Here is a 144,179-nt window from a genome sequence, read left to right as displayed (position 1 = left end):
AGATAAGTGTTAGAAAAGTAAACTGAACGTCTCTACACGTTTTTGTTATATTTACATGGTGTCAACTCCACTGAACTCAAACAAAAATAAGGATTTTTCCAAACTTTGATGCTGTGCTATCAGACATAATGTCTGTGTTTGTTCTAAATGAACCACTTGCACCTAAAGAAATAATTGTATGAATATAATTTACATGTAAATGTAGTTTCTTATGAAGCATCAGAATGGCAAATTAGGCCCTGCAGACCACTATTTGCAATTAAATTATTAATGCTTCTGATAAAACTTCAGATCAATTTTTGTTGACCTTTCCACATTGTAACATTACAAATTAAGTCTTCCTGAACAAAATCTATTTAGTTTGAGTCAGATTTTTATTTTCATTACCTTGGCTAATAAGATCAGCATAAAACTGTGTTAACTTAGAATACACAAAGTTTTAAATTAGTTAGAAAATAGATTAATACAACATTATTTCTGTGGATGTGTTTGTTACAAAGAAAGAAGTAGTGGATTAATTTAAGAAAATACCAAACACTTTAACACTTTTATTTTACCTACAAATTAGTGAATACATTATTTACTAATTTGGCTTCCCAAAAAGATGTATTTTTTCATGCTCTTTTTACTCAGCCTGTTTATTTTGTAATGAAATTAATTGCTTTATCATTCTAGAGATATTTACAAAGAAAAAATATTTCTTGTTAGGTGAAAACTGGAGGTCATCAGTGTTTGCCAAGTGCTGACATCTCTGTAATGCAGAAAGATTTTAGGGACAAGTGCAACCCCTGGTTCCTAGCAGTTGGCAGAATTTTTTTGCATATTTCACAGCTGGGCCTCTCTGGAACAATAGTCATGTAAATTAAAAATAGTAATAATAAAATAGCCTATAGTGTAGTTATTTTAAACTGTACCATCCCGTGAGCATTGTTCTGTGACTCTTGAGCTCTGTCTACTTATCCAAACTGAATGAACTACTGATATGAGCATTTTGCATTATTTTAAGAATATGTTTTATTGGTTTAAAAAGTCTTTTTTGTTGTTGTTGTTCTGACTTGGGAACTGTTTGTTTGGTTTAACCAAGATGGAAAGACTCAGGTCAACTTGAAATTAAAGTATTTTAATTGTACTGATATTTTAAACCTGATCTACTTCTGCGAGGAGCTGACTACACACATTTTCCTAGTTTGTGGATTACATGTTTGTTCCATAAGGATTAGAAATTTGCACACACACAAGTACTGCATTAGGACAAAACATTTGTTGAAAACCAAAGCATTTTAGGTATGGCTTCTTAACACTTGATTTGTTTAGGGAGATGTGTTGAGGGAGGAGATTGTTGTTTAGATTTTGTTTGCTCTTAAAAAAAAATCTTTTGAGTAAGTGATTTTTATTAAAGGTTACTACTCGAGGAGAGGCTCACTTAGAACTAAATGCCTTTAGGAGGAAGCATGACTGTGCCTTGGTGATATCTGGGGACTCACTTGAGGTAAGAGTTTGGTTTCTATTAAATCATTTATACTTCACAAACATAAAATTAAGGTGTTTGTGAAGTATATTGGTGGCTTCATGCTCTTAAACTTTTTCCATATTTGACCGTGTTGTAAGAGTCACTACCATTTTTCAGTGAGTAGTGATAGAGTGATATACATTCACATTTTGTTGTTTCTCTGGTCTCCTGTACAGTAACAGAATGAGATTTGTATACAGCATGCCATGGTACTGTTTATTTGTTTAAATCTAAAGCAGGTTATCTGTCTCAATGAAGTGAATGTCAGTTAAAGTAATAGGTCGCATTTGGAAGAAAGTGGCTCTCTCAGGTATCTCTTCCTGAAAGATACCACACAAGCAAAACCTCATAGAAGAGATGTTTACATTGTGTGTTTGTGTTAGAGCATGTGTTGTATTACTTCATCTTTAAAATAAATGTCAGTATATTTTTCCCTTAGGTTTGTCTGAAATATTATGAGCATGAATTTGTGGAGTTAGCTTGCCAGTGTCCTGCCGTAGTATGCTGCCGATGTTCACCCACCCAAAAAGCCCATATTGTGAAACTCTTACAGCATCACACTGGAAAACGCACATGTGCAATAGGTAACTGTTGATATTATCTTCCTTTGCTGTAGTTAAGTCTGTAATAAATTTACACAATAGATGGCACCTTTGCGAAAGAATTCAAACAAAACAGAAAAGATGTCTTTGTCAACCACGAGGTATTTACCCTGTAGAAGAAAATACCATGTGAAAGGTTTGTTTTTCTTTGTTCCTCCTCAGGGAACAATCTTGATTGCTGAAGCCATTAGTCATAATCTATAGGTAAACTGTGATAATATAAAGCTATAGCGGGAAGTTTCTAAAATATTGTTAAGGTGAGAAGAATAAAACCTCTGAAGAGCTGAATATTGCAGTGACATTTTTCAGGTGATGGAGGAAATGATGTCAGCATGATCCAAGCAGCTGACTGTGGAATTGGAATTGAAGGCAAGGTAATGTTACTAGTTTCATTGTCAAGTATAACATGATTCTTAGATGAACATTTTGAATTCAAGTATGCTGTGAGGCAATAGAATATGCTTACTCTTTGAATCAATAATATCTCTGCTTCTACGTTCTCTGTTTTTTCTTTTAAAATACATAAAGCAGGAAAAGCAGAGAACACTACAGTTATCTCTGTGAATCTATTAATTTACCTGAAAGATGCAAGTTAGGTCATTAAACACACTTGTTATAGCAATTGTGTTGGTTTTGAGACGCACACCAAAAATATGTCTTTTGTGTCATGTGGCAGAATCGATTTCTGAAACAATCATAGCAAAGTTTGCAATTAGTAAAATGAATTATGATTTAGAATCTTGAATTTTGAAGCACATGTTCTACACAGGGTTTTGTACTTTGAATATTTTCATTTTGTTCTAGGAGGGAAAACAAGCCTCTCTAGCAGCTGACTTCTCTATCACACAGTTTAAACACATGGGTAGGCTGCTGATGGTACATGGTCGAAACAGTTACAAAAGATCGGCAGCTCTTGGTCAGTTTGTCATGCACCGAGGCCTTATTATTTCAACTATGCAGGTATTTAAAACTTTGTTTTCAAAATAGTTAAAATCACTGCGTCTCTTTGAAATGTCAATATATCTCATGTAGTATTCTTTTTTCCTTATTGTAATGTTTCGTAAATAGAATTTCATTAAATATGTAATTATTTTCATTTTTTGTAGGCTGTATTTTCATCAGTCTTCTATTTTGCATCTGTTCCCTTGTACCAAGGTTTCCTGATGGTAGGGTAAGTTCATACCAACAGTTACGATATCTATTAATAATTTCATCCAACCAACTTGCTAAATAGAATGCTGTAGTTGGTGTCTGCCCCATTTTTTAGACATTTATCGTAGGTATGCTAACAAGACCTGGAATGAGCCTATAAAAGAAAATTCAAGCTAGTTTGGACATGCAATTATATCCACTATATGAGGTAGGAAAGTTCTCTGAAGACAGAGAAATCTGCATAGCTTTGGAAGAAGATAATATATAGGATTTTTGACGTTCAGAACAAAAAGAATAGAGAAAATCTGACAAACCAGTTTCAGCTGTTATACAAATTGCTGGACAAGCCTCAGTGACTGCTACAGATTCATTTGTTAAAAAATGGAGCTGAAGTTATGATGAAATTTCTTGTGAAAGTTCACTAAGTAAGTCTGGTACATTGGTTTTCTTTTTGAAACATGTATATAGAATTAGGAGCACACTGATCCTTTTGCAAAAGCTGCTTTAGAGATATACATCCCAGAATCATTCAGCTGAGATACATTTATATAATCCTGTTTGTCCTTCTTCACTTCTTATGACCTAAGAGCTTCTTTTTATAATTCCTGTTTTACTTAAATGGTAAAAATAAATGGTAAATAAAATTAAATGGTAAATTTAAATGGTAATAACTCAAATCATAGCCAATTCAAGGTCTGTTTTCACCAAACGCTGCAGAGGCAAACTGTAAACTTCTCCAAAATGCTTATAAATACTTACACAAAATCCTTCTGAAAGTACACAACTAATGTGTGCATAAAATTCAAAGTCACTTTCTTAGCTGTTAAGACTTTGGTTCATCCTCTGAATTTACTGTGATGTCAGAAACACAGTGCTTGTTTTTTCTTTAGTTTTCATGCCATCTTCTGTTGATGAATTCAAATGCAGGGTCTTTGAACTTGTTACCAAAATGCAGAGGTAACAGACAATAAATTTGGGGAAAAAAGACTTTTTTTATCATATGAAGTCTCTTATCACAAATGACAGCTCTCAGAACCCAAGACCAGGTTACATTTGTGAAAGCTGTGTAAGCTGTCTCGGTGATAACCAGTTTAACTTCACTCACTTTAAAAGAGTAGTTGAACGCAATAGATTAGTTTAAAATGATATGATGGAATGTTAGTTTGTGCTTTCCTTTCCATAGGTATGCAACCATATATACTATGTTTCCAGTCTTCTCTCTAGTGTTGGATCAGGATGTGAAGCCAGAAATGGCACTGCTATATCCAGAACTTTATAAGGATCTCACAAAGGTATGAATGTTCTCAGTACTGAAATATGAAGAACTGTTGAAATAATTGATGGGAAAAACTGAATTCTTACAATCATTTTTGTAAGGTATTCCATGTGGGATAAATGTGTGACTAATATAACGCAGACTTCTGTGCTACAAAAGTAATCAATGGTCGGAGATGTTCTGCTGGGTTTTGTTAATAAGTTTCCAAGTCACCAGACTTTTGACTGAAATAATTCGGTCATAAAGGTATATTGATATAAAACTTACTTTTAGTCTGAACCTGGGAGCTCTGATAGGAAGCTTTTCATGGTTATTTTTTCACAGCACCTTCTTCCTTTTTAACTAGGAGATTTAATTTATGTATTAATTTTTCCCATCTTCTGAAAATTATTACTGATCTCTCCTCAAGCTGACTTTCTTTAAATAATGGATATCAATGACTGAAATGCCTTTGTTGAATCATCAGTAGTTACTACAAGAAAGACATTGAGGCCTTGGAGTGTGTTCAGAGAAGGGCAATGAAGCTGTTGAGGGAACTGGTGCATAAGTCTTCTACGGAGTGGCTGAGGGAACTGAGATTGTTTAGTCCTGAAAGGTGATTGTGACGAGATGGGGGTCAGCCTCTTCTCTCAGATAACTAGCAATGTGACAAGAGAGAATGGCCAGAAGTTGCACCAGGGGAGATTCAGATTGGATATTAGGAAGAACTGATCCTCTGAAAGAGTGGTCAGGCAATGGAATGGACTGCTGGGGGGGTGGTTGAGTCACCATCCCTGAAGCTATTCAGGAAATGTGTAGATGTGATACTAAGGAGCACAGTTCAGTGGGCAACATTGGTGGTAAGTGGATAGTTGGGTTAGATCATCTTAGAGATCATTTACAAGCATAATGATTCTGTGATGCTGTACTTTTTGTTTTTTTACATACATCTGCAAATAATAGAAGGGTATTGTTTCTTTACCCACAAATGTGAATTAAATCACAACTGTTTTCTTAAGCTTTTTTTCTGAAAAGTACTCCAGCTCCATCTTAAACTATTTGCCAGCAGTGTTACGATGCAAGGCAGAAGCAAGAAGAAAAATGTTCTAAGGACAGTGTATTCTTCAAAGACATGTCTAAGATTTCAACAGTAGACTGTTGAACACAGGGTAGTCACTTTGTAGATCATTTGTCATTTGAATTATATTAAATTAGCAATTTGCTATTTTAGTCTATGGCAATTTTTTCTCTTCTGTTTGGAGATACTGATTATGTCTTCTTCAGTATCTTTTAAATTTCTTTGAGATTGCAGATTTTATCTCCAGAAGGTATAGTTCCAATGGGTAGTTGTAAGCTAGTTTGTAGAAACCTGCTGATGGAATTTTTCTGTTTCAAAAGATAGAAAGAAGTTAACCTGTAGTCTGAATCTGTTCCATACAACATCCTTGTCTCCAGGTTGGAGAGATGGAATTGAGGGATCACTCAGTAAATAAGAAATTGGCTGGGTGGCTGCTCTCAAAAAGTTGCAGCCAACTGCCTGAAGCTGAAATGAAGACTAATGATGAGTGGTTTCCCTTGGGGTCTGTATTAGGACCAGTATTTAACATATTTGTTGGCAACATGGGCAGCGAGATTGAGTGCACACTCATTAAATTCATGGATGACACCAAGCTGAGTGGTGTGCTGAGCAAGCTGAAGGGAAGAGATATGAGCCAGATGGACCTGGACAGGGTTGAAAGGTTGGCATGTACAAACTTCATACAGTTCAGCAAGGCCAAATACAAAGTCTTGCACCCATGTTGGAGCAAATTCAAACATGAATACAGGCTTGGTGATGGGTGGATTGAGAGCAGCAGATTGAGGATGGTGGATTAAAAACTAAATATGAATCAGCGATGTGTGCTTGCAGTCCAGAAAGCCAACCATATTGAGGGCTGCATAAATGGAGTGTAACTAGCAGGTTGAAGGAGGTGATTGTCCCCATCTTTATTGCTCTAATGACCCCCACTTGAAGACCTGCTGGAGCCTCCAGCATAAGATGGACACGGACCTGTTGGAATGGATCCTGAGAAGGCCATGGGGGATGATCAGAGGGCTGAAGCACCTCTCCTACAACAGAAGGCTGAGGGAATTGGGGTTGTTCAGTCCAAAGAAGTGAAGCACTTGGGGAGGATTTATAGAAACCTCTCAGTGCTTAAAGAGGACCTAACAGAAAGACAAGGAGAGAGTCCTTGTCACAGATTGTAATGATAGGACAACAGGTAATGTCTTTGAACTAAAAGAAGGTGGGATTAAATTAATTGTTAGGAAGAAATTCTTCATTACAGTGGTGATGAGGCACAGGAACAAGTTACCCAGAGCTGTAGTGGATGCCTCATCCCTGGAGATGTTCAAGGCCAGGGTGGTTGGGTCTTTGGGCAACCTGACATAATGGGAGCTGTACCTGCCCAAGGCATGGGGATTGGAATCCTCTTCCAACTCAAACCATTCTATGATTCTGTGAGGGCTGACTACTTTCATCTGAAAATTATCTGTTGCCTGTTGAGTAGCATTTGCTAGAGTCTCAGAAATGACATATTCCTAGTTTCATAAAGTTGAATCAAAACTCAAGTTTATTCTTACTTTACAAATCTCAGTAATTGGGAGCTGTGGACTATGGTGGAAATAGTGCCCGGTACTGATGGGCAAATGAGTAGACACTCAAAGGAAAAAAAACAAAACAAAAAGAGTATTTTTGCTTGAATTTTTTCTGTGTTTATAACCAGTAGACTGTGTACAAAGGTCTGAAAATGCCTTCAGCAGCTTCCTATGAGCTTTGTGTATCTAAGAAAATATTTTAGCCCATACTGAAACCATCTCGAATTAATTAATCAGTTTCTACAGCAGAGAAGCACTTAAATTTCTCTGTAAAGTGCTGATTCCTGTGTGTCCTAGAATGATCAGTTCTTCTGAGGCTAACTGCTTATCTTTCCTAACTCCGCAGTCTTAACATTTTCATAAATACTCTTAGAATGCAAGAGTCCTGAACTTTTATTGTTTGATTTATGCATATGATTCAACTAACTTTTACTATCACAAAGTGATTAAAAATACATTTGGTCATTGGTGCTTGCGTAAAACTTATAGTAGCGGTCATGTTTATGGTGTGACTGAAAATCACAGAATCACAGAATTGTAGGGGTTGGAAGGGACCTCTAGAGATCATTGAGTCCAACCCCCCTGCCAAAGCAGGCTCCCTACACCATGTCACACAGGTAGGCAACCAGGCGGGTCTTAAATATCTCCAGAGAAGGAGACTCCACCACCTCCCTGGGCAGCCTGTTCCAGTGCTCCGTCACCCTCACCATAAAGAAGTTCTTCCGCACATTCGTGCGGAACTTCCTATGCTGTAGTTTCATCCCATTACCCCTAGTCCTATCCCCACGCACTACTGAAAAGAGACCAGCCTCACCACTATGGCTCCCACACCTCAGGTATTTATAAACCTGGATCAAATCCCCTCTCAGCCTTCTTTTCTCAAGGCTAAACACACTCAGTTCCCTAAGTCTCTCCTCATAGGGGAGATGCTCCAGGCCCTTCACCATCTTAGTGGCCCTCCGCTGGACTCTTTCCAAGAGATCCCTGTCTTTTTTGTACTGGGGAGCCCAGAACTGGACACAATATTCCAGATGAGGCCTCACCAGGGCAGAGTAGAGGGGGAGGATCACATCCTTCGACCTGCTGGACACGCTCTTTTTAATACACCCCAGTATGCCATTGGCTTTTTTGGCTACAAGGGCACACTGCTGGCTCATGGTCAATCTGTTGTCCACCAGGACTCCCGGGTCCCTCTCAGCAGAGCTCCTCTCCAGCAGGTCATCCCCCAGCCTGTACTGGTGCATGCAATTATTTCTACCCAGGTGCAAGACTCTACACTTGCTTTTGTTAAACCTCATCCGGTTTCTTACTGCCCAGCTCTCCAGCCTGTCCAGGTCTCACTGAATGGCAGCACAGCCTTCAGTCATGTCAGCCAATCCTCCCAACTTCGTGTCATCAGCAAACTTGCTGAGGGTGGCCACTGTCCCCTCATCGAGGTCGTTGATGAAGGTGTTGAACAAGACCAGACCCAGTACAGACCCCTGGGGGACGCCGCTAGTTACAGGCCTCCAGCCAGTTCATCCAACATGGAGAAATGACTTGTAACTATGGGGTTTTTTTAGGTTTAGGTCAGTAGGTGCAGAATGATATTTTTCTTGAAGAATAATTTTGTGATAAGACATAAAACCATTAAAAAGTGTATCATATGACTGACCATTATTGTTCTGAAAACTAACTGTAGCACTGCTAGCCAAAGTGTGTGTTTGCCACTTAAGACCTTAACTGTCCTGCCCCCAGATTTTAACTGCATGCAATTTCTATGCACATTTGCAATGAATGATCGGAAAAAACAGAAGCTTTCAAAGACTGCTTATTATACTTGTAAAATGTCTCTGGAGTGCTTAACTATTAAAATATATGAATTTAATAGATTTTCTTTTTAAGTAGTGTTTAACTGTCCTCTCACTTCTTTCCCTTAGGGAAGATCTTTGTCATTTAAGACCTTCCTCATCTGGGTTTTAATCAGTATTTACCAAGGTAGGAGAGAGTCATGAATTTATTGAACTGAGAATTTTTTATCTGCTATTAACAGTATAGCTTTTCAGGAGCAGGTTAAATTCCCAAAGCTTAACATTTCATCAGCAGTTATATATATTGCTTTCTTTTTATCTTGTAAATCGAGATTCCTGCAGTGTGCCAGGCCTATGGATTGGCATGGATTGTTATTTTTATTGATGCGTGTCGTCTAAAGAAGGACATGATTTTAATTAAGTTCTAATCCAGAAAAATTTCAGTGAGTGCTTATCACATTGCGTATACTTACACAGTAGTTTTCTTTCATGGAATGACAGAAGTACTGTTGAAGAAATCTGAATTATGTAATCAGTTAAAAGTAATTACACTTTCAACAATCTCTCACTTATTATTTTGTCATTTAGACAAAATCAAGTTAATTGAGAGTTCAACAGGTATATTGCTTGCAAAAGGTATTTAATTTTCCTAACAGTTTTGTATCTTCATTGCTTTGTTTTGATTGCTTTATTTCACATGCAAAAAGTATGGTAAATAACACACCTGTTTTTTACAAAGATCAATTTTAACTTATATTTGAATAATAATAATAAAAAATACAGAGTAAACTTTCCTAATAAGCAATAAAATGTTCAGAGTGCACTTGAACGAAAATGTCATTGTAGAGTGTTTTATTAAATTTGTTTGTTTTTCGTAGGTGGTATTCTGATGTATGGAGCCCTGCTGCTTTTTGAATCTGAATTTGTACATGTTGTTGCCATTTCCTTCACTGCCCTTATCTTGACTGAGCTCTTGATGGTTGCACTGACCATACGAACATGGCACTGGTTAATGGTGGTGGCTGAATTTCTCAGTCTTGGCTGCTATGTGGCCTCTCTTGCATTTCTAAATGAATACTTTGGTAAGTAATAGTGTTTTAGCAAGGAAAGTTTTATATCAAAATTTTTAAAGTGTTTTTTTGTTTTGTTTTTTTTTTCTCATTTTGGTTAGGAATTATGTTATGCTTTATGAAATAGAGCTTTCTCTGTAAGAAACTGGATTTGATTCATGTTGTTTTAAAATATTATTCTGCCTTTTTGTCCTGGGTTTCAATTGTCATTTTTCCTGTTAATATGATTTATCCGGGTGATAAACCTTTTAATCAAACCTCGTATGCTCTTCCCCTCCTTAATCTCATCTTCCAGTAACAATCCAAGCTGCTCATCTTAAATTGCCTTTGAAATTTGTACTTCTGAAATGGATATGTTTTGATAAAATGAGAATCCTTCACCAGCCTGAATGTAGGCTAAAATAGAGGCAGAAAGTTATTGATATTTTATATAATCAAATTATTTCATAACTACAATAAGACTCTATTTAACTTGCTTTGTTCTAAAGTAGTGTGCCATACTTTCTCTTATAGTTCTCATTATTCATAATTCACAAGATAAAAGTAGAGAACTGTAAATCTTAACTGTCCAAGGATCTGAGTGTCAGAATAATACATACTTCTTTTTATATCACATTGTTTTTCAGTAAATTATCTTGGTCTTAGTGTGATTTTATAGATGTAATTTACAGAAATAAATAAAATAACTGTGATTATATCCCAGTATAGGAGTAGCATCAAGCTCCTCCTTCCTCTGTTTTACAGGAGATGATGAGTAAGATCTTTCTTGTTACTTCTTATAGCAAAATTAAATGTGCTATATGTTAGTTTCTAGTAATTGCAGAGTTCTGCTTTCACTCTGTGATGTCCCAGGTGTTCAGCACAAGGGTGGTGTAATTGCATTATATTTTTTGATCACTAAATGCTCTGCCACCTGTCTCAAGTGATCTCTTAACTTCCAGATTTACAAAGAGTTGGATTTTAATTTTACACACTATTTCAGGTTTTCCAAAGAACCTTTTTCATTTCTCTGACTCTTTAATAGTGATTATTGGGTTGATTCCAGAGTCTCCCCAGCCAGATGGCAAGAACATGTACAAGTACTGGCTCTTTGGTCCAATCTTCTAGGAACTTCATAAAACAAAATTTGCTGCTTTGCCTTTTTAAATCATCCATGGTGATAGCAGCAAGTTTTTCTGTCCTTTCTAGTTATTTCTTAGTGAGAAACACCTCCAGGTGGTGTTTATAAATGTGCTTTAAAAATAAATAAATAAATAACAGGGACTTTGTTTATTATAAACCCTTCTGTAAAGGGGAGTACTTTGCTATCCCTGTGTTTGCTGGCCAAGCGTAACCAACTAAGTAAATGTTAGAATAGCTTCTTGTAGCCTGAGGTCTTAGCTTTTCTATTTTTCTTCTCCGCTGAAGAACATTTAAAAGATACTGAAAAAATACTACCATTTCATGAGCTCTCATAGGGTTGTATTTTACTGTGTAATCATTTTACTGTGACAAGGTGACAAGTATGACAACGTACTCAAAATCTGGAAAACTAAAAAGACTTGATACTGCTCTACAGCTGCATGTCCTGGAAGTAACTCAGTTTTTAGGTTTCTGAATTAATTGCATTCAGTGACTTCATTAGGCATGTAGCAATTATATGATATACGTGGGCTCTTAGTATGTCTAAGCAGGCCTAGGCTAAAGCAACGTATCAAAATTATATATTGAAATTTAATATAGAAATTGTGCTTAAATGAGCAAAGTTGGAGCACTAAAGCATTTATTTCGCTGCATCATTTTGAAGTAAACTTTCATCCACATTTAAAACAGTTCTAAACAGGTTGCTTATGCATTTAATTATACTTCAAAGATGACAGGTGAAGTGTAAGAAAACTGCTTAATTAAATTACTTGCAGCCTCAAAACATAACCAAATGAACCTATTTTCAATTTTTTTTTTTGTTGAATTGCCTGTTTGAAACCTTCTGATTGTCATGTGAAAAGCAGTAATATTCCAGTCAATGCTACTAACATCTTTTTCCTTTTTTGTTGTTTTTTTTTTTTCTTTTGTAGCTAGTCTTCTTGTCTAATATTTTTTTCACATAACTTCTGTATTTTCTGTAAAACTATCCTTTCATTTTCGTTCTCACCCTTGTGTGACAGGTATAGGCAGAGTGTCTTTTGGAGCTTTCTTAGGTAGGTGAAGTTTAATTTTTCTGGAAGATAAATTGTGGGGTGGGAGGTGTGGAGGGAGGTGGGGGGGGTGGTTCAGCAATTCTTAAGTATAACATGACCACTGCAAAATATAGACCAGAATTTCAGTAGCAAGTATAGAATGTCACTGTTCTTTTCTCATTCGTCACAGAAAGTAAGTAGCTCTTGACTGTGGCTTGTGCCAGTATAATTAATTACCTTGCTTTCTCCTTACATTTTTGGGCTTTGAATTAATTTCTCAAGTTTCATTTGGTCTAGTTGTTGTGTCTATTTCAGAGAAAAATGATCTGAATATAGAATACAGCATTCAAGAAAATTAGCAGAATTTCCGGTTGGGAAATTAGATTATAGTAGGTATGAATAGTTCAGAGAAGTAGAAAAATAATGATAAACTGCTTTAACGTTGAGCATGCATAACTCTTGGTACTAAACTGAGATCCCAGTTCCCCTGAAATCACCTTGTGCTGCAAAACTGCGTAAGGAGCATAAGGGGACTCTGAAGCTTTCATTTAAAGAAAATAGTTGGCAAAATGAAATGTTAACTTTCTCTCTGCATTGCTTTCTTTTCTTGATTTGTCTGTTCTTATTTGTTGTAATTTGCATAAGCAGACCCTTAAGAGAGTTTGAATGACGTTGCTCTACAAAAGTTCCAGCTTCCATGTTATCAGCTCCCGTTATTAGTTTTTCCTCTTTATTTCTGCAGATGTTGCCTTTATCACAACTGTGACCTTCCTGTGGAAAGTGTCAGCAATCACTGTTGTAAGCTGTCTTCCACTTTACATTCTCAAGTACTTGAAGCGCAAGTTTTCTCCTCCAAGTTACTCAAAGCTTACCTCGTAAGAGTAAATATATTCCTACGGTTTATTTTGCTCACACCAGTCTTCAGAACATACATTCACCGTGCTTTAGTGTCTATGGATTTACACTGGACTAAAGAAACTAAGAAATAAAACTCAAAAGCGATCAAGTGAATAGAGCACAAACAGAGGAGGAAACATCTGACAGGTACATAACACAGAAGTACACTACCAAGACTATCTGAAATAACCTTTGTGGGTTTTTTTTTCTTTTTTAACTCGCTGATTATAAAATAAAGCTGAATTACTTTTGTTTTGACAATGCTTCTGAATTATTTCATTGCTACTGTAAAGGATTTTTTCCTACTATAATAATCTTCCGCAAGTTGAAATGAAAGATTCAGTGATTACAGAATTTCCCCATTTTCCTTTAATGTTTATATGTGGACAAACTCATTTGTCCATACTTACTATACCAAACGTAATACCTGTAAATGCCATTGTCTGTATTAGCAGCTAAATATTATTCCTCATCAAACATTGATAAATATGCACTATTTAAATTATGTACAGATGTCTGCATAGCACAGTATTATTTTAGGAGCCGTTGTCCTCTTCTGTACTCTTTATTTCTGGCACCAGTAAATATTACAGGTCTGTGATGTTGACAGCAGTTCTTTAAATGCACATTAAAACCAGATTGCACAAAAGCTGTTGTGTAGGAAACTAAATGATATATTCTGTACATCATTCCACTGTACCTGTTGGTCTATACAGATAACAAAAACATTGCTGCTCAGTAAATATGTTTTAAAATTTTTATTCATTTTGTATTTGTAAAACTGCAAAGTGTCTGAGTACATTTCTATATATGAAAAGTCCAGTAAACCTTGTATTAGCTAATATATTTTAATTGCCTTGTAATCTGTTTACTTGGGTTACTCAGGTAAAAATGAAATAAGATGAACACACGAGCATTGTGGTAGGAAAATGTCATCTTCCGAGTTGTAAACGTCATGTTTTTATAACTCAGTTTGAGTGCAATCTTGTTTAAAAATCAACTTTTCTTTTTGCATGTTATCAACTGTCAATCATTTATCCTCGCTGAGTCAAGGCATTTTACAGCAGCTGAAGATTTGTTAAAGAAACTTACTCTGCTAAAATCTGAAGGATCCAAATGTTACGTGCTGTGCTGGAAAGTAGGATGTATTATTTTAGTTTCCTATTGTGATATAATTTCTCATTCTCAAGAAGTACATATAACAAATTTGGCTTAGTCTCACGCTGAGTGGAGAGGATTAGTATAATTACCCGTGCTTTATTTATTAAACATTGGTGTTGGTTTTTTTTTAAACACTTAATATTTATGTCATTTTCATGTCTGACTCTATGCCTTCACAGCACTCCTTGCTTGATACCTTATAATTTCTCCCTTGTGCGATCATAATATTGGATAAGTAATATCTAAGTAATAAATCTACTCCTGGGAGAGCAAAAGGGATTGCTGCAGAGATATTTGGACTACACTCTATTAATTCTGTTTCAAAAGTTTTTCCTAGTAGTTCTTTACCTGCTTTTTTAAAATTTATTTTCATTCCTCATTAAAAAAAAAAAAAAAAAAAAAAGCAATAAAACCTAATTTTTGCTAAATAGTATTTATAGTATATGTATTAAATATTAACTATTGAGGTAGTGTTTCTTTTAAATGCACAACACTACAGAGTGGTTTGCTCTGTCCCTCTATAAACTCACTTCCATAAAAGCTCCACGAGATGTCACTGTTCTCACATCCTAGCAGAAGCTGTTCTTCATTGTATGTGCTTTTGGAAAGATACTCTTGGTTAATAGCTTCAGTTTAGTCCCATGGTCTTCTTTGTTGCTGATCTGCTTTAATTTTCTTGTTTGTTTCCCAATTAATGGTAATTTCTTTGACACGGTAAGAAAAGTCAATGTGTGCAGATCTGTGGTATTGATGATGTTTTCTTCAGATTATCTTACAATTATGAGCTCCCAGCCATGAGACTAAAATTAAGTAGGTAAGCAAATGCTTTGAGTGTTGGTCATCCTGCATCTGTACATCACACATTTGATATTAGTCAGAAAATGAGAAAAAAGAGAAATCAGACTAAGACTGTAGAAATTATATTACCTAAACACCACTGTCTGAGATACCATTGTATCCACATGTACAGAATTTAGCGTACATGCATTAAGCATGAGGCTGATGTGTCAGCAGATGGATAGATTCCACACACACACACCTTTTAGAAGTTGAGACAGTTTTCCAGAGCATCTGCTTTTTGAGAATATTTTCAGTTCACAGCAAAGGTTTAGTTTCAGTGAGCCCTTTGTTTTGAAGGCTGCAGAAGTCTGCTTCAGGTGACTCACTTTGCTTTTGAGGGTCAATCTGTTCCTACGTATACCAGAGAAGTTTGCATTCATTCATGTCACTCAGCCACAGCCCTGCAAAGGGAGTAGTGCTACCATATCCTAACAGTATGGAATTAACAACATGAACATAACATTTAAGAATTATAATAGGATACCTTTCAGTAGAAGGCTTTAACATACAATGGATTTTTGAAACAAAGTAAGTATAATCACAATTTCTGGCTCTTAGAATGATAGCGTGCCTGGTGTGCAGGTGAATAAATTATTTCCAAAGACTCTCATTCTGTTATTCACATCAAAATTTTTGGGAGTACGTTTACCTTACATAAACAGATTTAGGCTGCCAGTTCTGCAGGAATTTAAGCAAGATCTTCAATATTCACTTCTGTAGTTCGCTGTCATGGGCGTACCTTTAGGAGACATGGGATATGATTTCACTGCAGATTGCTCTGACTTACACATTTGTACGTTAGCAGCATTGCCTCTGTATTCCTTTTCAAGTGTATTGCTGTCTCAAAGCATTTGGGTTGCTTTTAGATGGAACCTGCATCAGATGTTTTGCCGCTGGGAAAGATGGTCTGTTCTGGGGATCATCTTCCATCCCAAGGTGGATGTGCACCTCTGCTCATGTAAGGTACACTGGTGGCGTCCTTGCAAACACTGCTGGAGTTTGATACTCTTTGTACCTGCTCACCTTTGTGAGCATGTTCATTAAAAGTATGGACCTTCTTTGGAGACTCCAGAGCCATGTTGTTGACAGAGATACTCAGATGTAATCTCCTTCCCCGCTTGCAGAGCTCTGTATCTGGGTTTTATATATTGGCAAGATAACTTCAAGGAGGCTTGCATGTGTCTCACACTTGCATCCTTTCACATGTCCAGAGCTATTACTGTGGCTCCAACAGCACCTGGATGACAAAGGATTTAGCACAGACCGTGTACAAAGTGCTAGGAGTCTGGATATCACTTACAAAGCAATGGTTGCGGTGGCCATTCTGCTCGCAGTGCTGACAGAGAAGCTATTGTAGGTCCTGCTTTCCTTCACGCCCATTTGAATTATAGTTTCCACAGTATTAGTCCTTATTTTTGCTGGTCAGAAAGGATGGAATTGGGCCAACAGTCTCTTATTACACTTCATTAATAACCAGTCTGTATCCAGACTGCTATTATAATTCATTTGAAACTTAAAGGCAATCAAAAAAGTCCTTCAACATCTCAGCCCCTGTAGGGAAGAAAATCAGTACAAGTGAAGAGTCAACACAGATTAAATGTTACATGTAAACCAACAAGATGTACAATGTCCTTAACACCATGTTAAATAGCACAAGAATTTCTTTTGTAAACAAAACACACTTAAAGTGAGATAATTCCCAACAAGCATTAACTGCCCAACAGATGCCCTCAGCAGGGTTCACAGCTGTTACTGTAAGTGAGAATTCACACAGCCAATTGCTAATAAAATAATTTTCTAATAGGGAATAGCACTTGAAGGCCTATTTGCTACTTCAGTGACCAAAAAACATGATTTTGACCCAAACATTCTACAGTGGAAGTTATACAGACTGCATACCTTGAACAGAATGAGAGGGTGCTCCATATTTAAGTTCTTAAATTCTGCTTTGTTCTCCCATTCCTGATGAGGCTGTAGCAAAACTACTGCTAAGATTTCTACTTAGGTCATAATCAGCAAAGCTAAGCATATAAATAGCCCAGGCTTAGTGAATACTCATCCTTTCTGCCTTATGAGCTCTAAGAAAGATCATCTGCTTTAAGAGGAGAGGTTATTTTACATAATTAAACGTGATGGTATTTATGAGATAAGCTTTATTCTTCTAGTAGTAATCTATGTCTATTTCCTCTCCTCTTGACAAAACTAATAATAAAAAGGCATTCAATAGTAATGTTTCATGGCTTTAACCAAGCTGTATGCAGAATAGTCCTCTGTAATTCTAACTGGGAGCACTGCTTTCCATTGTTTCACTGTAATGTACACATCCAACTTGTCTGTGGTTCTCTCTGTTTTGCTGTATTTTGCTCCAGGTTCTAAGCATGAATTTGATTTTGCAAAGTAAACACACTGTGGGGGAAGAGAATTACACATCACTGGTTCAAAAAGTCTGTTGAAAACTGGCCATTTTGGCTGGGCAGTTGGGAGATATTAATGGATTCTTTCTAAGGATGTCTTTAAGGAGTAAGTGCGTGTACATGTGTTATGCATTTATTACAATCATCTATTGCCTTTTTGAAGAGATCTGGAAATTCCATGGTAAAATGCTCCCTTGGGGAAATCCTCTGTGCCACGTGGGCTCATCAGAGGAAGACGAGCTTTTATCTCCCTCTGCGTAGCAGTTGCTGGCAGCTTCCTCCTCTTGCCATTGAATTCTGAATTCATCTGCTGGGACACTGTTATGTATATGCTCCCACTTCTGCCCACAGCTTCTGGTTCCTAAAGTGCCTCCTCCTTTGTCAGGATAGTGACCTCTGCACAGCCGTTCTTTGAATAAAAGCTTGTGGCTCAACTCAATCACTGCTGACCAGAACTTATTCTGGCTAGAGGAGGGAGGTTTTCCAACTGGACATGGTGAAGAAGGAAGGTGAGGCAAACCTGGCCTAGCATGTATTTATCCCAATCCAAGTGTAACTAAAGCAATTGTAGGCACTGTTGTTTAAAAGTAAATTAATCATATAATTTTACCACATTCTGGGAAGGAGCTGAAGGGAAACAGCACTGAGCAATACTGAGACTTCTATCTTGCGGCTGTGATATCATTTTGAAGTTAATTGGCTTTACCTTTCGACTTTTGACATAAAGTTACTTTTGAGATAATAAAACATATTATAAATTGCTCAAATATTGCTTTAAGATTACCCACAGTTGAATGTCTAGAACCTGTGAAGGAGAGCATTTCAGGAACACAAGCCTGACAACAATAATCAGAATCCCATGCACTTCTACCTGGTGCTACTGAGTCTGCCCTACTTGCATCATAAGATGATTGGACAAAGATTTTTCCTGCCCAGAATTGGCCAGGATGGACTAAGCCAGCAGAGTCAAGCAGGATTCCAGAACATCTCTTCACCTGCTGTCACATTGCATGCTCATCACTGCATTAACATGAAGAATGGTACCAGCATAAATGCAGCTGGTGCTTTGTTCTTCCCTCACATCAAGAGGCACAGGTGGAAGCAGTGCCAAGACAGAGACACCTCCAGTTGTTGAAGCAGTTGGCTTCTGTGTGAATGGGTTTGCAGTGCAGGAAGGGAAGCAGAGCAAAAGAAATAAGCTATCTCTACGTAGCCTGAAGCAGATCTCTTTTGTCAGGGAGTGGGAAGAAAGCCAAGCCACTAGTCACACTAGTGCACACCAGTAGTGCACTACTAGCTTGCCATCTGTCCAAAAACAATTACTTGGAAATGGCAGGTGAGGTGGGAGAAGGAGGTTATTCCTCAGCTGTAAAGTGGAGTTGGTGGGAGGCACTGATCTAGTACTCTCAGACACAGCGTCTCTCTTCTTGACAGGCGGGTAACTCGCTGCTGACCTGGCCATCAGAGCACAGTGAGTGATGGGACTTGCTGCTGGAGACCAGGGAGCTCCCTCCAGCACCGCTGCCCTCAGGCTGCTACCCAGGGCCCAGAGACTGCTGTCACACTGCAAGCTGGGACCTGCAGGAAAATGTGAGCCAGCCACAGGAAATACCTTTTGAAGGCTGGGGAACAATGGGAAGCATGCAGGTAAACTCAATGATGCTTGAGGCCCTACAGAAATATCCCCATTGTCCCCAGTATTGCATTGCTCACTGTGGTGCAGAACTCAGGCAGTGCTGTGCTGTGCCACCTGAGTCACCTGAGTCAGCACGAGGTCTCCCTTGAAAGCTGTCTTTCCTACGAGCTACCCTGCAGGTCACAGCACTGCCTGACTGCCCCTCAGCACCTCGCCTCTATTCCTGCTTGTCCATTCCCCTCTGAGCAATCTGGGCATGAAAGGCCCCTTTCAAACTGCAGCCTGCTGTCGTAGCTATTGACTCAAACAGTCACATCTACATGTGGCTCAGTGTTAGTGACTGACAGTCACTAACTGACTGTCAAGATTTCATTTTTGTAGCATTTATTTTTAAGGACAGGACTCAAAAGTTCCATGGGAGAGACTCATCAAGTGATCACATGAAGAGGGTGACTGAGCAGCTGCTTGGAGCTGATCTTTGGGCAAGCTGAATGCAGTATGCACACTTACAGTGCAACTGAAGACTAAATTTAGTGGGAAGGCACCAGGTAAAGAGACCTCCAGCAACACAAGAGAAAACATGAAAACAAAGGTAGTCAGCTCTTAAATGGGATCTAGGAGAGGTAGAGCTGGGCTGCATGCCTTATGGTAGCATAGGAGAATTGCCTTCACCTGTGCTCCCAGGGCTGACTTATTGCTCACCTCAAGTGATTAATCAGAGGTTCAGGCAGTTGCCATACACTTGAAAAATCTCAAGCTGATCAAAGTGGTTGATGTAAGGAGAAGACTATAGGAGCAGAAAAGTATAGAAGCAGTAAATAGGTGATTGCTATTGTTACCACATTAAGTACGGACCCTGAGCAGAATTCTTGCAGCAATAATGCAGTTTATTCAGAGAGGTAAAGAGACACTTCACCTAATAGTCAAGAGATTTATATGTAGGAGAAGGTTTTGCCATTGCTGAGAATGAATGGAAGTGAGGGAAAAATGACAATAGTGAAGATAGGGACTTGGAGAGTACTTTGATGATGAAGTAATGTCGCTAGAAGGTTGCAGTGAAACAGGGTCCAGTGAGTTAGGAGGGTCCTAAGAGCTTCTCTGTGTGACTCTGGAGGAAAGAAGCAGTGTCCTTTTTATTACAAGGAGACAGGGCTTTCAGGAAAGTGGTAGACCTGCTTACTTAAAATCTTAAGAACATGGGAGTTTAGTGGTCTCATTTAAGTTATGCACAAAGGAAGGACATGGCTTTTAGCTGGACACTTGAGCATCCTACTTCATCTTAGGGATTGCTTCACTTGTGATTTTTTTTTTTTTTTTTTTTTTTATGAACATAAATGTGCAGTATGATTTTTGGTGATGCTCAAGATCATGCTAGAAGCCAGCTGGTTAGCCTCCCTGTAATCCCGTACCTCCCGCTGAATTTTCTTCCCATCATCCTGGTGACTGCCATCAGTGTTCTCCTGAGCACGCAAAGCACTAAAAGCCCTGATCTGACACTGACCTGGTTAATCCCATCAACTCTGTCCAGAGGCAGGCAATGAAGCTGGTGAGGGGTCTGAAGCAGAAGTGTTGTGAGGAGCAGCTGAGGGAAGTGGAATGATTTAGTCTGGAGAAGAGGAAGCCTAGGGGAGATCTTATCACCCTCTCTTGCTACCTGAAGGGAGGTTGTGGGACTAGAAGGAGTGACCTCAAGTTGCGCCAGGGGAGATTCAGGTTGGATGTTAGGAAATACTTGAGAGTGTGGTCAGGCAGTGGAATGGGCTGCTCTGGGCGGTGGTGGAGTTCAAGAAACATTTAGGTGTTGTACTTAGGATGTGATTTAATGGGAAAAATTGGTGATAGGTGGATGATTGGACTGAATGATCTTGGGAGTCTTTTCCTATCTCGGTGATGCTATGACTTTATGATTCTATGATAAGGTCAGATTAAACAATAGTAAATAGGTTTTTGGTTTGGTGTGGATTGTTTTGGTGGGGCTTTTTCTTTCGTTGATTATGTATTTCTATAAGGCAATTGGAAGTTTCGTGTGAAACATGCTATTTTTACATCGACCAGAAGGGGGCAATAGGAGCTTGCAAATAACCAGCATCACTCAGCTATAATAACCACTAAACTCTTTCAAGATACACGGTACCTATTTTCAAAAACTATGTTTCAGTAGTATAAGAAACAACCTATATTTCATTTAATGGATTATTCTTAAATCTTTTAGCCAAAGCAGAAATCACTGGCATGAAAAGAATATTTTTTCATTCCAAGCAGTCACTGTCAAACAAGAGCATCTCCACGCCTACATCTGGGGCTGCAATGCACAGGACAGGCTGTTTTTAATCAGAGCTGGTGTTGAAACACAGAGGGGGTTTCTGACAGCAGTCCACCTACACTGGACTCAAGCCAATCTTGGCCACCTGGGACCTTCACCTTCTGAGATGAGTTTGTGGCTTCCCGCAAACTTTTAATTGGATTGAAGGGAGGAAAAGAACCCTTCATGGAAGGCCACCACAAGAAGCATTTACTGTGACAACCCACGGCCAATGCTTCAGCAGCTGTGGGGTCAGCCAGACTGTGGGTCTGGCTTTCTGCCAGACTGGCCAGGCGGTATCAGCCTCCATGAAAAAGAAATGAGCTCCTGTGCTCCTGCAGGGCTCCGTGTTCCACTTCAACATGTCCAGATGTTCTCCTCCTAGGCACTCCTGAATCAGCAGTTCCACACAGCCACTGTGACAGGCATCAGAGCAGGCCTAAAGCAGCATCCTGGCAGCCCATCCCAGCCTGACCCTGCCTGCTTCAGATTGCTGCACTGCAGCTGCTGGGAGACTGAACTTGGGTATGCAGACCTTTGCCCCCATGCTCATCCCAAACTGCTCTTTTACTGCCTTTACCCCTTTGCCACTTGCGTAAAACCACTATGTGTCCACTTACTGGAGTGCAACCAGCAGAACCTGGAGCCAAATCCCAGATAACCAGGCTTGGCAGTTTTGACTTGTGGAACCTGAGTAAAGCATTTTGTTGTGGCACAGCTTTTATAGCTGCACCAGTACTGGGCAGCAGGCAGCCCTCTAGCACTGAGTGTTAATAGCTTTGATTTCAAAGACACACCTCCAGCAATGGGCTTCCTAGACCTCAGAATAAGTCCTGAAGTATCTTGAGAAAATTTTCAGCCCTGCCCTTATGTCTGACTTTTCATAGCTGCCTTCTTCTAAAAGAATAAGCTCTTGGACTCTCATTTTCTGTCTTGTGATATTAAAGACCAGGTTTTTCCTCTCTGGTTTTCTCCCATATTACAGTTTGGTGGGTATGTCCAACCTTCACCAGCAGGTCTGGGAGGTTATTCTGTCTTTACCTCTCAGCCTGACAAAGGCACTACTGTTTGCGTGTGCCTGTCTATGCAAATCGATTTCTCCTACAACACTCACACATCCGTGGGGAGCCTCCTTGTCATGCAGCACAGTTGAGAGGCTTCTTTAATTCTGTAATTTACTTAATGTGCTTAAAAAGCAACCCAAGAATAAAAGTAATCAGACTCCTGGGAGGAAGGGAGTAGAGAGAGGGAAGCCCTGAGAGCAAAGAGAAAGGGATCCATTTGTAACACCTACACAGCACATGTATGTTCTGTGCCTGCACTGCCCTGAGGTGGGGTGGCTGCTGCTGATATCCCACCCCAGAGCAGATGCCAGCTTGTTGCCCAGAGGTTGTTCTGTTTCATAGCACTTGTCATCTATCTCACTGCTGCTGGAATCTGCATCAGACTGTGCTCTAAACCAGAACACAATTTAGAATAGAGTAATGCTGGGGATCTTTCTGGTATTATTTCTTAACAATGAAGAGAACGGTTCCCTGGATTTGGAGAGCTGAGTGTGATGATATGTAAGTTGCTGGAGCTGAGGAGTTCCTACTGAACAACATCTGCATGGCCTTTGAGAAGCCCTGCTTCAGTACATGCCAAGCAGTTTCAGAGTCAGTCCTTTTGGTATCAGAGACTTGACTAGACAGAAGTTTGACCCTACAAATGTGCTTTATTTTAGTTGCTGGTGAATTCTTCCTCTCACATACAGAAACAGATGCAAGAGAAGCGATGAGGTTCTTCCTGAGACTTTCTGATTCTGCATTCTCATTTGGAAATCAATTTAATGCATTTTAATTGCCTATTTTCTCCTAGGTTTTCTCTTTACAGCTATGCACCAGCTAAAAAATAACAAGCTAGAGTCTAGCCAGGCAGGCTGCTAATGAGGAAGCTTGACTTGAGATTTTAATTTTCAGCATTTATTCTTCAAGATAGGTATTTCAGAATATAAGGGTGCGACAAAACAGGAACGTTGCCACCAACTAGTGGAGGAAAAGCACCAGGCTTGTGCCTCATTTTGCTGCACTAAGGGTTAGACACTTACATGCTTGACCAACCTATAAGAGTCTGGCAATGTACTTCAGGATTCTGGACCCTTCAGTCAAACCATCCCTGTAATAAAAAATAAAAATAATAATAATAATTTTTTAAAAAAAGAACACCCTTAGTGCCTGAAATGTGGTGTGAAAAGAATGAGGGAGATACAATTTAAGGTGTGAAGAAGGAAAGGAGCATGCTAAGAGCTCAGTCTCATGTCATCCTTTCAGGATCACCATAGTAAAAGGAACTGCTGGCTGTGCCAAGCTGATCCAAAGGCTTCTCAGAAATCCACCATCCATGGGGCATTCAGCATCTCCATCACAGCCCTTCATTTTCAGTAGCAGGCACTGTACTGTAAGTTTATCTTTTAGTAGCTGAAAAACACCAATACCATCCCTGTCCCAGGCTGCTTAAAGACAGAGACCTCTTGGAAAGAGTCCAGCGGAGGGCCAAAAAGATGGTGAAGGGCCTGGAGCATCTCCCCTGTGAGGAGAGACTAAGCGAACTGGGTCTGTTTAGCCTTGAGAAAAGAAGTCTGAGAGGGGACTTGATCCAGGTTTATAAATACCTGAGGTGTGGGAGCCATAGTGGCGAGGCTGGTCTCTTTTCAGTAGTGCGTGGGGACAGGACTAGGGGTAATGGGATGAAAGTACAGCATAGGAAGTTACGCACGAATGTGCGGAAGAACTTCTTTATGGTGAGGGTGACGGAGCACTGGAACAGGCTGCCCAGGGAGGTGGTGGAGTCTCCTTCTCTGGAGATGTTCAAGACCCACCTGGATGCCTACCTGTGCAACATGGTGTAGGGAGCCTGCTTTGGCAGGGGGGTTGGACTCGATGATCTCTAGAGGTCCCTTCCAACCCCTACAATTCTGTGATTCTGTGCTGTCTTTGGAGATAATGAGCAGCACCTGAAGGCAGGAGGGCAAGAGCTTCCCACTGTGCTCCCCACCACTGGGCTGCAGTTCATCATTACCCACTGTACTTGGAACGTGAAGGATGCTCCTCAGCAGTGTGTAGTCCCAGGTGAGTGAATAAAACTTTGGTCTCTCCTTTCCTCACCTGGAAAATACTTTCTCCTTCCATATCCTTCACCTGCTGAAAACAATGGGGGAAGAGGGAGTGGGAACTGGTGTTTGGAAGTGTCTGCAATAAGGAGCCATAGTCAAAATTGCTGCCAGAGTGGTCCAAATCCTATTCATCTGTGAAGCTGAACCCAGAAAAGTTTCAAGTAATAACTTTGAGTTTGTTGGAGTTTAACGAGGCTGACAGCACGTCAGGAAACAAGGTCAGTAAAAAGTATGCAGCTGTTGGACGTGGAATATTGATATTAAAAGGATAAAACTCGGGTTGGAGAAGAGAGAAGTGCAATAAGCAGGAGTCTGTGCATGAGGAGAGCTAACAGGCAGGATCTCCTGGAGCTCAGCTCTGGGACTTGCTGTGTTTGAGAGTCTATACAAATGAGGCTGGGGCCGGCGCAAGCTGCTGGGTGTCCAGACACAGATGATGTCATGATAGAAGGGGAGGCTGCTGATAAACTTCAGGAATGCACCAGCTACAGGAGGATTTGGAGTTGCTGGGGGAATGGGCTAATGCAAAGAAATTCAATATCACAGAATGGAAGGCTATTTGTTTGGAGTGAACCACTGGCACACTCAAATGCAACTTTAATGAAACAGAGCAGGAAGAAACTAATGAAGAAAAGGCCCCAGGCTGGTGGTGAGGAGCGGCAGGGGTAGCAGCAGCCAAACAAATAACAAGGCAGCTGAGGTTTTGGAGGAGAGGGATCCTGCTGCAGCAAGAGAGCTCAGGGCTCCACATCGAATCGCTCTGCTCATGTGGTGAATTGGATGCTGTCAGCATGGTGCTCAGAGCCTGCAACCTGATTACAGGGATAGGGATTACTGAGGGCACCAAGCACCACTGGAGCAGCCCTTTGTGCCAGTCAGCTCCCGGGGCCTCGGCACTGAGCCTTTACTTTTTAGCCACCTGCTGCATTTTGGTGTCCCTAGCAGTGCCCAGAAGATACTTGCCTTTCCACGTCCAACAGCTGCACAAAGCGGACCTCAAGTGGGGCACCATTGGGGCGAGAATCACCCCCTCCCACCTGCCCAGGATTCAGGATTTGGGGAGGAGTGACAGAGCTGCTGCTCTGAGCTCACATCTGTTTAATTCATCCTTCTGCACATGGGTCTGGTGTGGCTGTCTGAAGTCTGTCCTTACTTTAGAATGGTGGTGTCTGAATGGGTGGCTGTAGCTCCAGAGAGGTGTAAGGCTGTTTTCCTGCAGTCCCTGGCTGTGTGCCTCCACAGTCACTTACTGAGAGCCCACTAAATCAAAAGCCAGGTAAACCAACAGGGCCCTCGGTGCCATAATGAGACTGGCCACAGGGTAAATTGCAACATTATTCAAGCACACAAAATTCCTCTGCTGGCATTTGTCCTGCTAAGCGCAATGCACTTTCAACATGGTGAAGTGATTTCTAGCAGCCTCTGCAGGAGTCTGAGCCTGGGGGATCTCAAGCTGACCTGAATTCCTGCCTCTCCACCTAATGTGTCCTTCTGGGGATGTGGGGCAACAACTGGCCATCACTGGGCCATATTCAATGGGTTTTGTGAGAGCATCATGGTTGCCTTTTCAGAATGGTGTGGTATTGGCCAAAACCACCAGCCATGTGCTCACTTATTAGCCATCAAACTTCGCCACGATTTTCAAAGCAGGGGATTAGAAATGCTTCAGCCATGGATGTGCTTAGGGAGACTTGGGACTTGTACACCTCTGGTTACAACAAATGAAATCTTGAACAGACACTGAAGATTTGAAGCTGCCAGGATCCAAAAGATGAATGCATGGACAGAGATGGACATTAGCATATGCATCATGAGGGCTGCTCCAAAAGCCTATTGATTTATTATGTTGGCCTACTATGTCAGAGGCAGCAGAGGTTGAGCCTTCCACCAATATTGCATTCCATCTTGTTGCTGTATGACAGGTGGCAGCAGAGGGGCAGTCTGATAAAAGGGTATCTGACATGGAAGCACATGAAACAAAGATGTGGCACTAAATTCCTCCACATAGAGAAAATGTCATTGATTGATGCTGCCTGGATATTAATGGAGACCAAACAGAGGATGTGAGCACACTGAGGTGGTGGGTGCTGCATTTCAGCAGTGGCAATGATGACAGTGGGTCACCTCCACTGGTGCAGGTAAAACAAGCATGGCACACAGGCTTTTTAATGCGCAGCTAACAGAGGGATCTGTGTTGAAATATATATAGATATGGTGATTTGGAGGTGAGAATTTGCACTATCAACTATTGTTATTGTGTTCTGGTTTCTGTTGTAATGTCCATGGAAATAAATAGGAGGCATTACTTTCGGAGGGACCTACGTATGTAGTTACGGATGGGAAGGCACCCAGGACAAACTGACTTTGTCCCAGATGGTTAGCTTTGTTGATCCACACGTTGGATTCTCAAATGCTGTGAGTATAACTGTAAGAAAATATTCCGTATCGGCAAACTCTGGATGCAGAAGGAACCCCCTCCTTGATCTCAGAACACTTCTGCGCAGACGAAGTTGAGAGCTCCCCAATTGAGGAGCCACTGCGCAGTGAACAGCTCAACCCGAGCCCTGCAGCAGGTTGGGGCGCTTCAGGAACAGCAGCCTCGCCGTGAGGCGGCCACCAAGACGAGCTGGCTGGGGAGGCGGCGAGTGCACGGCCGAGCCCTGGCTCACGTTCCCGAGGGGCAGAGCCTTCACAGCCCCATAACCCCGCGGCAAGAGGCGGGGGCAGCGCTGCAGGAACGATGCTGCAGGTTCTCCCCGGTTGCCTTCGACCAATGCTTTATTAATATATTTTTTTCTTTTTTTGTCTTGTGCGTGTAGAAAGAGGTGTAGGTTTGTGTATTGGAAGGTCCAAATTAAAACCAGCAGTAGCCGTAGCAATGACAGGTGAGGTTTAGCCACTCGATTTGGGAACACGAAGACCACGATGTCCCCCCGCAGGGCTCGGCTGAGCGTGTGCGCCCCGCGGCCGCTCGGCGGAGAGGACCCGGCACCGGGGAAGCGGCTTTAAAAATGGCCAGGGCGCGTTTGCTACAATAACTCAATGAAACAACAGCCGTCTAAAAATAGGGTTGTTTTCTGTACTAAGCTCCTTTTAACTCCGTTAGTCATCACCAGCTCCTAAAATAAGACCCGTGTAGCAGTCTCTCTCCTAGTAGCGGCTGTAAACAAACCCCGGGAGGCGGCGGAGCGGGGGACGGGCAGAGGAGCAGCGCGGAGGCGGGCCGGCAGCGGGCGGCCCCAGGGCCGCAGCGTGGGGAGCGCCGGGCCGGGCCGGGGGCGGCAGCGAAGCGTCGGGGCCGGGGGCGGCCGGGGAGACCCGCGCTGCGCCGCCGCCGCCGACCGCCCGTGACAGCTCCGAGGCCTTGGAGCGGAGCCACGGTGGTCCGGGCAACGGCATTAAACAGGAGGAAACAGACGGGGGATTCCGTCATTTCAGCGGCGAGGGGGGAGGGGGGAGGCGCGGCCAGGAAAGGAGAGTCCCGAGGAAGAAAGCGCGGCTCGCACCCGCCCGCGCTCCGAGCCGAACCGCGGAGCTCGCCTCGACCGCCGGGCGCTGCGCCGGGATACCCGCCACCGTCGGGGCCGCGGTGACGGGCGGTGACGGGCGGACGGAGGAAGGGGGCGCTGCCGAACGGCCCCCCACGCCCCCTGGCGGCACCCCGGACGGGCCCTCCCAGCGGCGAGCCGAGGTGCCGCCGACTGGCAGCGGGCAGGTGGGAAGGGGCCGATGGCCGCGGAACGGCGGCGGCCTCTCCGCGTTTTTCTCGAGTGGAGCCCGTCCTCCTTTCTACTTCGGTTTTGCCTTTCCTGACGTGAGCGGGTCGCTCCGTCTGGGGGAGGGAAGTTCCTCGTAGGGCCCGCCCGTCGGTGGGGAGTATTGTTGCTTGCAGATTTAATGGAGGAGTTCTCCCCAACGATCCGCCGTGGCCTCCCGTTCCCCGGGAGCGGGCAGGGTTTCGTTTATATTGGGTTTATTTTCAACCACATATGGGTGTCACGCACGAGATTTACGATGATTTTTTTTTCATGTGCCAGATACGCTCCAAACCAACCCAACTCCCCGCTATCCGCCGTTTAATCCCAACAGGAAAGTCTGGCCCGGCCCTGCCAGCTGTGGGGCAGAGGGAGGACGGAGCGGGAGCGGCGCGCCCGTCGGGGCAGCCGGGGCATCCCGGAGGCGGGAGGAGGAGCCGCCGCGGGCTGGAAGCCTCTCCTTCCCCCGCTACGGAGTGATGAGATGCAACTGCGTTGCTGAGATATTTACAGAATAATAATAAATAAAATAATCAGAATAAATCTGAAGCGACTGAAACCGAGTCCACGGGGTCTGTTAGTAATTTAGCAGAATGGGATTTTCCTCTCTCTTGCCTGCCAGTTGATGCTCTTTTCCAAATTTCCACAGCGGGGGAAGCCTGCGATTTTTTACATAATGATTTCAGCATGCAGGGCCGCCTCTCCCCCCTAGCCCCCCCCCCTCCCCCCCGTCTCCCTCTCTTCCCGGCTCCTTCTCCCTTCTCCCGCGACCCCGACTCGCCCGCTCTCCCAGGAGCGCCCCGGGGACCCGCGAGCGGTGGCACCGGGCGGGGGACGGGGGGCCGTCGGTGCCCGCCGGTGCCCGCCTCCCGCTGGCCGAGGCCCGGCTGACATCACGATCCCGGGGCGGGGAGAGGGGCCGGGAGGGGAAGGGAGGTGGGGGGTGTTTTCCAGCTTTAAAAAGGCGGCGCCGGGCGCGCAGCCCTGCGTCAGAGCGAGACTTCCCTGCTCCGCTCGCCCGCTCGCCCCGTCACCTCCTGCGGCACCCGGCAGCCGAGCGGCGCCCGCCGGCCCCGCCGCCCCGTCCCGCCGCCGCGGCGCGGGCAGTGCCTCAAGTCCCCTCGCACACCGCCCTCCCCTCCATGCCCCGGCCCCGGGGGGGCGGTGGCGGTGAGCTCCCGTGCCTTCGCGGCTGCGGCTCCCGCGTCGGGGGCGGCGCGGCCCCTGCCCCCGGGGCGTGAAGGCGGGCGGGGGGCGCGGGCGCGGGCGGGCGCCGAGGGGCCGGGGGCGGCCCGGACGCGGCGCCGGGGCTCCGCCGTCCCGCCGGGTGGATGCCAAGCGCTGCCCCGCCGGCCGCCGCCGCGCCGCCGTCGCGGGATCCAGCAACCAGCGGGAGAGAGAAGCCGCCGGCGGCCCCGCAGCACGGAGCCCGCCTGCTCGGCAGCACCATGAAGGCGGCGGAGGAAGGTAACGTGCGACGGGCGGCGGGCGGGAGGGCGGGCGGCGGTGTCCCCCGGTGTTTCCCCGCGGCGGGCCGGAGGTTCGCCGGCGGCCGCTTGCCAATAGGTGTCTCCTTCGCCTCTCGCACGGCGCCGGCTCGGCCGCGCCACCGCTCCTGGGAGCCTCCCGCGGGACCCGGCTGCGGTCCCGGTCCCGGCTCGGGGGACGGCGCGGGGAGCGCTGGGTCCGGTCGGGGGGAAACGACCGGGGAACACCCCGCAGTTTCGGATCTCATCGGTTTGGTGGAGGGCAGAACGTACTCCGTAACCGCAGCTCCCTTGCAGAGGGTCGGTAGGAAGCCGCCCACGAGAGGGGCCCGAGGCAGCGCCGCACTAGCGCCGAGCCCTCCCCATCGCACCGCGGCAGACCCCCGCCCCGCCGACACGGACGTCCCGGCCCCGAGGGGGGCCGCTCACTCTGCCCTGGCTCCGAGCTGCCGCTCGCGGTGCCCCGCGGTAACCCCGCTGCAAAGAGAGCGCTGCAAACACGCCGGCAAAGTTTCTAGAGAGAAAGGACGCGGGCGTTGGGGCTCGGGAAAGGTTTTGTCGGTCGTTGCTCGTTCGGACTGGACGTCTCGGTGCCAGGAGCAGCGTTCCGCTGGAGAGGGGACCGGCTGCGACCTCCTGTGCCAGTCGGAACATTTTTCTCTCCCCGGAACATCGTTACCCAGCACCGCACTGGCGACGCTTTCGCACGTCGCCTTTTCGAGCCAGAGCGGGAGGCCGCTGGGGACCCTGCGAATGCTCCCTGCGCATCGCTTCGAGCCCGGAGGGTTCGGGCCGCGCCCCGGGCTGCCGGGCTCTCGGGTCCGCCTCCGACTCGACCCGGTGCCTCCTCCGCTCCGCTGGGACCAAAAGCTGGGAAGAAGTTGGGGCTGGGTCGCGTCCAAGTGCGAGGGGTTTATCCCGCAGCTCGGCTCGGATCTGACCCAGGAAGCTGCAGAGACACGCAGGACCCCTCTTCTTATTTGTTTCTTTCTTTATTTTCACTTTTTTCTTCCTTTCTTTCTTCTTATGTCTTTTTTAACATGGAAGTTTTCACCGTAGGGGTTTATTTCGGTTGATGGGACCCTGCCTATGCCCAAGCTATGAGCGGCAGCCCCGCTTTTGAAGCAGGCGAGCACATTTTCAGAAGACAGCTAATGAGTGCTGTAACTCAACGGTGTTGGCTTTTGCCCCCTTCGACCCCTCGGATCCTTTAGGGCTGCACTCGAGATTTCAGGCAGCGAATGTCCCCCGCGTGGGAAGTACGTGAGGAACCAGCTCACGACACGCGAGGAGCTCAGTCTCCTGTCAAAGAGGTTCCCCCTCTTTAGTCCTCTGGCATTTCTGATGCCCGTGTTAAAATGTCAGCAGCCCTCCTCGGTAGCTGTGCCACGTGGATGTATTTTTAAGAGACTAAGAGAACAAGGCCAAAAGCTGTGTCCCCATGCAGGAAACACGTCAGGGAACCCCACAGGTCAAGATCGCTGCCTGCAAAATGAGGTGCCTCCTGATAGCCAAGTGATGACAACCAAAGAAAATGGGCAATTTTACAACTGTTTGGGAAGGAACTCAAACAAAGGGTCCCAGCAGAAGGAGCGGGCACAGCCCCACAGACCCCGCTCTTCTCCTAGGACCCTGCGGGGTGCGGAGCCCAGCGTATAACCGGGGCTTAACGCTGTGTGCCATTTCAAGTCTCCCTCGGGCTGCGTGCTGCGGCCTGCGGGGTGGGGCTGCTCTGTGCCCGGAGGCGTTGAGGATGCCCAGGTTTACCACAGGGACGCCTGGGGCTGAGTTTCAGGCTCACTCCTTTTGCTCTGCCCACTTTAACGGCATTAAGGTTTTTAAGTGGCCCGTTAACCTTTACTTCTGTTCCTACACACGACATCACTTTAATTTTACCCCTCTGTGCACCTTTCCTCTTCCCCCAGGGGAAAAGTGCCAATGAAAACGTTTTACTGACGGCAGTGATATTCTGGGAGCCGTCAGACGCTCCGTACACAGTCTGGGACAAATCACCGACATGCAGGTACCACATGCGGGCAGGGCGGCACACGCGGTCCGTGCTGTCGGACCGAGGCTGTGCGTGGTGACACATAACATCCAGCTCGTCTCCAGCCTGTTCTGCATCCGGAAGAATTGCGGCCCCGCCGAGACGGCAGTTCCACGCGGAGCGGCTCCGCTGCTGCCGAGGCTTTTGCGCACTCGGGTGATTCACCCCGAGCACGTGTGGAAGTGGGGACCGGTGGCAGCCCAGTGGCTCTTGACGCCTGGGTCCGGCCCGCCCAATGACCTCCCGCTTCTGTCCCAGCGTAGACACCTTCCCCTGGGGTCCCGGTGAGCTCCGGCTGCCGTCGAGCCGCCTGAAGCACGTCTGGGCTTCAGCGCGGCCCGGCCCAGTGGGGAGGGGAAAAAGCACGAGAAGCTCAGATGGAAAAAAAGTGTGTTTTCCTGGCACTTTGTAGTGGAGATTTCAGCCATGAGCCTGGAAAATGGTATTCCCTCGGTTTATTAAGGGAATACCGTTTCCATAACTGCTTTAAAAACTATTCCTTTTGAAATCTGGCCTTCAATCCTGCGAGCTCCACAGCAGCAGCGAGCCCCAATTGCTGGGTCGGGGAAGTCGTTTGTACATCGGAGCCTTCAGAACGGGCTCTAAATGGCACGAGTTTCTGAACACAGGTGGACACTACGTCCTCCTGCCCGCTTGACCTCAGCCGCCTCGAGCAGCAGAGTTCTGCGGGACAGGGCAGCTCCGCATCGCCGCGGAGGACATTTGTGAGGTCGCCGGGGGGGGCATTGGTGAAGTCCCCGCAAGTCCCCTTCGACCCGGAGACGCGTCCTTCCAGCACGAGGAACTGCTACTCGCGAGCCCCGCTTCAACACGCTTTTTATAGCAGCTGGCACTAGTGGGTGCTGCAACGAAGTAAGATTCGAAATAATAATAATAATAAGCCCAGCCTGGAGCCTCCCGGTTCACAGACGAGGAGCGGAGGAACCCTCGGAGGAAGGACCCGGGCGGCACTAAGCGCAGCGTACCCCGCCGCTCCTCTGGGGCAAATGCTCCCCGGCTCCCCGAGGCTGCCCGGCACCTGCGGCAATGGCCATTTCTTCGGGTGACCACAGGTGAAAGCCGCCTGCCTCCCCGCTGCCCTCGATGCCCACGCGGGCGGGCTCGCGGGGGGGGGGTGTCCCACGGCGTGCGGCCCGCGCCAGGAGCGCACGACGCCGGAGAGGTGGGGGGAGTAGAAGGGGAGGTGGTTTGCATCGACCCGGAAACATCAACAAAGCGAGGGAGGCGGATCAGAGGCGGCGGCGGCGATAGCGAGATCGGAGGCCGCCCGTCGGGCAGGGCTCACATTACTTCTGCCGCAGTCCGGGCCGCCGTGCCGGCCGCGCAGCCCAGCGCCGCGGAGCGAGAGCCCAGCCACGGCAGCAGGTGTCCCCGCGCGACGGGGCGGGCCCGACGGGGGCGAGCAGGGGGCCGAGCCGCCGCCAGCCGGGTGCCGGAACGGGGCGGGTGTCACCGCGGGCGGCGGAAGGCATGACCGGCGTGGAGGCCGAGCAGGAGTTTGATTTTGATTTTCTCTTCGAGTTCAAGCACAGCGATGAGGGAGGAGGCGGAGGTGGGTCACGGCGAGAGGCGGCGGGGGCAGCGTCGCCGAGTAGGAGGGATGCTGCGGCCGGCCGGCCCCGGCGGAGACGTGCCGGGACGGGGCGGTGCGGCTCTTCCGAGGGGGTCCTTCCCGAGCGGAGTCGGCGTGCGGCGGCCGGGGGCGGCGGGCTGGAGTGGGGGAGCGGCGGGACCGATGCTCGTGCTCCGCGCAGCCGGGAAGAAAGCGAACCGAACTGAACGGTGCCCGCGGCCGCCCGACGCTTTCTCTTTCGGTGCCCTTGTGACTCGGAGGGGAGCCGCGCTGGAGGCGGCTGCGAGGAATGTTTTAAACTTCGCGATTGTTCGGAGTTGTTCAAACAGCGGGAGCTTTTCTGAGGTTCCGACCGAGCTGTCCTCGCTGGCTGCCAGGGGAGGGGGTCTGCGGATGCGGGGCGGCAGTGGGAGAGCGGGGCCCGCTCAGAGCCCTCCTGCCGTGATCTGGAGCGGGTTGGGCTCGGGGTTGCCTGAAGGTCATTTGTAAACCAAAATAACGGTCCTGGATTTGTCGCGGGTCGCTGCTGCCAACCCTCTGCGCGGCTGCTGCTCTGCGACTTTCTTGCAATACTTGAAGTAGAAACGGGGTGAGTGAGCCCAGAACGGACACGCGCAGAAAGCTGTCGTCGTTTCCCGGTCCGAGGCCGGCTGTTATAATTTCAGTGTTAGCAGGTCACCCTAAAAAGTTCGTGTGTAAGCGAACGATTTGATGCTGTCTCAGTTTCTCAGCCAGAACTTTTGTCTTTAAATCGAGGCATGTTCCCACATCCTTGCCCGTGTATTGCAGCGCGCTGGGACGCAGCTGCGCACAGTGCTCCCCTGTCACTCTGCACTCCAGCAAGCCTTCAGATTCCAAACGGTTGCAAGGAGCTTCTCGGTTTTAGAAAATGAGGTTTGAAGAGTGTCACACCAGGCATTACAGATGTAATTAGGCATCTAGAAAGAGGAGGAGTCCGAACAAATGAAGTGTCAAAGTCCTGGTGAGAAGAGGCAGTGCTGAAAGCATGAACTTCAGCACCCAGCTAGATGGGACTCAATGTTTTGCAGTGTAACACAGTTACAGTTACTGCCTCTCTGAAGCCCCTTTGAGCTGAGGGTGTTAAGCGTTCCTATTTAAAGAGTATAAATAAAGACTGTGATAGTGCCCAATGATTTGTAGGATCAGCCTGTTAATTATAGAAAGGAATAAAGTCTGTGATCTGTGGAATTAACTAGAGAGAGAAAAAAAAAAGATTTTTTTTAATGTTGCCACAAAGTGAAACGTAATACATGAAGATGTGCTTACAAATGGAGGAGGAATCCAGTTTCTTGTCCTAGTTAAACCTAATGCAAGCATGGGCACAGTGGTAACAAAATTACTGCAGACGTATAGAAGCTGGCCTGATGGCTGGGGTTTAGCTCAGGATGTTGGGGTAAACTAAAATGAAAATGTCTTTGTAGTGAATAGCATAAGTTAATGCCTGTGAGCAGCATTCCCTAGGCCTGTGGGTACCCTGAGCAGGGGGTGACCCAATGGGTCAGGGTCATGGTAATAGCAGAGACCATCCATGCTAAAACTTTACCTTCTTTTCAACCCTATTGGTGCTGTCAAAATACCCCACTGCTCATGGGCTGCTGTTTTATGTGCCACGGCTTTGCGCCTGTGTAGCCACTTACCCCTTGAGAGACAGGCATTTTATTTCCGTGTCCTATTCACTTTTGTGAGAAGGTTTTTCTTTGTGAGGAAAACATCAGTGTGTTATGAGTGCTGACTGTGTGTGCTCGATGTATTGTGTACAAACATTAACTGAGGATGGGAACATAACTTCTTTAGAAATTGTAGCTGGTGGCTTTTAGCTAACAAGCCAAGAACTTGGTCTTGTTCCTAGTTCTTGCATTCGGGCTTTTGCATTTGTTGGGTGTATTTTCTACACACTGCCTGCTTGGCCTGGGCTGCACATCTCTGGAAGATTTTGGTGTCTGATTTTTATCCTAGTTGTGCATGAGATATTCTAGGATGCCGTACTTTTCATTCAGGTAATAGTGATCACTGTTGATTTATTTATTAATTATAATAACTAAGACACTGATGCTGCAGGCAGCCTGTGTATGAAGCCCACCTGGTGGGCACAGAGCATCTGCTTGCTGTGTCTGACTGCATGCTAGGGACCAAGTTGTGCAATAGGGCGATGTAGGGATGTTTTCAGGAGGAGTCAGGCAGCATCCCAGTAGCTGGAGGTGTGCCGTCCTCTGGAGCCAGGGAAAGCAGAAAGAGGCTGAAGCTGCCTCGGAGGCACTGCTTAGATCCCTTCTCTGAGCTCCTTTCTGAAACAGCAAGGGTCTGACTGCTTCAGTGTTTTTCCCCATGAAGAACAACAAGGAGGTGGGTAGTGTTTGTGGTGGCTGTGAGCAGTGCTGCCGTGTGGTAGGTCATCAAGAAAAGGTGACTCATTTTGGAAGGAGAGGTCTCCCATCCCCTTGGTAGACTTCTGTCTCACCAGGCCACTGCAGTCAGAGGAATCTTGTCAGAGGAGCACCTCTTATTCCATAGTTCCATAGTTTAAATAATGTGTGAAGCTGTATCGTGTTTTGAACATTCCAGTTTTATATGTAGCATGTTCTGGAGCAATTTGGTGACCCTTCCTCACTGAGTGACTGGTTGCTGATGGCAGAATAGAAAGTGAGTTGAAAATACGTAGTTTCTCATTGTTTGTAAATATTACCTGACGTGGTGTAAATCAGCTGGAACATCACAGAGCAGCTGTGAAACTGCTAAGGCACATTAATTTTTTGTAAGTGCTGTTTGTCTTGGATTCGTTGCCAGTGAGAAATGTGATCACAGGATGGCTGGAGGATGATACCAGAGAGGGCTGAGCTGATAAACAAAGAAAGAGAATAGCTGACTGCGCTGGCTGGCATAACCATCTTGGAGGCTCGTTTGCATCCACAGTGCTCCTGGGAGCAGTTCGTGTTGGGAATAACAGCTGTGGTAAATAGCAGAGCTTTGCCCTCCACACAGGGAAGGTGGGCAGTGGCCTCCATCAGGAGCTTGCCTCCCAGAGGGGACAGAAATTAGTTCCTCATGGAGGCCAGCTCTGGCTGGGGGACAGAGTTTCCCTCTGTCATGTGGGGAAGTGCTGCTGCCAGGACTGACCTCTGAGAAGGCTGCTTGGAGCTGCAGCTGGGATTATTTCCAACCTGCTACCTACAAACCTACAGAGCAGCATTACCTATTCTCCAGATTCAGCAGCTGTCATCCTTGACAGAAGGGGTTTGCCATCTTTTTCTGGCATGGCAAGAGATACCAGCCTGTGCGGCTCTGGCTCAAGTGTAGAGGTGACTGAGCCTCCCTGAGCCAGAAAGACAGCGCGGGGTCTGAGTCCTGGTCATGCAGGAATACTGATCAGTCGGAGTACTGAGAGCTGCCCAACTGCCCAGGCACAGCCCACCGGTGTCTCTGGGAGACTGAGAGTGACCTGTATGAGGCCTCAGAGCAGGGCAGAGGAGCTGGCATCATGCTGATGGTGGGCCTGCCAGCATGTTAGTGGGGGGCTGAAGTGAGGATGATCCCTAAGGACTGACTGTGAGGGGCCGGTTCTGCATAGCACAACAGATATGGAGGCATGCAGAGATCTGGCTGGTCCCCTGTGCAAGATCGGCACAGGTCTGTGATGTGATCTCACTTTTCAGGTTTTCCACAACAATCATGCTATCGCCTTAATGCACTCAGAGCTGTTACACAGTTAGACAGTTGGCCAAGAGTGTGTTCCTGGCAGCGTTTAAGTGTGGCATGTGCAAGAACCAGCAATTTTAGTGGAATTTTATCAGTCGCAGAGTAGCAAGACATCCGTGTTTATCTTTCACCTGGTCTCTGTCAGTTGGGCGGGAGAATAAGTGGTCCCAGAAACCAGAGCAGGTCAATAGATCCATCTTGTTCCAAAAACCTAGTTAACTGGAACCGGTTGGAAACTCACTGTAATGGAAATTTTAGTTGTGTACAATTTTTTTTTTTTTTTTAGTAGAATACGTTTCATCATGCATCATTGCGGCCCGCCTCTACTTTTTTTTTTTTTTTTCCTTTTTTTTTCTGTGTTGTGTGTGTGTTCCATCTTTTTAGGGAGGGAATAAAGCTTGTTTAGGTAAGAGCACGTGCTCGTGCAGCACTGCAGTCTCTGAATGCTGACGCACCCCTGTTAATTTTTTGCTCTGAAGGTTTACGTGTCTTTGGGCCAACCTCAGTCCACAAAAATTCTCCTCCCAAGATGGCTTCTCTTTTGCTGCTCGATTAGTAGGACATTCAAAGATGCAGTTATCAGTTTCTCCCTTAACTCTGCTGGGTTGTCAAGGAGTGCTGTGCTCTTGTGTGTTTTGTCATGTTCCTCCATTCCAGCTTGGTATGTTATTAAGTGAGTGTTTATGTACAGCACTTCATATCATTCTTTTTTGTTTGTTTGTTTGTTTTCCAGAACACTATAATTATACATCTTCAAACGTAAATGCTGGCTTGCCTCTAAATGTGGCGCATTCCTCATTGTCAACTCCATGTCATGGCCTTCAGACATCAAATCCCATAATTTCAGTTGTCCCATCAACAAATCATCCTTCTGGATATGGAGGACACATTGACAGCGGGGCTTCCGAGTATTACCTGCCTCCAAACATCAGACCCAATGGAGCTCCAGCTCTGGAGAGCCCTAGAATTGAGATCACTTCTTACATGGGACTGCATCATAACAACAACCAGTTTTTCCATGATGAGGTTGAGGAGGCCATCCCAAATGCCAAGAGATCACCTTCCACTGCCACTTTGAACTTACCAAACCTTGAGGCATACAGAGACCCATCCTGCCTGAGTCCAGCTAGTAGCTTGTCTTCCAGAAGCTGCAACTCTGAAGCGTCTTCCTATGAGTCCAACTACTCATATCCATACACTTCACCCCAGACCTCTCCATGGCAGTCCCCATGCGTCTCTCCAAAGACCACCGACACAGAGGAAGGGTACCAACGTGGCATGGTGGCCTGCACTTTGCTCAATTCTCCAAGGCACTCACCATCGACATCTCCCAGGACAAGCATCACGGAGGAGAACTGGCTGGGGGCTCGCAACTCCAGGCCTCCATCTCCCTGCAACAAGAGAAAGTACAGCCTCAATGGCCGGCAGACCTCCTACTCACCACATCACTCCCCCACGCCTTCACCACAAAACTCACCGCGTGTGAGTGTTACAGATGAGACATGGCTGGGAAACACCAACCAGTATACCAGCTCTGCAATTGTGGCTGCCATAAATGCTCTCACCACCGACAGCACAATAGATATGAATGATGGGATTCCCATCAAGTCAAGGAAGACTGCCATTGACCACACCCCATCCATGACTCTCAAAACTGAACCGGCTGGCGAGGATCATGGGACCATATCGCCAACTGCCGATTTGTCACCAGAAGACTTCTCTAGCTTTCAGCATATCAGGAAAGGAAACTTCTGCGAGCAGTACTTGTCTGTGCCACAGCATCCCTACCAGTGGGCCAAACCAAAGTCTCTGTCTCCTACATCCTACATGAGGTAAGCAACCCCAGCTTAGAGGACGATCCTGCTAATACCTTTATTGTATTCTTTTCTTTCCTCCTTCCCCTTCCTGTATCTGCTTCCTGCCAAATCTTCCCACTGACTCATTCCATTTAGATGTTTATCGTGATGCTGCCTCTGTTGTTGGTGTGGCACAATCATGAGTAAATCCTTGAAAGGTTAAAAGGCTTTTCCAGGAGTTGATTATATGTTGGTTGTGAATGGGAACAGGCCCCAGTCTGGCCAGTGTGGAAATAGGATATTCAGGGGTATTCAGAATTTTGTCTGGCAGTGGGTCTATTTGGTACCATCAAACTGAGGTTTTACTTCAGTGGTTCATTGTATCCAAATACATTTTTGTTGCAGGAATAAGAGGTGTTCCCATTATTTTGTTTGTTATAGACTGTGAATACAAACAGAATGTGGTTCTTCTACATGTTTCAGCATTTACTTCATCTGAACCTTTATCTGGAAGCTTCTTGCCAATCTTTGTTGGACGCTGGTTTTCTTTTTTCATCCCTTCCCCTCTATTTTTTGTTTAAGGAAGAAACTTTATCTGTAAGCTAGTAATTCTTGTCACATTTGTTCATCATAGGAAGACTCTGCTCTAAGAAACTGGACACACAGCTGCAGTGTCCTTGGCTCTTAGCATTGCCAGACTCATTTTTCTCCATCTAGCAGCTCTCTGACGTGTTCTGTGTCCAAAAACTTAAGCTTAGCAGTCTGTGGCACTTAATGTTACACCACACTGCAGCCTGGAAGGCCAGTTGTATCCTGGTCTGAATTCTGAATAAGTGGGGTGGCCCTTGTGAGGCCAAACCTGGAGTACTGTGCCCTAATCTGGGGCTGTCAATGCAGGAAAGATGTGGAGCCTTTTTTTTCCCCCCCCCCTTTTTTTTTTTTTTTGGAAAGTGTCCAGAGGAGAGCCATGAGGATGATCATACGGCTCGAACACCTTTCCTATGAAGACAGGCTGCAGGAGCTCAGCTTGTTCAGCCTGGAGAGCAGAAGGCTACAGGGAAACCTCATTGCAGCCTTCCAGTATTGAAAGGAAGATTACGAACAGGAGAGAAATGAACTTTTTACATGGGCAGATGATAGTAATAGGATGAGGAGGAATGGCTTTAAACTAAAGGAGGGGAGATTTGTATTAGATGGCAGGGGGGAATTTTTCACAAAGAGGATAGTGAGGTGCTGGAACAGGCTGCCAGGAGGGGTTGTGGATGTCCTGTCCCTCAAGGTGCTCAAGGATAGGTTGGATGGGACCCTGGGCAACCTGGTCTAGTACTTGATCTAATAGCTGGCAAGCCTATTGGCAACAGGGGAGTTGGGACTCAGTGATCTTTGAGACCTTTCCAATGCAAACCATTACAAGATATTCATTCTATGATTCTGTGTAATGCTGTCCTTTGCCTTCTTTATCACTCCCTATCTTTTCTTCTCGGCACTGTCTAAGCTCCTTGCAGGGCCTTGGCCCATCTCAGAACTGGGAAATGTGGCCATACTATTGGGTTTGCTGGAGCCAGCCAGAGGTGAGCACTCAGTGCTGGGGGTGGATACTTTTCAGTCCCAGCAAATCTATCAAAGCCTTCCTACGTATTTAAAAAGAGCCATTTGTGTTCTCGTACCAAAGGTGTAAAGGAATTTGAGTTCATCATAATGACAGGACATTTGCTGATTTTCCAAAGACTTCAAGGGCAACAATGCGAGAGTTTGACCAAACACGCTTTTATCTTTCTGTTGCAGAGAGCCGCCCTTATGTGCTTTGTTGTAGTCAGTCAGAAGGCACCCAGCATTCCTGTGTGCTAACACAAACAAGAAAGGTGAAGCGTACAAAACGGAGCCCCACTACGTTGTGTATTTAACATTTTTTTCCACTGTTTTGGTCTCGTATAAAATATGTTTCCTGGTTCGCAATATGTTTCCATGTGATCTCATTAACTCGTGCTCTAGGGCAGTTGGAAGTTAACGCTGAAATGTGATTTTAAGTAATTTTACCAATCAGATACACTGACCATGCTTCCTCCCACCGAAAATACCTCTAATTTTATGTATATGAAAGTGCCGGGCAACTGAGCACGGACGTCAACAGGATCACAGCCTACGCAACAGAAACTGTGTTATTTTAAATCTTTCCAAAAAAATTGGTTAAGAATTTGTCACAACAGATCTGGATTTTTTTTTTTCCTGTTATTTTACACATCTGTTCTATTTCAACTGCTGGGACTTCAGGGGTAGGTTCCAACAAACAACTCAGGCTCCAAAATCTACCCGATTGTAATGATTTTGAGATAACCATATTTGATTACCTCCTCTGTCTCTTCCTGAATACACATTACATTTTCATCAAAAGCAAGCGTGCCTTGGAAAATCACTGATGCCTTTCCCTCCTTCTCTTCCTTCCTCCTGTATTTGAGAGCAGGGGGAAATAGGCTCCAGCAGCACCAGCCGAGCATGTAGATGTCTCTTTTTTCATGTTTTTATGGCAGGCGTTAATCTGAAAAAGAAACAGTTTTTTAAATATTACTTCTAAAACTGATGGATTTTTTATTTCTCACAATTAAAAATCAAATTTTGTATTTTCAAGCACTAGAAGAATAGGGAATAATAAGTGTAGAGAGTAATGCATGGCTCAGTGGAAATACAGATTTCTTCTGATTTCTGAAGAGGACTGTGCAATCGTTCAGTTTAGAAGCTCATCCCAGATTGCCAGCTGTGGGCTCTTCAGAGCAGGCTTTGGCTGACAGGCCTCCACCAAGGGCTACCAGCATGCAGCCAGATTGCTGCATGGCAGTTGGCATGCAGGTGCTGAGTCTGATGAGGGAGAATGGGAGGACAGAGCCCCGGGCTGGCATGGGTTTGGCACTGGGCTTTGTCTCCATTCTTGAGCTGCAACTTGTGGTCTTGAGTCCAAGGCTTTGGGTGTAGAAAATATTGACAGAACAAGCGGAGATTTACATGGGAAGCTTCAGAGCCAACCGTGAGGTGGCAAAGGCAATCATACCTCTTCCAGACCTCTGTGTACCAGGAGAAGCATTCTGTCATCTGTCATTTCTTGTACAGGCAGGTGATACTCTGTACTTTCCCAAACCATCTCTGAAACAATTGCTTTCTTTTCTCTAGTACTGTTATATCACTTATTCTTACACTGTGAATGAGAGCCTCTCACGGGCAAAAATGTCAAACGCAGCATGGAATTACAGAGCTTGAGTTCCCATTGGATATGAGGATATACCAACAACACAGTATCTGGGACTCTTTCCAAAATTAAGGGTCTGCTTTTTATTTCTTACCCACTCATTTGCATATCCCAAGTCACTATTTACTTTAGCAGAAAGGATTGGCAGTCATGAAAATGTCGGATTTTTGAGTATCTTACATCTTTTTACGTCTTCTTTAGCTACTCTCTTCAACTAACACAACTTCTTATTCATTGAAAAGTCACAGCTTCTTTATATGCTTTAATCAGTTTAATCCAGTAAATGTGTTGGCGTGTAACAATGTTCTTCAGATGTAGTGTATTTGGGGGAAGGGGAGAAGAGAAACGTTTGGGTTTGTTGGTCAGATGTATGGCATGTATGAGGTCTACCACCAAAAGGCACTTCCAGGAATAGACAGACAGTTCCAGGTGGCTTATAAAAGCTCCCTACTGTATGTTTTTGTACTTTTTTTTTTTTTTTTTTTAACAGCTGAAATCCACAACTTTTTTAGCTGCAGTCTTTTTTTTTCAGCTTGAAAAATAATGCATACAAGTTCTTGAACCCACAGAGAGAGACATGTAGCTTTACATATGGAGTCTGTAATTTGCATATAGAGAATGCTTGGCTGTCCTCCAGTTTCAAAAGCACACTTTGCTTTTGTCTGTGTCAGTGGACTGGTCTAGGACTAGTTGGTGTTAACTGGGGGCAGAAGGAGGGGGCGGGGGAGAACCTATCCAGCCTTTTCCCTGCTCTATTCATGCTCCATCTTCAAGCTCCAACAAGTTGAGTCTGCCACCATGTGGCACCAGCATTTAGTTGTGTAGGCCTGCTTGGAAACTTGTCTCAGCAAACCTTTTTGTTTGTCTGATTTAAATCCTCCCCACACTTTCTTATGACCGCTTCTCAGTTCATTTAGACACCCCTGTGAGCTCTTTATTAATCATCTGCCTTCACAAGCTCATTTCAGCACCATGTGATACTAAATTCGGAGTAAGCAGAGATGCGACATGAGCCACTTGCTGCTGCCATTCGTGTGGCAGTAGTGACTTGTTCTGTCTCTAAACCTAAGTCAACAAGTGAAGCATTTCCTATGCAAATCTGTCTCTGAATGTTATCTTTCAGGATGGTTGTGATGTGTATTATCTGTCCCTGAGCATGATGATGACTTGTGCTCTTGGATCTCAGTGTGAGGAATGCCAAAGCTCTGCATGGACTTCATGGAGGAGCAAATTGCTCTGCATGCCAGTAAAGCACAGCCAAGTCTGGGGTGGGATGCAGCATCTATTTTAACAGCTCGCAGCCAGGTTTCTCAATTGTCAGACAGGAAATTAAAGAAGAAAAAAAAGTCCACTCAGAAGTGAAATATAAAGCAAGTATATTTCTCAGACCACAAGTCAGTGGAACCCGCGCTGTTTTCTTACTCTTCTGAAAAGCATGCAAGGATTTTTAACAACCATTCATTTTAACACAAGATGTGTAATAAGTGATAAATCATATCCATATTTGCATTTGGTGTACAGTTGAAGCAGGGGCAAACTTAGCAGTGTGTTAGAAGGTTCAGCAGCCCTGTGGTTTCTCTAGTTTGTGCCTTTATTTCTAAAGTTCAGTGGAACTCAGCAAGTCTCAGCCACCCTCAGCTACGTCACTTGCTTTACTTCAAATGTTGAAAAACACTTTCCACTTTGCTCCTTGGGGCAGCAGCTCCTGCTGCTGTCATAACACTGTCTTCAGTAGATGACTTCATGCTGTGACACCTGGTGAAGGAGCAGGATTCCTCTATTTTCAAGACCAACTGAAGCCCTTTGAAGAACCGCATAGCCAAGAGCAAAAACGGTTGCAAGTGTTTTGCAAGTGACCTTGCACATCTAGTAGCTTATGCGGTGAAAGTGTAATGTCAGTTTAATTCCCAAATGCACAACCATCAAAATGGGGTTTAAACACCTTTGCAAAGTTTAATAGAAGTTTCTGGCTTTGTTTCCTCTGCCTATATTCCATTATGCTGCTTAATATCTTTTTCTTTTCCTACCCTGTAACTTGATAAATCTTTCTGCTAAAGGCAGAAGTCAGCCAGACTCGATAATCTGTTTATGATTTAATCATGTTGTGTATCTGGCGTATGCAAAATAAATCACAATTCATCTGTTTTGTAATCTGATTTATGTAGGACGTAGTTACATTGAGCAAGTTTTTTACAGTCTCCCATCAGATTTGGTGAACCTGCCTTGAAACAATAACGTCTCGTTACAACATTTTGAATGAATACTGTAAGATTTATTGTGATGTAGAATGGAATAGGACAGATTTTCAGTTGGTGGAAAATTCAGTCAGAGGGAAATACACCGATGCATATTTGATATGAAGACCGTGTGAAGATCTTTTCTTTCTCTCCCCTTGCTAGTGGAGCGGCTCAACTCCCTTCCACGTGATGCTCGCTAGTTGAAGTAGTTTTCAAATTGATAAAGTCTGCTTGCAGAAACTAGATTTCAGTTTACCACTACACAATTTGCTATGTGATTTTTTTTTTCTTTAACCACATTTAGCTGCAGGAAATTAAGTGCGTGGTGAAGATAACCTAACATAGGAAATAGCTCTTGCAACCCCAGCCAGTGACACTGTCAAATGCATCACTCTGCTTCCTTTATCAGGAAAACTGTCATTAATTGTCAATTTATAACTGGTCAGGTGGTAGTCTGGAATTCTGATGATAGATTGCAAACTAGCAGCAAACTGTATTTTTATTTTCGTGCTTTATTTGAAAACATGATATTTATAAATTAATTACACTGACATTTTTAGATGTTAATTTGAAAGTGTGTTGCTTTGGTTATTTTAAAAGATTTGTCATGGAACTACTCCATGATTCCCTGAATCCTAAAAAATACCTGTCTGCTCTTGTAAGCTACATGCTGCCAGTTACGGCGGGCCTTTTTAATGTGATGTTAATGTTTCTTTAATCAGATAGAAGTTGTGTTCTCAGGAAAAAAGAAAAAAAAAAAAAAGAAAAAGAAAGAAAAAGATCCATGAAGTGAGAATTTACTGAAAATCGGAAACATCTGTTTTAAAATGTATGGTGATCATCACCAGGAGAGATACAGCTGTTTTGCTCTGTGCCTTGTCACTCATCATTACTCAAATATGGATTGTCCAAATTTTTTTTAATGAGATTTTCAGACTAAAGAATGTGCACGTAGGGCACTAGACAAGGAAAAGTGGCTATAGGCAGTGGCCAATTACGTATAATTTTTAGGTGGTTCTTAGCTCTTTTGCTGTGTGTCTAGTAGCAGAAGAGCATGCAAGAGGTGCTAGTGCCACTCCGCGATACCATTTGTTGCCTACCTAAAAGCTTGCCTGGATGAATTGTTCGTTCTTAGTGCCTTGAGCAGTGCCTGGCTGTGCAGCAGCGTGGACTTGTGTCGAAACACCCATCTCCTTGTCCCCAGGGTGGGCCCTGTCTGTTCTGGGGCAAGGCTGGAGAGCAGAGCAGCAGGAAGTTTGGGATGTGTGTGGATCTGGGATGTAGTGTCTCCAGTGAGCCCTCAGAGGCTCCAGCTTTCTCTCGCCAACCAGAGCAGCACGACTGGCAGCAGTGGCACTGATGGAGTAGGTGAAAAGTGTTAGCTGTGAGATAATGAATGACGGAGTGTAAAGTACCCACCATTTACAGAGATACTGTTGCAGAGGTTGGTGGATTTCTGTAATGAATGTAGTGCCTGTCCATAGGCATTCAAGTTACTAAAACAGGCAAATTTATAGGCAATGAAGAAGATAATGTTGGAAATCTTGGCACCACCTTAAGTCCTGTAAGTGCACACGCACATGTACTGCAACAGATACAAGTGAAATATGCTGGTGATAAGTACTGGATAAACATTACAAAATGAACTGAAATGGATACGTGTCTGTAATAAATGTGCCCAGCACAGAAGCTCTGCTGCATCTTCTCCCTCCCTTCCTCCCTCCCTCCCTCCCTCCCTCCCAGCCAACTTCTTGTGGTCATCATCATGCTGCTCATACCACATTGGCACCAGGGCCTGAGGGCAGGGCAGGAAGCTGGTACCTCCCAGCCAGCCGGCCTCTGACTGGGCTCCAGATCATGAAGCTTATTGCTTTGATTTTAAGATCAATACATTTGTGTACTTTTTCAACAACATTTGTTCTTTTCTTTCTCATTTTCCCCAGAGCATCTGTGTGGCATTTCTTGCAGCTGAGCTCTCCTGCCAATGTTTTCAAGTGTGGTTTTACTCTGGATGTGGGTTTCTAAGAATGACGCTCCCTCACTATTGCATACTGTCAGTTCTGCTTGCTTTTGTGATAGTAATGAGTCCTTAATATTTTAGTAATTGCTGAGTCAATACAGAGCCGGAAGAGTGAGCTGGATTTTCTTCTGGCTTGTGCGTCATCACTGGTAGGATTTGTAACCACGTTTTGACTTTAGGTCTTGCTTCCTTGTGGTGTGTGAGAGACCGACTGTGCTTTGAGACCCTCTGACATGTTCTCTTGTTTGCAAGAAAGCTGGGAAATGGCCTTGTTATTGCTTGTAAACTATGCAGATTTGTTTTAATCCATTGGATTAGTTAAACATGTAACTTGTCCAGAGCTGGTTTGGCGTTGTCCTTCGCAGCTGAAATACTCTCACCTAAAATTCCTCTCCATCTTTCTGCCTGTCTTTGTCCTATTGATTCAAGAATCAATATATTAAGATCTTTGTAAGCTGCCTCCTAGTGTTTTTCCATTTTGTTTACAAACTAGATAGCGTCTGGACTATCAACTATGCTCAATCCATAAATCTTCATAGAATTACCATTATCTCTTAAATTACTTGTGTCGTGGCATTATCCATTCTGATGAAATTTTGAATGTAAGATGGTGAAGGATGAACTGTGAAACATGGTCTCTAAAGTAATAGTTCTGGATGCTTGTGGTTTGTCATACTGTACTTGATGTTAATTTTTAATACTTTTTCCTTTCCATTATAGCCCATCCCTGCCTGCCCTTGATTGGCAGCTGCCATCTCACTCAGGACCTTACGAACTGCGTATTGAAGTGCAGCCGAAATCCCACCACCGAGCTCATTATGAGACAGAAGGCAGTCGAGGGGCTGTGAAGGCATCTGCTGGGGGCCACCCTATTGTACAGGTACCAAAATGTGCACTGGAAGCACAGGTTGTTTGTCTTGGCACACTGTGATGAGCATGATGTATTCTTCAGACCTGAGAAGCGTGACAGGAGGTTTTTCATGTCTTCAGAGATGACTGGGTGTAAGCATACCTGAGGAGCATATTTTAAATATTTTAAACTTGGTGGACTAAGCCTTTATTACAGATAAGGCAATAGCATCCATTCGCTCTCTTTCTTTCCTTCTCACAATTATTTGCTTAGCAGTCCTAGCAATGTGAATATGGCACAAATGCATTCCCGCTTTTCTATGCATCAATACACAACTTGGAGATGCATAGCTGGAATGCTGCGACTGTGGACCTGTCTGTGCAGTCAGATTCCGGACATGCAGTTTATACTGGAATCAGCTGGGGATGTGTCTCAGTACATTTAGTCCTGAATTTGCGGTTGGATCTAATCAGAGCTGTGAGCACATGTTGGAGGCAAAGCCATAGCAGCAATGTGGAAGTATGCTGATGTTTTAGATGTTGCAGTGTGCAAAGCATGGCTTTATGAGTTTGTTCTGTTTAGATCCTTAAACCCTCCTAACCACTTTGGAAAATATCAAGGGAAGTCTGAATCCAGTTTCGTGAATCCTACCAAGCTCTTCAGTTACTGTATATAAAAGCATTTAATTTAATAACACTGTAAGCTGACCCTTAATTCAGTTACATGACTAGTCTCATTCATTTTTGAAGGAGTTTTCTCAGCAGCAGGAAGAACAAGATTTAGTTGTTTATGAAAAAAAGAAAGAAAGAAAGAAATGGGAGAGAGTTGGCTGTTCTTGTCCCTCCTCCGTGGCTGCGTTCTTACCCCAGAGTTAACTTGTGAGTGCTCTCTGCCTGGGCTGTGAGTCTCTGTGCAGGGGACCCCATGTATTTCTACTGTCCTGGCTCAGGAGGCCCCACAGATGTCATGGCACCATCTGTGGGAGTGAGGCACAAGCTGGCTCTGTGTTCAGCTTGGCTTTATGCCACAAAATCTTCCTGTCAGAGGAGCGGTGTTAGGAAAAGCCGGGTGGCACAGGGTGATCTGTGGGGCGCGTTTGTGTCTGTTTGTTTGCGTTAAAGCTCTCTCAGTAAGCACACAGCTCGGAGGAATGCTGCCAGTTTGAAATGACATTCAGCAGGGAGTGCCATTACAGATTTTGTGTACTGGTGCAGCAGCTAAAAACGGAAAGTGTGGCAGAGTTGTCAGCAGCAAACACAGTTTGCTCTTCGTCTCTGCCAAAACTCATCAGTGGCACGGGATTATGGAACTGATCTGCTGAAAGACTAAAGGTTTTAGCAGAACACTTGTGAATTATATTAAAGAGGGTTTTGTGACAGTGCACTTGATGACAATTAATACCTACTCTGTTTGTGACTTGATGCAAGGAAATGTAAATGGGGACACATCAATTCACAGTGGCCTGCCTTACATTTACAGTTTCCTACGTGCTCTTTGGAAAGACTGAATGTGATGCCAACACTTAATTGGACTAAGTGCATCCAGACGTTTCCCCTATCATCCTCTGTCCCAGCCTGTAGGGAGTGTGCGTGCAGCTTTCAAACACAGTGTCCAAAGAGAGGAGAGGGGAGGAAGCAGTGGATGGGCATTAAGGGAAAAGGGAGGAAGCAGCCAGTCCAAGCCATGTCAATTGGCTCTACCGGTTTAATAAAGATTAATGTATTTTTTTGTACTCTTACTACAACCTGAACATCTTTTCCTACAAAGAGAAAAATTACAAAGAGGGTCAGAGAAAACTCCTCTGTATTTACATTGTCATCTCAGCCACAGTTATCTGTGTGAGGAAAAACTTAACAGCTGCTGATTCAGACCAGAAATGGATGATGAATGTCAAAAAAAAAAGGAAAGAAAAAAAAAAAAAAGGAAAAAAAAGAAAATGGTTACAAATAAATAAAGGAAGAGGAAGTAACCTAGAGAGTAACTTCTGATAATTCTGCAACTGAACCAAGCTGTAAAATGCAGCTCTGAATCAAGATATTTCCAGGTGCTGCAAGTGTTCAGGTCAGGGGTTTTACTCTATTCACTTATACAGAAAGGTGCCTAAGCTTCCAAGCTCACCTTTGGGTGAGAACTGCTGATGACCCACTGTAGCAACAAGCCTGGCAGGCTCCGTGGGCTGCCCAAAGCAGCACAGTCCTGTCCCGACCTGCTGCTGAGAAGTGACACTTGCTTTTGCCACTTCTCCATCAGCTGCCTAGGGCTTGCTTACTGGGGACTCCTGCAGGCTGTCTCCCAATCTGTTTCATGCCAGCAGGATTTCCTTTGGATGTTTTTTGTGGGATGGCTGCACCCTCCTTTCTGCACTTAGGAGCGTGAAGTTGCCTATGAGTGCTTTTGCTGAGTCCTGTAGCATGATATTCCCCTCTCACACGTTTTCCCCATGCCTGTGCGGATGTTTGGCTGCTGCAGCAGCCCTGAGCCCTGTTCTTGATTGCTAAGCATTTTGAGAGTAAGGGGAGCTGGCTCACCTAGGAAGCTAAAAATGCTGCAGAGCACTGGCAAACGAGGGGTGCTGGGGAGCAATGCCGATGAGCTCAAGGCTGGCACTAGCTTTTATCTGCTGGCTTGTGGAAGTATTTCACTGCTTGTAATTTCCTCTGGTGATTTCAGATTGGGGTACTCTCCCCCTCTTAAGTCAGTGTCCATTCAGTGCCCCAGTAGGCTGCAAGCATCACACGGTGTCATGTGAGGCTAGTGCCTGGAGATGTGACCACTCTGGGAGTGAAATCAAACCTGCTAGTCTATCTTTAAAAAATTCTTAAAACATCTTAGATATTTCTTCCATTTGGAACATCTTCCATTCTTCATTTTAAAAGTGGCAATGAACAGTTGCACAAGTTGGGGGTTACATTCTAGCCAGGTATGATTCTGTTTCAGCCGCAGGTAAGTAATCTGCAGGTAAAAGTTTGGGATCGATGGAAAATGATGACACCAGATTATAAATACATGGTCTGTAGTTGCTCTAATTAAGAACTCCTCTTTGGCATAAGTGAAGTACTTTGGCTGCTTGAGATGGAATTTTTACAAGCCGGGTGCGGTATATCTGTGAGATAAAGTCCGAATACTCAAGAATGTTTAATTAAAGCATATGAATTACTCCCATAGGAAACTGGAGTAAAAGGTGAAAGAAAAGAATTCGCAGAATAGTTGAATAAGCACATTCAAAAGTTGTGATTATGATTTAGTTATTATTTTTTTAAACATAAACTATGCCAGGAATTCTCTCCTAGTTCAATCTCAATATGAGATAGAGAAATCAGTTAGGAAAGAGGGAGAAAATGATTTATAGGAGTGGGTTTTTGGTTTTGTTTTTTAATCTAGATACCGAGCGTTGGCCTGGATTTGTGTTCTTATTGGGAAAAAAATGTATTAATACTGAAGATACTGTGAATGCTGCTTTGCCTTTCGCTATATCATGTGCTCTGTAGTGGTATGCTACAGGCTGCCTGTGGTTTGTGTGCTCTGTACATGAAATCTCTTGCTGTGATCATCCAACCAATACTTATCCACCTTTCATATCATTATGTCTGCAATTTGGAGATACGAGTGTGATGCTGGACCTTATAAAAGGCCTTGCAGAAGTCCTGCCACTGGCTACCACAGATACCTATCTGAGTCCTTTCAGCGTAAGGACCCAAGAGCTATGAATATCTTGCATGAGCCCCTTAGAGATATCAAACCATTGTAACTTCAGGGGGTTGTAGTCAGTCCAGTGAGCTGCAAATGCATTCAGATTGGGGTATTATGTTTGAACCTCACAGCCTCATGTAGCGCTGCTTCACACATACTGCTTCACAAATAGTTGACAGCATGAGGTAATAGAGCTGTGCAGTTACACAAACAGTATGGGAGGAAGAGAAAAATTAACAGCTAAAGGAAAGGACTGAAAAGAGATGTTCACAGCTGATGACAGGAAGGAGATGAAAGGATAACAGCTTTTCCACACTGAACAGGGCAAGTCCTTCCCAGCAATGCAGTGATGCTGTGCAGCAAAGGTGAGTTTGTGCTGCATTTTTAAGCAAACAGTATGGGATGTCTCACATACCTGGAGTGTGTATTTAAGTGCTTTCTTGGTAGGGGACCCAAAACAGTGAGAGTTTTTAAGGGGCAGGGTCACCACCATTACTGGGTGAGTCAAGGGAGCTGGAGGAAGAACAGTCCATGATGGGTTCATCTCCTGGTAGCCTGATGCCTAACCGAGAGGAGTGGATGTGGAAAAAATTGTGTTAAATATTTTTCCTTTACCACTGTTCATTGGTCAGAGCAGAGAAAAGGCCATATTCTTGTTAGTAAAAGAAGATTTAGTTTGTGGTACCACAGTGGACTCTGTGCTGTTTTTAACTTCTTTATAGAAGACAGTGTCACCCTTTTATCCAGATAGAAATATAATCCCTTCTTATGTGAGAATATAAAGACACTAGCAAACACCTGTTAGCCAGGTTGCAATTAATAGCACAAAGCCATGTGACCATACAACAAATCAAACAAGGAGCCTATGTTTTATTGCCTTACTTTAGACAGCCTTATTCTTCATAGGAATAAATCTAAGCAGAACAGCTTTCTCACTTCTTGCATCTGTATAGTTAACACTAACCTCAAACTAGCAGACAGATAATCAAAACTGAAAAGTAGAATGATTTGGCAGATGTTTTAAGGCTGTTATTGCTTCTATAAATCCAACAAATGGAAGAATGCCCACTGAAAGTTTTTTTATTGCAGCTTTTCATCATTAGAAGATCATTTTTTGGGGAAGAAGGGAGTTTCTCTTTTTTTGGTATTTCATATACAGCTTGGTCCCACAGGGCACTTCCATATAGGTAGCTTATGGCCTGCCCAGGAAGGGCCAAGTCCAGAATGGAGCCACTCTGGGAAGAGTGTTACTGTCAGCCAGTGAGAATTTAATGACCCTGAAAGTGCAGCTTCAACTCTGATTTATGAGTGGTCTTGGGCACAGGCCTCTGCTGTTTAGAGCATCAGCCCTTTCCAAGTAAATAAACAAAATTTCCACCAGCCAGCATTCGGGTGATACCCTCCACTCTCCTTTTAAAATGGTGCCTCATCCATGCTCAGCCTAGCTGATGCTGTAGGACATATCCTGACTGTTAGGATGACGAGATATTTAATCTGGTTTTCCAGCCTGAAGCATTTAGAACAGTTTACTAGGTTTACTTTCAGTTCAGATTCACTGGCAACTCCAAAAGCACAGGTTAGTGGTGGTGTTCGAAGGTCAGCCGTGTGCTTGGAATGGCCTCTGCATCTTACTGTGGACAAAGAGGGTTTGCATCTAAGTGCCATTAAGTCATCTTTCATTGTCCAGGATCCTCTCCTCCATTTCTTGCTTTACATATGGATTGCTGTAGCCTGGGATACGCCGTCCCTGTTAGCACAGAGCTAAACACTGCTAGTATTCTGGCCCTGTGGTGACAGCAATAGGACCTGAAGGAATGGCATGGAGCTGTGACAGAGAAAGTTCAGGCTGGATATCCAGAATAAGTTGTGAACTGAGAGGCTTGGAACAGGATTCACAGGGCACTGGCCATGGCCCCAAGTTTATGGAGTTCAGGAAGTGTTTGGACAATGTTCTCAGAGTTAGGATTTGAATTTTGTGTGGTGCTGTGTGGAGCCAGGAGTTGGACTCAATTATCCGCGTGTGTCCCTTCCAATTCAGGATATTCTATGTTTCTGTCATTCTTCTCACTGTCCTCTGGCAGTTACTGATAAGATGCAAACTGTGTCGTTGCTGTTTCATGGCACCTCTTTTACATGGATGAATGAATATTTTCCATCCTGGTCAGACCTAGCAAAGAAGCAGAGGAGGCAACTTTATCTCATAGAACCATCTCTTCTGTTCCCCTCGTCTGATGGCTTTGGTGATGAACAACTCGCATACACTAAAAGTCTGGAAACAATATGATGTAAGTCTTCGTAAAGCCAAGAAAAATTGAGCATAAAAGTAGTAGTCTTCATTTTCTTTTTCTTCATTCATGTTGTCCTCATCTGTCACGCTACATCAGTGAACAAGACAACAAAAAACAAGAAATCTGTCCCCTTTCTGTTCTCTACACAACAAAATAAGTTGGGAGTGTTTTTGTGGGTGTAGGACTGTCCTCCAGTGGGTAGCAGTTAATGAAGACAGAAACAACAAAGAAAGTGGCTGATGTAGGCAGTTTCCTCACAGCAGTGCATTTGGAAAACACCTGCACAAACTGGGCATTTGTGTTACTGCTGCTGAGGGTGCTGCAAATGAACTTGCAGAACTGTGCTCCCAAATGCCTTTTTTTGTGCTCACTTTTGAGACGCCCAGGTAAAAACAAAATTAGTATTTGTTTAATTCATGCTCAGATTCATGGGTGTCTAACCTTTTGGCTTGCCTGGGCCACGCTGAAGTGAAGAGGAAACGTCTTAGTCCATATATGCATAAGTTGCTCTGAAAGTAATGCCTCCTAATTATTTCCATGGAAACTACAGCAGATACAAAGAGCACAATAACACTGTTTGACAGAGGAAATTCTCACCTACAGAACACTATTTTTTAATATATTCACTGCCATTAGCTATGGATTTTCACCAGCCATTAACAAGAGACTGCATGCCATGCTCATAAACATCTGCACCAGAGAAGGTGACCCACTGTTGCTGTCTCTACTGCTGAAATGCACCACTCACTGCCTGACTGTGCTCACAGTTTGGTCTCCATGAATGTTCAGCAGGTGTCAGTGAATGTCAGTCAGTGCCCTTTTTACCATGTGGAGGAATTCAGTGACATGTCTTTGCTCCATACACATATGCACATGAGACCCCATTTTTTCAGACTCTGCTGCCATCTGTCACACAGCAACAACACGTAACGGAGTGTCAGTGGGAAGGTTCAGCCTCTGTTGCCATACCACCACTATCTGACTGGTAGGCCAGCATAATAAAACAGGAGGCATTACTTTTAGAGCAGCCCTTGTAAGATAGGCACTATCATAAATATATAAGTAACAAAACATTTCATTTTTTTAATATTTTTCTTAAAAAGTTAAATAAAATAAAAAGGAGGAACAAAAGCATAGAACTAGTGGGATGTTTGATCCTGCTTTTGTGGAACCAGCACATCAGGGCGGTTGGATGGAAGGGGCTGCAGTTTGTAGTGAGGGCTCGAGGTGTTCATCGGAGATGTCTGATGAGGATTGACTCTTGTGTGCTGTGTTCAGAACATGCGTACTGCCCAAAAGAGATGAGATGAATGAGATGTGATTGTGAAGAGAGGAATATTCTTCTCTGGTGAGACGGAATTACCAGAACTCAAACTTCAAAACAAACAAAAAAGGCATTGTAAGCAGTATTGGGGCATTCCAGCAGGGTGCCCCGCACTCAGCATGGTGTTCATACATAAGACTATGTAAGTTTGTAGTTACGTTCTAGGAGTTGCTTACTGTAGTTAATTTAGCTCATCTTAAAAAAATAATTTGAATGGGTAAGAGATTGAGAACTGGGTTTAAAAAGAGTTGGTAGGGAGGTACAGCAGTGGTTACCCGGGCACTGTTCTGAGCTTGAGTCACAGTTACTAATTCATTTGGCTGCAGTTTTGATTACAGTGTAGAAGATCTACACCAATGTTATCAATCAGCAAACCTGCTCCAGACTTATCAGATTATTGCACGTTTATATGGGCCCAAAGACTGAAACAAAACACAGTTAAAATTAAAATGCAGCTCTACCAAAAGCCAGATGCTTCATTATGAGCTGTGCTAACCTACCTGCCAAATACTGCTAACCTGTATGAGGCAAGTGATTAATTTTTTACAAGTCTGCTTCAGCAACTAGACATCTGTCCTCTATTCCTAAAAGTAATATCTCAGGGCAAAGAATTTATTTTCCTTCTTGGTACTCCAAATTACATAGAACACCACAAAAATTATATTGAGTGCATTCTGCATGAAGGTATTGTGGGGCCAGCTCATATTTTAGACCACTTTCATGTCAATGTAACTCCATTGGAATAATTTCTGCTTTGTCCTCTCTAGTTTTTGTATGTAAGAAAAGTAAAATCACATCTGTACTATACCTTATAATCTGGAATGTTGGTATATGTGGTAATAGTGTAGATTTTCCATTTTAATCAGTCATTGTTCCAACTAACAGACTGAATCCGTGGAAAATACGGTGTCAGATTACTCAGTTGCTCTCTAGAAGTACGTTGCAGCTTTCATTATGAGCAGGGATTTATCTCCGCTTTCCCCATGAAGAATAGCTCAAGAGGTGTTCTTTGATACACGCCCTAAAAGAGATGATCCATTACAGCATCTGCTATATAAATATATATGAATGAAGTATGTTGTCTGCTGTCAGTGGAGCAAAATCAAATAAACTTTCTCTCTCTCCACATGTTTAAGAAATAATTTAGCAGTTGTATATTTTCACTAAAACAATTGAAATACACTAGTGATCAATTTACTTGCACGTAGTAATATACAGGTTGCAGACAGATTTGTAATACGGTTTTAAAACACCTGTTTTTAATGTTTCAATACCCAATAAAACAGAGAAACTCCTGCTTGTGGTTTGCATGCAGACGTAATGTACATTAAGGATTAAAAGTCTACTGCATGGGTTTCGATTGGAGCCACAATAAAAGTAAACAACACTTGCAGGCATGGCAATGCTACATTTTTGGGAGTTCCTCATCATTTCAGTTACCTACAGCCAAGTCCCCTTCAACAACTTTTGTTCTTTGTTACGTTGATAATACAGTGTCACCACCAAATGTGAATCTCACTAAGACACTTACACTGTCTTGCACCAGAACTACTAGAGGGTGGGTATCAGACACGAGCATAGGAGACTGCCAGCTGGCTGAAAACAGCATGAAAAAAGGGAGCAGGTTGTAGAATCTGTGCTCTGCCCTTGCAGACCTCTTGGATGGTTTTCAGGGTATTTAATAGCTTTTCTTTCTTAAAAATCTGTGGATATCATTTTCAGGGCTCTCCCCACATATGCCTGTTTCCTTCTAGTGGTTTTCAGGTGAAAGCTGTTACCTGGATCCTCCTTCTCCCCAGTCCTTTTGATTTTGAGGTTCTCTAGGATGATCTCATCTTTTCATTCTTTTGTCAATATGCTGACTTTCTCACCTGTCTGAAAAACATCTAATTTCTGCATGAAATCTATGTCTCTCTGCAGGTTTAAGTGGATGTCTTGGTAGCAATTCAGAAATAATGAAAAAGCAAAATCTTCCCTACTTTTCCTCTGTCTTTGGGAGAGATGCATCTTTTTTCATATTACTTAAGTCTGTAATTTATATCAGTCACCAAAGTCTGCTATATTTATCTGGTACTTGTTTCTCTGCCTGCATCAGAATAGCAGTATCAGCATATCATACATGTTCTGCACAGGTTGTCCATCTTTGCTGTGCATAACAAGCCATTCATTTGCACCCTGTTGGCTCTCTGCCCATTAAAGGCCAGTGGCTAGTGTCTAGGAAGCCCACAGTATATTGTGGCTCTGAAAATAGGTAAATAAATAGAAGGAAGTGGGTTGGAAAAGGGATTGCATTTCATTTCTGGAGAGCTGCTCAGAACTGAGCTGTACATGAAACCCTAACCCTGCTTAGAGGCAAAGAGTTAGCCTGGACTTTTCATTCCCATCTCAGCATGCTCATCTGAGGCTGTGGCTTGATTTAGCACTACCATGAGAGGGACCTGAGCCTGAGGTGATTGCAGCATGCAGGGATTAGGAGGCTCGAACAGAGCTGCGTGGAAGAGCTTGCGCAGCAGCTGCCCATGCTTGCCTCAGGCCAGGACTACCAGCTCTTCAACTCTCCTGTGTATGCATGTGGGTGCATTAGGCTTTGTTTACAAGCTGTGTTTTGGATGAGACTAACCATTGCCAAAGCAAGCACTGGTGTGTAGGGCTGCATACACTGGGAGGTTGCTGGCTATGGGGTGAGGGACAGGATGCTGCATGGGTGCTGCTAGCCCTGTGCCAAACACAGTGGGCAGCATCAGGGAGTGAACCCCTCCCTGAAGATCCTCGCCTAGCATGTTGTTGTTATGATTGCTCTGGAAATAGTTTCAATATGTTTTGTAGTTCCGAGATGCTGTGTCTTGCATTGTTTGGCTTGAAAGCTGCTTGACTGGTTTTAGAGTGTGGCTATACATGCACAAACACTAGCGTGATTTTTTTTTTCTTGGTGGAAAGTAGGAGATTCGCAGCATGTTTTTAATTAGAATGGCTCATTTAGTGTTTCACTGCAGTGTGTTCTTTAGTTGAAAGTTAATTTAATTTTCTTTGTTTTGGAAGATTTCGTGCTTGTCTGTGTGAAATGTCTTTATTTACTGTGCCTTGGTGTGCTTTGTGCATAGCTTTGATAGCGAGTCGAGTCAAAAACAAAAATTTCCCTGGGTTATATTATTCTCCACCTGCTGTGGCTTTTAATACAGTTTCATTGCTGTATATGTACCAAGTGCCTTCATTTCTAAAAGAAAAAGACCAGAGAAAATTGGCGGTGCATTCGGGCTAGATTTAGCAGTAAAACTCATTGACTTGAAGAGGAATGGCATGTCTAAAAGCCAAATGAAGTTCTGAAGAAGTGTAACTGGTGTGGGTCAGATTAGTTTTTCCGCCTTGGGTAAGCCACCAGGAGATAACACTTTCTGGGGGAGGCAGGAAGGCAAACAAAATACTGCCACTCTTTGCAGAGCTCAATGTTTTAACATCTTGTAACCTATGTCATAGAAGAGTATTTTGTTTGGTTGAAACAGAACGCAACACCATACAGGTTTGTTTGTGTGTGTATCACTATTTAGATATTTAGATAGAGCCTTTCTTCACAGAATGCTTTAAAAGCTACCAAAAAATCGATAAATATCTCCTCATGTTTGTAAGAAATCACAAAATGATTTGGAATGGGTATATTTTTTTACATTTATGGATCAATAATCCTTAAATATTCTGCAAAAAAATTTTCCAAGTGTCTTTAACATTGGCATTCAGCCTCTTCTACTGTGATGATTTTGTTTTCATCACATGGGCCTTTTGTATTGCATTTTATATTCTACAATATTAAAGTATTCCTGAATGTATAATCAAATGCAGTTATTGAATATAGATTGAAGGTTATTGCTGAATATTAAATGGCATTTAGTAGAATAATTTTACACAAACTCCACCCATAGCTGAAAATATGAGCTGACAGGGACAAACAATTGAGACCACAACTTGCAGGCACATGTGCTAGCGTCTAGGTACATAAGTAATGTCAAGCACATGTCCTGAACACATCAAAGCCCCGTTTTCTAATCCCTCTCAGTTGTGAGGAAAACCTTGAAATAAGTGAACTCGTCCAGCCCCACTGCCAGCAGAAGAACAGTAGCAGAAGTGGATGCACATTTGAGAGCTTTTTCCAAACAGCAAAACAGTACGGTGGCAGTGCAGACAGTAGCAACGGCTCTGCAATTTTGCTAGTGTAAATAAAGCTCCTGAAGCTCTCAGTCAAATGGATTTTACACATATAGTTGCTCTAGTCATAGGCCAGCATTAACTTTGAATCCTAGTGGCTAAGAGCAGATGTTTTTAGGGAATTAATCTAATGAGTTAAAGAATTCTTCTGTTCCTACAGTCTTGAGTACCATAAACTAAAATATGATTAAAATTGACCTTCAGCCTCCCGTCTCTTCAGTTGTTAGCAACTGGTTTTTGCCCTGTTGTATAAGAAAGGTATGTACTGTAAATTTTAATTTAATATAAAACCATGCCCAAGCAGTAATACTGTTAGGGTCTGCCTTTTTATTATGATTTTAACACACCGTCCAACTTCAAAATAAAAGCAACAGCAAGACATATGAAATGTGCTTGAAGCTGCTCCAGAATTTCCGCTGTGCTCCAGATGTAAGATGTGGAGCATTGCTGAAATGAGTGGGAACACTGCAGTCTTTGTAGATGAGTGAATTTACCGCACAGATGAGCACCTCTCATCTGAGGGAGGGCTGTTTTGTCAGTCCCATCTCACACATGGGGAAGGAGCAGAGGGTGAGGCTGAGGGTGAAGCTGGTACATGCTACCACCTGGTGCCAGCCATGCATTGCTCCTGAGGCCTGCAGAAATCTGAGCGGAGGAACTGAAGCACTGATCATGCTGGCCTTGATATTTCTGTATGGGAGTACAGAGGGTTGCAGAGTACCACTGTTTGAGGAACACACATCATATACATTGTGGAGGGACTACCAAAGATTGCATGTAATCAAGGAGGTGGTTATAGTCATAATAACAGCAAAATTCCCCAGTTCTTTCTAGGAACTCAACAAGTTGTGATGCCTGTCTAAAGTGCCTATATACTAATGCACATTGTATGGGGAATAAATGTGATGAGTTAGAATTGTGCATATAGTTGCAGGGAGATGGTCTTGTTAGGGTCATGGAGACATGGTGGGGTGACTCCTATGACTTGATTGATCATGGCAGCAGGTAGAATTATCCTAAAATGGGAGGAAAGCACATCAGACTTGTCTTCAGGAAGAGCAAGAAAAAAGACAAAGGCAACTATATGCCAGCCTCTGGGAAGGTGATAGATCAGCTAATCATGGAAACCATTTGTGGGCACAAGAACAAGAAGAAAATCATCAGCAGTAGTCATGTGGAAGCATTAGGGATTACTTCATCAAGAAGTCATCCTTGATCAACCTGACCGGGTTCCACAATGAAATGACTGTCCTGATAGATGAGAGGAGAGCAGCAGATGTTGTGCTGGACTTCAGTAAGGCCTTTGACACTGTCACCCTTATGGTCCTCAAACAGTTGAGATATGGGCTGATTGGGATGGATGAGTAGGCAGATAAGTGAATTGAAAACTGCCTGAATGGCCCAGAGGTGGTGAACTGTGGTGCAGAGTTTACTTAGTGGCCCAGTAACTGATGGTCAAGACCAGGGGTCAGTACTGGGTTCAGGCATGTTCAGCATCTTCATTAATGGTCTGGGTGATGGGTAGGTCAAAGGAGGTGATTCTTCCCCTCCTGCTCAGCTCTAATGAGGCCACACATGAAGCACTGTGTCCAGTTCTGGATTCTACAGTACAAGACAAACATGGAGCTACTAGAGAGGGTCCAACAAAGGACCATGAAAATGATGAAGGAACTGAATGGAGCATTTCACCTATAAAGTCTGAGAGAGATGGGTCATTCAGGACAAGAGGTGATGTGCACAAACTGCAACAGAGCAAGTGCCCCCTGAACACCAGGAAGCACTTTTTTACTATGCAGGTGACTGAACACTGAATTGCTATTCCAAAACAGTTGTGGAGTCTCCCTCCTTGGAGACATTCAAAGACTGTCTGGACATGGTCCTGGGTAACCTACTCTGGGTGTCTGCACTTGAGCAGAGAGCTGGACTAGATTTCCTGCAGAGGTTCCTTCAAGCCTTAGGCATTCTTGGTCCAAGTTGATGGTCTTGTACCAGTGCTGTGAAAAGTTATGAGCAAATGCCCAAAACGTATGACAGTGAAGTGCAAAACATCACGTCTGTAGCAGACTATGCCACTGTGGGAATGTTCTCACAGAAAGTCTTCTGGATGTCTCTGCAGGTTAGGTGCGGTGCATCTTTCTTCCAATATTGCTGGGGTTTGTGAGAGACACATGCTTTGAACTGTGCCCCAGGTCAGTTGTGGGGCAATTCTGTGTTTCAGTTTTATTTGGCTAAGCATTGATGTCTGCAAGTGAACTAATTGCCTTAGTTTTTCTCTGTCATCAGGGGAAGGCTTGTCATTATAGAGTTTGGGGAGCTATTAATTTTATTCTGGTGAGAACATCTGAAGTAGCTCAGGTAAGTCACACCTTCAGAGTGTAAATTTCATTTTGTTGGCTGTGAAGGTAGTCACGGTTAACTACTCCTCATGGTTGTCCAGACTGTAGATGTTAGTTAGGTGGTGTGAATCAGCCAACTTTCCCCTGTTTATTTTTGGCTTGATGTGTTATATATAATCAGGTATCACTGAGCCTAGCAGGCTTTATGGTCTTACCAGTTAGCCAGGACCAAGATTTACTTCTTTAACTGAGATACCCAAATAAGGTTTGAGTACGGTGAGGAGGACAGATGGCTTTTGAGGCATTGGTGTTCCTATCTCAGGCTTGATCCATGCCAGAGCCATGTTTAACTTCAACAAATCAATCTGAATACTGTCCTAGTTTGGTGTAAAAGCACAGGTGCTGGTCACTTGTACTCATTTTGACTCCCTTTGAGGAGAAGATGGTATACCCTCTTCAAATCCCATTCATGTAATGACATCCTACTACATCAACTAAAGCAAAGTGTCATCCATTTAAGGCAACAAATAATCTCTTCTGCAAAGCTTTTATTTGCAAGTTCAGTCATTATTACTTGCATTGTTTTATTTAGTTATCTTATTAGCTTTGAACAGGGCTGTGGTATGAGCTTGTCAGTACTTCAGAGAAATTCTAGTGCAACAGTTTTTGCCAAATAATTCTAGCCAACATGGATATTTAGAATGATTGCTTGAAAACTGTTCAAAGGCCTTGAGAAAGCGTGTCACAAGACTTTATCCTACCTATTTGACTTACTTGATGGTAAAGATCACAGACCTTTCTGTTTATTGTTGCCCTGGTGGTCTGATGGGCAGAGCTGCTCATGCTGTGCCAGTTAGACAATCTGGTCTTCTGTATCCAGGTGACATCAAACAGTGGTGTCGCCATTGCTCAAACAGCTCACACTGTGGAATCCAATCTCAGAATTTTTCACATTTTAACCAGACTGTTTTGGAGGTCAAAACCTTGAAACTGAGACATAAAATATACCTGGCCTATTTTTATTGCTCCATTAAGATGCTTTCTGTGGAAGGCATGCTCTCAGATGAAAGTGCAGAGTAATTAGAGCTCTAGGACCAAGTGGATCAAAGCTGGCTTGTGGAAGGAGAACAGGACCAAAAGTTCAGAATGTGTTGCCATTTCTGCTTTAAGATGGGATTTTCTGTCTCTAATTTCATGTGTATCTGTGATAAAGGAAAAACTAGCAGAGAATTCCGTAACTCCATGACCAGCTCTCTGCTTCTTTGCTGTCAAAGCCATCTTCACTCTACACGTCTGTAATTGGTTAAAAATGCTTTTCTTCGTTAACTTGCTTGTACATAAAGGGATGAAGGTGCTGTGAAACTGGGCAGCCATCAATATTCATGTTACTCAAAGAAGAATCAAGTTTATTTCAGACCATTGCACAACTGCCTTTCCGTCTCCTTCCTTTCCCTAAACAGAGAAGGCAGTCTGGGCTTAACTCTTCAACTGTTTAATTATACTATGTCCAACATGGGACATCAAACTCTTATATTAGTGCACAACATGCTTTGTCTGCTTATGGCACTGAGTTTTCATTTTTAGTTCCTGCTCTGTACTGTGGTCTTTGACTCTACTAACTAAATAGTGTGAAGTCTTACATAAGAATTATTTTGTCGTTTTAAAGGAGTGGTTGGAAATCAATGATCACATAGTGAGAAATTAAAAATCAAAGGAGTATGCTAATTTTCATGGCAACAAAACACACAGTCCAATATTCACATCAATAATATGGCTCAGTGTTTATAGTTCTCCAGATATTTACAGAGATGACACCTTTAAGCATAGTCCCAGATTTCTGCCTTCAGTGGTAGTTTAAATAAATATCATTGGAGTAGGTGTAAAAATAGAGGGGAAGGTAATAACTTCTAGTCTAATACTGTCCCACTGGCATTTGTGAAACTCAAAGGTACTTTGCCTAGAAGTCTGTTGCACCTGTCCTGTGTAAACCAAGATTCACCTTGGTGTGCAGTAAAAAGCTTTGATTCTTCAGCAGATAATCCCCAGGGGTAGCTGGGCACCCCATTACCCCTGAAGTTGGAGGCACGCAGGTACTGCAGTACTTGTGGGCCACCAGGTGACAGTGAGGCATTTGGAGAAGTTGCTGATACAGTAGCATGGTTCTGTCACTGGGATGGATGCTGGCATCCTCCAGAAAACATCAGCACAGAGAGTTTCTAATGCTCTTCCTGCTTGCTTTAAGAGTTCACAGCTGTACAGTTGGGTGATGCTTTCTTGGATGTGGGTTGTGATATGGCTCGGAGTTGGCTGGCTGCCTTTGATCACCTGAAAGCAGGTCTGGGAACAGCTAAGAATAGGGAAGGGGCATCTTTGTCTCATGGTAGAAGATTGACTTTTGCTTTGCCACCTGTGTTGGGTGCAAGAATAATAATAATGTCCCAGTGGTCCATTGCCACAGGTGCCTGTTAGTTACTGTGTTAGACATCATCCTCAGAAATCTAATGATTACATTTATTTTTTAGGTTTGTGATTTTCCTAGAAATAGGGAGCAGCATCTTGTGGCTGTTTAGAAAAGGAGATCTCATGACTGTTCTGGGAGCCAGCAGCCGTGAAGGCTGTTTTTCCCTGAATAGGGACAGAAATGACTTGTGAACCAGTGAGTGAGTATACAGCATCTCTATTACATTAAGATTAATAATTTCTCACAGCGTATTTGCAGCTGGAAGTTTTATATAGATCTTTACTCATCATGATGTGAACAGCTGCTCTTTTGGTGCACTGTTGAATTTAAGTCCAAGTGGCAGCACTAGAAAGTGCCACATAAAACACACTCCTGCTGCTTTTCATTCACTCCTTCTTCCATCCAGCTCTCACTCTCTGCCTAGACTTAGCTCTTGCAAGATCAAGCCATCTTATTTTTATTTGTGGACCAACTCTTAACTACATTTGGACCTTAAAGCAGAGTTTGAGTGAATCCAAGGAAAATGGATTTCCAGAAAGGGAAAATAAATCTTGAAAGCAGCACAAAAACTGTAGGAATTTCTGTTACATTTTGAATGTGAAGTGAGTGAGGGACTGTAGAGAGTAGCATGGTTGTTATGTCATACAGGGCATAAATTATACACTCATTCTGGTCAACATGTCAGATAAAATTCAGAAAAGCTACTATGACCAGACAGTAATCTCAGCTCTTACAGAACAGTTGAGTTGTCTTGTTTCTTCGTGTTATATCTTTTTTTTTTTTTTTTTTTTTTTACTTAAGTTCTTCTGCTCTAGTGTTTTAAATAAGACACTCCCTTTTTCTGTATTGTGCTCTCACTAGAGAACATAGTGTAAAATACCATCTGAATTTAGCACCTCTGATTTGCATCCACACTGATACGTGGTCTGGACCTGGGCTTTGCACCTAATCAAAAAACTGGCAACCTCTCTTACTTACCTTGTTCCTGGCAAAGAGAATTGGAACCTGTCATGTTAGTCAGCAGGTGTGTTTGCCTCTTGTGCTGTGCTGCTTCCAGTCCTAGGTGTGCTTTGGGCTGCAGTAGCCTGCACTGTTCTGGGCTGGAGCCCTAAAATGAATAGGGGGCACTCGAGCAGTACAGCAGTGGATGAAACATGTCCACCTGAGGAGCTAAAGCTGGAAAGAAACAGGGATGATAAAAGAGCCCACTATAAGGCAGGGACCACAGCAGTTCATGAAACAGTCTTCATATATATATATATATATATATTGCTGAAGGACCAGAAAACCGGAAACTACTGCTCTGCCAAATATACATGTACATATTTGGCATATATATATGTGTGTGTGTGTATATGTATGTGTGTATATATATGTATATACTTTTCCAACCTGATATATATACAGTATAGTATATATAAACATATATATATAAACAGCAGTAGTTTCCGGTTTTCTGGTCCTTCAGCAAAAGGTCGTTGGGCATATTCAGCTGAGGGGAAGCCAAGACAAGGGAGCTCAGGGACATGCCCAAGTGAAGGTCAGGCAGGATCCCTGCAGTGAACACAAGAATAGATCTCCAGGTCTCCTGATCGTGGTTTCAGTGCCTTTACTTCATATGACAGTCATTGCTTGGAAAACCAACTTTTCCTTCTACCCATTTAAGCCTGTGATGTAACAGCTTCCATCTCCAGATACTTCTGTGTGGTAACAAAGTTTTTTTTTTCCTTCAATTGGTGTGATGGCTCTAAGCATGCTTGGTGTTTATAGCTAAAATCAATACCTGAAATGCTTATGCACTTTATGGTTTAAACAGCTTAATCTTCAATTTGTTTTTGAAAAATTGAGATACTGAATACTGACTGATGTTATGGTTTTGTATTGTATTGTGTATTAGGTACGTTTTAAAAATACGACAATTTGTTTTATTATTCATCACGTGGAGTTAACATAAAAAATAAAAACCTACTGAATGAAAAAGATTGCAATAAAGCTATTTTGTGGAGTTCTTGAAGCTCCAACTTGAAGATACAAGCAGCAATTACTTCAAAGATTTCACTGTTTTATAGATTTTACTTTTTATCACGTTTTCTTGTTTTGAAAGCATTTAGCAATTACATTCCAAACCACTGATGAGAGAATAAGCAAAAGAAGCCCCCTTTCATCACGCTGAGTGCTTAATCTTGCTAATGATTCTCTCTAGACTAACACTGAAGCACAGATTATGCCTTGAACAGTTCTGAAGTATGGGTGAGACAGACATATGTAAAGCACTGCTAAGTGCAAGCTGTATGGCCATCAGAGGACTGACGTCGAAGATATAATCATAGAGTGGCCTGGGTTGAAAAGGACCTCAATGATCATCTAGTTTCAACTCTCCTGCTATATGCAGGGTCGCCAGCCACTAGACCAGGTGCCCAGAGCCACATCCAGCCTGGCCTTGAATGCCTCCAGGGAAGGGGCACAAGAAGAGGTGAAAAAGAGGTAGATACTTTTCTTATTATTTTTTGAGGTATAGATGTGTTTGTTTTCACACAGACTTGATTATGCATTAAATGTACAAAGAACAGGTACACACATTTACAAATTTATTGCTGATACAGATGTTACACTTGGATTTTTTGCACATCATTGTCATGAAGGACAGCCCTTAATAGCCTGGACAGTATCAAGCACAAGTTCCTGACTAGTTTAGAGGACAGATATTAAGTCCATGGTTGTGCCCCACTTTGGTATTAGTGGGAACTAATATCTTGAAAACGTTGAAATGGGCTAAGCCCAAAATCAGCAGCAACACTCATGTAACATATTTACAGAATTAGAGTCTGGGAAATGTACTGGTTTAGTTGCCTACAAAAAAAAAAAAAAAAAAAAAAAAAAAAAAAAAAAAAAGCACTGGTGTGCCTCTGGTCTACTTACAGAACTCCCTGTAAGTACACTGAAGAGTCATTCCACATACACCTAGCTGGCGCATCTGGCTGTGATGGCCTCCTTGGTCTCACCAGAATGGGATCATTCTTTCAGCGACCTCTGGGAGTCTTTCCAGGCAGAGAGAGCTTATTGTTATGACAGGTAGTTCTCTGAGCATTTCAGCATGCCAAAAGCACAAAGTACTTTGATGGAAACACACAGGATATTTCAGCTGTCTTTCTTAAAAGAAATGTCCTAACTTAAATAGTAGAAGTTTTCCTTGCAGTCTCATAGCATTTGAGATATTGGATGGGACGCAACATCTGAAAAAAAATCCTCAAAATTAAGTAGCTGCAGTCAGGTTGGAAAAGTTCTGTTGTTTTTCTGATGTTTATGTTAAAAACACTCCAGCTTCTTCTGCTTATCATTTTTAGGCCTGTTCAATTCTGATTGCCAAATTCTGTAGATACGCACCAAGCACTTTGTTTGGATACAGCAGGAACACCCTGTGGTTGGGTATGCTCATGTTTGTGATAAACCTAGCTTATGATTGATGTAGGTCTAAATCAGGTGCTATGTTGCAGTCAGATGTTTGCCGCTTGGGAGAAATGGTTCTGTTTTCCTTGTGATTTGCTAGCTGTCAGAGGAACACCTCCTGGCATTCAGCACCACACTGCCTGGACGTGCTGGAACAATAATCCCATTCCACATTGTGCGCTCCAAGGGAAAGGCTGGGATTTGCTTTGGCACCATGCATCAAGATGAGCAGCAGTTTACTAATGAGAGCCAAGAGGTGTTGGTGAGAGATGGTGTTGCGAAAACGATGACAGAGAGGTTTAGGAATTCCAGAGAAGGCTTGCTGTGGTGCAGCAGTCACTCAGGCGGTGCAGTCTTCTCTCACTCTTGCGTAAGATGATGTAAGATGATGAAGAGCTTAACTGTGATCAGTCCTGTTCTGTTTGTTAATTACTGGTGACTGCATTGCTTTTGATAGAATGAGAGGAGCGTAAAACAAGCCCACAATTAAAGTCTGATTTTGATCTTAGCAGCTTCAGACAATATATATGCAAATGTCTTTGGAGACTAGTTCAAATATTTTTACAGTGTTGCTCAAAAAGGAAACGAGCAGGTTAGTCGGTGGTCAGTCAGAACAGGAGAACATGACCTACTTTCACTTCAAAACCAATGACACTGACCGCAGTGGTCTTATCTACATAGTCAAGTTCTTCCTGCATCTCTACTTTGTGTTAAAACATGTGGCTGCTGTATTCTCACCTTTACTGGGGAAGAAAAGCTCATTCAAAAACTTTCTGCATCTGATCCTTAGTTGGAGTGACATCCCTTTTCACTTCCACATCAGGGGAATGTATCGTTCTTTCCATCTGAATGTAGGTACTGCCAAGCAAAGCATGCTTGGTAGGAAAGGCACATCCTTTTTTATGAACCGTGCAGCTGAGAGCAACCTTTGTCACCCGTACTCAGCCACTGAGGTATTATGAGAAGAGCTTCAGCTTTGGGACTGCGTTACACAGAGAAAAAGATAAAAATAGGGTGTCTGACGCACGCATCCCGTGTTGCATGCCAGGAAACAGAATCTTTATACCAAGTACAGTATTCCAGAGCATTCATGGAAAATATGCGTGTATGTGAACGTGTGAAATCTTTCCTAACTAATAGAAATACTCAGTTCCCCTTTACCCCTTCCCTTTTCATGTTCACCTGACAAATGTAATAGCCCAGAGTACTACAGTTCTTCCTGTACTGCCAGTGCTCCCCTTTTCATTCTTCTGAATGGTGTGACAGTAATGTCACACTTCTACACTGAGGGAGCCACAGAGTATTTTTCCTATGCCTGCTGAAAGTATGCAAAATCTTGCCTGTTCTCCGGACATCTACAGCACAACAAAAACTCTTCCAAAGTTCAATATTGTCTGTCGCAGAAATTGTACACTGGGAGAATGACCTAAAATTAGTCATCCACAGTATGTGCCCCTTCAAATGTTAATCCTTGAATTGTTGTCTGTTACTGCTTCTCTGGAATATAAAACTGAAAAATAATGTAAAAGTAATGGATATGATGCAGTGAGGAAAACACAAAGGGAAATACGTATTTGAGATCCAATGCCTTCTACTGTAGAGCACTAAACTTACAGTTGAGTAAGGATTTTACGTGAGTTGGTGGCTGCAAAATCAACTGTACAGTAACTGGATTAGCAACCTTATCTTCCTGGATGTTTTTGACACTTCCATTCTCTTGAAATCTCATGTTTGTTCATCATGCTTAGCAATAATTCTCTTCAAATTCAGAACTAACAGATGAGGAAGAGCTTCCATGAATGCATGATTAATAATATGTGATGCATCCAGAGAAAGCTCATGGCTTAGCAAAGCCCAGCGGAGCTGTACAACAGCACCTTAAAAAAGAGAAATAAAAGCATAAATCTAGTTTGAAGATAACACAGTTCAAAAAACAATGCAGAACATGCATCTGATAATCTTAATGTTTATTTTTCAGCATTTAAACTCTTGTGGGAAGACAGGAATGCAAAGGTGAGGGCTGTGCATTTCAGGTTGATTTCTATTTAAAAAACAGGTGGGAAAAATACTGTCTGAGTCTCACAAGTAGGTTATGAGATCAGTAGCTAAGTTCTGATTCAAAGATAAAGCCTGAAATGGCAGAACCCAATGCAAGACTAACATTTTTTGACCCATTTGCCCTGATTCAGTAAAACACATGGTTATCTCAGTGTGTGATTTTGCTCTTGACGAATTGAGGTTTAAGTTACTTGCTGGTCTATTTTTACTTTTTAAGCAGCCTTGTAATTCAATATGGGTTTGTTTTAATTTTACACACTCCATAAAAAGCACCCTCCATAACAAGCTGGAGAAGTCGCTGCTGGTAATGCATAGCTACGTAGTTTTTTCTTCCAGCAGCTTCCTGTAGAAATTTAATCGGTTCGTGTGTCACACATTATTACTTTTTCCTCTGTGAACCCGCATTACGCTCATGATCGAAAATACCCAACAGTACCCCATGTCTTCTCCATCACCACAGCCTCAGTGCTGAAGCTCTAGAGATGTTGACGCAGCGTGAGATCAGTCCAGGCTGAATCCAGGTCACTCAGCTAGCCCTACTCAAGTCCATGGCAGTAGTAAACAGCTCTGGCCGCAAGGCATGTGGGGACAGAGATGTGCTGAGTAAGACGGTGGCTTCCCCGTGGTTGCCAACTGTGCTGGGAGCACACGAGCTCTCAGGCTGCATCTCTATGGTCTGGAAGTTAAAACCAGAAAATTGTATTTTTGCAGCATAGCACAGATTTTGGTGTTGAGAATCTTTCTGCTGCCAGACATAGGAGCCATGTGTTTTGAAGGGGAAGTACACTGTTTTGGTAGAGGCAGTGGCTACAGAGATGGCTGGCAGTAGAGTCAGAGGCAGGAGAGCTGAGGACTGCTGCAGTATGACAAAGCTCAGCCTCATGGCAGGCATGTTTCAAACTCCTGCTGAAGAACAACACCTTTTGTTAAGGTTTCTCACTGAAATCTTGTAAGTGCAGCTTCTTGCAGTTATTCAAGCAGCAAATTAGAAAGTCACTGTCACTTTTTGCTTGTGACCCTGCATAGAAGCAGCCTGTCCCCCGCTGCTCCTGGCTCTGAGGCTGGCAACTAAACTGAAAGACACAGTTCATGGCAGCTCTGTGAGAGCTGAGGCTGAGATCTGTTTTTTCTGTTTCTACCATTCTGACAATACCTGTATTGGAGATGGGGAAGAGGTGTGGAGGAGTTAATGAAAGCAGCAGAGCCTCCAGCCTCCTCCACAAAGAGCTACACACATTAAAGGAATAGCAGCAGATCCTCCTGCTTGATCTAGGATCATGGGAGAGGCCCATCCAGCAAATCTTCTGTGGAAAAATAAATAAAAAGCTGTAGGGAAGTAGCTTTGTTTGCATTTTCCTACACCATGAATTAAAAGCTTTCCTGCTCACCAAGATGTCATCAATTGTATAAAGTAGATCTATCTGAGCTAGTAATGGTGTAGTGATGCTATACAGCTCCTGAAAGCCTGGCCTTTCCCACCTGAATCATTAGCAGAAAAAAGTACACCTATAACAGGGTAGGAATGTTTCCTCAGCACTATGTACCTCATGTAACTGCCCACCTGGTTCATGCTCCTCTCTCCTGCAGCTGCTACATCCTCCCTTCCCACAGTGCAAAGCCTCACAGCTCTCAGGTGGAAGAGTTATTTTGAGGGCTTGTTCCCCAGCATCAGATGGTAGCATGAATAGGGTGATGAGAGATGGAAGAGTAAGGGGATTGTGGGGCTGCTGGTGCCCATGTGGCTGGGATTGGCTCAGCATGGGTGTGGGCAACAGAAGTGGCTGGGGCCTGTGGGGAGCACAGCTTGCTTCTGAGTGCCTCTGTGCTGTGAGCTCTGAGCCCTGGCTCACTGCAAAAGGTTTAGCTGCCTGGCTGTAGTGATGGTGTGGCAGGCACACTGAGGTCAGTCAGGAGGTGTGAGGAGAGGAAACTGTAAAACCTTTCTGTCTGCATGGGACACATTCTGCATGCAGCAGCAAGCTCCCTTTGCATGGCATGGCAGTATGAGCCAGCAGCTTTGGATTGCCTGTTACCTGCCAGTTTTTGCCAGGCACTGGAGCAGATGTACTCAATTCAATTACTTCCCTGCTACTCAGCACACCCCTCATCTGCCAGACCATTGGGTACACTGCAGCCAGGGCTGGTCTTGAAGACCCTTATAGTCTGTAGATGAAAAGTTATCCAAGTGAGTCAAACTAGCAGGTGTGGAGCTCAGTTTGCATCTGCTTGAAGACAGCCTCTACTTGGCAGCATCTGCTGTATTCTTGGTTTTTTTTCACAGTGTTTAGGCTGGCCTTGCCTTAATTACTGAGCAGTGCAGTTGTGAGGCCCTGTGCTTTGAAGCAGGGGGCTTCTGATGACAGAGGAGTGGGATGCATGTGGTTCATTCCTGTGCTGTCTGCTCTCCCTAGGCAGACTAGGCTGTGGCCTTTGCACTGGTATAAGCCCTAGGTGGCCTCTTCAGGGTGACAGTATTGAAGGCAGGTGCTACTCTTGCTTTGATATGTGGTAGAAAAAACTATCGTTGGCATCAAAGTTGTCACTGTAACATGAATGAGGCTCAAGTCAAGCCCAGTAGCTTCAATGAGATCTCTGCAGTTCTAAGAAGAATTTGCACACGTGGTGAGCAACAAGTTATGTACACATGCTCTGTCTCTATTCAGTTCCAGTTTTTATTGGCATAAAAATCAGTGAGAGAAAGTGTCCTGCACATCTTCCACATGTGGAACAGCCCAGGAAGCTTAAGGGTGGATCAGCTGTGTTCTTTTCCACATGCAAACCCCCTTAGCATTGCTACCCTTAGTACTGCAGATGAATGTTGACTGTGTTGTGGGTTTTTTTGCCAAACTGCAGCAGAATTTATGCAAAGATTTTGGTGGACACAGCAATAGCGCACAAAAGTTCACCTCATCTAAAGTGCCTCAGGTCCTCTAGGATAATGAGATATTTTCTGAGTGCACCTTTTTATTGTACCAATATTACATTACAGGAAAAATTGGAGGGGGAAACTTAACACATAGCACCTGTCACAAGTTCTTTCCTTGAATTAGGCTCTCCTGCTTATAAAAATTTAATTGATTCCTAGCAGTTTATGTCCGTGGTGCTCAGTGGGCATTTTCTGTTCTCTTGCCAGCTACATGGTTACCTAGAAAGCGAGCCCCTCACGCTACAGCTGTTCATCGGGACTGCAGACGACCGCCTGCTGCGACCTCATGCTTTCTACCAGGTTCATCGAATCACTGGGAAGACTGTTTCCACCACCAGCCACGAAACAATACTTTCCAACACCAAAGTCTTGGAAATCCCACTTCTTCCAGAGAACAACATGAGAGCAACGTAAGACCCAGACACTATGCCTGACTGCTTAGCAGTTTCCTCTTGGTCTTCCCACTTAATTTCTTCTGTTTTGTGTTTTGTTTCTCTTTTTCCTTGTATGCTATTTTCCTTTTTCTGTCCTTTTTTTTAACTCCGCTCAGTAGTAGTAAGTAAGTAGTAGTAAGTCTTCACAAACTGCCTCTCATCAGCTTAACAACAAAATGAACTTTGCAAATATTTATGACAACTGATTGCTTTCATTCTAGAGTTTCAGCCAATGTGCTTATTTGCCATTTAAAATAAGTGTCTCGGTTACCAAGCTCTAAATATCTCCTACCTCAGCTCCTGCATTTAGTTTCTAAATATGACACCTCTTACTCCTGTATGTGCGAGCACAAGGAACGGGGCCTATTAAAATTTATCTTTGGATGTCAATGGAATCTCTTCTAGAGGACATTACCAAGTAACCTAGCCTTTTTTGATACAAACAAAGCCATTCTTAGTTCTTATGTAATAAAAATCCACATTTTCCAATGGTGTTTGTTTAGAAGCAAAATTTTTAGGAAAGGAGTTAAAACTTACAGAATGCAGTTACTGAACTGGAATGAGTTTTCCCATGCAGGAAACACCTAAGAACTTAGGAATTGATAGGAATCTGAGTGTTAACGGCCACAGGGCCAGATAAATTTCATTATAGGGTTGCGTACAAAACATCCAGTGTTGAACTGTGTATGTGATATAAACAAGACTCATAAAGGGAGGAATTTGTATGTACATCTACTGGTGTATTAATGTGCATGTATACATATGTGTATACATGGATGCATGTGTGTTTGTGTGTATTTATAGGGAGACAGAAAGGACAGGTACATAAACAGACAAAAAGAAAGCAGGTCCCACCGCAACAAAGACAATGGGAAATCTCAGGAAGCCTTCAAAAACTGGTTACTCCTGGTTATTCATATACTGTTTTCTGCACCTTATTGAAGTGAAAAATGGTATCAGACACTTGAAGCCCTTCTGTATGTAGCAGTAATTAGAAGCTGGTTTGCAATGTCATGTGCAACATGTGCTGGAGTGCATCATGTAAGTAGAACTAGAATGCGGTTATCTGCATTGCCAGCTGGGATTAGTATCATCACTCAAGATCTGAGGACCTCTGTCACTTCATTGTGTTAAGTCGTGATGAGTATGCAAAATTAGTGTCCCCATTTTCTGTTACTGTAAGCTGGCACAATTCCATTGAGGTTATTGAGATGTCACCACTTTGTACACAGAAAATATTTCTTGGCCCTTCTATTATCCAGTTTGAATAATATTGTTGGCCATATGGAAGCGTTAATACTGTTTCCGTCATCTTTCCCTGTACAGTAAAGGTAGTCACACAGTACTTGATCCAAACTTAGTATTTTCATGACACATATGACACACAGTAGGGTTCTCCCAAGAACCACATACCATGCTTTGGATTATATAAGCCTTGTATGTCAGTACTCTGAAACCTCATGTAGGCTAACAGTGAATTGAAATTTAGAGCGAAGGACTTTTCCCATAGATACTTTGTGTATTTAGGCTTTCTTATTATGAAATAATGGAGCAAGTTGGCATGTTTTAACTTCGAACGATTAACTACTCCTATTGATTTCAAATACTAATATCTATGACTTCACAAGCCTGATTTGTGCTCCTCTGCACCGTACAGAGTCTGAACCAATTGCTGAGGTGTTTTGTTTTACAACTCTTGTTATGAGAGAGGCAATAGTGAGATGCACATCATTTCTTCTCTATCATATGGATCATTGCATAAAATTTTGACATATGTACAAATGTTTCTTAATTTTTATGACTTCCTCTGCTAATATGCATTGTTAAGAAGCATTAATACATTCATTAGTTTCTTTGATCGTACCAGCAAAGGTATTTTTGTTACTCTGAAATCTATACTTCAAAAAAAATGCAGGTCAAAACCAGGCTGCCATTGTTCTTGTTCTTGTTTGCTTCAGAACTGTGCTTCAAAGGTCTGGAGGAGGAATTAAACTCTTTAATTCAAAATAAAATTAAACTGTATGTATTTAGTATAATAAAATGCATGCCAGGGACCAGTACCCAGAATAAACTACAGTGCAGACTTTGTAGTCTTAACCAAAGGAGAAGTATTTTTGCAGTGGGTTTTTGAGCATGTATGTTTATTTATCTTTTGTTCTGTGAACTTTCTCTGTTGGAATTCGCTTTGACAGAAATTCTGACTCATTCACAAGAAAACCAAGATTGAAAAATAGGAGTGAGAGAGGTCAGAAATAGCAGGAGTTCTTTCTGACAAACAGCACATTTTTCTCTAATGTAGAGGGGAAACCTCAAATTTGGTTGGTTTTTTTTGTGCAAAGCTTCAGCTCAGTGCTTCGCTTATGACTGTTAAAAATTCACTCAAATACAAGCACACTGACAGTAGGACTGACTCAGTGAGAACTATGCTTGATAATGAGAATTGGCAGGACTTTCCTCTCCAGTAAAAAGCATGGAATATTTTTATTCATATTAGCCATAACAAGTGAAATTGTCAATATATCTGCATTCTGAGTTAGTAACACAGAGTGCAGTAATGTCCTGTCCTCTTGACTTCTTTAGTCAATTCCTTTGCACTTCAGCTAGTCTGTAAGCTCCATCCTTACAGGATGTGTTGGGAGGATCTTTTACATTTTCTCCCTCTGGCAACTGAAGTAACATCCTAGATTTGTGTGCTCAACTCCGGCTGCTATGTGTTACTACCAATAGCCTGAACTGAGCTACTTGTGGATGAAGTCTACTGTGTATAGCTTGGTCACGGGGCTGTGTCTGACACGGAAGATGTACAGGAGAGAGGGAAGAAACTGCACTCTTGTTTCCTTCTGAAGTCTGCTTTAAATGAATTGAATTGCTCTGTGTTCCCTTTTGGGTAGCATTGACTGTGCTGGAATATTAAAGCTCAGAAACTCTGACATCGAACTGCGGAAGGGAGAAACAGACATTGGGCGGAAGAACACACGTGTGCGGCTGGTCTTCCGAGTTCACATCCCGCAGTCCAATGGGAGGACCCTCTCTTTGCAAGTAGCCTCCAACCCTATTGAGTGCTGTGAGTAGCAACAGATATCTTTCTATTGCTAGCTCTTGTGTCGCTGAACACGCAGCATTTGTCGATCAACATGCTAAACACTTGTTTTACTGTACCTGTCTGGTCAGTAAACCTTGCTTTATTTTGCAAAAATGTGTGGTTTATATACATTTGCTGTAGAAAAAAAATAGTGTGTAGCTTTGTGCCTTTATCCCTTTATTGGGAAGAATGCACATAAAACAAAAATAGAGTACTACTAAGTGAACAGTCGGCCTGGAATTGACAGGACTTGGATTTTTTTGTGACTTCCTATCATACAGGGAACTACTGTAAGAACTTTGGAAAACACTTATTGTGTCATAGTCACTCTTCCCCTTTGCAAAAAGCAAAAATCAGCCTACAAGACCCAAACAATTTGATGAAGGGTCAGCAATACACTAGAGGTGACACCCTGGCTCAGGCTGCTTGGCATGATATATTTCTAGGGATTGTTAATAGCAAAGCTCCAGGAAAGAGCATCCCTGCATTCTTCTTGCAAAAGCAGTGTCAACCGTGACAGAGACCAGTGATAGTACTCCATCCTTTTTTGCAGGGCAGCCCCGCTGCCATTCTGGTAGTCTGAACCTACAAGAGAGGCAAGCTTTGTAGGAAAGAGCAGTGCTGTTATACCAATAGTTATAGCCTTCCCCCTTCTAGTCATTCATTTAAATAAACAAACAGGTGGTGGTGGTGGTGGGAAGGAAGTTACATTAAGATATCCCAGTGTTATTATGAAGAATAGCAGAGCCTCCACACCTGTAACAGGTAGACTGCCATAAAGCCATATCTTCTGTCCAGGATATGTGTGAGACGAATAATTTTCACCAGGTTAATAGACATCAATAAAAAAATAAAAGACAAGAAAGGAGGAGCTGTGGTTTCATCCTGCTCCTTGCTGTAGCTGATATTTTCAATCGCTATGTAGCATGATAAGGCCACAGTTTGAATGGATCCTGAACAGTCCATCCAAATGTGTGAAGTTCAAGAGGCCACTAAATTTGAAGCCACTTGGATCTGTATCTGTGACTTGCAATTTTAAGTACTGTGTAATGAGCAAAAGCGCGGTACATGTCTCCTCAAAGGAATGGAAAACAGGAGGGAAAAAAAAGGGCTAGTGTTATTTCCAGTGCAGAATGTGGAATAAGCTGGTGCCAAAAACTTCATGCATCTCTTAGTGCATGTGACACCAGGAGTAACCATGTAATCTGGATAAAATGTCACATCATCCCTTGAAGTTCAGCCATGCTCACTCCATGTCACAGTTCAGATGATAAAATATTTCCACTAGAATACAGTTTCTGTGTGCATGAATCAAATGTGCTTTGGCACTCAGATGTTGGTGGAAATACGCTTTCTAAACTATGAACTTCTGCTGGATTGTGAGGCTTATGTCTACTGCTAAAAGTCAGTTTGCAACTGTGGTCATAGTGATAGAAATGCAGTTTGGATGTGGTTGATCTTGTTCTCATGTATGCCTTGTAAATGCGTGGCATATATGTGAGGAAGTATTATTTTGTTTCTCAGGGAAATTACACTAAATAAACAAATTTCTCTAAAAATATTCTTCATGGCACAGTACAGATCAAGCTGAGTTTTAAGCTTAAACATCTTGGGTTTTTTTTGTGAGCTTTTTGAATCTCTGCCACTGTATTTGATTATTAAGAGTACTGTTTATGATGAAGGTGCTTAGAAACCACATTTCCTACAAATCTTCTGACAGTTCCTTGTTTCTATATCAAACTCAGCTTATCTTATGAGAGTAAGTATTGCAAGCATCAGGTCTCTTACTAATGCAATAATTGTTTATTTGTGTGTGTTTGTGGTTGCTTTTTTTTTTTTTTTTCCCCCTCTTATTCTTTTATATACCTCTCTAGCTCAGAGATCTGCCCAAGAACTGCCTCTGGTGGAGAAGCAAAGTACTGACAGCTTTCCTGTTACTGGAGGGAAAAAGATGATTCTTACTGGCCATAACTTTCTGCAAGACTCAAAAGTCATCTTTCTGGAGAAAGCACCAGGTATGTCTTTTCAATTTAGACTCGTGTCTGCCTTCTTCCTCCCTGTTGCAAAATCCTGGCCAAATGGTGATAGTATCATCCCCATAATCACATTTTCCTCTGCACATAGTATGTTTTCCACATTTCTGGGTTAAGCTGTGAGAGAGGTCTGTGCCATGCCAAGCACTGAAGCCTCCTGCTGCAGCAGCTGTAGACACAGGCAGGCAGCAGTGAGGCTGTTTCTGCAGCAGTGCAAGAGTGGAAGAGCATTGGAAGTCCACAGCGGCATTCCTTGTAATGCCTGCGTAGTGGAGCAGGAGCAGGGTTGTGAGTCAAAGTCAGGCTCTGAAACGAGATAGTTAAGGATAACTTGGAGTCTTGTTTTGGAAAGGGTTTCCGTGGCACTGGCTCAAGCCACGGATTCCTCAGCTGCCGGCTTAACCCCCCCCCCCCCTGCACTTTCAAGCATCTTGGGCGCTCCTCAGGCCAGCCCTGCTGGTGTCAGCAGAGCAGTAGGAAGGGGAGCCCCGGTGGGGAGAGGGCTGAGGAGACACAAAACCTTCTTCCTTCCCCCACTATAGCACCTGAAGGCTCCCAGGGGACAACTGTGGGGCTTTCCTGAAGGTTCCTGTCATGCTTTAAGATACCAAAAGTGGGCATCAGGCTGAAGCAGAGCAATCCTGAGCCCTTCTTGCAGCCCTAGGTGCCACACTGCACTCCAGGAAGCTGTGGAGTAAGTAGGATGCCCTTTTGGCTTCTTCAGAAAGTTTAAAAAAAAAAAAAAAAGAATAAAAAAGGCAATATTGCAGCATGAAAATCTGAGTATAGAGAAATTAGATAGAGGAGTGGTTCTATGTACTTTAAGCTTCTTTCCCTGTGCAGAATTGGGTTAGTATGGCATTTCAGGAGCTGGGTCCTGGATAGACAGGGAGGAAAACATGTTAAACAGTTCTTTCTTTCCTACTCGTTTTCTGTCCTCATGCTTTACTGACTCAGGAAAATTTCTGAACTATCCTGTACCAAAGAACTATAATGGGAATGCTTCTCGCTCACTAGCAGGTATCACAGTGTGGATTTAGACAAAGCAGGATGCTCTCTATATTGACATAAATTACGAAAGTATAAAACAAGGCCAGCTCTGTCTAGCCAGACAGATATCTCCCTCAAGCAAAAGGAATTGGAGGCTGCACAAAGGCAGCATACAAAAGCAGCATGGAGATCAAGAAAAAAGTTACATATGCAACATTTTTTACAAATCATGAGAAATGAAGGAGTGTATCGTTGCACACCAAGTCTGCTGGTGAGGAATTAAAAGATCTAAAGGCCTGTCACTCTGGAACACCCAGTGGGGAAGCTGCTTAGGTTTATGGGTTGTTGGGACAGACCCATGCAGGAATGATCCCTCTGCTCTCTGACTCCTGGGCGCAAGGTGGATGGAAACGCTGCAGGAGTCAGTCAGTGAGCTGTTGCCATTGAGGAGTAATCAGTATGATTAAGTCAGTAGTAAAAGATCTGATTTCAAACTGCCTGCTTGCTTCATTTTAGTGCTATCACAGGAGATTTGATGTGATTGCAAGGCAGTGCTACCACATAAAAGGGCTCTATGTGGCTGAGCCTTTATAGTTTAATAGCATCTCCTGGAACACCTAGCCTGCATTAATCTCTCAGCTGCCCAGCCTCTGATTTGGAAGGCAATTGTGTCACTAGGAATGGCTCACAAAAAAGAATTTTACCAGCAAATCCAGAGCAATTTCTATGGACTCTGTGGTAAGTTGTGTGCTACTTTGTGTAACACAGCTTGATGCATTTAAAACAAACAAGCCTAGTGCATCATTGTCTTAGTGACAGATTGTTCCAGATCATTTTTTGAGCAGGGTCACTGTATATAATATGAAATGAAAACACATTCCCAGCCTTTACTTTTGAAAATCAGCAAGCAGTGTTACCCTCTCAGCTACTGCATGTCTATGAAAGTAGGTCAAGAGAAGGAACACCAGCATAGTTTCTCCTTCTCTTAGAAAGTTAGTTATGAACTTCTGTGATTAGCTGGAGACATTCATTAGTTTTGCCGCTGTTGCTGTTTTTGTTTTTGAATTCAAAATGTTAATCACGTTCCTAGTGAGTAGCAGCCAAATACAGCTATTACAAAGTAACAGATCACAGGAATAATTGCGCTCATAAAGGGAAAATATCCTTTATTTGAAATTTAAACACTCTACTACGTGAGTTCATGTTTTCAGTCTTTATTCAGGCAGAGTCCCCAAGCTGGGAGGCAGCCTCTATGAGTTTGTCTAATTTATGCTAGTCTGCATACTTAATTGGTTAACGCAGAGAGTTTGAGAACACGTTGTGTTTGGCTTTTGTGGTTTTTTTCCTTCTGTCTGAATAATTTCTTTAAGTCTTCTGAGTGCACTGTGGTATGCTGAATGTTTTTCCAAGCATGAGTCCCAAGCTCTCCGTCTTCAGGGCTAGCCCTCAGCTGTTGTAATCTCCAGAGGAATGGCATTATCCTGGCCTCCTTGCGTAGGGAGTCTGTCTTAACTGTGACTCATACAAGAGGGAATCCCTGAAGAATGATCAAATCAATCTTCCAGCCGGGAGGCAGGACGTGGTATTTTCAGCTTAACCCTTTACTGGCTTCTTTTCAGCCATGAAACAAAGCAAAAGATACATTACAGCACTGCATCACCGAGTGTCACACAGAGGAGAAAGTAGTCAGCTGCAGGGTGAAGGTTTGCTGTGAAAGCAGAGCTGTGAGGACCCCATCTGGAAGAACCCCTCATGTTACGGTGCAGTGCTGAGGCAGAGAGCACCCCTTTGGATAAACAATGAGTCTTTTCAGAAGTAGTCTGAAGTTAGCTCAAGCTTCATGTAGGACCAGAAAAAAATTTTGAAATGAGACTTTATTTCACAAGATGTTGTTCAGTGTTTTATTGCTTGCTTGTCAACCCATGTTTTCCAGTGATGATCGATGGCATAAAATAACCATCCAAGAAAGTTAGGGATAGTAAAGACGTAAATGCTGAATGAACTTTGAGAAATTTACTCTTTTAAATTTGGCATTTACTTTGACAGAGGAATCTCACAGTAAATTTCTCTCTTGCTTATTACACTAATAATTATCTTTCACTTTCTGTCTTTATAGTCATGGTTTTCTCTTCCTAATTTTCAAATGTCTTGTGAGTTTGTGTGTCACTATTGTTGGGTGCTAGATTTAGGACATTACAGAAATCTATTTTCATTAGAAGCATCAGTACTTTATGAAATATGAATATAGATGTCTGTTACATCCTAGAAACAAGAACACTTGGTGTGTGCTGGTGTTCGCTGTGGAGGCAAGGTGTGCACTTTGGTTATGAAAGTAGATGAAATGAAGTTGATGTTAGTTATGCAAGTTGGTGTTTGACTAAGAGCAACAAAATGCTTTCTACCTAACGCACTCATCTGGAAAAGCTTAGATTGTGATCTGGACCTATATTAAATGACTCTGGTTTATTGATTTACATTTTTTAATCTTTTTCATGTAGTTTCTAGGTTGTGAATGTACCAGGCAACAAAAACCTTCAGGGAAGTTAAGAAAATGCAGAGATGTTTGAAGAGGTTTTAAAGACTATATACCTGGCTGTTACCTTCTTCTTCAGTTTTCTTTTATAATAATGTCTACAAACATTATCTATCTACAAAGGTATTTTGGAAAGGTAACAAGAGTTACCTTTATGAGAACATAAAAAGTACAAAGAACCTAACAGAAACAGCCAGACTGCTGTCTCCTTGTGTACCAGAGAATGCTTAGTGGTGTTAAAGTCTCTCTATTAACTAAGTTCACAAAAATGTTTATTTTAATTGACAAATGAAAATTTGCTAATGAGACACAAACCAAGTAGTATCCCAGGCACCAAGGTACAGTGAAAATAGGGGTATATCTTCTTGGCACATAGCCGTGTCCTTCCATCTAGGGTACTGTAGAACTCAAGTATTTCTGGACTTCCTTGACTTGTCCAAGTCAAGACATACTTCAAAGATCAGGTTAAAATGACTGAAATCTTCATTATTAGCAAGTTTTGATATATAGGAAGAACTGGATATTTAGTGTATTATTAGTGGTTGTCGTTCAATTGAGTTTCCACTCTTTAAATTAGAGCACCAAACTCATTTATTTGGTTTTGAGCTTAGTGACCAGAGCTCAAGGCAAGAGTCTGAAAGAACATAAAGGTAGAAATGTAACACCCAGCTTCATTACAGGATTAGGTTCTCAGATAATACTGACTTTGAAATTCTGATTCTGTGTGCTTAAACTTGGCAGCCTTTTTGTCCTATATGAACCCTGAAGATGCATCACTCTCTTTGGTGGGCATAATATAGTTCACTATTTGTAGCACTACATCTCTGAGTAACTCCAGGCGTATGGTCTTCTGTGGCTTTAAATATATTGCCCATTACTCTGCCTTCAAATCAACAGTGATCCTAGCACCTGTAACCTAATTACATAATATCCCCAGCTATTGTGCCTGAATCATTTGAAACTCAAGTTCATGGAAGACGGAGAAGTAAACAGCACCTAAACAGCATCTCCTCTGGTGATTTTCTTCTGTTTAAAGGCATTTTCAAAGAGTTAAACAGTTTTTCAGGTTTAGCTTCAAACCGTTCATTCTAGTGTCATTTTTATTATGTTAAGTGAATTTTTCTGTCAAAACTGTTTGTTTTTGCTGCGGGAACAGGTTGTGCTCTTAGACCATTAAGACACTGATGTGGCATGATAATAGTTATGCCGGAGCAGATGAGAGATAGCTAGGTGAGATCACCAATTTTTTTGTGTATATGCCAATGAAAACCACTCTTTTCTATAACTGTTTCAAATAGGAAAACCTGAAGTTTCACTTACCTTGAAAGAGTGATCAAGTTTATCAGCTGAATGTTTGCACGGAGAAAATGCAATATGTAAAAGAAGAAAGCTGGATGAATATAAGTGTTCACTGAAGCATTTCACAGGTTTTTTGTTCCTCTCAATTTTCATCATCTGTAGCAAAGACTGTAATCAATCATTTGCTGCTTTAAGGTGCAAATGTCAGTTTGAAATCTCAGAAGGACGCTGAGAAATTCAGTTCTAGTTCCTGTACACTGTAGGAGAAGAAGTTACTTTGTTGCATAGTAGACACTCAAGTGCAGTATTTTAAGTTCCACTGAACTTACAGAAAGTTCTGGAAAATTGTATGATCCAAAACACTTGAGTGGCATGTGGATGGAACGGATGCATTGGGGAAGCATGTGGGCTTTGGAGTTTGACTCAGCTGTACTTTGGAGCTCAGGGCTTGGAGTCTGTTTTGACGTGATGTGATGTGATGGGGAGACGGGTGACCTGAGTCTTGGCAGAATTCCATTTGGTAAAAGATCTTACATTCTCAGCAATCTTTCCATTGCTCTTTCCATTGCTAGTAGCAGTCACAGTTTAGGGGGCAACTGGCCAAAAAGAGGTCAAGTTTCCCACTGGTAATCATATTGTAGCTCACATAATAAATAAGCAAGTGACAAAACTCCCTTTCCCCTCTAGTCAGATGGACAGATAATACATATTTTTTGTCTCTATCTATCTGTTTTTCCAAGTTTGGGACACATGTTCCAGTTGGCAGTGAGCAGTTATGCTCTGACTCATGTGCAGTGAGGTTAAAAATTCTGGAAACTAGATAAAATGGGAATTTCGAAGGCATACAAGTTAGAAGCATGGAGTTCATGTGAAGGTCACTTGAACCTGCTTCCTGGAGGTGTATTGATAGCTGAAGGGGTTTCTGGCCGTTGCTCAGAAACAGATATCCCTGGGCAAGTAGTATCATCAAGTGGCAGAGTCATTTGATGGTGGAACCCTTTCACGCACACGCAGACACCATGATGTAGCTCGTAGGAAATGTCAGCACGTTTCAGTTTTTCCTGGCTGTTTAGTCTAAGGAATGGCAAAGGCAGTGGGACAGCAGCCATGTGCATGAGATGGTATCAGCAGCAGCAAGCCGCATCCTGGGAGTTGCTCTTGGAATTAAGAACAAGATGAATCAATCACGGATACTTACAGTGTTCAGCAGAGAAACAAGGGATAAGTGTATAGACTCTAGTTCAAAGTATTTTGCCTGAGCAATTCTGTGAATTTTCAATTATTACAGAAACTATGGATGCTTTAAGTTTATTCTTTCATGTTGTTCCCAAACTGGGTGGCTTCAAGCAGCTTCAATCAAAGCTTTGTCTATGACCATTTATAACCAGCACAAGATTTCAGCTAGTTATTACTGTTCCAGCAGTACCCTCCAAATATACAGGAATTCACAGCCGTTACCCATAAATTCCATAGTCTAATGAAGCAATCAGTGTCCAAAGATAGGAGAGGAAAGGGCTGTGGCTGGGGTGTTCACCTTGGCTGTCTGCCAGGCTCCCACTGTGCTTGCTCCCTCACTCCTCCTCCTCAGCAGGACTGGGAGAAAACAAGATGACAAACATCTTGGGGCAAGATAAAGAGAGGGAAATCACTCTCCAGTCTCTGTCACTGGCCAAATGGATGTAGGGAGAATTAAGTTGTTTTAATTTACTGCTAATTAAAATTAGAGTACTGAGAAACAACTTAAAAAGCACTTTCCCCCACCTTGCCCTTTATTTCCATACTAGACTTCTCTGGTGGCTCTTCTATCTCTTTCCCACCTAAGCAGCTCAGCTCACCCTTTCCTCCAGCATAGGGTTCCTCTCACAGAAGACAGTCGTTCATGAACTGCTCCAGCATTTGTCATGGACTGCAGTTCTTCACAATGGTTCCTTTCTACAAGGTACAATCCTTCAAGAAAAGACTGTTCCAGTCTGGGCACCTTCTTTCACAGGCTGAAGCTCTTGCCAGGAGCCTGCATCTGCATGAACTCTCCTTGGGTCTTGCAGCTTCCTTCAGGTCAAATCCATAGCCTGTGTTGTGAGCGTCTGCTCTGCCGTCATTCTCCATGGGCTGCAATAGGACAAGCTGCTTCAGTGTGGTAATCTCCACGGACAGCAGGGAAATCTTTGCTCTGGCACTTGAAGCACTTATTCCCCCTTCTTTTCTGGACCTGCTGTATGTATTAAGATTGTTCCTCTTGCATTTTTCTCGCTTCTTAAATCTGATGCACAGTGTTTTTTACCCTTTCATAAGTATGTTATGGCATAGATGCCATCAGCATCACTATTTGGCTCAGCTTTGGCCAACAGTGGGCCCTGCAGAGCCAAGCTTAAATTGTCTGTTTCTACCTCTGGCAAACCAATGGCCTTTTCCCACAGAGGTCAATCCTGTCATGCCCCACTGCCAACGCTGCCAGATGAACATCCAGTTTGTGTAGGGATTATCTGCATCTTCTGCTAATGCACAATTCATTCTTTCCTTCTACTTCCCCAACTGGTCATTAAGAGTTGGTTCGTGTCTAACATGGACACCTTCAAGAGCAATGTGGAAGGAAGTACAATAATATTTAGAGAGGAATAGTGCTAGGACATTTCCAAAGTGTGCCTTGTTGGGAGAAAGCTGATATCAAGGCAGATAATCATGAATTATTGTGTATATTAAACAACAGAATCATAGATTCACACATAATATCATCACAACAACAAAACTGGACACTCTACACCTTGTCCCTTCATCACTTTACAGCAACACAAATTCTCCACAGTTATTACACCTCTATGATTGAGCCTAGTCTTTTTGAACAAGAGAAACCAGATAAGGGACATAATGGAGACAGTGAGATAGAAAAATGAAAGTGCCATTCAGAAGTGTACTGTTTGAACTCCGCTAATGAAGTCATGATAAGTTGCCATAATGGAGTGTCTCCAGAAAATGAGAAGTTGTGGCCACATAGATAAAATGTAGAACTTGTGTCTTAAAAACAAACAAGAGGGAAGAATCGAAAACATTTGGATCAAACTTTTATCTACAAGAAGACAAGACTGTAGCAGTGGAAGGTAGCTTCCAGTGTTACAGGGCTGAGAGCTACAGTACAAGTGGTGGTATTAGCATCAAACACAGAGAAGGTAGAAAAAAATAATTGTTCTTGGAGAGAAAATTAAGGATTTGTTTGAAACTGGCTGTGAGGTTTTTTACTCCAGAAGTCTTTGAGAAAATACAAGACAGAAGATAATACTGAAGAAAATTGGCCAGGATTATTCTGTTGAGTTTTAGCTGCAGAGATGCAGGTTCTGTCTACTAGAGGTTCCCAGAGGAAAGTAAAATTGTGAAGACAAGGAGATAAGAGAGCTGTAACCACAGATAGAATGCAGGACTGATGATAGGTGGGTGGGCTTGGTTCTCTGTGCTTGCTCTGGAGCAATCTTGTAGGCGTCTCAAGCTTCAGTTTTACTGGTAATTTGAGTATATTAAACCTGGAATTAGTGAGAGTTTTTAAATAAAACCGTCAGACCAAGATCAGTTTAAATAGAGGGAGGTGCCAGAGAGCATGAATTGTGTAACCAGTCTCCATTCTGCTGAAAATAGTATCTGGCAGGTCATTTCAGATGGTTTTGGCTCAATGTGAGCCTTAATCAGTCTGTTTTCAGCACAGTGCCTCTTTTTGGTTACCTGGACTAAAATTACTCTTTGTTTTCAAAATGCTTGAACATAGAATAATTAAGTCTGTTAGACACACCATGGCAAGAACAGCAAAAACTGTGTCATCATTTAGGCAAAGTGAGTCCCTCAGCTTCTGAGGGGACAGATGGGAACCAGATAGGAAGTTCACATCTGGCACAGATACCAATGCACTGTAAGATATGGTTTGTACTGCATTTTTATTGCAAGGTTACTGCACTACACTTTTATTGTAATGTAAATTGCAATTAAATTGTACTGTAAAAAAGAGAGAAAAGGAACTTGAAACATCATATGCAAGACAGACTTGCTGAAATATACATAATCATAGAATCATATGGGTAGACCTGGGCTGGAAGGGACCTCAAGGATCATGAAGTTCCAACCCCATTTTCACAGGCAGGGCTATCAACATCCCCATTTAATACTAGACCAGGCTGCCCAGGGCCCCATCCAACCTTGCCTTGAACACCTCCAGAGATGGTGCATCCACAACCTCTCTGGGCAGCCTGTTCCAGCACCTCACCACTCTCACAGTAAAGAACTTCCCTCCCCTTGTCCTGCTATTATCCACCCTTTTAAAGAGTTTACTCCCCTCCTGTTTATGGGCTCCCTTTAGGTACTGAAAGGCTGCAATTAGGTCACTCTGCAGCCTTCTTTTCTCCAGGCTGAACAAGCCCAGCTCCCTCAGCCTGTCTTCACAGGGGAGGTGCTCCTGCTCCCTGATCATCATATTCAAATGCCGCAAATGCTTGTAAGGGGACACAAAGATATACAGCTGCTTTGATGTGAAAATACAATTAGAGAAGTTCTGCAGAAGCCTTGCTGTACAGAGTCTAGTGCATGCCAGGGATAGGGAACCAAACAATGGGATCAATGTCTGTAGTGAAACAGTAGGCTAAGAGGAGAGAAAAGTAGCTGGGATCTTCCTGGCAAGGGAAAGGGAAATAAAATACATGAAAACCAGAGTGGCTGCCTTTGCCTGTAATTCTCATCCCAAGCACAGACCTGGCCTAGCCTGCCTCATGCATAGAAGTTGATTGCGTCTTCTCACAAAGCTGAATGACTGTCTGAGTGACAGGACTTTACCTTAGTTTTCATCCTCTTTTCTCACTGGAGGCCCATCCTTTCCTTCTGGACGTATTCACGGATCAGTAGTCTCAGAGCCAGGAGTGTACATCTGAAGGAAAAAGGGGTTGGCAAGCAAATTAAAACTTTACAAATCCTTCAGTGCTAAAGGAGCTGAATATGTGCTAACACAGTTGAATGCAAAGGTAGACAGACGATAGACTTTACAGAGCACCTCAAAACTTCACTGTATAAACATTTTCCATTGCATCTGTGTCCTACCTGTTCTGAACATGTTAAAGTAATCTGGTATGTAATATAGGCACTATTGTTTAGGGTAGTCTCACAGCACATTAATCAAGGAGTGGATTCCTGTGGGGGTATAGAGTTATTTTCACTGTCTTACTTGCAATATATGAATGTAAATACAGATTTACAGTCCAGCCAGCACAATCAAATTTGGTTGAGCTTTAGGGTGAAGGAATATAAAATGTACACTGTGTATAGGCAGTGAAATCCCAGATGATGTCTACTCTTGTATCTCAGATGAACACTGTGCTGCTAAAGGGTATATAGGCTGCTTTAACCCACTGTTATAAAGTAAGATAGCTTAAATCCATCAGAACTCTCCCTTTATGCCCATTTCATTGGTCTAAGATATAAGTAGTTGCCAAATACATGTGTTACATGCTCCCAGGTTTCAGGGCTTGGAGTTTTGTTTTGGTTTTGTATATCATTTTCCCTTTCTGTCATCTCTCAGCCTCTAACTAAAGTTATACTGGTGACATGATTGTTGTGAGTTTGCAAACCTTTGTCACTATTCTTACAGTTCCCTGGAGAAAATAAGGTAAATTAGTTTTGGAAATCCTTGGAAGCCCAGCCTTCCTGATGGGCAGTGAGGAAAAGTAGAAGACAGTACAAGATTTCTTTGGAAAGTCTTTACAGCTGTTTGACTGTGTGGCTGTTTTGTGAAGAACCTGAGTATTGTAGCTTGCTCTGAAAGTAATGCCTCCTATTTATTTCCATGGAAACTACAACAAAGAACACAATTACACTATTTGATAGAGCAGATTTTCACCTACCAGACAATGTTTTTCAACTTAATCATCACCACTAGCTATGCATTTTTGTCAGCATTGAACAAGAGCCTTCGTGCCACACCTGTAAAAATCTGCACCAGCTGAGGTGACCCACTGTTTCACAGGTGCTGTGATAGTGTCATTGCTTGGAAAATGCCCACGCAATCCATCTGATGGAAGTTAGATGGGAGTCAAAGCAGATGGGAGTCAAAAGGTTCCAAATCTGGACTATATGGCGGGTGTGGTTGGACAGTCCAGCCAAGACTGCAGTGTACTCTTCAAACTCGTATGGAGCCTGCTGTTACGTTGCATGAGAAAGGCTGTCTTCTTCTCTGGAGTAGTTCTGGAAACTTGAGCCTTCAGCTTAGTCAGTGTCAGAGCCCCTTTTCAAAAGACAGTGCATGTCACTTCACCGGCTGATGGCTTGGACTTTTTCTTCCATGGGGAATTCACATCACCACTCCATGGACTGATGTTCTGACTCCATTTTATAGTCAAGACACCACATCTCATCACCAGTAATGATGTGATCCAGAAAACTGTCACCTTCAGTGTCATATTGGCTCAATAGTTCCTGACAAACTCTCATATGCTTTTCTTTCTCTTCCTTTGTGAGCATTTGCAAACTTTGCAATGTTCCAGCACTGACACCATTGTTTGCGACACACTGAAGCTGATGTTCATTTCTGCCCACAATTCCCTGGTTGGTGGCTCTGGGCAGCCTGGTCTAGTGATTGGTGACCCTATTTATGGCAGGGGATTTGAAACTAGATGATCTTTGAGGTTCTTTTCAACCCAAGACATTCTGTGATTTCATTATTCATGCAGATGAGCTGATTGAGACACTTCTTTTCATGGTGTGACAGCTGTGCATGGCCATCCGGAAAATGGGTTGTCTTTCAGGGTGCTATCATCTCTGCTGAAACACACCACCTTCCACCCCACTGTGCTCACAGCCACTTTTTGATCCCCATAAATGTTCAGCAAGCGTTGACGAATGTCAGTAGCTACCATTTTTTTTCTGCAGGGAGGAATTCAGTGACACATCTTTGCTTCATGCGCATTTCCATGTCAGTCGTCATTTTGTCAGACTGCCCCTTTGCTGCCATCTGCCACACAGCAACAAGATATAACAGAATATTGACGGGAAGGTTCAGTCTCTCCTATCACACCACCAAGATCTGCCTCTGATGTTATGGGTCAACATAATAAAATAGAAGGCATAACTTTCAGAGCAGCCCTCATCCATATGTTGTGGTCTGCTAGGTTTTATGTGTGAGTTTACACTACTTTTTTCATGCTGCTTCTGTGTTAAAACAAGCTCCTACAGTGCATTTTTTATGTGGAAATCTTTTAGCTGGGTGTGGTGGGGAAGCCGTTCAGTGACTCATACTGCAGGGAATTCCCTAATGAATTAGAGTATTTTTACTTCTGGAGTTTTGCGCAGTTTCCTTTAACATTGGAGTGAGCACTTGATAAGAGCAGACTACAAAGACCCATTCATCGTTGAGCTGCTCCATTTTAAAATTGGATGTTTGTATTTTGCAGAGCTGAAAATCCACCCCAAGTAACATGGTAGGTTCACACAATTTCATCATTCGTAATCCCAGGTGCTCTGAGTGCTGAAAAAAATGAATCATGGTGAAGTACAACTAAAGCAGAGACTGCTATAAATACCAGCACAGTGCAGAGATGGGTCTTTAAACATGAGGCTTTCTGACAAAACTCAGTGTCTTCAGCTGCCAACAGTGCTGTTGGCCACCTGTGAATGTAGCACAGCTCTGTGCCAAGCTTGGGTCAGGTGGGCACAGTCAGGGAGCTCTTGAGAGATGGGGCTTCATGTGCTGGCATCCTTGTGCTGCCTCTTCAGAAGAGGAGGGATTCAGAGCTCCTTCAAGCCCATGGCATGAATCCCTGTTGAAGTCTTGGTTTGTCAAATCAGCTGCTTTTGGCATCATGGGAGAGGGTCTCTCTGCTGGTTACCCAGCAGGGCTTTTTCCCTGCGATTCTGTGTGCAGCTGTTTTGTTTTTCTTTTCCTCCTGTAAATCAAACAAAAAAAGGAACCTAAACAAACAAGCAAAAAAACAAGCCCAAAACAATACCTTGACTTTTTAGCTATATAAAGGGACGTCTTTCTGTTGAAAACATTGCAAATAAATCTTAAAACACCAAAACAAAGCCAGACGTTTGGTTTGGAGAAGACACTTATTACTTGGTATAAGTAAATAGCAAAGTGAGAGAGAATGAAATAAGACCTTTGGAAAAGCCTTTTTCTCCTTTCTCTCTTTCCCTACTTGCCTCCTCCTCTCTTTCCTCTCCTACCTCCTTCTACACCCCCACCCCTTCTCCATATAACGACTGCCCATTTGGGTACAGTAATTCCAGAGAGTAAACTTTAACGGGAATGCCTGAAATGTGTCTGCTTCAGCTTTGTGTTATGTCTGTAATTTGAATTATTTGCATTTTGGAAAGGTATAAATTGCTCTGGTGTACTTTGGTTGGCCAGCAGCCAGGAGGGAGTTGCCTTGGGCTCTGAACCAGGCTGCTGCAGATGTGGCAGGCGTACAATGGAAACTTTTGTGGTTGAGCAGTCCTCACTCCTCAAGCACACTGACGGGAGATGGTATCCCGCCTGCCTCTGATGGTCCGCAGCACATGTGGCAATGGGGGCAATGCAGTTTTCTCTGGTGGAGGCAGACTTTCTCAGTGCTTTGAGCTCCCACAAACCATTCCAGAGCCACTATTAATTTCTCTTTTTAAAAAAATTCAACTGAATTATATAAACCTGCAAAACATGTTTACTGTAAGAGGTTGACGTAGTGGTCTAAGGTTTCCCTCCTGGAGCTGATCCCAGTCCGTGGGCGTTGAGATTTCCCTCTTGGTTTACCAGACGTAATATGAGGAATTGTCTTTTTTTTTCGAGTCTCTGCTTCATAACAATTTTTCCTCCGTGTGTTTTTGTTAAATGAAATGTCACTAGCTGTTAATGAGTTGTCTATTCCCTACTCCCTCTCTCTCTTCACCTTCCCTGCAGTCGTCCAGCAGCAATGATCTGCACAGTCTCAAGAGAATTTATTGGAGCAAAAACTGTATTGTTCTTAACTAGCTTCCAGAGGCAATCCACGGCTCTGGATTTTTATTTTCCTAATAGTTTAGCTTACAGCATTTAAAATATTTCTGAACAAACTCTCTTTGTCATCATAAAAATTTCAAAAGCACATAAAGGCACTGCTGCATGAAGTAATTGAAAGATTAGCAATAGTTGGAGTCATTTTGAATTTTACTGAAGTATTGGCAGGAAATAAAAACCAGAAACCTGAATCAGATCATTCGTCTCTCAAAGCAGAAATTAAACACTGCAAGAAGACTAAAGTAATGTAATACATTTACAAAGGTAAATGGAACACATTAACTACTAGTCTGGACACCTTTAGGTTTAAGAAAGAAAAAAAAACAAACCAACACAAAAACCCTTACAAAGCCAAAGCTCCTAGCTTTTGCAGAATGTGTGATAAGCGTCGGAGTTGTGTCACCTTTCCAATTGATTGATTAACTGGGTGGGAAGGAAGTGAGGGGCTGCAGGCGCTCTGTAGGGAGGGAGAGGGAGGTAGAGGAGCCCACTTCCAGCCAACAGGTATGTCCTGGCTTGCAGAATATTGGTCAAGTTTTTTTACTGACAGCTTGGGGGAAGCATCTGTTGGATAAATTGTGATCACTCGTCTTCCAGAGAACTCTGCTTTGGTGCTGGCACTCCTAAAGCCATTGCTAAGGAGATTTGAGCATGGTTTGGCTGAAGCTTCTTTTACCAACCCCAACGTAGCAATGCCAATTAAAGGGATTCCTTTTCCACTGTCACAGTTTAAAATGTAGGAAGAAACGAAGGGTAGTTCTGCTAATTGTTTCCTACAGAAAGACCTGCCAAATCCACTGTGCTATTTGTGTTGCAGCTTTCACATTGCATTTCTTTCCATACGTTAAAAAGAATTGGTTTTGGATGTGAAAACAATCGCCAGTGCTAGTTCCTCAGCAACATTCCTTTCACAGTAGGACAGCTGTACACAAAAATACTATTTACAGACATTTGTAATAAATCAGACAGTTCTAAATACGTCACCTCTATCCTGGCCATGAAAGTGAAGAGAGAAGAGAAAGTGCATTCACTCTTTCACCTTGTTGAGAGCTGCTTTTCTAAGACAGGCCCACATCTATGTGATGAAGTTCAAAATAGCTAATATTTGCATTAGTGTGTCCTGATGCTGCAATAAATACACAAAAGAAATAACTTAAAATCTGATTTTCCTGTTGAGTCCACTGACATCTGACAGTGGTGGGACTCATTAAGCTGCATGTGTCCATGCTGCTGAACTTAGACAGCAGTCTGCTTGTGGCCTTTCGTACATGTCTGTGTTTTTCTAGGCCTGCAGAGTGGAAACCTTATGTTTTGTTTGTTTGGGGTTTTTTTTGTCAAATTTCTCCATTGCATCTTGAAGCCACAAGGAAGAAGAAGAAGGCCTGCTATTGACCAATTACTTCTGTGTCAAGCATAGAAAAAGAGACCAGACTAAACCAATTTATTCCAATAGGCAGGTACTCAGTATAAACTGATCATTGTGGATTAAATTCATTTTTGCTTGAAAATGTGAATACATTGAATTAAGAGGACCCAACACACCACTCAAAGCAGCTATGGCAAACTACAGTTTGGACCTCTTTAGCTGAGCTAAACAGTGGAGTCACAATTCATAGAAGCTACATTTCCCAGTGCATTGTCTTGCTGTTCCTTCCAAGCAGCAAAAATATGTCAAACCAGACTAGGATTACATTAAAATGAAATACTGGATGGCCGAGTAGCTTTCTTAATGCTATATTTTTGTTTTGTTTTGTTTTGTTTAATATTAATACTGAATGCAGCTGACTGTGTAGACAGTGATCAAAAGAACTTACAGGTAACAGTATTTTTGCCAAAATGTTTGGGTAACTAAAAAAGAAGAGTATTGTATGCTGTTCAAATTAGTGACAGAACACACCACGTCACATCACAGTATGCTGTACTGTAGATGATGGTATGCTCCTAAGAGAATGCTAAATGCGCTTCAGTAGCAGGTCACCCAGACGGCTTCCTGGTTGGAGAAGGCTTGAGATATATGTTCTGAGAGCTGTTTTTCATATATGCAGTGCCCCTTCCATCAAAGAGATCTTTTGAAAAGTCCTTCTTTTTTAAACTTGGGAGAGGAAAAAAAAGGACAGAACTAGATATCTTTTTCTTTTGTCTTTTAGATGGTCACCATGTGTGGGAAATGGAAGCCAAAACTGACAAAGAAATGTGCAAGCCAGTAAGTCTGCCTTAAATATTTTAACATCAAGATGAAAAACATATATTGCCTTCTCTAGCGCTGTTACTAAAGAGGGATTTCCAAGGCTTTGGCAGTGTGTCTCCTCACTGAAACAGAACAAGTACTTGGGCCTCCCCTTCTGGAAATCTTTCTTTAATGGGAGCATGGGGTAAAAAGCCTTTATTGGAAGCTGTCCCAAAAGTAGAAGAGACCATTTGGAAAATATTTTTTCATTGCCCAGGATGGGCCAGCCCTGTCTGCTCATCTTCTGTCTTGCTGGGTTGGTTCTTTTCTCTGCTCCCAAAACAATTTCTGATCATTTTCCCTGGCTTTCCTGTACCTTCAGCAGACGAAATCTGAGTCCTCTCACAGGAGATCAAACCCATGGATGGAGAACTGTGGCTCACTCAGCCATGACTATAAGTGGGAAATATGGCAACTATTTTACTTCTTCTGTAGCAGTATGCTATAGTTTGTTAGCTGTGAACCTACTGGAGACAGACAGGCACACGATTTGAAAGACCTCATCTGAAAGCAGGCCAAATGTTAAGATTACCATTCCCTTTTATTGCATCAAAGTGCCGGAGAGGTTTTGATGATCACAGCAGATTATGCTGTGCATTTGTGGAAGCTGATGCTTTAGTAGACAAGTCTCTCCCCAGCCCCATGCTGGAGCACTTGTTTTATGACAGTGGAAGATCATCTGCATGATCTTCAGAGCTCCTTCTTGTAGGACTAGATATTCTTGAAAGATCTTCCATCCACAAAAATTAGCATGCTCAAAACTTCCTGAGGTGTTAGTTGAAAAAACAAAAAACAAAACACCAAATACATTTCATTTTGGAAAAAATGTGAATACTTGAATAATTGTATCCCTGTCCTAATTTTCCTTTCAAAGCATGTTATGTTAGGCAATCCCTCCACATGAAACCTACCAGTTCCTTGGGGAGAGTGCAGTTCTCCTTGGGAGACCAGTCTTCTCAGAGTTAACATATAACTGCTATTGTACAATTTGTCTGCCTTAGTCATGCCCTGACTTTCTTATTTATTTGTTTTTGCAGAATTCATTGGTGGTTGAGATACCACCTTTCCGCAATCAGAGAATTACCAGCCCTGTTCAGGTCAACTTCTATGTCTGTAATGGAAAGAGAAAGAGAAGCCAGTACCAGCTTTTCACCTATCTTCCTGCTAATGGTAATAAAATATGTTCCTTATTATCTATTAGTAAACATAAGATATAATAAGATACATGACACTGATAATTCTTTAGTACCCTGAGTAACTTGTGACATTAAAAGTGAGCAAGAAACCACAAGGGTTGCCCTTCTCTCTACTGCCTGCACAAGAAAACTCTGCCAATTATTTTATTTTGTATTGTTGGCAGAGACATGTTGAAACAAGGAGTTTTTTTTCTTTTTGGAGGTAACAAACTCCTGCACAAACTGATATGTGTACCCACAAGTTGTGAACCTGCTGAGTTCTCTGCTGGGATGCTGACACCCCTCAGTCTCACTTTTGGTCCCAGGTGGTACACGGGATTTGAATACTAAATCTGAATTTTCATCACACCATTACAGTGTGTTTGGCTCAGCTGGAGGTGGTGTGGGGATTCCTCATCAAGTCATCCTTTACACAGCTGTCTCTCTCAGGGTAGAAGTAGCACTACACAGTGGTCCTACTCTTGGGCAGTGAAAAGTGTAGTGTGTATGGAGATCAGAGTGTTCTGCACTAATGCTTCGTGCATAAGGAAATGTTTAGAAACAAGTATGCCAGTTTATTTCTGGAAGATTATATCAGTAACTACAAAGTGACAGTAAAATATTTGTGCTAGCTGAATTCTGAGTAGGCTTGTAATAGTGCGAATTTAGATTATTTGGAACTGGTCTTTTTGTGAGAGTGCTTTTTGGGGGGAAAAGGATGATGGTTTTGTTTTTGTTGTTCTGGAAGTCAGGGAAATCAGAAAAATGATTCAGTTTTTGCTTTTTGTAGACTTTGTTATGAAAATAGTCTCTCTCAGGTAAATTCCCACAAAAAAATCCTTAAGTCATGCGACGTGGCTTGAAGAGACCTGCCAACTTATTGCAGATGAAATCCCGTAAAATGCATATTTGGAGTTTCACCTGGTTTGTTTTCATGCACTCCAGACTTTTATCAGGATTTTAAAATAAGAATACAAGAAACCTGACACAGGCAACTTACTCCATATTGCATACATGCTGAGTAGTTATGCTTCACTGAATCAGCCTACTTATGCAAATTTCACCCCCAGTGGGTACATCTGTGTATATTTAAAGACTTCTCATTTCTAAAGTTGAAAAGAGTTGTTATTCTCTCGCACAACACTTTTTAACAACTAAAATCTGTTGTAAAGGCCAAAAGGTATTGTGATGCTACCCAAGTTACCAATATGACTATTTCAAATACATAGAAGCATCTCAGTTGGAAAAGACCTACAAGGTCATCAAGTCCAGCCATCAGCCTGAGATGCCCAAGGGACAGGATGCCATGCAGTGAGACCCAGACAGGCTTGAGCAGTGGGCCAAGGAGAACCTCATGAGGTTCAACAAATGCAAGTGCAACGTCTGGCGCCTGGTTTGAGGCAGCCCCCACTACCAATACAGACTGGGGACAAAAGAGATGAACACAGCCCTGTTGAAAAGGATTTGTGAGTACTGGGGGATGTCAAGCTGGACATGAGCCAGCCATGTGCCCTCACAGCCCAGAAATCCAACCGTATCCTGGGCTGCATCAATGGATGCGTGACCAACAGGTCAAGGGAGGTGATCCTGCACCTCTACTTTGTGCTGGTGAGACCTCACCTGGAATACTGCATCCAGATGTGGAATCCTCAGTACAGGAGAGACATGGACCTGTTGGAGTGCATCCAGATGAGGGCCCAAAAGTGAGACAAGGGATGAAAGTCTGCCCTGTGTGGACAGGCTGAGATAACTGGGGCTGTTCTGCCTGGAGAAGAGAAGGCTCTGGGGAGAACTGTTAGCAGCCTTTCAGTATAAAGGGGACTATGAGAAAGAAGAAGACAAACTCTTTAGCAGGGCCTGTTATGACAGGAGAAGGTTTCAAACTAAAAGAGGGGAGATTTAGACTGGATATAACAAATAATTTTTTTTACAACTATGGTGGTGAAACTCTGGAACAGGTTGCCCATAGAGGTGGTGAATGTCCTGTCCCTGGAGACATTCAAGGTCAGGCTGGAATAGGCTCTGAGCAACCTTATCTAATAGTGGCTGTTTGGTTCCCCACTGACACTGACATTCTCTTTACATACGTGTGTGTGTGTGCATAAGTAGTTGAAAAATATCTTACGTTCTTTGCAAACTCTCTCATAACAGTGGTAAGAGTGAGTGTAATCATCAGAATATTTGTTTATTTGTTTACTTAGCTCTATTGTAAGTGAAAGGTTTTGCCCTGTTTTGATAGTAATTGTTTCCATTGTGCCTTTTAAAGATAGATAAGATCAGCTTGACTGCATATGCAGGAATCAGTCACTGTGACTAAATCAGTCTCTTAAGTTGCTGTGTTTTTAGCAATGATTTTTAGGATATTTTCTTTATTTGATTTCAGTTACTAAATTATTTTAAAGGTTCAAAGTATTATAAAAGAAACAAAGTTCTGCTCATTAAGGAAAAGATGTTTGAGTCAACAAGAACTGTGTGATCTAGGTACAAAAAATGAGTGGAGATAAGCAGTATTTTTGTCCAGGTAACACTCTGTCTCTTGTTATAAATACCACAGATATAAATGACGTAGTTTTTTGACAAGCAAATGTCGAAGTGGATCATCAAGTATGAAATGTGATCTTAAACACATAGATGTTATCCTGTAAGCTTTTCATTCAGTGCTTTAGTCAAAATGCCAGTATTTAATTGCCATAATTCTGCAGGTTGTTCTGCACTGGGGATTCTGTCAAAACCACACGATACACATTAGATATATTTTACGGTCCAACTGGACTGTGCCAAAGCAAAATACTGTGTATGGACGCATATAGCCCAGATATTGTGCAAACCCCATGGCTGTGCTCCTGGGCTGGGTTTGTGCATGTGCTGGCAGTTGCAGCCAGCGGGACGAACACACATAGAGAGCTAGGGACTCACTGTGTGGCTGCCACCAAGACTGCAGAGCAATACTTTTGCTTTCCTGTAGCTCCTGTTTCTCCTCATTCCCTAGGAGAAAACAGCCAGTGGATCCAGGGACATGTGACGTCACTCATCCCACCCCCAGTGGATGATCCTGGAGTGTCTCCATGGAGTACAGCTCTGTGACACGCAGGCAGCACAAAGTGCCCTCTCCAGCAGATTGTTACGGTTTCACTGCCATAAGGCTTCTCCTGTGCTGCCGAGACATGGCAGGACTGCACTCAAATGTTTTGTAGAGCAGGAGCTTACTTGGTGAAAACGTGTTCCTGCCTCAGAGAAAAGAAATAACTCCATAAATGAAAATCTTACTGCTCGATAAATGAAAAGTTTCAAAAGCAAAACAAAACAAAGTAGAGGCTTCAAAAGAAAGAGACTAGGTCTGGGGAAGGGGCCAGCTTAAGTCTTTGGTTGGGGACAGACTGTGAACCTGAGTACTTGTAATCCACTTTTAATTGAAATTTTTAATTACCGGTTCAGTTCTGCTGAATTTGAACTATCCCCAATCCTGTATGTGCCTGTATTGTGCATAAATGGCTGCAGTATCATTTTTTTTAGTAGTGGTTCACTATGATACATCACCGAGCAATTGCATATCAGTTTTGTACTGGAGCTTTCAAGCTTTATGGTTCTCCAGAACGCTCCCTAGACATGCCTAGTACAGAAATAAAAGTTGTTGCCTTACCATTCTGGCACGGGTGAATCCCCACAGTTCATATGGTAAGTACTAATTTGTCTTCCACTGCCTCATCCCATTAGAATACAAGGCGCGAAGCTCAGTACAGGCACTGCAAAACCTCTACAAAGCACAAAGTACAGATACTTGGATATCTTGCCTTAGAATCCCTCCAGTGCTGTATCTCTGTGCAGTTGTGCTCTGTTGACTCTATTATGCACAGCAGAACATTTCAGAATGTCATTATTGAACTTCTAGAAAAATGATGTTTTTTGCCCATATGTTTATTACTGTGTATCGTTTTTCTTATGTGAATTTATCGTGCCATTGGCATATATATGCCTCTCAAACAGGAGGAATATTCTTCTGAAATCACTAGACTTAAGTGGTAGCATTTGAAGAATAACCAGAAGATGAAGAAGCACACAATCTGATACGTACGCTGTGGTTCAGAATCCTGTGCTTTCATCTGCTAAGAAAGCTGAAGGAGTTCTCCAGCACAGATGCAAGAGTGCAGAAGATTTTAAATAATTCACTGAATGATAAGAGCTGAATCTCTGTTGTTGGGCTGGTGTTTTTTTGGTGTGTTTTTTTCAGGTATCTTTTAAGTAGGTACATCAAAACAGAGGAAACTTGTTCAAAAACTTAATTTTTGCAGATAGATGCTAATGCTCTCTGTGATTCTGTTATCTGACAAATACTATGCAGATACTACAGCGAGGAGTGAACATAGAACAGTTTCCTTTGTACTTTATTCAGACAGATAGTGATGATATTTGACAAATCAAATACAGACTAGCTTGTCCAGGAAATATTTAATACATGGGAAAAAAGAAAGTTGATGTGTTTTGTTCACTGGAATGAATAATTGGCTTTTGCGAAGTGTAGATGATAAAGCATTTCCAGTTTCTGTTTCTGTCAGGCTTCTTAATTTTAAAATTATTATTAAAAAAGAAAAAAAAAATCCACTACTTCTAGTATTTATTACAATGGTGTTGCTTTGCTTGCAGTTTTTACTTTGATATGTGTTTTGCCATCCGTAGGGCCAGATTTACAAGAGCATAGACTTCACTTTGACAACTAGCTTTTCTGAAACCTCTTTACTTTTGTGCTGGCTGCTCCATAATCTGGGGTGGAATCTTATGTATGAAAGTCTGGCTGCTTAGACAAGGGGCTTGGTAGGAGCAGAGGTTCTCTGGATGCATGTGTGCTGGGCTGTGCCAAGAGTCTGCCTGTGGTGACTGGATGTGCCTTGTTATTGTTTGCTGCCCAGCAGTGGGAAAGTAAAGAAAGTTCTTTGTGTGCTTCTGAAAATGGTGAGCGGTGCCCACTGCACATTTTTGTCAGCATCTTACCAACTTCCTGCCTCAACTCTAAAATTATCTCAAGTGTGCTATAGATGAGTATATTCAGCAGTTTTCTAGTGATTACATTTAGCAGATGTGCCTCTGTTTAACCTCACTTCTTCCGCCCACAGCTCACTTTCTAAGTGACAACACCAGGTTGGTCACATTAGCAAAAAAACAATAAAATGAGGATGCAAAGCATTGCTGCTCTAATGTGACACTGAGCACACTTTTTAGTGATCATTTGCTGACACCTCTCAGCTCTGAGTATTTGCTCAATTATCATGTCAAAGCTGGCAAAATTATTTACCTAGCCATGGCTGCAAAAGTGCTGTAAGAAGGGGGTGGTTGGGGAAGGAAGGGGAAGTGGGGCTGGACTGTGAAAGGGTCGCAGACTGGAGATGGACAGCCACTTCAAGGAGGAATGCTTCTGTGCTGCAGTAAGGCAGTGAGGCAGGAGAAAGCATGAGGAGAGGGGTGAGAAGGAATGGAGCAATGCTGCTGACGAAGTCATGGGATACCCACGTGGCCAGGTGAACTCGAGTGGGGAGGAATGGATGCCCAACCCTGAGGACCTTAAGCAGCACAGGCGCAGGCCCTTCCTAGCACCTTCTAGCCAGACTGGTTGAAGCATGAAAGTGAGGAGGTGAAAGTGAGGAGTATGAAAGGAGACGTGAAAGTGAGGAGGTGCACACCACATGCAGACCTGGTTTGGATCTGCACTGGACAAACGAATGCAGCAGAGACAGGCCCAAAGCCCTGGATCTGCAGCAAGTCTTTTTGTTGAGCCCAGGGAACAGCTGGATCACTGCAAAGCCTGCACAGAGCAGGAAGGGAAGGGGGGGTTGGCCACAAGGGATTATTATTATTATTTTTTTTTAAGGTGAAAATATGAATCATGGTTGCTCATTTTTATAGTATGTGCTGTTAAGTTTATTTCATTTTGGCTGCTAGGTGACTGATTGCTACTTTTGACATTTAACAGAGTAACAAAAAGCAGGCAAGATTTTGTCAGAGTCCTGTTTCCATTTATGAGGATAGCTACATTCATCATCACCAGACCCATCAGCCTTGCTACTCCATTCCAGCAGCAGAGCAAGGTCCATGGTGGCAGTGGAGCAGAGACATTTGCATTTCCCTCATTCCCTCCAGCATTACCCTGTCGAGTACTTCTCCTCCCAGTTGCTTAGTCTCTGCTGGAGTTGCCCATGTTTTGTCTGGGTAATTTTCTGTCTTGACCATCAGGCAGAACCCAGCCAGGTTCATCTGACCTGCAGATTCAGTCATCTTGATCCTTGATTAGAGATTAACTTTACCTTTCTGTGGAAGACCAAGAAGGAGCATTACCTGCTGTGATGCCCCCAATAAGGGCAGGAGTGGACATGCACTATATAGGCGCCATTGAGTATGTCCAACCATCAGACTTTGTCACAGCTGAAACAATCACTAAGAATAGTTAAGTTCCAGGACACAAGGCTGTCCTCAAGCAGGGCCCCCCCACCCCCCTTTTCAAATATTCCCCATAGTGTTGATTCGTGGTTTTGATTGCCAAATCCCTCTGCAGGAGTATTTTAAGGGATCTCTCCCTTACTTCCCATTGATTTTACACGTACATGTTATCAAGCATCAGGCTTTAGGATCTTCCAATTAGCTTAAAAGCCAAAAGGTAAAACTGGTGTAAGGGAGAATTAGGTTTAGAATTACATGGGCTGGATTACCAGAGATGGCTATTTTTGTTCTCCTCAAGTGGAGGATCATCATAATTAATCTAGCTCAGTGATTGATCCTAAAGGGGCTATGGTCCACACTGTTGCTGCAGGTGACATACATGGGAAGGATTTGTTTTACCAGCTGTGAGAGGGACTGCATCACCGCTTGAAAACAAAGAGTATGTCATAGCCAAGGTGGCTGAGGTCAGCCAGGCCCAAACCACTCTCCATGAGGGCAAGAATGCAGCACATGGGCAAGAGTCAGTCCTCTGACCAGGCAGCACAGAATGGTCTTTGGGAGGAAAGTTGAGCAGGACAGAAGTCCTTCAAGCCCCTCACTGTGCACCATGCTGCCACTGCCAGCTGGGCCCCCAAGTGCTGCAACAGCTGAGGGGAGGCCTGGAAGCACAGAAACATTTATAGTATACAGCGTGAGTTTTGTGAGCCACTTAACCAGAATTTGGGCAGTGAGGATGCCCTCCTGCCAGTGTGTCCCCACAGTGCCTCCCACACAGCTGCTGTGGGACAAGAGCTGTTGAAATGTCTGGCTGTGTCCCACTGCTGCCTTTGGGGAACTCTGCCCACAGTCCCTGCCCTCCCTGCCTCATCTCCTTGTCAGGAGAGCAGAAGCAGTGCCTGCACTGGTGGTGTATCATAATGCCATGTTGCCAACCTGAAAAGGTCTCGCTCCAGTGAATTTTAACATGCCTGACAGAAATGACATATGAATCTCTTGCCAGTGCATTCAAGATGTGTACTGTAGAAGCTCCAGCTTAAGGTGTTCCATGAGGCCAGGTGTCATGCAAGAGGAACAATGATAGGACAGCCCATGTGGGCACAATATGGGAGAGCTGGAACTCAGAAATGCTGTACATAGAAGTTCCGGTGTTAGTTTTCACTCATTAATCTGAATAATCTTCACCCTGCATCAGAGAGGAATATTTGCCATACAGAGTTACAATCTTAAAATATCTTGAGAAATCTCATCTTGTATCTAAAAGAGAAATCCAATTCAGTCAGGCATCTGGGTTAAAATCCTGATTTTCAAGCAGCATCCCAACAGCTCAAGCCATAGTATCTCAACTGCAGCAGTTTCATACAGGCAAGGAGACCGCAGAGATTCAAGAACAGCAGTACGTTGCCTTTAAAAAAGAAGTGGCAAGTAAAGTTGTAACTTCTTTCACAGGTCTCGCATTTTCTTTAGAGGAAGAAAAGATAATTTTACTTGATACATCCTTTTCATCATTTCAGAGATTAATAATTCTAAGAATATTTCCCTTTTCTCTTTAAAGAAATCTAATGCATTTCTTGTCTTTTGTGCTAATGTATGAATCAATGGCCCTACACCTGCCTTCCTCCCTCCCACTTTGGTTTACAGTGTGTACACCAAGCAACCATGTAATATCTTCTGTTTCATAAATATGCATTGAACAACCTAACAGTTTAACAGCTGTTGAAAAGCATTTAGTAATTGAGTTACCAGGAAAGCACTTTCTAATCAGATAATGGTACTGTCCAAGTTTATAGGCAGACTTGGATGCACAAGGCTCGCATCTACCTGGATGTTATTACTGTACAAAAGTGTACATATGCATTTGTTCACATAAAAATATATACATGTAAAACCAAAGAGGACAGGCAGATCTGCTAGAGGTAGTTTTCCCAGTGAGCAGCAGAAAAGCTTGTCAGACTGCAGAGCCATGCTGGCATCCTCCCTTTAGCTGGCCAGTGAGTCTGAGAGCAGCACTGTGTGGCGAGGAACACAATGGGAGCAGCACTCCAGAGCAGCATCACCCCACACCTCACCCCTCTGTGCTCCCACAGCCTCCTGGCTTCTCTCACCAGCCTGCCTGCTCTCTCCGCTGCTGAGCCATCTTGCCCTGCAACAGCAGGGCTGGTACTTGCATGCAGCAGGGCTGGCTGGATGCACAGCACTGGTGCTGATCTGCTACACCCTGGTAACCCACATGGGTCCAGATGTTTTTTGGTGTAGGGCAGGGTAGCAGCAGGTGGTTGAGAGGGCATTGGTAGGTTGATCTGTGCTGTGTGAGAGCTCAGTGCTTCCTCATGTGCCACTTGCTCATTGAGAAAGTGAATTTTCTGTCAGGTAATGCAGAAGAAGATTAAATGATTTCCTTCTCTTATTTTTCACAACATTTCCTGAAGATAATTTTATAAACTTTCCTGTGTTAAGTATAATTATGTATACTTGTGCTTTTTGATGGTAAAGTTTTCAAAATCTTTAATTTGGCCTCATTGAAAACCCCATTTTGTCTAGGCAGAGACAGGTCAACCAGCTCATGTATTTCAAGCAGGAATAACACTAGTGTGCCTTAGCCAGTGCTATGCTGGAGAGGCAAAGCATGCTCCCACAGTAGCACAGAGATAAAATACCCATGAGATCACCCATGAGACCTTCTATAGCTCCGTCCCTCCAACCACATGCAGGGAACAAGGCCACCATTGTGTGATGGATGTGTGATAACTCAGTGAAGGTCTGTGGGATGCTTTGTTAACAAACGATCAGGGAAGGGTGAGTGAATTCAGATACTTGTGTAGATAAAACCTGCAAATGTGCACGTCCCGCCTACAGATCCCTTTGTTTCTGACACACTGTGCTATGGCTTTACTAACTAAAAAGCAAAAGTCTGATACTAGCTTGACCTTTAAAAAACATTTCGGTTGAATTGGTGCCTAGGGAAATACATCCAGTTCACAGGCAGTACCTGCAAAGACCCTCACAGGGGCTGTCCTAGAAGATACCTGGGCCTGAATGCCCTGTCCTCCATCACTGAGATTGCCAGGGCTGCAGACAGATTGGCAGGCTTTTCTGGCTTACTGGTGCTCTGATGCTACTGAACAATAAGATTATAGTTCCTGAGGTAGCCAGCCCATTGCTTCTCCCCAGCACCAGACCTCTCCAGAGTCAGAACATGAAGCGACGTCCTCTCTCCACACTAGCCAATGTTGCTGCAACTGCCAGGATTTTGTCTTGCACAAATCCAGAGCATTTAAGATGCACATGGAGATGTGCTTGCCTTCAATCAACCAGTAGCAGAGAAGCAGTAGAATTTGGGTTAACTGAAGCAGCGTCTTCTGAGGAACCATCTGCTTCTTGGTCAAGAGGATGTACTGCCTCCATCAAAACTGACTTACAAAGGAAGTTTATAGAGGCAGAAATGGCAGTTCAGATCTCAGCTCGGTAGTGGAGGTTTGGACTGTCTAATTCCTTGTTGCTCTTTGGAAGTCTTGTCCCAGATACTTAGCAGTTATGAGATATTTAGTCCAGAATTTGAAGAAATGCATGTGTGGACGTGATGAAAGAAGTAGTGTTCTGATTTTTGTATGCTAACTAAAATCCTTACCTTCAGAGATAATCACAGTCTGCAGCGTGAGAAGTGACTATTCTGTTTGATAGGTTCAAGCAGACTGCAGGCGAAACAAATGTGGTATAGTGCCATAAATGCCTGCATTGATAATACTACATAGAAATGGGAATTTGTTAGTTTAATTTTAATTAGGACAAACATCTATTTAATTTATATGCTTATATTTTCTCAGTTCACATATTTTAATAGCACCCCCAAAAAAATTTAAAAACCCATCTGGACTGCCAAAGTGTAAAGGCAAACAGGCTTGTTAGAATTGTCAAAAATATATGTAATTTATATTCAAGCGATTTCTGACTCCCTTTACTGAATGTCCATGATTTATTATTTTTCTTCAAGTCTTGATATATTAACATTTTACCTGCTAGAAAAGCCTTTCATTTAAACATGGGCTTGTAGAACTGGCTGAAATATTTCTCTCACATTCAGACCCAAACAGAGGGCCATTGTCTTCAGCTCGGTTGCCTCGGTATGATGTCATAACCTTGGTCTCTTTGAGTAAGAATTGGAGGTAGCTTTGATTTATAGCCCGGTCTGCTGCCAACATGCGGTTCTTAGAACTTCATATTAAATTAGATGACATAATGACACAAGTCCGGAGCCTAAGAAGGCATTATTGAACCATTTAAAACCAATTAGCGCAGATTAAGTCGCTTATGAGACTAATTTAGAACTTTGAGCTCTGTCTTATTTTAATATTCAAAATTGAGGAAAATTTAAAATCATCTGTCATCTGACCTTATGCATTATGAAGTAAGAAGCATTTCAAAATTAACCATAGCAGCCAAGTTTACACACATTTTTCCTGTTTATAGCAAGGGCCTGATTCTTGAGTAGGGTCTCTGAAATGAATGGCATTCTTTTGAGTATGAGTTTGTGTAGAAACTGTGCATTGTCTTTCTGTTTACAGTTTCAAGAATTCTGACATCATTGTTGAAATTTATTATTGGCAAATCTCAGACCAGTTCAGTCACAATTCTTCATTCTAGTCAGCTGAGAGTCTGCAAAACTGGGTGTTATCACTGCACTGCAGCACAGCTTTAAGACAGAAAGCTTATGGTCGTTATGGCTCTACTGAATTTAAGAAACAGTTGAGTTCCTTCTAAAAGTGCTGGCAGATTCTGAACAGTTGTGGGGCTCTTCAGTTAAGTGCCAGTCCAGGCCTGCCATGTGAGTAGCAGCATCTCTGAGCTGACAGGATCTTACCAAGTCATTTAAGATGATGACTAATTTGAAGTCTTTGAGCTACAAGTTAGTCAGGCTACTACTGTTCTCTGTTAAATATTAATTCTGAGAAAATTAATGGTGCTCTTTGTATCACATCACATCTCCCTGCATGGAGTACCCTCTTTGGGAGGTGAGTGGCAGTGCAAATGGATGTGCTTTATGGCACTTAGTGTACTGTGCTTCCAAAGGGATGTGTTTGAGAATGAAAACACTTCTAGCTCAGATCTATAATGATATGCAGTCAATCAAACATGAGTCAGTAGGAAAGTGGTAATGCTAATCCAATAATGGCTGTAATTGTTCGTGACTGCTTAGAAGGAATCCACCCAATACCACCCATAGGAAGGTGCTGTGATAGCTTAGGTGGACTTGTAAGGGCTGTATCCACAGCTGTTCCAACTACTCACCCCAGCTAAGGTTCTCAGCCTCCACAAAGGGAGTGAGGCAGAGAACAGTGGCATTTCTGTTGCCTGCAAGTTAAGCAGTAGTTATTCATGTGAAAAACAGTAGCTAAAGTCTACTCAGAAGGGAAAGTGCCAGTCTCTGTTTTGCCTCTGAATTTACAGAACTTAACTTTTGGTTACTGTCACTACCTTCAAGAGTTCAGAGACTAATAGGTTTGTAATAGCCCCTGTCGCACACTGGTCCATTGCCTAGTGCAGAGTAGAACTGACCAGGTATGGACTATTGCTTGTGGCAGCTGTATTTCAGAGTAGTGAGATAAGAAAACTGAATGTAATAATTTTTGATGTTCACAATCATTAATTCAACTCCATGGCACTGGTATCAAAATATCAAAAGTGTAGTGACAAAAAGTGTCTGGTGAACCAAGTAGCAAGGATGTGCTGTGAAGAGCTACAACAAAAACCAGCCTGAGATCAGGAACCATAAAGCCTCCTTCCTTCAGCCCTGTGTGCCACCAGGACTGTAATCCTTCCCTGGGTTATAACAAGTCAGACAGCACCAGGGTTTATTGCAGTTGAATTGCCAGTGGTTGAGCTCGGAATTATTTAGCACAGGTGTTTCTATAACAGTGATATATTGGGAAAATTCAATGTTCAACAACCATCATATTTCCAGCTGTGCTGTGGTTAGTACTAGTACAGCGAACCTAATATAAAACATATGAGAATATTTGCTAGCTCAGGAACTTGTTAAAGGTATTTTCTTACAATATCTGTACTGCTATATTTATCTAGGTGTGTTTCTTTGGTCTTGCATTTTCATAAAGGGTGTGATACTGGTTTTATAAAGCTGTCTCCAAACCTGGATTCTGCTTCTCAGTAACCGAGTGTATTAGTAGCAGTGCTAGCCAGTGTACAGCACATAAGTAGATGAAAATAAGATTATGAGAAATCCAATGACATTCCGTTATCCTTAGCACATTCATCTTATGTAGCACCCTTGTATTTGTTACATATATAGACATGTTTTTACTAGGGGTGATAGAAATCTTGAAACAAGTGTTGCAAGCATCTATATATAAAAGAACATAAAAGGACGAAAGTTAACAAGAGCTTGGGGGGCTGTAAAACAAGGGTAGTGAACTGCATCCACTAGCAGCAAAATTTGTGAGCGTTAGAAAAGATTTTTTAGGTTCACATGCTCACACATGCATTTTTATGGTTTCAAAAGACTAATACACGAACACAGAAACAAATGATTGGAGAATATAAGGGCGGCTCGGAAAATAATGCCTCCTATTTTATTAGGTCAGCTCATGATGTCAGAGATGGATTTGGCAGTACAGCAGCAGAGGGTGAACCTTTCTGTCAATACTCCATTACATTTTGTTGCCATGTGACAGATGGCAGCAGAGGGTCAGTCTGACAGAATGGCATTTGACCTGGAAGTGCACATGAAGCAAAGGTGTGTCACTGAATTCCTCCATGAGGAAAAAAAATGCACCCTTTGATGTTCATCAGTGCTTGCTGTATTTTTGTAGAGGCCAAAAAACAGATGTGAACACAGTGAGGTGGGGGGTGATGCATTTCAGCAGTGGTGACAGCAACAGTGGGTCATCTCTCAGATTTTTATGAGCACAGCATGCAGGATCTTGTTATGACTAGTGAAAAAGTACAGCTAATGGTGGCAACTGTTTAAAAAGCATTTTGTAGCTGAGAATTTGCTCTATCAAATATTACTGTTGTGCTTATTGTACCTGTTTTAGTTTCCATGGAAATAAATAGGAGGCATTACTTTCAGAGTGACCTGCAGACAAGGATGTTAGTGAAAACATGCATATAAAGACACAGAAACACTCATGACAAGCATGTTCTCTGAGCTGAGCTGTGCAAATGTTTAATTAATAACTTTGTGCTGCAACAGGTTCATTATCCTAGTATTCTACCATAGCATCACCATACATTTCCAGTGGTGCATTCAAGCTATAGCTGTTCCGTGGATCTCTTTTGGGAAGGAAGATTAAATGCTGTGAGGCATCCACAGTCAGTTGCTGTATGCCTAATAGTTTCATCTGACTAGAAGAAATGTGTCTACACACTGAATTGGTCCTATTGCTTATAATTTTCCTGACAGAGAAAGTAGGCATCTTTTACCTATGAACTGCTTGTGTTATGGGAGAACAAGGAAATGCACCTCTCCGATTTGAGAGAGATAGTTCATGTGAAAAAGGCACATTGATTTAGGAAGATCTTTCCTCTGACTTGAGAAATCAGCTCTGCATTTTGTCTTGACTGGATTGATACTCACTGAGTCATATTGTCCATGAGCGAGTACCATTTCAAGACATGGTTTAACAGCTCAATTAGGACCTCTTTTGAGACAGCACATAGAGCAAGGAGAGATGTAGAACAGGAATCAGTATTTCTTAGCATCCAGAGACTGAGTTAACACCTTTTAGAAGCCAGCATTAGGGACTTGTATCTAACTTAGAATCAAAAAAGTAAAGTTGGATGTGACTTCTTGAGTATTTTACACTCATTTGTTGTTTAGCAAGATTTCATACCATCATGTAAAAACTAAACAAATCAAACTCTACTCTTTCAAAAATGTCTTCGTAATTGATTTATTTATTTTTTGTATGTAGTACTTTGTCTTTTATCTTTGCAGTTCTGTTTTTGCTAATCTCTGAAGCTCCATTTCTACTTATTAAGCACCAGTTTACCAAATGGGCAGACATTTATCAAATGGGCCATCAGTAGCCGTAGAAATGCAGTAGTATGTCCAAGCTAAAATTCTTGCTTTGATTACTACAAATACATGGAGCCCTTGGGTCCAAAGCTTCCACTGAAGCACAGCTATTTGCAAATAGATTTTTATAGCGCATTAGTGCTGGAGGAGAGTCCAAAGAAAATAGTCCTTTTCAATATTAGAACCAGCTGTGACTTTCTTGTGCTGATGACTCATTCATTTTTTTTTTTATAGGGTGGGAGAACTAGGCAAAAGACACACAGAGTCTTATTCAAGACGTTGTTTGTTTTGCAAAGGGTATCCTAGCCACAAGCCAACTTGATCATACCAATATGCAGCTCATGTTTATTTAAAACTTTTTTCTTTTAACAGTTCCAATTATAAAAACAGAACCCACAGATGACTATGAGCCTGCTCAAACCTGTGGACCAATGAACCAAGGCTTAAGCCCTCTCTCTAAACCATACTACAACCAGCAGATAATGATGCCCCCTGATCCTGGTTCGTGCCTCATGGCTGGCTTCGCCTCCTGTCAGCAGAGGAACACGGTGATGTCACCCTCTCCCAGCGCAAGCCCCAAGCTGCACGACCTTTCATCCTCTCCTTACAAGTGCATCCCCAACCCAGGCCACAGTCACCTCGGACTTCAGCAGCCTGCTGGAGGTGTCCCCACCATACAGGAAGTGCCAAGGTCTATAGTTGTGCACCCAAGCTCCCCTGAGCAATCATCTCACATCATGCTGCAGCCGCAGGTGAGTCAACATCTGAGCAGTAGCTGTCCCCTTGGTTATCAACAAACACTCTATCCCAACAGTCCCTCTTCTCCAGTTCCATCTGTTACCCAAGAGCCAACCTATTTGCAGTCCTGCAGTCCAACTCACTCATCCATAATGGGTCAACAGCAGCAGCAACTGCCGAAGGTTCACAGAAATGAGTCTCCAACAACCCAACCACTGTCATTGCCAGAGTTGCATGAGGAAAGTAATCATAATTTGGCCCCTATTCCTGTAACGATCAAGCGAGAACCTGAGGAATTGGACCAGATGTACCTGGATGATGGTAAGTCTTCCACAGTGTAGAGGTTTGCACTCAACCATGTTGCTGTATCAGTGAGTTCCCTTAACTTCCTCCTCCTTTTGAATTTGAGTGGGGAAAAAAAAAGTATAATTAACAGCCTGGTAGAATTATGCTGAGTTTTGCTCGGTTTGTTTCTATATGGAAAGAGGTTCTCAGTTTCACTTGCAGTAATGAAACCATATTATCTAAGCCTTTAATGCTATCAGTTACCGTAAAGCTAGCTGCATGACCAACAGCTACACTGCAATAATCTTAACTGTATGGTCTTGGCTTATCCTATGTCAGTGACTCATGAAACTGTACTGAAAACATATTTAACATTGTTCTGTCCATAATGAAGTAAAATTTCTGATACACAAAGCTTCTCACTGGAACTAAATGATAAACTGCTCTCCTTCAGTTGAGAAAATTTAAATTAAAAATAGTGACAGATCTTTCAGCGTAACTTTTCAGTCTGGTGGCATCTGACGTTACTTCTTTTTCTTCCATTTTCATTCTTACTGAGGACTTGTTGCTGCTTTTTTCTTCTTTTTTTCTTTTCTTTCTTTTTTTTTTTTTTCTATGCATATATATTCTACATGCACCACTGAAATATTAAAATGCTGCGATGAACTTGTCAGACTCCAGCTTCCGAAGATTTATTAGCTGAGCATATTAAAAGGGGTAATCTGGAATTTGATTATGTGACCTCACTGAATTGTGACTTAGCACATGCTGCTAAGTATCCCAGTGGTATTCTGAACCCTCACCTCAATGCAGTACGTGAGTTCCCTTCCAATAGTCATATCACTTTATATAACGTACCATACCATGCTATTTGAAAAATGCTATTTGAAATGGATGCATTGAAATCAATTAGTGCCAAGGAACCTCTGAAAGAGACTGTCTTTCAGGGAGAATTTAAAGACAGTTCATTGCAAAAAAAAACCAAAAAACAAACAAACAAAAAAAACCAATTTTTATTTTACTCAGCATGATACTTACTGAATTAGGATTATAAATGAATGCTTTGGAGCTTTAGGAGCAGTCTTCTGATTTTATCTCTGGGAAAATAATTTTTCGCAACAGAAGTTGTTATTGATTACATGATAGACAGTTCCGAGGAATTCCCCTAATTAGGAGTTCAGTTTGCTAAAGTTTTGCACAACACATCATTTAAGACAATGTTATCTTCGCATACTGTACATTTTTCCCCACATATCTGCACCACGAGGAGTAAAATGTTCAACAAACCAAACAAGAAATGTACACAAACCAGAACAGAAAATCATGCCCAGATTTTGGTTTTGAGAGAAATGAAGTTATTTGTATAGCTCATCTATAGCTGTCTCTCTAGAAAAGCACAAAGAATGAATAGTCTTTCTGCCTTACTTCTCCAAAATCCAGCAGGCACTTCTGTCATAGTGTTACCAAACTCACCTTTGCCTCATCTCTGCTGGAGGAACTGGACTGCAGCTCAGACATGGAGAGCAGAGTTTATCAACCATGTCTACTTCAGATTTCTCCTCAAGGATCACAAGAACTTTGCTGCAGTGTACTCTGGGACAGAAGTTCTTATTTTTTTTATCAATATACATTCTTTCTGACAAAGCAGAAATGGCTTAGTCCTTATGCATTTCTGTTCCATTCTCTCTTTTGGACATACATGCACACCAGTCATCTGATGGATAGACAGAAGAAATTGTAGAAGCCACTATGTACATCTGCGCTGATACTTAAAGTTGACTTTGAAGATCTATTCTCTAGAGATCTAGCTCACCAAATCAAGATATACTTCCCTTTGGCATCCATCAGCCTGTCAAAATCATTCCATGACTTAACCACAAGAACTATAAGCCAAGAAGATAACGTGTAGATGTAACAGGGCAACAATATATAATAGAAGAAATATAATGTATGCAATTTCAAAAAATTAAGCAATAGCAGTTTGCTTTATGGGTAATGAGAAATGGTAACTAGAGGAGCTACCTTTTCTGTGACCAAATTGATGTTTAGGTCTGTTGCAGACTAGTGCAGCCTAGTCCACATGAGCTTACTGTTTACTATCTATGCTGTATCTCACTGCCTGAAGAAAAGGCCATCCACTCTGTGCCTTGCCTTTGATGATGCTGGAAAAGGAGTACTACTGTCTTCTTGATCATCTTTGTATTGGGTCTGAGAAAGGAACTGTGCAGCAGAGGAGCTGGAATTTGGAACCACTTCTTGTGGGACATGTGCTGGCTATGACATGACATACCTCAGACGCAGCATAGAAGAAGAAAACTGTATGTCAGGCCCAAAGCCAGTTTACATTTATGCATTCATGGAGGCAACCTCAGTACAACCAGTGCAGATAATGTTTTTACATTACAATTAATCTGATTAACTCATAGGTTCTCCATGGAAAGGATTGCACCAGTCCATCCTAGCCACATGCTCTTGCTACTTCCTTTGAGTAATATCAATTATGTAGCAGCAGAACAAGCTAATAGAAAATTATCTTGACGAGGATAGCAAAATCTACAGTTTTCCATTGGATCATCTCATGGAACTGCATTTGGTGGGTTCAGCCCATCAGATGTGCAGGAAGCCTTTTGCAGTGGGGCCACACTGGGTGGCAGACAGCCCACCCGTAGTCTAGAGTGTGCAAGACTTGCAGCCACATCTGATGTCATTTAATCTTCCCCAGCAAATATCTAATTGGCTCATCCTGTCTAAGCAAAAAACCCCCATATCATTATCACCCCCTACTTATGAAAGGCTGATGTCTTGCTTTCTGACACAGTCTCAAAGGACAGTTTGGCCACTGTGGGAACTGCCTAGAAACTTATGTGATTGCAGTTGGTGTCCCAGTAGGTGAAGTTCACTGTGATATATAGCCCATGTGTGCAGTGCCTTTGTCTCATTCAGACCTCTGGTACTAATTGTGGAATAAGGCACTGTCCAGAGGTAGAATGGATTTTACATGTGCTGGATTATTTTTTTTTTAAAGCATCACCATTGTTTATCATAAAATCGTATCAATCTTTAAATTATAATTTAAATTACTTTTAATTTTTTTAATATATTTCTACCTGATGTCAATTTGAGAGCACAGGAGATGCCAGATATACTTCACTGCTTTCCTTCCATATTACTCTAAATATATCAACTCTTTCCCACATCCTCAAGGTATATTAAAAGTAATATAGTGTTGAGGTGGTACTAAAAATTAAATTCACAGAGCTTAATTTCGTAAATAAATGAATATTCGTAGTGTCCTGTAACTACTTAATACTTCAGTTTTACCTGAAAGTACTTACAAAAAGTGTGAGATACAGACATCTAACCTACTTATGGGACTACTGTATGAATGAAATATGAAACTGGCTATGCCAGATGATACTAGGGAAGGTTTTGTTGCTCATTTTCCTAGAAAAGAAGAAGTCTGGAGAGGTTTAATTTATGTAACTAATATATATGTAGCAATTTTGGACCAGGTATAAACAGAAATTTTTTGGTTTCAGTTTATGGGATCAAAGCAATACTCATTCTTTGTGGTCTGGAGTAACTCCAAATATAGACCATCTATACTCGAGTGTAGAAGTGGAAAAAAACAGTCAGCGAGTATATATAATATATATCCTGTACATTACACTTCTCTGCTTCTGTAATGGTGGGCAGCTAAAGGGATAAATAAATAAATAAAGGGAGCACCCAAAGAGATTTCCATTTTGGCAAGTAAACCTTGGTCCTGGCAATCTTGTTTTAAATCAAAATCTACAGTAGCCACCTGGGTTAGTCATTAAATGTGCTGTCCATTTCAATATGTGCATATATGATTCAAAATGTATAACATATTTCAAACTCACCCCATAAAGTGATACCTGATATATTATGACTACGCTCTTGATATTGAAAACTATCTGGCTTGTATATCAGCACTCATTTCAAATAATTATGAGTTCAACCTCCAAACAAAGATTATGGCTGACTCCTGCTGCTGCTTTCATAGCAAGATTTGATGTGCTGTTTAAAAGTATGGTCTGATGAAGCAGCTGAACTGTGACATTTATGCTTCATACTGTTCCTCTTCTCATTCTTTGCAATAGAAGAGATGGCATCTACTGTCCTCCTTGCCAGTTCTTGCAGCAGTCCGCAGCACACTGTGGCACCATGGCAGACCACTCCAGTGCTAACACTCTCCATGTGCCTGTGCCGTCCTTGATCTAGACAGCAAAGATTACATGATTTTCCCCTTTCAGTTCTAACATGGGAGTCGTGCTGGGTGGTAGGGTGATGGAACCCATGGAAAATCCTTAGGCAGGCAGACAGGCAGTCTGGTTTGTCTACCTGAAGGACAGTTTCAATACAGATACAAATTTCTTTTAAGAGTAAACAATATTTGGGGGGGATCAATCAGTCTGAAGTGCTGTACAGCCTTTGGAGGAATAAAGCAGAATTAAAATTGCCAAAAGAGACAGCCAGTTTGGGGAAAGTGTGAGCTGATGAGAACTCTCCCTAATCCCTGGAACCAATTATTATCTCATGGGGATGTGAAAATTAACCTTAATTTATATCTCACTTTTGAATAGCTCCTCTCTCTCTAGCCCTCAAAGAGGGACCCTGGTCAAAAGCTGTGACAATCTGTTTTTGAAATAATCCTACTTCTTTTCTGTTGTCTGGAGAAACTCAAATAATTTTTCCAGATTTTGATTGCTTTTCTCAGTGGTTGAAGAAATGTCAAGCTAAAAGTGGTGAAGTTATATTCACACAGCATTCAGGATGTTCAGGCAGCTGGGGACCAGCCAGGCTCACAACAGGGGATGCTAAAGGTGACTTGAAATCATCTACCTTATCCCCATTTCCCTTTCCTGGATCTAGTGTAGTCTGGGTGTAACACAGAATCCACAATCTTTTTATTTCACCAGGATGGAGAGTTCAATTAGGTATGCTAATGCCAAGAAACATTTTTCGGGTTGTAACTGGCACTCCCAAATGCTATGGCATTTTTACCTGCAGCAGAATGATACTCAGTTGTGAAATTATTTCCTGCCATTAGAAACATCAAAGAAATTAGTTTTCATTACAGATGAAAATGAAGCTATTTCTAAAAAGCTAGTGGGAAACACATTGGTACCAACAGGAAAAAGGTGTATTATTTATGTTCTCAGCAGATATCAAGGTACATGCTTTGATCTCAACTTGCTATATGAACACACAGAGCTTTACAAAAGCAGTTTTTATTGAAAAGTTTAACAGCACCCTGGAGGATTCTTTAAAGGGGAATCTGAGTTATGAAACTGAAGAAGGCCTTGACTTCTTCAGCTTCTACCCAATCTTGAGATGAAGTCACAGCCATTTGAAGGCAGCAGCAAACTACCACTGACTGTAATGGGACCATTACACCCTCAGTTTAAAAATCTGTTCCCAAGACCTATGTAGATGCTAGATCTGGAATAACAATATCTGAAAGACAGATCGCTTGTCTGAAGTTTTGTATATTAAGTCAGCCTCCTCCACTCTACACAGACACATTCATAAAAGTCTCTGTCGTGATCTTCACTTGATCCGAACTATAAATCTTTATGTAGATAGATGAATATACATAAACCATAAATGAAGATATCTGATGTTTATATACATGGCTAACAGAAAGTATCAAAACCATATCATCATCTTTTTTAAAACAAGGAGGCTTTTGTTCTTGTGATTGTCTTTGCACAGCTGTGAGTTTTATAGTGCCGTGCCAATGAATGCACTCATTGCAACTTTTATTTTACTCTGAAAAGGTAAATTGGGAGCATTAAGCCCCCAATAAGTATGTAAAAGTGGCAAAACCACAGGTAAAGTGTTACTGAAAGCTGCAGCCCTGCCAGTCATTTCATTTTAAACATGACTCTTTTAAAAATAACTTTTGCAGTAAAAGCTGTAACTCCTGGACGTAATATGAGCTATTGCTAATGTCATTCCCATGAATTGCTTACAGAGTGTTGAACTGTTAGATGTCTGACAAGTCCATATATCTCCTATACTGTATATATGAAATTTTTTGCCTCTAAACCATATGTTCTTTTTTTTTTTCTTTCTCTTATTATTCCTCTGTATTCTTCAAATGCACGTGGTTTGGTGATATAGTTTATTTGAACAGGAACTATAGCAGACAGAATTATTCTTTTGCTGAAATGTATCCTTTTTCATACATCTCAGCGTCACGATTAAAGTGATTGGCTCTTAAGGCATTAAGTTTAGTCTGCTGCTGCCTCAATTATGCTTTTGAAAACTCCTGAGTGCACTCTGTGATTTTCAGTAGTCCAGATGTCATTAGAGCAACATGCAGGTAGTCTGCAAAGTCCAGTAACACTGTCTACACTTCAGTCTGGCTTGTGTGAGCTTTTTCCTCCCTCCTCCTTGGCCTTGAGTAGCAGTTCTGGGAAAAAACAAATAGCTGTCCTCATGGAAAGTTTTACTTAATCTGGCCTGGTGCCTGCCCCTAGACCCTCCTCGCTTCTAATGATGATTGAAAGTGTACATGCTACTGTGATAAAACATGCTGAGTTGTTAACATTCGGGACTTCGGGTGTGCGTGATGAGTAAGGGAGGATTGAAGTAATTTGTTAGTGTCAGATCTCAGGTGGACTTGCAAGTCTGGATTTGAGGGGTGTCCTGTTACACAAAACCACGCTCCTGGACTAGGGATGAAGTTTTGCTACTCTTAGCGAGTTTAAGTGAATTGAGTCTCCCTAGAGGCTCACCAAAAGAAAGTCCCCAAAGGACTAGGAGATCAGACTAGGTGTCACAACCTAATTCCCTCCAGTCCTGGGTGTGCAGGTGTTCCCTGAGCAGATCAGACTGCCTCTAATTGCAGTACCTGTGCAATCTGCCAATGATTTTTTTCTTCTATCACCAGTGCTTAGATACCCAGGGAGGCCCTTGATTCTTGGGCTTTCAAGAAAGCATCTGTCTTCTTTGGGGAAGTCCTTAGTGCCTCTACCTTCATTCAGTGATCATAGACGTGTAAGGAGGCATGAAGTTGGGACCAGGAGGGTGTTAAAGTGATGGGAAAGCTGTAGAAATCAGTACGCCATGCTTTCATTGTTTTGATATTCCAGAGTATTTTTAGTGCACAAAGCCCAGCCAGCTCTGTTTGATGTACATCTGCATGCACGCCTTTGTGTCAAAGGTTTCATGTTGTTAAGTGTACAGATCACGAAGCATTACACTGCCTCTGTTTAACTGAATGCCAGCTTCACACTTGTAGTCACAGTGCAATTAACTAGGGAAAAAACTGCCCCCAGCTTCCATGTCTGTTTCATTATCCTATTTCAGTCATAATGGCTGTTGGCATTGCTGATTCAAATGGTAAGGGTTTCGTGGGTTATTTTCTGTAAGTTTTCCTTGGCGTTCAGCAGAGAAGAAGTTGCTGTATCTGAGCCTTTGTAACATTTACATCTGCTTTTAAGCCTGGAGGAGCGCCAAGGAAAATATGTGGCTTGCAGAAGCACAAGCTTCTTGAGAAAGCTTTGTTCCAATGCAGTTCATTTTAGGAATACGTTGTTTGTTTGAAACCTTTCTGCTGAGCTGTGCAGTGTTAGCTGGCCAGGTGTGGCTGTGTGGCTCATGGATGGCCTCTGTGCTCTCGTGTCCTGAATCCCTCCTGGCAAAACACTGCTGGGGAAGTTGCTTTACAGAATCTCTCTTCTACATGGAGAGTACTATAGAGACCTTTGCTGCAACTAGAAGACTTGGGCTGAAGCAACTCTCTCACTTAGCCCAGAAAACATATACGTGTCAGAGGAAGTGCTCTCATGAGCAAACTTACTGACTTCACGTACAGGGCTCTTGGCTGAGTGTTAGCAAGCTGTAATGTTGCTAGACTGCAGAGTGGCAGAGGGCCTGCTTCTGCTCCCACTTAAGTCAATAACACTGTTCCCTTTGGGTTTATTGGGAACAGGACCAGGCATATGGCTGGTAGTTAAAATGCATAATAGCTGCATTCATTGCAATCTGGTCACAGATAGACATGCAGAGAAGGAGATTTTTCTAGGAGATTCACGTGCTGCACAGTCATTTGCACAATCTGCATCTGCTGGACAACTGTGGGCTCATAGCTTGACCATCACTGTCAAGAATAGGCTGTTTGATTACCCAGCTCCTGATATTTTCTCCCCTCCGAGGAGCTAGTGCTGATTGCAAGCAAAGAGGGAACGTGCTTTCCACATGAGGCTTATCACTGGGCTGGGAGGAAGCTTGTGAAAAAAAACAGACCCTCAAAATGTTCCCCTCCTCCTCCTCTATAACTGAAAAGGCCTGTGAAGTCTAAATGGTAAAAATACTCAGAAACTATTGGTAATTAAAAAATAAGGAAACTATGGACATATTCCTTGCTAACCAGCTTGGTTGGGTTTGTCTGAAAACCAGAAAGCTGGCCCAGTCTGCTGGCTTGGCTTGGTTGGTTGGCCTTCTTTCCATACTTTCAAGCCTACTACAAGACAATTATCAGGCAGTGAGATGGTCCTGAAAGTATATAAAAATCCTGGACTCTATTGGCCCTAAGCACATGAATATGTGCATTTGAATGGTCTTGGGAAGCAATTATACAGACCAATAAAGTGTACAGTTAGTTAGTGGACTAAATTCTTTCATCTTTATGTAGTTCTGACTTGTGTTTCCAAGCATCATGTTTGTAGAAGAACATTCCTCTCATTTTGCCTTTGCCCAAATATTTTTTCTACTTAGTTTTAGCCTTCTGCATTCATATGGGAATGCAGAAGACAAGATTTATTCTTTGTGTCTTTGCTGTCCAGATTTTTCTTGATGTTAGCTTTCTGTGGGAGCTAAGGCAAAGATTTATTCCGTTTCATACCTGTTTTGATATCTTTGTGGATCCAGGATAGATATTGCAATAGACATAACTAACCAATTTTGATAACCTAGGAGTAGCAGTCAGCTCTTTTTCTAGTACTTCGGGGGAAATAAGTATTACATTGCCATCTTGTGAATAAACTCTTGTGCAAACTACTGAAGAAGTAGAAAAAAAAGCCTTCTGGGGTCATGGGTGAAGCCTCCAAAAATGCAAAAAGGCAAAATATTTATTTAAACACTCATTTCTATCCTGTATATGCAAATGCATAAACAAACACGTAATGTGTGTGTGTGTGTGCATATGTATACATAAGTGTGCACATATACAAGGGACTTCTCTGAAAGTAATGCCTCCCATTTTATTAGGTTGACCCACGATGTCAGAGCCAGATGGTGGTAGTATAATAGTAGAGGCTGAACCTTCCTGCCAGTATTCCATTACGATTTATTGCTGTGTGACAGACGACAGCAGAGGGGCAGTCTGACAAAATGGCATCTGACATGGAAGCATGTGTGAAGCAAATATATGTCATTGAATTCCTCCATGGAAAAAACTGCACCCATGGACATTCATCAATGCCTGCTGAATGTTTATGGAGACCAAACAGAAGGCATGAGCAGAGTGAGACAGGAGTGGTGCATTTCAGCAGTGGTGACAGCTACAGCGGGTCACCTCCTCAGGTGCAGGTTTTTTAGAAGTGCAGCATGCAGGCTCTGGTGAAAATGCATAGCTAATGGTGGTGACTATGTTGAAAAAGTGTTTTGTAGGTGAACGTTTGCTCTATCCAATAGTGTTATTGTGCTTCCTATATCCGTTGTGGTTTCCATGGAAATAAATAAGAGAAATTACTTTTGGAGCAACCTACGTTGCATACATATGCAGTATGTAATGTGATATAAGACGTAGTGTGCTAATTCTTTTGCCTATTTTAAGGTGTGTTGTCTGAGAGTTCATGAGAGTTGGTTGAGAGACACTCATGCAGGTGACTCTTAAGTAGGACTTCTTAGAAATGTGAGGTCAAGAGGAGAAGCCCACTCTGTGGGACTTCCATTGTGCTCAGTTTCTGAACTGAAATGCCCTTTGCAGCTCTGAAATCTGGCTCCATACTGTTACATGCTTCTGAGCTGCAGTTGTCACTGTTGATGAATGATTTTCAGGCATTTAAGTGTTTGTTATCCAGCTATTCTTTTTGGAAAACTGAACCAACTGATCAAGAACTCCTCTCTCTTAGCTGGCTTTTTTCCAGTCCTAGCTGTGTTCCACCACATTCCAGGCTGCGCTTGGAACTCAGCTAGTTGCTTGAGGGCTTTCATCTCACTGCATCTGCATAAGCCTTAACTACTTGTCCAGGCAGCTTCCCCTTATAGTGGTATGTCTTTGGGTTAGTGGTATTCAGAGTCTCAAATGTGGTAAACTAAAGTACTAATGATGAACCAGCTGTCCTGAAGTTGAGGAATAAGGTTTTGGAAGGACACGGCAATGTGAAATCATCTTTTGCAACAAAGGCAATATATACGCATTGACATGGGGAACACACACAGGAAAAGGGAAGCTTTCTCATGACTCTGTGAAATGGTTAGCGCACATTTGAAAGTTACAGATGTATAATATGTCTGTGAAACTACTTGGTGAGATACCTAGGACAAAAGAAGGCTTGAGAAAAAAGATAAATGAGAGGAAAGTCAAATACAGCATGATTGTTCGAGGAAAAACAAAAACAAAAAAAAAAAAAAGAAAGAGAAAAGTTGAATTTTGGAAGAAGAGGAGAAAAGGGGAGTCTGTATGTGAGAGAAGTTTGTTTAAAACTGAAATAGTAGAAATGAGTATTAGTAGCCCAGGATTTGCGTACCATATGGAAGTATATTTAAAGTATGCTCTGTTTTGCCTCAAAATAATTTACCAGCTGAGAAGAATGAAAGGAAATGATGAAATAAGCATTAACCTTAAGCAGGTTAAATGAGACCTAAAACAAAAAAAGCTCATGAAGCAGCAGTCTGATGTCAATACTGGTCTGCAATGAGGTTATTACACTGTATAGGGGCAGCTCCACTGAGGCATTTCCATGGGAATTATCTCTGTCCTTTATTGCCAGGGAGCCAGCTTTGGAATTAACACTGAGTGGAGAGAACTCCTGCAGGAAGCCCACAAATCCTCAAAAATATGGTAAAATACAAGGGGATGCTGAGTACTCTTCCAGTAGATGCAGTCACACCACCTGAACTTAGTGAGAATCTTTTATATTAAGACTTCTTTAAAACATAGCAGGGCATTCTTAAAATAAATGAACAAACAAACAAACAAACAAACAAATAAAATCAGAGAAAAAAAATAGAGAAAGAACTTTTCATTGTTTCTTCCCCCAATAGAAATTATGCAGAGAAAATAATATTGCTAGAAGGAGTGAAAGTGATTGGTTTTTGACAAGGCAGAGAAGGGTTTTTAAAAGTTTATTTTCAAGGTTATATGATTGAAGAATAAAACAGGAAATCCCCTTACTTTGCAACCTTAGAAAGATGGCATGAAAATTACAGTCAGGATGTGATCAAAATGCCATGAAAAAAATTTCCATTGACTTTGATGGATGTTCTAAAACAGGACGTGTTAAATCATGGGAAATAATAGCAAAGTCGCAAGTAAATTAACAGAAGATTCAAAACACATTATGAATTAGTGCATTGAAGAATCAATTAGAGTCAACTATTTAAATAAAGACAAAGTAGTAGCCAAAAAGAAGTTTGGATCTAGAAAAAAATTGAAACATCTGCTGAATTTTCCAGAGCTATATTTAATACAGACTTGGGAAAAACACCTGGACTGAATGGCATCTCATCAAAAAATTATAAGTGTTTCCAGACCAAAATCACTCGTATACTTAGAAAAAGTAATAATAATTTACTCAAATAAAAGAGAAAATCCCTCTCTCATCTCATCCCTACCACTTGGTTTCCTTATGGGAAGCATCAACATTTTAAACCAGAGCAGCAACCAAATGCAACTGTTGATCCAGAAGTTTTCAGTTGATGATTAAGGTCTAGTTCCCTAAGAGCTTTAGTGAAAAGCTCTTGCTGAGGAGAAACACCCCAACAGGTTAGAAATCCCCACGTCTTAAATGATCGCAAGAATTCTTCCAATTGTCTAAGTATGAATAGTTCTCAGAAAATGGAAAAGATATCTGGATTGCACATTGCTCCTGCAAAATGAAAATCTTAGTGTGCGAAAACTTTCAGTTATTCTTGATAGAGACAACTACAGTAAATCAGCATTTGTACATTGGGATGCAGTGCATCTGCACTGATTTCTACCTGTTCATAACTAGTACTTATTTAAGAATGAATGTTCTGTCTGCAGCGATGGTTCTCCTAGCTACCTCCTCACTTGAGATTACTTCACTTTTAAGTACAAGCAGGCATTTCTGTGTAGCTTTTTTCTTTCCTTTACAGACTTGTATTTGTTTCTCATATGCCAGCAGAAATCACTAAAGTAAATTAATTTGTATGAATGGGTTTCATGAATTTCATGGTATACTAACAATTAATTCCTGGTTTGTAGAATAAGAAAAAGTAGAGCTTTTCCAAAAGATTTTAATATTTGGCTATGATCAGTTGCATAAAATGAAACATTCTTTCATACGTGTCTAAAGTCCAAGTTGCATTACTTGAAGCTATGTGTTGTTTTTTCCAGTCTCATGTCAGTAAATAATTGTGATGCTGCTCTTGAGTCTGTCTCTGACCTTTACTGTGGTTGCCCTTTTATGAACAAAAGCTGAAAATTCATGACAGATTAATCTCTTTCTGTGACCTGATATAGTCTAACCTAGTTCATCAATCCTATTCCCAAATTCCTTGACAAGTTTGCCATTAATATATTCTTGCATATGTATTATAGCATAGCCATAACAGTTTTTAAAACAGAATTGGGCAGTACCTCACCATTTATAACTTCTTGTACTTTCTCAGTTGAAATGCAAATTTGTTTTTTTGTATTGTTGACTGTGTTTCTTTGGTAAAAAAGAAATGTTTGTAATAGATTAAGGTTTTATGAGTTTAGGCTAGAAAGAGTTGTCTGGTATGTCTAAACTTGGCCACTTCATGTAATTCTAAATGTTTCTAACAGAACATGAACCAGAGATTAGTTGTGTTTTAAGGAGCCTTTTGTAGGGGAGGGAAGAACTGTGTAGCAAAACATCCTTTTAACAAATGAAAATTGGCAGATGAACTATTCATTCAAGCTAAGCAAGAGGAAGAAAGATTTTTAGGCCTAGAGACATGATTTAGAACCTGCAGGGCTCTATGGTTAAAGTACGCCAGCATGTGTATGCATTAAAGCCAACACAGTGAAGTAACTACAGAAAAGTTGTCTTCTTCCAAATCAGAAGTACTTCTTGAGAATCAGAAATGGGTCTCCTGACATCAGAAATTGCACGTGATTCAAAAGAAGACAACTGATCTACTTTCCTTTTTTGCATATCAACATGAAAACAATTATTTAATGTAGATGGACAGTAGGAGTAGATGATCTTGGAGGTCTTCTCCAACCTTGGTAGTTCTTTGATTCTGCAGTTTAAGTGATAGTTAAGGGATAATCAGAAAAATGGCATATTTGCATTGCAGTGTGTGGTTCTTTCCTGCTAAGCCTTCAGACCTGTACCCTGTATTTCTGTAGATTTACTTCACATGCCTGCCTGTGTTTACTAAGGGCTTGATGCAAAGACAATTAAATCAGTAGAAATTCTTCTGTGCTTTTTGGATCAACCTCCTATTTTCAGACAAGTTAACCTATCATTTAATGTTCTTTAAAAAGTCTTATTCAGGAAGAAAAAAAAACAACAACAAAAGAACACCAGCATATAAATGAGAAACTCTAATTCTGGGTCAAAATGTAAAGGCTCCAAAGCTGTTGCAGACACAAGTTGTAGTTCACAACAATAAAAGATTTTATTACATTAAAATGTAAAGGTTAACATTGATACAATAATCAGAAATGCTGTCTGTATCGTGTATGTAGTGTGACTGACTTGCAAAGGTTTCAGGAACCTTCACCAGGCTCCTCTTGGTTGTTTGGGTGTGCTAATATTTAAAGCAGTGTTTGTGTTGGTTACATGGTGTAAGCTGAAGGGCTCAGAGAGCGCCATGCTCTCACACTAAATAGGGTGTAATATAGGGTATATTGGGGATGAATGCACCACACCTGTTTCTGTCCTCCTTTACACCGGTAACAAAGAGACGTTTTTCTCCTGGAGTAAGCAGTTACTAAGCAATTGTTTCACAACAATATCTGGCAAATAGTTTAAAAGTTCTGCCCAAACTTTGTGCATTGCAGAACAGGTCAATTGGTGCCTCTACAGAGGTCTCCCGAGTTGCTGCACTCATTTGTGCTGCAGTCCATCATGAAACAATGACAACACTGCACCATGCATTCTCTGTGGAAAACTGGATAATTTCATCAGTTTTCCATTTTCTGTAATGTTTGTCTCTGATGTGGGGGCTTTCTTTATGTGAGCAAGGCTTTCTATTGCAGCTATCCATAGATAGCCACGACAAAGAGAAAGCATGAAAGCTTCTAGCACAGGACATTCATCCTGGCTTATCTGGCCCTTGGAGACATTAGCTAATCGAGGCCCGATACTCCATACAATAGGACAAGTGCTGTAAAGCTACCTCTGTTATCCCAGTAAACATGGAGACTTATCATTCCCATGACCATTTTACAGGGATTGTTTTGTTCTGACAACAACATCCACAGCCTACAGTACTATCAACTCTTAACAATGAATCTGATGCTGGCTGTTCATGTTATCAGCTCCCTAATAACTGTCTCTTATTTTTTTCTTTTTTCTTTTTTTCTTTTTTTTTTTTTCTTTCCCACCCCATTTGTGAGAATTTGTCCCCTGGAGCACTTCTCTATCAGCCCCATGCAGCTGCTGTTATTTTAGATATGGCAGGAAGTAGGTACCGGAAAACAGCAAGAGCTCACAGCACTCAGAAAAATCTAGAAATTCCTCTGATTTGCTGAAGGCTCTGGCTCCAATCAAAGGCAGTTACAGAAATAAAGAAATAAATAAACAAGCAGGGGAGTGCAGGAGGAATGCCTGAGCAGCCAGCCATGCTTGGGCTGCATGTGCCAGCCATCATATTCTGTGAGGTGCTGGGGAGGGACAAGCCCTTTGTGCAGCCCAGCAGGCACACAGCCTGCACAGGGATACAGCTGGTACATGAGCAGCACCTGCCTTCACTGCTAGAGAAACCCCTTGCTCCCAAGGAGCTGCATCCTTACTGCTCAGCCACCCCTGTGTTCTCCTGCTTGTGTCCTGTGTATGCTTACAGCGGAGTGGTTTCCCCTTTGTCTGGTGTGCTCCCATGAATGCTTTTAGCAGTGCTTAGGAAGAGGTACCAGCTAAAGGGACTGATGAAAAGTCACTGGAGCAAGAAATTTACGTCACCGCTACTATTATTATTATTACAGCTACTATTATTATTATAATTGTAAAGCTCAGAAAGGGTAATTCTTAGCTGCTAGGCAAAGACAGCTGCTAGGCTAGCCACATTCAATACCTTCACTTTTCCAATCAAGCTAACTTTGGAGATGACTTCCAAATAATAATAAAAAAGAAGAAGAGGAAATGATAAAGAAAAAACACCTCCTAAGCTTTCAGTTCATCTAGAGGCTTAAAAAAACGACCACCAGTACCACCACCACCCCACCCACAGTGACACACACAGATAAAACACTACCTTCACGACTGGTTTTAATAAGTAAATCTTACTCTGACACAGCAGATAAGGAGGAAGATTTCTGCCCACAGACATCTCACACCATTAGCAACCTAGTTAACATCTGTAAATGTTTTAGGGAAAGAAATTATACTTTGAAACTTTTCTGTTTTAATTACAGTCTCCAGATGAAATTTGTTAGAGCAGGGAAATGTATCCCATAGCGACTGATGTCAATAGCAAGCAGTCCCTAAAGCCAGCCAGGATTGGGAAAGCCATGCTGTTTGCTGCTCTTGGCACTGCTCCCTGCTTTCACAATGTCAAACTTAGAACTGCCTTTATATGCACTTTCCTTTTTTTTTTTTTTTTCCACAGTAGCTGTTGCCAGCAAGCCGTAAACTACTGTATATCACTCAGATTTAAGAACCTAAACTTTAAAACAAATTAAACTCTTGTTGACATTGTAATAAAAATCAGAATAGAATTGAACAGCTCAGTAAAACTGCACTTCTATTATTTTATGGATTTAAGATTGTTTTCTAGGATTCCCAGACTCCCAATACAGCAAAGTTATTTCCTCTTGGCAGATGGCTGGAAAATAAAAATCATTGAATGGATGAAATTATGTGGCAGACACTAGGTTGAAGCCTAAAGGGAGGAAATGGTGTCTCCCCAGTACCTGTAAATATTTGCTCTGTGTCTTGACCAGAGAAGCCTTTCATCCGTGCTTTGGTGGGGGGAAGGGAGGGAGGAAAGGTATTTATTTTGTGAGTTTTTAAGAAAACAGAATTTTTGCCTGTCCAACTCCAGTTTCTAACCAGATGTTTATGTGGCAAACACAGCTCCGACCCACCCTTCAGAAGCTTGTCCAAATGCAGGTATATGCATGCAGCCCCAGAGTGCTCCCCGACACTAGCCTCCAGTTATCTTTTATCTCCCTACTTAGTAGCTAATGTTAGGTATTTTTCTATCGTTGTTTTTTTTTTTTTTTTTCCTATTCTGTAAAATGGAAACAGAGGTTTCCATCCGACTGACTGCCAGGTTTCCATCCTTTATAATGTTTCCTCACAAAACAGTTTGGAATGAAAGTATTTCAAAAATGTGTGTAGATGGAAGCTACTGGAGATAATCATTTGTTTCGCGTAACAGCTTTACAGAAGGTGTGGTGCGCTGGAAAGGCTGCTGTGCAGAGTGAACAGCAATCAGCTTGTGCAGCCTTTCATCCAAAACTTTGTTGCAGTTAACGTTTTTCCTTTTGTTACATCACTTAAATGCCCTTTACTGTGTTAGGGCACCAGCCTAAGCCCAGAGACTGAAGCGTGACCTGAGCAAGCTCAGGAGCTTGCGGGGTCCCATCACAGCGTTGTGTCTGAATGCTTAGCCAAATATTACACATCTGCAGGCCCACAGCTGAGTTCGGAGGTTCTCTCTAGTGGTGAACACTGAGCTCAGCACAGCTTTTGTGGCATGAATCAAGCTGGAAAGGGGAAAAGTTTCTCCTTCCCTGGGAATGCACTTGTGATTCTTACTGGACTCCTGCAGCTGTGCCTGGTGTTGTCTGTTGACCTTTCTCTATCAATCCATTCTGAAGAGCAGTTCTGTGGCTTAACACAGTGTGTGGGAGAGAGGAGGAGGAGAAAATATGTTTTGCCATATTTGCAGCTCTGTCACTCTGGGACCACGTGTAAATAAGAGTATTCTTCCAGCTGCTCTAATTTAAGCTGCTTGCTATAGGCAGCTTTAGCATCAAAGCAGTATGAGTGTTTAGCAGCTGCCTAAATGTGATAGCTTTCATTGCTGTGTCTCCTGTACTGGACAAAACACTTCATAACACCTTGTTGGTGGTTACCAACTCAGGAACGTCTAGGTTCTCCCTTGGTTCTGCTTGCATCAAAGGGCCCCAAGTATAGATCCATGGTATCAACTGTTGGCTCAAACCCTCCCAGAGAAACTGGAAAACAATGTGAATTTATCAAGAAAAGGCCGCCTCCTAGTGTAGTGAGGTGTAAAACTGACAGACGCACCTTGGTCTTAAAAATGTTGTCAACCCCACCCAACCTTCCTCTCCCATCATCAGAGTGTGGCTGCTCTGTGAGTCACATCGCATCCATCATTGTATCTTCTTGAGCAAAAAGCCCTGTGAGCTTGGGGCTGTAAAACAGAGCTCAGCCTTTGTAGCAGGCTGTGTGGGAATGTGGCCCAATCTGGGCTCATAACATTTCCCACTGCTCCCAGAGATGCACACAGACACATTATAGATTATAGAGCACCCTAGCATTGCCCTTGCATTGGTACCCACTTTGCTAGAAGGTAAATATAATGATACTGACATTGGTCTTTCATCTTCACATTGATCTTTTCTGTTCTGCATGCATCTTGAGGTTTGCTGATGAAATGGTTTATAAAGGAAAAAGGTGCTGATGATGGTGATGATAATGGGGCAAGTAGGGTCCAGTTCCTGAAAAACCCAACACCCTCCTTACTCAGAATCAGACCAGATACACTCTTTTGTATCTTTTAACTTGTCTCCAGGATGTTTCCAGTGTTGAGGCTCAATGCTTCTCCCACTGACTGATGTCTGTCAGACTTCGAGGTTGATTCAGTGGAAAAGGAGCTGACTCTTTCAGGGATTATCTGCTGTGGAAAGAAAAGGGTGCTCAGCAAGCGCCCGTGCATGACCCCAAGGTGTCATTCTTCCCTCCAGTTATTATTTCTTTGCTTTATTTGAACATGAGTAAAAAGTAGTGCAGTGTGGCTTATTTTGGAGGATTCCAAATGATCACAAGGGGCCACAGTATTATTCCATAAAGTCAATTTAAGATCATATGTGCACATCCCATTTGTTTGATTTAGAACTAGCAAAAGTTTCAGTAATGTGCAATTACAAGAAACTTAATGACCCCTTTATATTGAATGCAACTTTTCTGGCACCTAATATGCTTTGATGAATTGCTCATGTGCAATGCTGGAAAAGCTTCTATAAAGATTTATAATTGTATAATCAATATGGAAATTCAGTCTTATTTGTCTTTTTAACACTCTGAAACCAGATTCTGGATCCTCTCTTGCTCCCCTTTTTCCTACTGTACCTCCAGATTTTTTTTCTAAAGCTAATCTGTCATTTTTTCTGAAGGCAGAGAAAACCCTTCCTACTGAATCTGAGAAATAAAGATCAATTATTTTCTTAGCATAACCGTCCTCAGCTGTCTTTGTAGCACTGAGGTTGGAGATTTCTTGATAAGCTCTTTAAACTAGACAGAAAGTACTTTTCCCAGTGCATAATTTAGATGTAAAATGGAAATGCTAGAAATGATAAACTGATCCAGAAATGGTGAGCAAAGTGTCTCCAAGTGCCCGAGTATGTCAACAGCATCATTGTTTCTCTCAAGCCAAGTGGCGTAAGCTTCATGTGCAACTTATAGCAGCATGTTCCAGAGCCAGCACTGAGGGCTGATCCATGCATGTTGGAGGCCCCCCACCCTGCAGGGAAGGAGGTTCCCTGGTAGACAGCACTGGGGAGGGGATGGTTACCATAATGGGATAGGATCAGAATTATGAGAGTAAAAAGAAGTTGTTTCCTTTTGCTGTGTTTGAGGTTTGACAAATGCTGCCTGAGATGACTGGAGGCTAAGAACAGGCAAATGAAGAATTGCTTTCAATTTCTGTCGATTCTGAATACACTCTTGTCATGCTTTGGGTCATCATTCGTGAGTTTGAGCACCAGCATCTGACAGTATTATTTTACTGCTGGGCACTAAACTGGAAAGTAACGCTGATCATTACAGTGAGTTCATATTATTGTGTTGCACACAGCGAGTTCATATTATTGTGTTGCACACAAGAGGGGCAAATTTCTTTTGTTTCTAGCAAAACAGTGTCTGCTTTCCCTTTATTTTTCCTCTCTCATACCCACAAAGCTTCCAGCAATACTGACTTCAGGTTTTGGCTGTCTTAGGTAGTATTTGCATAGTTCTTCTGTCGTGCGGAAATTTTGCGTAAAATGTAAAGCACGTCTGTTTTGTTTCCCTTACAGATGCTCTTAGGAACGTAAACACATAATTTTGGTTAAAATGTGGTCTGTTTCCCAGCCCTTCCCTCATGCGTGCATGTATGTGTCAAATGTGGCTTGTACCATAGCAGGCCTAGTCCTGCGGCCCCTGTGCAGCCCAGACCCCAACAGCTTCAGTCAAGGATAACCTCAGTGAGAGCTACTGAAAAATTCCCTGTAGACTCAGATTCTTTGGTTTAAATGCTGAATGGTGAGCACTTCCATAAAAACAGTATAAGTTTTCAAACCCACTGTTCTGAGAATCACTGCCTCTCAGCTGACTCCTGTGTTAGTTACCAGCAGCCAGGGATTCAGCCCTAAGTATATGCAGAACAGGAGGTGCAGGATATTGGCAGGGTTGCTTATGGGAGACATGAACAGTCCATACCCAGAGTGCAGTGTGATGAGATTCATGCTGAGTACCTAGTCAAGAGCCACAGTCAAACCACTGCCACAGTGTTGTCACCACGCTGCAGTGAGGATCCTCACCCCTCCACAGATCGGTAGCTAAGGGGGATTGGAGGTACTGAGATAAACAAGGCAAAGGACAGAGCAGGTAGGATGTTATTGTCTGTTAAGCACAATACCTTTCATCCTGTCAAGCTTACATTCGTATGGGAGGATCATGCTTTATAAAAAACTTGCTACTTGCTGTCACTCACTTGCTCCACTGTCCCGTTCTCAGTCTCCAAAAATAGCATGGCCTGTGGTGATGGTTTATTATGGTAAAACAGATAAAAATAAGTTTAAGGTTTTAACACATTCAGGACACCTGAGATAATACAAGATCTGACTTCTTGTGGAACATGTGAAGTTATATTTTCCATAACTTCACAGAACTTGTTTTGTTTCAGTTTTAAGTCAGTGAGCTTTAACACAATCTATAGTTTTGCATTTCAAACTGGCATCTCAGGAATTTGTCTCTCTCCTTTATGATTTTTTTTTTAATTCTTAGCATAGTAGTTGATTTGAAATTAGAAGTTGTATAAGGCAACTCTCTTTTTTTCAGTGACTTAAGTAATAAGTCTGTATTGTCTGTTGCAACTTGTGTGTGTAAGAGAAGAGATGTTTATTAGTAGAGGGTAAGTAGGGACCCAGATAAAAACTACTCATGTGATCTGGATTCAGTAGTGAATTTGAATTCCTCTTAAGTGATGCTAATATTTGGCATTTGTTCTGAAATAAAAGGGCTTACAGAAGCACAGAAGCTTGATGGAGCAAGGTGTGTCATCATTTGTGGAAAAACTTCAGGGCAGTAATTGAAGACATCAAAGTGAATGTCACACTACGTTACTGGTAGCATTATGTTAATGTCAAACTCCCTCCAGAATTGTGTTTCTGTATCACCATTCATATGCTACATAGTGACAGCATGTTCAGAGATGTGCCTAATGGAGAAGAAAACGTGGTTCTTTCTCCAAGATGCTTGTGGCCAGTGAACCATTGGAGGCAAAGCACTTTGGGGTATGTTTGCACTGTGCAACGCAGTACATGAGGATGTCACTGGCCTGGAAGCCTCTGTAGTTGTAAGTCTTGTCTAACACTAATAGATTCTATTGAAAGTCAAAAATTAGACAGTTTTGCTACCTGGACTGCTCCTCTTTTCTGAAGATTGTTCAAATGTGAGACAGAGATATGCAGATTGACCAGAGCCAGGCCATGAAGTTCAAACATGGCATTGCATTGGTTGCTTAGTTCTGCCCATTTGAGCAACGAAGAGTATTATTCACACAGGCTTTTCACACTTGTATCTTGAAAGATGCAGCTGGTATTTTTGTATTTTCCATGATGAGTGCACCAGTCAGAGCAGAGCAGGTCACTTTTTGTTCCTTTTTGGTGAGAGAGCATTACATTATTCTGATCTTTTTGCTTCAGTTCTGCTCCATCATGGAGACAGTGGTCTACAGTGGTCACGGGTGCTCAAGAAGTAACAAGGAAAAGTTGATCTGTCAGTTGTGGGGGTGCCTTGCCTGTTCCCACCAATGAGAAACTAAAACTGGTAAATAATGATAGGACAAGGGGGAATGGTTTTAAACAAAAGGAAGGGAGATTTAGATCAGGGGTAAGTTTTTTTTTACTGAAAGGATGGTGATGTGATGAGGTGCTGGAACAGGTTGCCCAGAGAGCTTGTGGATGCCCCATCCCTGGAGGTGTTCAAGGCCAGGCTAGATGGGGCCCTGGGCAATCTCATCTAGTGCTTATCTTGCATTTGGCAACCCTGCCTGTAGCAGGGTGGTTGGAACTTTATGATCCTTGAGGTACTTTCCAACCCAAGCCATCCTTTGATTCTATGAAAACAGCCTGAATGAAGAGTGCCTTCATAGCACTGAGTGTACACCATCATTGTCTGGTAGAAACAAGCAGATGTGCGTATGCTATTAATCACAAGGAGTCTGCTGTGCTCCAAACCTTTCAGTGCTATTTGGCTTCACCTTTATCACACTACATAAAGAAGAATGCAGTGGAGAACAGCGGAAACTCTCCCAATGAATATGAGCCCTGAAGACTTTCCTCTGGAAACCTCCACTGGACTTCTTTCTTCTCCCAGTGACCTGACAGTCTCTGGATGAATTCCGTGCAGTAAGGGCAGGATGCAAGTAAAGTGTACTATTGAAAAGGAACGCAAGAGCTAAGAGCAGCCCACAGCACCATTATGCATACTCATTGTCCAAACCTCTGTGGGACGCTGCAGAAGTGAATTGAAGTCAAAGATGATCTTTGACTTACAGTCTTTGGGGTGTGATATGTGAACAGTTCGAGGCTTATGCTAACCAGACACCAGAGCCTTAATTAAAAAAGGAGAGAAAAGTAATGGGTGAAAGTGGAAGATCCATATTAACATCAGAGTTTCTCTTCCAGAAGCCCCTCAAGATTACTTAAAAGGTGTGGGTCTTTTTGTTTGGTTGTTGTTTGTGCAATAAAGACTTCTGTGAATAGAGAGCACTTTTGTATTTCATACAGTTAAGAAAGGACCTGCTTCTTGTTTAAATTAGGCTTTAATCTACCTGGCAAAATGGGAGCTACAGGAAGGTCAGACTGGAGCGTAGACCACTCCTCGGGACAGTGCAGTAGAGGCCAGTGCTGCCACACTGCCTTTCAAAGCGTGGGAGAGGAACACCTGTGGATCTACTAGGCAAACATCATTTCCATGTAAGAATATTGGTAAATTCATAGTGCAGAAGCTCAAGAGTGCAGCCAGAGGGATTATCACCGTTAACAACATGAACAGAGATAGACAGGATGTATTTTCAGAGTGCCAACATTCCCTCCCAAAACTGTAGGCACATTTATTTATAATTGTGGTTTCAATCATGTCTCTCAGTTTACCTTTCTTTTTTTTTTCAGACTCTTGGGAACATTTCCCTGTAGGAGTATGAAATGACACATGGCTAAGTCTTCCAGACTCTCATCTTTGTATAGCCCAAAGAGCAAAGTAGCTTCTCTCCACTTTTTGCCCTTCTGACCTTGTAACTTCTTTGTTTTCAGTGGTATCAATATCTAAGATGGAAGGCAGAACTGCGTCTCAAAGGAACAGTTATTTTATTAAAACCAAAATCCATAAGGCTACTCATAGTCAAATTAGTCATCAGATAGGATAGCAGAATTCTGTAGAATTTTGAACTTTATCCAGTCATTAGAATCCATGTATAGCCACCAAATGTTAAAAATATTCAATTTCCTTGAAGTTCACATCTAAATTTGGAATCCGGAATTATTCAGATATATCTGGTTGTCCTGTTTTGTGCAGGAACCCAAACTGTCGCATCAGTAAGTCACTGATTTTGCTTATTAGTTAAGCAAAAAATTCCATTGCAAGGGCATTTTTAAGAGAAATTAAACACAAGAAAAAAAAAATCTCCACATTAAACTAAAATGGGGTGTAACAGCTCACCACATCCTGCTATTGTGGCATCTGCTGTTTAGAAAAGGAAAGGTTCCGCTTTCAGACGCCTTGACAGGTAGAGAGGTCACATGTTACCTGCATTTCTCAGCACTATTACTTCTTGATTTTGTATCAGTGGAAAAGCTGAACATGACAATGGAAAATATCAGTTGTGGGAAGGCATTGTGGGGAACTGTAGGTTTTAGTGACAAAAGCAACAATGCCCTTCCTCTCCCACAAGAATAATACCGAGGATTATGAATACTCAGTTTATGTTTTAAAAATGAGTGTAAAAACTTTGCCACCTTATTTTTTGAAAAACATTACACTCATTGAAAAACATAACTACTCTTGGAATAGTACTACTGATATGAATATATCCAAGCACTGCTGGATCAAAGACCAGCATTTGTTTTAGAAAAGAAATTTAAAACCAGGCCAAAATGTTGCTTGCGTTGAGTGCTGCTGTTCTGTGTTTCACACACAATCCTGTTGTAGTGACAGGTTTTTAAGCCAAAACTAGATCATTCAAGGCAGCTGATTCCCTTTGATTTACTTTTTTTTAATAAACATTTTGTTAGTAATGCAGGACCAAAGAGAAAAATATAAATTATTTTCTCTGCACCAACAATATACTTTTCCTTTCTTAGTTCTTGGTCCTACAGGACCAAGCAGAGCCCTGAGGATACTACGGGGAAAGATTGATGGATGGCAAATGTAATGCTGAACAGGAAGCAACCAACTTGTTCACATGGCACATGAACGATGCTATTGAGAAGCAAATTTAAAACAAGAGAAAGTACTTTTTCCATCAACACATCCTTCAACTGGAACTGTTGAACATTGCTGCAGGAAACCAGAAAGGCCAGAACAGGTTTGGAAGACTATTAGAGAATTTCATGAAAGAAAGACCATCTAAGTTCCCAAGAAAGAAGGACCCAGAGCTCCTCTTACTCCTGAAGCCCTCCAGCACTCAGGTGGCGTAAGGGTGTTAAAGAAAGCATCACTGGAGGCATGCCTGGTTCCTGTGCTCTTTCCTGAATACTTGACTTCTGGCAGTTGTCAGATACAGACCAGATGGACATACAGGATGTTTCAAACAATCAGTCTTTCAGTAACAGAATTTCCAAATAAAACATTTCCCTTAACATCCAGCAGGGTTAATTAAATTTAGAGTATAAAAGGAGTAAATTTTCCAGAAATTCACAATTAAAAAAACGTTGAAGACAATTCTGTGTCTAAACTGAAAGTATTTGAGAAATGTAATCCAGATTTTCATGTTATTTTGACTAAAGTGCATTTTTGGCCCAACTTCCTGAAGTGAGAGTGGAGCATCTTCGTGTGAGTGCTGTAGGAGACAGGTTTCATGTCTCAAGATGAGCCCAGAGAGCCTCACCCAATGCACAGCCCACGTGTGCCTGCTGCCTGTTCTGTAGGCTCCTCATCTCTGGAGGCATTTCCTTCCAGCTTCAGGTGCCTTGGTGGGCAGCATGGGGAAGCCCGCTCTAGGCGCACTTCCCCTTTCAGCTCTTGTGTTTTGCACTCTCTGTGAGCAGTTTCCCTCTACAGTATCAGCTGCTTTGCTGAGTTACCTGTTCGCCCACTTGAGGCTTGCACTTTGTCTGTCTATGTGACTTTGTTTCCATTTCACTATTGGGAATTTTTGCATCTGAAGTGCAATGGTGGGTAAAGGGGAAGAAACATCAGTGACCTGTGTCTCAGCCCTGCTATCTGTGAGCCAATGTGGATTAAGTTGATGTTGAGCATACTCATAACTAATCTGACTCTGAGATCTGTCGGCAATGGCTACACTTCAGTTCAACACTGTCATTTTGTAGTGACTGGTGTTGAAAAGTCATCAGATGTTGTTATGTGAGAACACCAAACTTAACTTAGTCATCAAGATTGCAGAAATTCACCTGTTATGAAGTATATAATAAAAATGAACAATAAAGCCAAAGATCCAATCTGTATCCTGTTGGTGTCAATGACCAAATTACAAGTTGATGACAGCTTTATCTGGCTGCTGAGAGCTGGAGAGCATGAGCAGTGGACCAAGGCAGGTGGGCTCCCAGATGAAAAGTCACCTCTAGAGTAAGTCATGTCTACAAGGCTTGAGTGCCAGACAATTCATCTGAGGACAGCTAGCGGGGCTGGAAATGCTGCCTATAAGGGCCTAAGCTGGTTTTGGTGATGGACTTCCAGCTCTTAGGTGTTTGTGTCACCAAGTTGCTTCCAAAATACTTTTTCTAAACGCTTTAGCAGGGACAATCTTGTGCTCTTAGTCTGGGGAATATTATATGTGAGAATTTTATTGAACAAATCTAGAGCACCTCAGCTTATGTCCAAGCATTTAGCCTGAGATTTGAGATACCTGAATGCAAACGCTGTCTGTGGTAGTGATCACCTCTGTTTCTCCACCTGCCTGTCCGCACAGTAGTGATACTTTACTTTCACATTGTATAGAAACATTGTGAAAATTTGTTATCTAATGTCTTTAATCATATACAGAGTCTGATAATTGCCCTGAATAGTATCCTAATTTTATTTGGTGGAACAGAAATCAGTAACTTGGTGCAAAGTTAGGAAAAAATGTAATACTGACTGATCCACATGAGGATTTGTTTTTACTGTTACACTCAGCACAAAGATATCACTGCAAGTTTTGCTTCGTACCCAATGTTAGTTTGAGAAGGTTATCAAATAATCTATCTGTACAAAAGCATCATGGAAGAACTGTCCCACAGAAAATGTGCACTGTTTGCATTCAAGGTAAAGATTCAGTTCAGGAAGCTGTCCGACACCTTGCAGCGCATAAGTGGGGTGGCATTTCTTGCTGTGTTCGGATGGCAGGGCAGTCTTTGTCACAGAGAATGGCTGGTTGCTTAAATTTGCTTCCCCTGTTCAGCAATACTAAAGATAAACTCTGCAACACTCTCCTGAACTGCTTTGTCTTTACATCTCATTTCCATGGTGCTCTTAGTCTGCTGCCATAAATATGTAGTTAGTTACAAGTGCAACTAATATTTCCTTTCTAAGTATGGCATTGGCAGAAGTGGTTGCATTGGCCAGGAACTGTGACATTAATCCTGATTGATTCATGAGCTAAAATAACAAAATAGGCAATATACATATATAAAAATATATACATATAGATATATAAAATAAAAAACAACCACTTGTTTCAGGAAGTTGGTTTTAGGCAGGCTTGGTCTTTTCCTGTAAACAGATGGACTTATCTGGATGGCTGTGAACAGCAGCCCCAGGCAAAGGAAAACTCGGGCTTTTCCGTGGCACTTCCATGACGTGAGCATGTGTTTCCCACTCCCAGCATCTCTCACTCAGAAGTGGTGATAGCATTGCTGATGGCATTTCATCTATCTTCATGTAAATCAGGTGGTGGCAGTCGTTGCAGGGAGGTGGGGTGGAAATAAAAGGGATGATGTGTAGTCCACTGTAGACGACCTTTGCCAGGTTCTGTCATTTCCTGTCCATCTGCCAAAAATCACAAGCTGATAAATGGAAATAATGTGAGTGTGGGAAACTATTGCTTGATGATCTACAGGGGAGGGAGAAAAGAATGAAAGAAGGCTCGTGAATAAAGAAAACATCACTTTATCAGCAAAGATGAAGTCTGACGGTCTGATGCTGTGATAGTGGACCTTGTTGAATCTTTTCTCTAACTCTTGCCAAGGGTTTTAATGTTCTCGCTCTTCCTACGTGTCTGTGCAGATGGGAGCAAAGGCTGTATGTCCATGTGTGCTGGGCACTATGAAAGGGGTTTATGCATTTATACATGTTACCAGCTATGGGGAATGGGCAAGCACACATGAGGTTTTTGTTTTGTTTTGTTTTAATGCTGGCATATAGTAGATGTGAAATCATATCCTACCCAGGCATTGCTGCTCAAATGCCCAGTTCAGCTGACAGCTTTGAGCCATTAGCACATACGATGACTAACGTACGTTCCAAAGGGCTCTTTTGATTCTGTGATTTCCTGTGGTTCTCTCTGTTTTTCAGAGCCAATTCTAGAGGAAATGTAAGTGATTGAAAATGTTAAATATGTTTGATGCAATCAATTATCCAGGATGCTGCTGTTCTTGTGATGTCTGGTGTTACTGAGTATTTAGCATGTTAATAACCTTGGTTAATATTGCTGTTTTGCACAGTGATCAGCCTTTACTAGCTGTCTCATGATGTTTTGCTTAATGTTCAGAACTGCACTGAAACTATCAAGTGGATGCAGGTTTGCAGGGCAGTTCTGAAGAGACTCTCCTGCAACACTTGTGATGCTAATTGAGTCATTTTTTCCTGTGTTTTTTCTTTGCAGTAAATGAAATTATAAGGAATGATCTTTCCAGTACCAATGTCCATTCATAGCTTTCCATATGGGCCTACTACGAAATCCACACACTTTTGACTTAGCTGGCATGATCAACTCGAGTGCACAGATTCCGAAAGAACTGAAGATGTTAACCTGGTAGCACTCTGATCTTCCACATTACTGAATGTCGGGAACTGAAGATTTACCTCTTACTTGCAAAAAAGTAGTTCCTCAACTTCAACTGATGAAATAGCTTTAAAGAAAATCATCTCAAAAGAAAGAAGGGGGAGTATACTCCAAGACTGCGCGTTTCATGGGACAAAACTAGAAAACTCAGCAAACCCTTGAGTGCTTCTTCCCAGTGCTGATCTTTTCAGCATGGCTCCACTGGAATAGAGCCCTGGAAGTGCCTTATTTTACCAGGTTGTGGCATCAGGGCATTTTAAATAAGCTTTGAATTTGCTACCATTAAAAGTGTTGGTAGATGTAGAGCTTGCATTCTGGAGAGTGACATTGTAAAGACGCTTAAGACTGTGCAGCAAAGTAGGGAGTGAAATCCCTATCCAGAAAGATGTGATTATGAATTCCAGAACTTCTTTGCGTTTGCTTTGTTGTAATGTATAGCCTATTGCCTTATTCTCAGTGCATTTCAAAATCTCTTCATTTGTCATCATCTCAGCTTTCTTTAGCATATTGTCTTTATGTGCTAATGAATCATAGGGTTGTTAGTAGTAGCATGTTAAGATTTTAATTTTAATCTGGCTTCAGTCATAGCACAAGTGAGTTGAATAGCACAAAATAGAAAAGGTTGATGGACAAAAAATTGAAATCTATCTATTACGTGATAGATGAATGTGTATGCATGTACATACATACTAGTATATATGCATATATTTATATATGACAAATAATATAGATGATTGCCTGGTCAGGGCACCGAGTTTAGCAATAATTTCAATTTCTGATAATACATTTCAGATCCACAACAAATATTTCCGCTACTTCTTTTGAGGGTTTGTTGAACCTAAAGCAGGTATGCATTTTCTTTCCTCATGCAGTTAAGCAAGCACTTTACATAGGCAAGGAGGATGCATATAGAATACATGTTATTTACCAAATGGCAAATTATGAGTTAAAGTAACTGTAAATACCAGTATGGAAGAGTGTAAAATATTTGTTCAGTTATAATATTATTATTCCGCAGAAGCCTTATAATTCTCCGCTACATGTATGAATAAGAATATTACCAAAAAACCACGAGGGTTTAATATGAAGCGCTGTATAGTGTGTTTTCAGATTAGCTAATATCTTTGAAGCTACAGATAGGCATGTAGTGTAGCCTTCAACATTGTATTTTTTACAATTAACTGCTTATTATATAAATAGCAACAACGTATTATTTCTTATAACCAAAAATAAAAATAAATAAAATATAGCATGACTTAAATTAAAGAATGTTTAACATTAATATTGTGCCTTAGGAATCCGTGCCCCCTTCTGGAACTAGGCCTGAACTACACCTCCGTGCTGAGGTGACTCATTAACCATAACACAGTAAAGATTTAACAGGTTTCACAAAAAGGTGAAACCCTATAAAGCATTTTAAAACATTATTCTGCATAATTATGTCTTACTTTCTTTATTAAAATAAAATTTAAAAAAAAAATGAAAGCCATATTTATCATATTTGCACATTTCTGTGAAGACATGAGAATATAATATGGCTATATGTACATAATATGCTGTTATTGGTCCCTGTAATAGTCTGTTATTGCTCACCTGTTTAATCCCAGTTATTTACCCTGTATTTACCATTGTAGACGTTGCATGAAACATTTCTTATAGGCTGCCATATGAAAAGTAAAAAGCTTGACAGATGTCAGCTTGACTTGTAGCTAGAAAATAGATCCAATAAAGCAAAATGTTTTGCTGGAAGCTAGTCTTAGAGTTGTTCATTTTACATTATCTTGACAAATCTTCCTTTCTCATATAAAATGTGCATTTTTACATCATATACATATATATGAACATATAACTCCATCTCTTCTATTTGAAGCATCCTTCTGCATCCTACTAATAGAACCATCGTAGTATGGAAGAAAAGTCTCTTGTCAACACACTCTTCTTTATTCCCCCCCCCCCTGCATTTAAAGACATTGCTGCCAAGGAAAGAAATTGATATGTGATATAATTATCAGATTTCATTATCTAAGGTTTCAAAAATGTCGACAAAGTATGCATGGAGGAATCTTTGGTTATGCCAAAGCATTTTATTTTTCATTTGCATAAATACCATGGGTGAGGCTTTTTTGGTACAGAACAACACACACACATCCTCCATCATGTTTGCATTTCAGCAGTAATTTTAGCAAGGTTTTCAATTGTATGGTTTGGATACGTTGCATCTCCTTCACCTTTATTTTTATTTTCCTCTTTAACCTATATGAAAAAAACAAAACAAACAAACTAAAAAAACTTGTTACCTTTAAGTCTGGATAATGGAAGATTATGCATCTCTTGTATATGTATGCATAAAATAAAATGAAAGCAAAAATATTTCCTGTATGAGACTATCTTGTTTTCAAACGTGTGCTATGGTTGTTGCTCTCAATTTATGAAAACACTTTTCACTGAACCCTTTTGAAAACAAAGCAAAACCAAAAAGCCACAATGCTTTGACTGTAAGCACAGCCCTTACAACTGTGTTCAAAAAGTCTTCTGCCATATATAATTCAGACTATTAAAAAGAGCGCTCTGGATGAATTTGAAGTGGGAAAGCAAGCTACCTTATGCAGCAAATTACTTGCATCTATGTAGACTGCTTGTACAACAATTTCTCTTGCTCCCCCTTGAACTATTTCTGAAATGTGTGGGTTGCTAAGGGTGGGCTTTGGATCTGCATTCTTCAGTGCAGCACATTCAAGAGACATTTTGGTTAGGCTGGAGGGAGGGCTGCTCACAGATGGGCAGAGAGGGATGACTGGCTTTGAGGTGCGTGTGACCAGTGTGATGTGTGACACTCACTGAATTCCCTTCTACACCATGAAAGAAGGCGCAAATGTGTATTTAAGTCTTTGATGAACAAGGACCTTCCTCTGCATTGCATTTGTTTTCCTGTGAGTATAGGGTGACACATGTTGCTCGCTCTATCACACCAGGCTTCAGTGAGTCTACTGCCGAAACCCTCCTCCCTTTAGAAGAGACATGTGCTCCAAACCTCTTCAAGCTCAGATACAGCCCAACTCCTTAGACATCAATCAGAATTCTCTGCTTCCCTGTTTGCAGGTTGGAAATAGTGAAATTGCTCCTCATGTGGACAGCATGAGCCTTGTTGTTGATGAGGTTCCTGGAAAAAGAAAAACACTGAAAATGCTGTCACACATTCTTTGTATCTTCCAGAGACAGTGGCATCCTTTATACCAGAGCAAAATGTCTGGTCACGTGCTGAATTCATTTAAGCAACATACTTCAGACATTGTGCTACCTGGCTTCCTGTGAGCTTCCTCTCATTTCAACAAATCTGGTCAAAACACAGCAGGCCTAAGCATGGCTGCGTTAACCACATCTTGACCAGAGCTCTTCAAGCAAAAAGAGCCTATAGCAAACCCCTTGCTGACTACTTTCATTCATAACTAAAGCATAAGGTGAATCCCACACACCCATCTGGTACTGTTTGACTTAATACCCTTCCTGGAGTCACGCCTTTGACAGCTGAAAATGGCAAATTTCAAGCAGTTAAATTTCTTGGACAGAACTGCACTGCCTTAAAGCATTGCCTGAGCTCTCCTTTACCATGTGTGTATTTTAATTGCAATCATCACTGTAAATTTGTGAAATATGTTTCAGTAAAAATAAAATCTCTCTCATCAAGCACATTACTGTGGAGTGTCAAGGTCAACAATGTAAGATCTTCTTAGTACCTAGAACTGCTTCTTTCAACAATGGTCTAATTTTATGCCACGATTACCAAATGGACTGTTCATCAAACTGATCCTAGTCTTATTTTCCCCACTTTTGCATACGCTGACCCATTTGCTTTCTTTAATTCGCCAGCATTGTTTCCTCTTTCTCAGCAAGTTAATATTTTTCTTATTTAATCTTATGAACCTCTTTCCAAAAAAATTAGAAGGTTTTGATTTTCTACAGGTAGCCAAATAATTTGTTCAATGCAGATCAGTTACAGATTCTCATGCTGCTGGCTTTAATTACAAACCATTCTTAATTCCAAAAACAACTCTTTTTTGGCCAAAGAGAGTGTAAGCTCATGGAGCTTAAACAATTCAGTGGTTGAGCATTTGGGATGTAAGGCGACTGGTAGTATACCTGGCACTTACCACAGCCTGTGGGCACACGGGGTTTTGTCATTTAAATCAGAAAGTTGCTGACTGGAGCTATTCCTACCAACTTGCAGATATAGGCAACCCACAAGCCGTTATTTGCAGATGTGGCAAATTCATTTTCAGTCATTTTAGGAAATCCCTTTTTTTTTTTTTTTTTTTTTTTTTTAAATAACACAGGGAAAAAGTTTTCAAAAATGCCATCAGCATCAGTTTCCAGTGCTTCTTCTGAACTGATTTCACACCCACAGCTCCTGCACCCAGTTTCCTTCCAGCATCACTGGCCCAGAGCCTCTGGGCTGGAAATAACATAATGTCAAGCTGGGAGCAGTGTCAGAGATAGAGCCATCCAAGCCCAGGGCTGCTGCTCAGTTTGCCCAGCTGTGAATGTCCTACATGTCTGCCTGGATGCTTTCCTGTGCAACCTACTGTTAAGGAGGTTGCTTTAGCAGAGGGGTTGGACTCGATGATCTCTAGAGGTCCCTTCCAGCCCCTATGAGTCTTTGATTCTATGACTACATATCCTGCTAGGGCAGCTGCCCTGTGGTGCCAAAGGCCGAGTGCTGAGTGTGAAACCTCACCCACCAAAGGATGCCCTTAGTGGAATCTTGGAACTCAGCACAGTGTTGGCCTTGTCCAGCCAGGGGACATCCCAATCACACTGATTTCATGGCACTGAGGGAGAATAGAGCTCTCTGCGACTCACCAGAAAATATGTCAGTGCTTGGCTTTTTAACTGCAAGGCTTAGGGGTTTTATGGTCTGGTTTGTTTTGGTTTCTAATGGGAAAAAATGACATTTCCTCCAACATTAGATTATTATTTTTATTTCTTTTTTTAATTTTTAGCTTTCTGCTTAGAAAATACAAACCACATATTATCTGGAATCAGACCGATCCAAACTGAGCCTTCTTTTTTCCTCCCCCCTCCAAGCCCCCAGGCTGGGCTGCTTTCCCAGGCGGTGGCTCCCCCCCACCCAAGCAGAGCAACACAGTCATCACATACTTGCTGCCTCTGCCCAATTTCTTGAATGATTTCTTTGCAGGAAACTCCTCATGGATCTTTCCTGTCTCCCTGGACTCTTTCCAAGGCTTCTGGCTGGGTTGAGCTGATCCAGCCCACTCCTCTCACTGTCCTAGCAACCTTTTATTAATTTTTTTCTTGTACATTTTATCCTATAAAATGGATTAGCCCTAATGAAATAATGACGCTACAGAACACACATCCATTGGTTGGTTGGTTGAGGTTCTCTGGTGCTTTCTACCCACAGCAGCGTGCATTACAGGGGCTCTCAGCACACTGCCAGTGAGGGCAGAGCCACAGGGGTGCATCTCAGCATCAAGCAGTGTGGATTGAGAGTGGTTTCACTCCAGCACGTGTGGGAACAAACTCAGCACCAGCATGCCCCAGAGTAGTGCCCTGGGGAGGCTGTTGTCACCACCCTGCTCCAGCCTCGTGGCCCAGCATCTCCCACAGTCAGTTTCTCCACCTGGCAGCACATGGATTAGGGGTGAAGGGGACGTAGGGCTGAGGCTGCATAGTAGCAGCATGTGGGAGGGAGCAAACCCTGCCTGACTACCGGGATGAGTCTGCACAAGTGGGCGTATGAAACCTTCAACTTTCCAAAAGCGTGACCTGGTCAGGGCAGAAGTCACTGAGAGAGTAGGCTGGGCAGTCTTCTACCACTCTGGGTCCTTGGGAACCAAACCGTGCTTCT

At 42.3% G+C, this 144,179-nt stretch overlaps 2 protein-coding genes across 19 annotated transcripts in view; both read left to right on the top strand.

The window, feature by feature from the left end:
- The window catches only part of ATP9B (ATPase phospholipid transporting 9B), a 150,682-nt gene extending 136,767 nt beyond the window's left edge, over window positions 1-13,915 (top strand). For 3 of the 8 annotated variants that reach the window (XM_015854785.3, XM_085537712.1, XM_015854783.3), the window contains 10 exons: window positions 1,400-1,489; window positions 1,950-2,094; window positions 2,422-2,486; window positions 2,917-3,072; window positions 3,219-3,283; window positions 4,448-4,556; window positions 9,076-9,133; window positions 9,825-10,028; window positions 12,161-12,193; window positions 12,915-13,915. In XM_015854785.3, the coding sequence (XP_015710271.2) occupies window positions 1,400-1,489; window positions 1,950-2,094; window positions 2,422-2,486; window positions 2,917-3,072; window positions 3,219-3,283; window positions 4,448-4,556; window positions 9,076-9,133; window positions 9,825-10,028; window positions 12,161-12,193; window positions 12,915-13,051 (1,062 nt within the window). In that variant the 3' untranslated portion in view covers window positions 13,052-13,915. Of the gene's footprint in view, window positions 1-1,399; window positions 1,490-1,949; window positions 2,095-2,408; window positions 2,487-2,916; window positions 3,073-3,218; window positions 3,284-4,447; window positions 4,557-9,075; window positions 9,134-9,824; window positions 10,029-12,070; window positions 12,194-12,914 lie in introns of all 8 variants that reach the window. The other 5 variants (XM_085537711.1, XM_085537713.1, XM_015854784.2 and 2 more) reach the window with 3 other exon arrangements.
- Window positions 13,916-29,329: 15,414 nt separating this feature from the next.
- On the top strand, window positions 29,330-140,683 carry NFATC1 (nuclear factor of activated T cells 1). Of its 11 annotated transcripts, none has more exons than XM_015854791.3 (11): window positions 29,330-29,795; window positions 37,904-39,002; window positions 47,182-47,341; window positions 72,246-72,448; window positions 75,364-75,536; window positions 77,429-77,569; window positions 93,552-93,607; window positions 94,669-94,801; window positions 109,634-110,013; window positions 110,125-110,320; window positions 138,134-139,532. In XM_015854791.3, exons 1-11 carry the CDS (start codon window positions 29,660-29,662, stop codon window positions 138,181-138,183), a joined length of 2,727 nt encoding a protein of 908 aa, XP_015710277.1. In that variant the 5' UTR covers window positions 29,330-29,659; the 3' UTR covers window positions 138,184-139,532. The 11 variants fall into 11 exon arrangements, 10 of the variants coding, with proteins under 10 accessions (XP_015710277.1, XP_015710279.1, XP_015710273.1 ...); XR_014942687.1 differs by lacking the exon at window positions 29,330-29,795 and adding an exon at window positions 33,276-33,435 and having other exon boundaries at window positions 110,090-110,320; window positions 138,134-139,549; XM_015854793.3 differs by lacking the exon at window positions 110,125-110,320 and having other exon boundaries at window positions 138,134-140,683.
- The last annotated feature ends 3,496 nt before the right edge of the window (window positions 140,684-144,179 follow it).

Source organism: Coturnix japonica, chromosome 2 (assembly GCF_054131305.1).
Source record: "Coturnix japonica strain WE chromosome 2, WE-NBRP24, whole genome shotgun sequence".
Taxonomy (NCBI): domain Eukaryota; kingdom Metazoa; phylum Chordata; class Aves; order Galliformes; family Phasianidae; genus Coturnix; species Coturnix japonica.
Note: the sequence above shows the minus strand (reverse complement) of the source record. Positions and strands in the feature narration are given on the sequence as shown.

Coding starts and splice junctions, on each gene's coding strand:
- NFATC1 (XM_015854787.3), top strand. CDS start 29,660: ATGCCAAGCGCTGCCCCGCCGGCCGCCGCCGCGCCGCCGTCGCGGGAT. Junction 75,537..77,428: donor CTCCAACCCTATTGAGTGCT/GTGAGTAGCAAC, acceptor ATACCTCTCTAG/CTCAGAGATCTGCCCAAGAA. Junction 93,608..94,668: donor ACAAAGAAATGTGCAAGCCA/GTAAGTCTGCCT, acceptor TTGTTTTTGCAG/AATTCATTGGTGGTTGAGAT.